A 144,179-nucleotide genomic window follows, 5' to 3' on the forward strand; every position below is an offset into this window, starting at 1 on the left:
GTGTCTAACTCAAGTAGAGTTGGACATCAAGGTGGTACGAGTCAAAGAAGGCTCTACATGGCAGATCATATGGTATGAAAGAGGATCATACTTAGGATGCTAGTGGGGTTAACTTTGTAATGACTTGGTTTGAAGAGATTGGTCTTGAGTGTTGAAACATCAATGGAGAATTTATCTCAGCAAAGCCTGTATTTATCTCGTTGTTTAAGTCCTTTTGAGCATATAGTTGTTTGAGCCATTAGGCTGAGATATATAGCTAGTACCTAGTATTTGATTCAATCAATGTGAACTATATACATTTTGGATTGATTCATATAATGAAGTTTTATTATTGAATGAGATTTTCGGCTAAAGTAATGAATTTGATTTAAATGAAAAAAAGGAGAAAGACTAAGTTAACTTTTTATTTCTATCAAAGCTTTGCTTTCATACTCTATATCATAAGTTATTATTGTTTTTATATTAAGCTTATTCTTTAACTCCATTAAGTGAGTTTTTATCTTGGCCTTTAAAGAGAACATTCATTGAATGGGTAATTGAATAGTGATGTATGGAAAAATGAGATTAGAGAGTTTAAGAACTTATTTTCCTCTCAAATATACTTTGATATTCTTCATGGGTATTTTGATATTTTACTATTTCTTTTATATTATTTCTCATCATTTCTTAATTCATTAGTTTACCCTTACTTTTAAATTTTTTATTTTATTTCAAAGTTTTAATTGGACAACTTTTGTGATAAGATATCATCTCTTTCTACTTGAGTTCTGAAAATTAGTTTACTCTTGTAATTATGGGTCTCCTATTTCTTTTCTTATGCTATGACTGTATATTTTGTATATATGGAAGCAAAGATAAGAGCTGATGGAGATAATAGCTTTGGAACTGGAAGAGAAAACTCAGTATAGGAGTATCTTAGATCATAGGTTTATCTTTTTGAAACATTGCATTAAGTTTATAGTTATATTTTAAAATTCTTTTAATTTTATTTTTGAATGTATTTTGAAAGACAAACTTAACTAACTACAGGAATGTGAATCGATTGCTATGCCAAAAAAGACTTATATTGATTAAGAAAAACCTTTTATATCAATTTTTGAAGTATAAAAGTAAAAGTATGGAAAGTATTTGACTTTTTTATATCAATTTTAAAACTGATATAAAAGTTTTAATATTTATACCAGTTATTACTAAACATATATAAAAAAATGTCTTCCATTTTATATCTATTATTGTTTTTATTGATTATGACTTTACCAGACTTAAAAATTCTCACTTTTATAAAAGTAAAACTTTTTATATCTATTTTGATAGTAACAGTTACAAAAGTCTCCGGTTATATCTCCTCTTATATGTGAAAATCTAATCTTTTCCCATCGAACAAATCTACACTTCTATTATTTTGAAATCGCTAAAATCAAATACGAATGTTAGTCAGAGATTTCTTGTTTTCAATGTTGTTGAAAGTTTAAATTATATTTATGAATTGCTTATTCTAAAAATACACTCTCCGATCCAAATTAATTTATTTCATGCTGTAATACCCTTTCAGGTTCAGCCAATTAAAAATTAGCAAGCAACAACAACTATGAAAATATTATAATATTTATTGTATAACCTGGGAACCTGTTGGCAAATATTTTAATATGTATTGTATATCCTAAGAACTTGTTGGCAAGGGCATTAAAAAAATGTGAGACGATAGTAATATGTCGTTTTCAGCACTCCTTCGCTTAAATCGATATTTAGTAGGGGACAAACAGAACTTCCAGATTCTACAGACTTCCACGTCAAAACTTTCAAAAAAGAACAAACTTTTATAATTGATTTTTAATTACTCACTGAAGAAGTAAGAAGTAATTTTTTAAATTATAGAATCGAAAATACTTTTCTAAATTATGTAATTCAATAAAAATTATATAATACATTTTAAATTGTACGATTTAGATTATTAAAATGTAATTCTAAATTATATAACTAAATATAGAGCGTCAATTTTTTTATCTTTTAAATCCATAAGGGTTAAATATGTTTTTGATCCCTTGACTTTCAGTGAAAATTGGAATTAATCCCTTTTCAAAACTTTGGACTAATTTAGTCCCCAAACTTTAGAAATGTATGAATTTAGTCATTTAACCAAAGTTTGTTAACTTTATTTGATGTTTCAAACACATTTCTCAGTTAACATTGAAGCAAAAATGTGTCAAACGGTATAAACAACTCAAATGCTATCATGAAACGCACCTGAAACATCAAATATACCTAACAAAATTTAGTTAAAAGGACTAAATTCACACATTTTTAAAGTTTGGGAATTAAATTAGGCCAAAGTTTTAAAGAGGAACTAATTCCAATTTTCACTAAAAGTTAAGGGACCAAAAACATATTTAACCCAATTCATAATAAAATAATGTTTCTGACAAAACTACATAATTGATTGGAAAGAAAAAGTCCATGTTCTAGTTTCTGGATGTACAGAAAACATCAATTTCAATTTTCACTCGTGATTTTTTTTAAGTCATTTTAAGTAATAATATAAGCCACCATTGAAGTTTGTCACTACAATTTAAAATGAAAAAATAAATCATATTGTAAATAGATTATAGTCAAACATCAGTGATATTTAACTTTTAACTAACTAAAACTGAAGAATTTTTACCATTTATTATCTAACAAATTACTTTCAAGTGCTAATGCTCCTCAGGTGAGAAACTAGCATTATCCAAATTAGTTGCCAGCGTGCAAGTCTTGTAACTTGCATTTATAAGAGTATCATAAGACATATTAAGAGAATATAAAAATACGAAGAGAAACATAAAAGAAAACTAGCACTTCATTTACAATCTTAGATTATATAACAAATTTATCTATATATAGACTAAGAAATATTAATTTATATAAATTTAGATTAAAATGCTCATATGTATATATACAAATATCCAAGAATTCTCTTTATTAGTAGTCCTTTTTTTAATCATAAAAATTGAACATACAAAAGTTTATTAAACTTATCCATTCTATTCAACCGACCGAACTAGACTTCCTTAATCCTTGGATGAGAGTTTTCATTTTCAATGAAAAATTCCATTCAAAGTAGTAGTAATGTTCTACTATAACATGTAACAACTTCTAAAAATAAATATTATTGATTATCTAGCTCGACAATGAAACAATCTTAATTAATTCATCAATTGCAAGGGTGTAGTTGGAAATTCTAAAAGAAACAAAGTATTGAGACAATAAAATGCTAAAAACTAAATATTGAACAAAATTATTTAATAAAACCAACACGGAAATTTATAGAACGAAGAATATGATTCAAAAAATATCATACATGCATTGTTGAAATTCATCAAATCTTATATCTAACCGTAAGTATAAATCTACAGTATAAAATGCATACTAGATTGTCTAAAGATTAGAAAACGTTAAACACAAAAGAACAATCTGTCAGACATGTTATAATATAAATATGTATACCATTTTTTGCCTTTCCAAAAACATGTAACAAGAACAAAACACATTTATTATCCAACACTACAATTGTTGTATAATACTAGTTAGCATAAAGATGATTGATAGCAGAAACTATATGCAAGACACGCTAAAATTCATCCATTAACATGATAAATCACGAAGTTATCGTGTTGTCTCGTCGCCTCTAAGTTTGAAAAACAACTAAAAACTACAAATTATGGTTTGGACAAGTTTGCCCCTCGATGAGCTCTTATTGGAAATTAATGTCAACACAACCCATCCACTATCTGATTATACAAATATAAATTTTAATAAAACATCCTTCATTGCGATTATCAAGAACAACCTGAGAGAAATCGTTATAAATTCTCTGGTCATTGCATGGTGAACATAATCTGCCAAAATCTCTTCTATCCCAGCTTTTAAGTGCCAGAACACAAAGAAATTTGCCAGGAGCAATGAATAGGTGTTTGGGTATAATAAAAGAAGAGAGGCAACTGCAGTAGCTTTAAGGAGCTGCTCCCTCTTTGTCTTCGCTTCTTTCCCTAATCCACTCTTTCGTTCCTTGCTATACATGCCAACCAATAGAGAGAGGGAAATGGGAATCAACTAAACCATCTATACAAAATACCACCTTAGATAAAAACGGGAAATTCATGGAAGTTACAAGTGTTTTCAAGTATCACTCATTATCAAAGGATGACTCAAGCATCCATGTCAATGTAATGCCCTTTAAACCATGAATAGGCTAAACCAACAATAAGGAATAGATAAGCGCAACTATTATAGAGCATTCCTATATTTATTATATACCTATCCCCAATCTTGAAAACCATGAATTTAAAATAAAATAAAATAAAATAAACCTTCTCAAGGAATGGGAGTAGCAAACAAACATATGATCCAAATGTGCGTCAGAAAAAAGAGATATGATTAACATTGGTAATTCTAAGATTGCCTAGTTCCGTGGACAATGCTGAAAATCAAAGTGATGATACCCTTCCTGAACTTGAATAATCCTATGGGTTAATCTCGTAGTCAGTGACAAACTCCTAAGGATTCTAATTATATCTTCTCTTTACTGTTTTATTTATATCTTCTCTTTACAGTTTATCTGTTCTTGTTCCATTCTTAAATGCATGTTTCCACACTTAAATAATCTTAATGGATTACATTCATGTTCAGTGGTGAGCATCTTTGGGTTTGTTGTTCTAAAATTCATAAATACATAAACAAATTTAAGTTCCGCATCTTAAATCAAGTTAATTCAAGTTAGACTCTCAGTAAGAAGCCATTTAAATAACAAATTGTTGAAGTTGGCAATATTTTGAAGTTTAGGCAGTCAATATCCCATAGACAACAATGCTAATCTTCTAAAAGGCCATTTTCTAATGTTAGCACCAAAAAGGGAATTCTGCCTAGACTATACGTTCAACAAAGAAAACCTTTTGGCCAAAGAAAAGGGCATCAAATCGGATGGTAAGCAATTGCTAATAGTATGCATCGCAAGTGAATTGCGTATCTACAATCACTTTTTGATCCAACAGGGAAAACTTAATTAATATGTAGGATAAAGTCGTTATAGGTCATTCTATAATGTTGGCACTAAAGGGAATTTTGCCTAGACTATACGTTCAACAAAGAAAACCTTTTGGCCAAAGAAAAGAGCATCCAATCGGATGGTAACCAATTGCTAATAGTATGCATTGCAAGTGAATTGCGTATCAACAAACACTTTTTGATCCAACAGGGAAAACTTAATTAATATGTAAGATAAAGTCGTTATAGGTCATTCTATAATGTTGGCACTAAAAGGGGAATTATGCCTAGACTATACGTTCAACAAAGAAAACCTTTTGGCCAAAGAAAAGAGCATCAAATCGGATGGTAAGCAATTGCTAATAGTATGCATTGCATGTGAATTGTGTATCTACAATCACTTTTTGATCCAACAGGGAAAACTTAATTAATATGTAGGATAAAGTCGTTATATTTGTTTACAGCACAGGGGCTTTTGTTTTGAGTTTTAGTATTGTTGGAGATACCACATTTCCTAGGATTAAAACCAATTTATAACATATAACCGGAATACAAACCTTACCTTACAAGCCAATTTTGTGATAATGAGTTAAGCTTAAGCTCACTTCCTAATATAATATCAGTCATTCAAAGTCTATCTTAGTCATGTTCTTTGAGACTCTTATGCCACCATTATCAGACTCTTATTAGACCACTCATAAATGTCTAATCTCATGCTTGAAATGTTCATTCCTTGGCATGAGGAGATATGTTGGAGATTTCATATCGACTAAGAATAAAGTTAATTTATAATATATAAGTGAGGTGCAAACCTCACCTTACAAACCTGTTTTATGAGGATGAGTTAAGATTAAACTCACTTCCCAATAAGTAATAAATTATCAATTTTGTTGCGGATATTTTGTGGAGGGAGTTTCCTAGTAGACTTATGGCCTTTGGGACATTTGTCTTTTCTACTAGGTTTGCGTTTGTCTAGTAATTTCTTAGGAATTTTAGTCTTTTGTTTCCCAAGACCTTTTTGTTTATTTGGAGGATATCTAATGCTCGTTTTGCATTTTTCCCCTTCCCGTCTAACAATATTTCTTGGTAATATAATAAATGTAATGAATGGTTTGACATGCAATCAAAAATCCAAAATTATAGGTATAAAAATATCGAGAATCAATACAATGATTATGATTAAGAGGATTGTAATCATAATCAATTTTACCAGCAAACAATATTGGCAAAAGAAAATTGAGAGCATAAATGCAATGGAAATGGCAGGCTTAATTACTGGCTCAAGCTTTGAAGTTATCTTCTTTGTTCAAAGAAAAGGGAGTATTGTAATGAGCTATTTTAGAATTAGTTTATCCCTTTTGTTGCAGGTGTTCTGTAAAGGGAGTTTCCTAGGAGAATACTGCAGCATTTACACTGGTTTAATTTTGTGTTTCCTCCCAGGGCCATATTTGATTTGTGGTTTCCTAGGAACTGTTACCATTTGTTTTCCTAGAGCTTTTAGGTTTCTTTGGAATTCCTTATCCACTTTTGTATTTTCCCCTTCCCATTGAATACTTTTCTATGTAAAATAAATGCCAAAATCTATTAGATGTAAAATTGAACTTAAAATTTCTAGATATACATGGCACCCAAAAAATAGTGGAAAGGCTTAATATAATATTCGAGCTCATCGATGTAATAGGGGTTGTTGCTTATGAGATTGAAAGTATGAGCAATTGTACCATCAAATGCACCAACTAACCTTTTGATATCATCCTCTCTAGTAGCAACTGTGGCATAACCAGCTTCAGAGCGAAACTGAACCTGGGAGTCATTGGTCAAATAAATGAACTAGACTTTAGCATTTAGCATTATCAGCATCAAATAGAATTCATTCCATTCAGCTTCCAATACTAGTGATGAAATTTTACTTGATCAAATCACACAGTATGACCCTTTGAGAAACTGAACATAGTAAGTGTCATGAAAATTCATTAGTTCCTATTTGACTCAGTGAAAAACTTTGTATATTACACACATGAATGAATACATGTAATTCATATAACCAACATTCTTCAATGATATGTTTTTACTTTTTCACCAATTCCCATGAAGAAAAAATTTCAAGAAGTCATGATCTCTTAAATTCTAAAACGAAAAAGGAATTTGAAAGAATACTCTTGAACTTATGTTTGATAATCTCACCTTTGTTTGTCACTCAACCACTTAATGCATGTACTATATTTAGCTATTAATTGTTTTGCCTCCATTCTTCTTCAATGAAAACTTCTCAAACATTGATATAACTAATAACTGGGTTTTGTATGACTTCTGCTTAAGTTGTTTTATTTATTTCTAGTTTTAAATTGCTTATAATAAACACTATACATGATGTATATGAAATATTTGAAGAAAATTTTCACCATAACTGAATCTTACAACATGGTACAAAAGTATGATTCATGACTCAAACAATAACTCGGCAATTCATGAGTTGAATTTGATAATTTAGTTGAGCTAGTATATACGTAAATAAATAAATAAAAATGTCCCTCTGGTTGAGCATAATATGTAATATGTTTTATCATGACAAATAACTTGTTAGTCTCCAAGTATACATAACAACAAATACATGAGAGAATTTCAGAATATAAAAGAAAACTGATATTATCTTTAAAATATTACAGAGCATTAGAACTTACTTCTTTTAATTCACTTCCTATTCCATCTTTCTTACAAATGATAAGTGAACCAATCGAAAAAAAAAATTTAATTTTTTTCCCTACAAGAGATGGAAAAGGTGTAGTACAATATCAAGCGCACCCTATTGTGAATACTGGAGACAAGTAGTTGGCATTAATAAGTCAAGTTGTGTCTTAAAGGTGTGAAAAAGTCCCGAGAATGTTTTCTCCACACATAATGGCCAATAGAGACCTCTCCTTCACAAGAAAGCCTCTATAAGTTCATTCAATTGACAATATTCTAAATTCCCTTTCCCTTATTTAAGTTAGTTGAATATATACATATGTGCAAACAACACAAGTAAACCACAGCACACATCAACAATTAATCAGACAGAAAAATTCCAAAGCAGTATTAACAAAATTGAATAAAATGTCACTTAAGGTCAGTATTCAATAAGCTATATAAGAATGCTAGAGAAAAAAATATATTAATACTTCCTTCACCGGGGCGATGGTGTTTGAGAACCTAAAATTATTCACTTAATCAAACGCTATTTTAGACAACAAACATCAATGAATCACTTCAATACCAATTCCCAAAGCATTTCTTAGTTACCTCGTGAGCGCATCCTGGATGCAAAATATTCACGTCCACCGCAGTGAAAATGCAAAAGGAGAATTCGTTAGAAACTAAAACCACACATGAAATCGAATCACCAAAGCAAAACGCGAAAAAATATATAACCTCGGTTTCCGTCGAGATTCCCGACTCTAACCTGCAGCACAAGTAAGAAAGTTACGAGGAGCCCTAAAACCATCACCGAAGCTTACATCGCAACGAAACGACGACGAAAAATAATATATGAGAAAGGATCGCAACGTTGCGTATAATAATCAACGGTGTGAGAAAACCGAGGAACTTACATCAGATCCGGATAAAGAGATTCCGCGGGACTGAGTTGCGAACCACGGAGCAGTGAGGAGGTTACGTAGAGTGGAAGCGGCGGGGATCGGAGGAGACGGTGGCGGCGGAGGGGGGGGAGTGGAGGTGGCGGAGGATGCGTGAGCAACGAAGTTGGAAGAGATTCTGAAGAGAGGCTTGGAATTGTAGAGCCTCTTGGTGAGTCTGAACGACAGAGATTGCATTTTGGGGTTTGGGTTTTCTGCGAAGTGTGAGGAACTATGAAGGATCCGCACTTCCTACTCACACAAGGAAGATCGCCTGAAAAAGGAGAATCTTAAGGTTTGATGACCTACCAGTTAGGAGGACACCTGTTTTTATTTAACTTAATCATTACTGTTAAATATTAATTAATTTATCTAATAATATTAAACATAATAATATGAAAGCTGTAAAATTTCAATAATAGGAAGTTCATAATCAAACCCAAATTGATGCAGTCGTATTAATATAAAACTCATTGGATTGAATTTTTAAATTTTTTATTTTTCTAATTTATTTTAATGTTAAAAAATTATGTTATTTAATTTTTCTATTTTTAAAGAGTTTTATTGTAAATATTAATTCTACTATAAGGACAATGATTTAAAATTTTAACTACGAAATCATCTTGTTTTGAATTTTATTTATTATTTTATTATATGTTACTATTTTATTATATAAAATATTTTAATTTAATTAGATTTATCAAATTATGTTACAAATATAATATATTATGTTTTCGTAATGTAAATTGGTTGACTTAAACACTAGCCATTTAATGGACCAAATGTGTCTATTGACCTAATAACCGAATCGATTTTTACAACACTAAAATGTACATTAAATTAGTAGTTTTAAAATTATATATAAACACTTAAATTTAAAAAATAAAACTTAAATATTATAATAGTACTTATTTTTGTCAAAGTTTTCTCAACATAGTTTTTTTTAATAAACTTTTAATTTTCGTTAATCTTGATAAATTTAATTTTTTTTAAAGGCATTAAAATCATTAATGGAGAGTGAATATATATCATGAATTCGTTAATGAATCACCAAATAAATATATTCTTTATACGATGTCGTATAAAACTTAATAAAGCTTTTAAGAAAATAAAATAATAAAACACAATTTTTATATTGGTTCACTTTGAGTTACGTCCAATTATCTCTTAAGAACTCTTAAGGGGTTTCATTAATCTTCTCAAGATTACAATGAGTTTAACTCACTCCTGGTTACTAGTATTACTATCACTCCTAGTTCCTTAATCAATCTTGACTAGTCTGAGTATTATAAACCACTTTTAGTTCTCATAGTCAACACGACTAGTCTGAGTTTACCCACTATTGGTTCACCTAGTCAATCATGACTATTCTGATTATTCTTACACCACTCCTAGTTCCCTTAGTCAACATGACTAGTCTGAGTATTCTTACAACAATTTTGGTTCTTCTCGTTAACATAACTAGTATGAGTTTACCCACTCCTAGTTGTTGAGTATTATGACCACTCATGGTTCCTAAGTATTGTCAACCACTTATGGTTCCCTAATTTATCTTGACTAGTACAAAAATAAGTGTTTTAATATAAACACACTTGGTGTTTGTTTATAAATACAAATTGAATAAACTCTCATGGAGAGGATTACAAAGATACGAATCAATTTGTGAACTCATGAGGTTTCTTCTTTAAGTTGAAGAGCATTAGATGATGTGAGCTCATGAAGTTCTTTCTCTCTTTTCTTTTTTTCTCTTTTGCTTCTACTATTCCTTTTCATTCTGGAGGTATCAAACATTATAAGCTTGAAGATTTTGTAGAAAACGAGACATGATGATAGCTTTTTCTTTATATTTTCCTTTGCTTGAGCTTGCTTTTATCATTTTTCTTTGTGTTGAAGATCATCAGACGATACGAGAATTGGAATAGAGTACAATTGATGTTTAATGATATTTCTTGAGCATACATTCTTTTTCTCTTTTTCATTTCTCACTTCCTTTTGTATCTTCTTCAACAACAACTTTCTTCTTTGGTTGATATTCTTTGTAAATGCTACTTCGAGAGATGATTGTTGGATACTGAGTAGATATCAAGATAGGCTTCATAGAATTTTCCAGTAGCTTGGTCAGACTAAGGTCTACATCGTAGGGTAGCAGAACTTCTTCTTATAGATGGATTGTAGGATCTTCCTGGACAAGAAACTTTGATAAAATATTCTTAGAGAGTCTTCTTATCTCTCAACATCTTTTTGAATTTTGTGTAGAGCTTCTAAATTAAGCTAAGCATTGTCATTTCATGCATAGATAAAGAAAGCAAAGTATGCAAGCATAAAAACACTTTTTCATACATCATTAAATGTTTTATTCGTTGATGATCGTACGACACATTACGTGTTTAAAACATATTTGCATATGTCAAAATCATTCAATTAATCGTTTCTCATTAAGTTGACTTTTATGATGTAGATGATATATTCTTTAGACGCTTGTCTTATAAGACTGCTTGTGTAAACATGTGTTTGTGTTTGAACAAGATTAGTGCTTAGATTCTTTAATATTTAAATCATACATATGTTATTTAGTTCAAACGCTATAAAGTATAGATACTATATTAGGAGTTTTATATTGTTTGACGCAGGTTTGAGCTAGCAAATTGCTTAGTGGAATGTCTATCGTTTATCCCAACACGCCATGTTCTATATATTTTTCGAGAACGTCTAAAGCTTTTTTTTAGTTATTACCCATGATTTACTTTGTCATACGCTTGATGATGTTAGTAGCTTGAATATAATTACATAAGCGTTTAGCGTATGCATTTGCGTCACACGTTATCTATTTAGTCATAATTACTCTAATATTCATTAGGTATATTTTGTCCTAGTGATTAAGATGGATGATTTTATTTGTTAAGCATTTGCCTTTTATCATATCCAATTGTTTAAATGTTTTTTTCTACAAAAAATATTTCGTTGAGTATTATTTGATAAATTTCAAAACATGGTTTGTTAGAGAGTCTAGCTTCTCTTAGACAATTTTGTCTCAACAAAAATAAAATTCATGGTCATGTTTTTGTTTTTGTAGGAACATATAAGATTTCTTGTGCGTTTGGATCTACCTTAAGCTTTCTAGAGCAATTTGATCATCTATTAGGTAAGAGAATTTAATTACTTTGATTTTAACTAATAGGCAAATTATAATTACTCATTGTATGATTGTATGGAGTTGTCTGATGAAATTTGATCGGTGGAGTTGAGTTAGGGGTTTTGAATCGTCTTTAGTGATTGTATGTTAAGATGTTGAGATACTATATGTTTGATGTTGTATCTAAGGTTATTTGAGTCATTAAATTGTGGATAATCTGATGGTTGGTTGATTTGACATTTGTGGTTAGTTTTAGACTAATTTGCAGAATTGAAATGACATAAATTTGCATAATTTTGTTATGTAGAATTATGTAAACTCGTCGGGCGAGCATATATTTACTAGGCGAAGACAAAGTTAGAGAGCTACCAAATTGGTCATTAGCAAGAAAATTCTTGTTTCGCAAGGCCAAAATAAAAAAGTTCATTGACTTGATAATCGTTGGGTGAGAATATTCTCGTTAGGCGACTTTTGGAAGAATTTAGATTTGTATAGGTTCCAGTATTCTTCTCGTTGAGTGAGTTATTTGGTCATTGAGCGAGTGCGTTGTCATACACTACTTGTTGAGATAGCATATCTGGTGGCTAGGCAAGTGTGCAGTCAGACATTATTCACTGAGTCAGCCGATCTGATGTTGAGCAAATGTGTTGTCAAACACTACTCGCTGAGTAAGCAAATCTGGTGGTTGAATGAGTATGTTATCAAGCTCTACTAGTTAAACAAGTAGATCCTACGACTAAGCGAAAATATCACAATTTTAATTAAATTTACATATATTTCTTATGATGTGTTTAATGTGTGTGATTATAGGAATGTTAAAAACAACAATTGGCTTCTAACATAATTTGTGAATTATTGGAACCAATCTAAGAAGAAATTGGTTGTTTAGTGTATGCTTTGATATATGGGAGTTTTGAAAGTGTGTATCCTAATATTTTACAAACTATTCAACTTATATAGAGATGAATGAGGTAAGGAAGAGAATGATAAGAGGTCTTTTCCTAGACTTTTGGTATAGACATTAAAAGATTAATTTCGTGAGTAGTATGATGATAACTCATGTGTTTAGGATTCTCTAAATTATAAATATTAAATTGAATATGTATGTCAAAGGCATGTAACCGGATAATTAAGTCTACTGTCAATTGTTTATGTGTGTTGATGTACGCTATTGTATTTTATAAATGTTTAGCTTAGATTTAATATGGTTTAATTATTTTAGAGAACCTTTTGTACATTAGTTTACCATATTGTTTTCTTTTAGTGTTTTCATGTGTCGTATTTTTCTTTTGCAATAATTACATTATTAGATTACAAACGAGAGGTGAGTGTTAGAACATTTCTAAAATGAGACCATGATGCAATAAACTTTTTCTTTGTGTGTTTAGTAGCTTTTCTAAATATATTTTATTATTATAGTTATTTAAGTTGATAACTCTATTGATAATTTAAATTTAAAGTTGAGACAATAATTTTGTTCATTAGTTTTATAATGTCTCATGGGTTAAACTTTTAAAATTTGAGTGTTATAATATTATTTTCTCAAATATATTTAGTTAAATATTGTTTATCTGTATAGACTTATTTGATTTTCTTTGTTTTTTTTGAAAAAGAAGAAAAACTAAAAAGAATAAAAATTATGAAAAATTAATTTAAAATGATTAATTAAAAATATATTAAATTTTAATTTTAATTATTTAAAAAAGAATAAAATAAAACTTTTTCTCAACATTTTTAATTAATTATTTTAAATTATTTTTCCCTTATTCTGATATCTAATGCTTAATTTTTTAACTTTTCTTCCTCGTAAAAAAATCATTTCCACAATCCGATCTCAGAAAGTCGAACTCCAAATTAAATTGTAATATTAGAAATTAATATTAATTAAGAATTGGATTTCGTCCATTTAAGAAAATAGTGTTTTATTGATCTTTAATTGAAGGTTTTTTTTAAAAGAAATACATTATTTGTGAAAATTTTTGAATTTTAATTGCTTTGATATAAAAAAAAATAATTTAATGATAAATAAATGTTAATTTCGTAATACTAATTTTATAATATAATTTGGAGTAAACTTTAATATTATTATAATAATTTATTAAAACATTTAAATAGAAAATTAAATATAAATTTAAAATTTTAGAACATTATTGTGATGGTTGTTGTTATTATTAAATATAAATGTTTTATTATAATATTTTTACTTTTTAAAAAATCAACAATGACTCATTTAACTGCAAATTCAAATTGTATTAAAAAAATATTTTTTTATTTTATTCATTCTCTTAAAGTTTTCAAAATTTATACTAACTATTTTAATTAATCATTTTAAATTATTTTTTATAACTTTAATTTTTTAATTTTTATTTTTCCTCTAGATCTATTTAATTAATTTTTATTTGAGAAAAGGATTATTAAAAGAAACTGAGAAAATACTTAACCTTAAAATATAATATTTATAATAAAGGGTGTTTTTTATTTAAATGGATTTGCAGATAAAATTTGTGTTACTTTTTTTAAATAACTTTTTAAGATAATTTTTAATTTTTAATATTTTTTCTGTATTTTCTATAAAGTTTAAATATCTATCTAGAAAAATAATATTCAACTAAATCTATTATAAAAGTAACATTTTATTAGATCTATTTAATTAATTTTTATTTAGAAAATGATAATTAATAAAATTTGAAAAATTTATTTAATTTAAAATATAATAATTATAATATGTTTCAACAAGGTGTTTTGTTTGAATAAGTTTTAAATCTTGTATAGAATTTGAAGATGAAAATAAATGGATTTAAAAGGAAAATTTGTGAGAGTTTGGAAGTAATTTTATTAATATGATTGATAAAAAAAATTATAATAAATTGTAAAAAAATTATCAAATTATCTTTAACAATAATATGAAATAATTTTTAAACGAAAAAAAGTAATAATAATAATTAATAAATTGTAAAACAAATTACCAAATTATTTTTAACATTAAAAAGGAATATTTGAACGAGTAAATTTTTTTTATTGAAAACGATTAAATCAATAATTTTTTAAAAAAAAATTAGTAATAATAATTGTAAGATCTAGAAAAATAAGAGTTTTAAAAATAAAGTAGTTTTTAGACTTTATGTTTTTGTTTGAAAATCAATGTTCTTGAGTGTATATTTTGTTACCACATAATTGTTATGTTATTTATTTAATTTTATATTTTTGCCTAGAGGCAAAAGAGTCTTTTATCTTTATTTAATTGGTGTAGAAATTATCTAAGGGGTGATTTGGTGTTTATAAACCTACAAACTCTAAATCAAAGAGAGAAAACAGAGGAAGTGAGGAGATTGACATTTTGGAAGAAGAAGAGAGAGATAATGATGGGAAACTCTTAGTGTAAAGGAAGATTGGTGATGTTTTAGGGTTGTAGATAAAGCCTTATGATAGGCCAAGATATATGGAACCTTACCTTTGTTTGTTTATGATTGTATGTTATATGTGTTCTTGATTATCTTGATCAGTAATCCTTGTTTGATGTGTTATATGATTATTATTATTTGTTGCTTTTGTTGATTCTCATTTGTAAGCATTACAGTTAATTAGTTTGGTTGATTGAAAATCCTATTTGGTGTTTTTATCGGAGACTCTTTTGCAACCTATTATTGGGGGTATAACATGTCAATGATTGGATCTGAATGATTCAAGTGATCTATTATATGTGTTTAAGTATGTTTACATGAGTATGTGATGCTTGAATGCATGTATGATGTGTTAACTATGTTTCCACGTGATCTAGGGTTGACGTATGTATGTTTGAATGCTTGAATCATGTCCAGGATGTGTTTCGATTCAGCAATAATCGATTATTATTAATTATAGTCGATTATCTACGTGTTGCTTTTTGAGTGTGGTTTCGAGAATAATCAATTATCTAGGATGATAGTCGATTATACCTTCCTGCGTGATGTTTCCAGGGAAATTTTACTAAGATAATTGATTATCTTAAGTGATAATTAATTATCACAATGCATTTTGGTGAATAATGGTGAATTTGATGAAGAATGAACGTGAATCAAGCCCAAGGAGCTGTGAAACATGATGATAATAAGAGATTAAGGTTAGTGGTTATATTTAAGGTCAGTTTGACTTGTGGTTGAGTGTGGAGCATGAGTGAGTGTTAAAATGTACATGAGTATGTGATTGATGAGCATGAGAGTGGAGGATAAGTCTACTTGTTGTTTCCTTTTGTCTTGTGTGCATTGAAAGGAGATTATCTCTAGGGGAGCCTACAAATGTCCTGTACGGGAGGCTACAAGTGGACTGTAGGAGCGACTACAGTCGACGAGGTAAGGTACATGATTGAGATAGACTCTTTCCATTATGATATCATGTACGGTGATGCTCTTGGTTTTCATGACTAGGATAGTCATGTGTATCTATGATGATGATCACGGTACTTGAGATGCTTTAAGTTATGTTATGTTATTGGTGGTGTTATTATAATGGTTATAGTAAGTAGTTAGCATGTATGTGTGAAATGTTAGTGCTGACATCAAGGGTTAGAGATCAATAATTGATGATAGAAGTTTAAATATCGAGGATCGAGTAATTCAGTATGATTGAATTGTTTATGTTAAAGGATTAAGAATCCTATTGTTATTACTACCATATATGGGGTGTTTGATTATGGTTGACATTATCAGAAGGTATGTATCTTGTTGTGTGTTTGATTATGGTTGGTAAAATAAGAAGATATGTATATTGTGTTTGATTATGGTTAATATAATTAGTATATATGTATCTTGTTGTTATGATTGTTTTATCGGTAGCATACCTCATATATGTTTGTGTTTATGTGTTTGTGAATGAAATTATCGACAATAATCGTATAATGTGTTATACGAAATAACACATTATTTTATTAATGTAATTGGATAAAAAAAATTTTAAATATGATTCCGCACTATAATAAATTTGAATTTTACCGATTTTTAATAACTCGTGACATCTTAAAATGAGAGTATTACAAAATAAATCAACTTTTGATATAAAAAATTTAAATACTAATTTTTATAATATATTAATATTATTTTTATTGTAATAATAACCTCACACCCACATTTAAAGTAAAGAATCATCTTCCATATTTATGGAATCAATTTATGTATCATGTAATCGATTTTGTTATCATAAATTCGATTCTCATTTCACAAATATCATAATTTAATAATTTTTGTTACATGTGAAGAAAATATACCTGATTCTCTATTTATGAAGGTTTGAATTCTAGCCATCCTATATATATCTTTTCTCTCGCAAAAATCTCTTCAAATGTGTTAAAAACGAACTAGCACAGTGAGTGCAAATCCAACCCCCTAATATTCCTCACGACCATATCACTCCATGTTTTAAATTTCACTTTTATATTCAAAAGAAACTCAATGTTGAGCTGGCGTCTCATAACTGGCTGTTAGATTGCAGAGTATCGAGTTGCGTGCACACGCATAACTGGAATTCCTTTTCTACCCTTACAGGCTGTAACTTATAAAACCACCACTAGGGTTGCAAGCTTCACTCCTTTGAATTACTCTATATTTTAAGCACGCCAATCCTGATAATAAAGTCTCTCTATCACACTTTCACTCTCCTCTTTCTGTCTCTCTCAGCGCCCTCTCTCTCTCTCCCTCTCTATCTTCCCCTTTTCAGGTTTCAACTCCTAAACTATCCATGGCCAATCGCTGGCTCAGACCCGAGGTGCGTTCTGATCCATCTTGAGGCGATTTTATTCCACTATTTTAGTTTTACGGGTTCACCGATTTGATGTTTGTTTTCAGGTGTATCCGTTGTTTGCCGCTGTTGGTGCTGCTATTGGGATCTGTGGGTTTCAACTGGTTCGTAATATCTGCATCAACCCTGAAGTCAGGTCTATCTCAATTGCTTTCTGTTTTTAAATTGATTTATTTTCTTTTAGTTATAGGTTTTGGTCTTTCAATTTAGGATAAATTATAATTTTTGTCCTGATATGCGATTTGGTCCTTCTATTTTTAGTGTAATTTTTTTTTTAATTTTGGTTCAATGCTCAATTTTGCAGATGTTTTATTTGTTTTGTTTTGGTCTGATTAAATCCTGGGCCTGACATAAAATTAAGTTCTTGTTAGGATACGTAGACTTAAATCGGAGAAAACATTAGGATGACCAAAATCATGGACTGGGATTACATATTGGCCTTGAAGTTATTGAATTTAATGTTATGTAGTTAGGGTTTTTTCTAGTTTGGATGGGATCGTCTGAATTATTTGTGATTTGGAATAGTTTGTGAACTGTTTAGTTTTTAAAATATTTTATGTGCTTATATTTTAAAGGGTTTTCAAAATATCATTTTCCATAAAGATAAAAGGGTGAGGGAAAGATAGAAAACAGGACAGGAGGGAAGGTGATGATTATAGATAAAAATTCTTCCTTTGACTAGTCTTGTCAAAAACAAGTTGAAGAATCAGGATGATTGTTGATTCGATTCAATCAGTTTAGAATGTTTTGGGAAATAAGTACTTTTTTTAATTATGTTTTAAATAGTTATATGCAATTTGATCCTTGAAAGTGTCACTATATATATTTTGTCTTTGTAAGTGGTGGTTTATACAATTTAGTTCCGGATTACTCAGTCTTGTTGTAACCTTCTCAGAGACTGATTAGCTCTCAAAAGCGTAAATATGTGCACATTGCTCTGTAAATGTGTTAATTTTGCTTACACTTTATTCACGTGTTGGTTATATATTTGTGATTAAAGGAGTCAAAGGACTAAATATGATTTTAGGACTTAATTTTGCACATGTTGTAACACATGGACACTTTTGGGGACAGAATAAATACGCTATCATTTTCAAGATCAAACTGCATATTAATTATTTTTGAAATAAGTGGAATCAATCCCAATGGAAGCTTGAATGAACAGCCTCTATTAGAAAATTCGATTAATTTTTATCATGCACTGAATCATTCATCACCATAAGAGTTGTTTCTGTTGTTAGTTAATTTAATTAATCGGTATTAGTGTTTCACTTATTAATAATGGATGGTTGTTTTGTTCTTGTCATGTATTTAGGGTGAACAAGGAGGGAAGGAAGGCCGGAGTGTTGGAGAACTTTGCTGAGGGAGAGAAGTATACCGAGCATTTCCTGAGGAAGTATGTGCGCAACAGATCTCCAGAGATTATGCCCTCCCTCAACAGCTTCTTTGCTGACCCAAGTCGCAACTAAGTTGCTTTGAATTAACAAAGTTTAACGTGAGATGTGAATTCTATTATGTTCAAGACAGTTCTTTATCGTGCATTAGACAAAAAAATGTGATTGCTTTCTCTGGCCGTACAGTGAGTTTGCTGTGCTTGAGAATAATGATATTGGTTTCGATGCATTAATGTTTGCTGTCCTTTTATTGCCATAATGGTGTCTAACTTTTGCTGCTGAAGTCTGGGGTGAAACTCGTTTTGAAAATAAAATAGGGCATAGTATTCCCTTTCCTAGGCACATAACGTGGGAGCCACAAATTGCTCTTGTTGAACGGGTTTGCTAACACACCCCAGGCTCGTGGGTTTCTATCTATTAACACCTTAATCAGTCCTTTAAAATTAGGCCTTTTGTTTTTAATTGTTGTTCTACTCGTTGAGTTTATTATGTTTTGCATTGTATCTTCGTAATCCTGATTGTTTTTCTTGTTGAATCATGTGTAGATTTAAAACATTAGTTGTGAATCTGTTATATGTTCAAATTGAGATTTCAGTCAAGGAAATGCGTAGTAGAATTAAATCTTTGGACAGTGTTTAGCGGAGTATGTGCTGTTGAAGAATATTAGTTTCTAGCAATGTTTTTTATTGGAATAAGTTTTGAGATTCCGTTTTTAAAATCAATATGGTAATTGTGTACTTAAATAATCTTCTCAACATTTAGGTTCCTCATAGATTAAACTTGTCAAAATAAAAGTTAACATCTTTTTAAGAGAAATCAAATGTACATATATACATAAACAAATAAAAATATATGTCTATCACAACCCAAAAACGAAAGAAAAGGCTTTCTCTGACACTTAACCGTCTATCACGACTGAGAACCTCTTTTTAAAGTATCTTCTGCATTCGTGTAACAATTTAGGTTTAAGTATCTACTTGCATCTCATTTAACTATTTAAATTCACATGCCCATAGATTTGAAGATTTTATACTTGTCATAATACTGTACCATACACTCATACATATTATGACTAATCACATAGTTCTACTTAGTCACACATACAAAAACAATAGATTATAGCTCAATCCCCTGGTTTTACTTGGTTACACATACATCCTCACAAAAATAGTAAATTATGGCTCCATACCTTTACCATTCTTGGCATCACACATCATAAATCATACACATTTTTTTAGAGCCTAAGAAAACACAACTTTTTGACTCATTGGGTGAGTGGCTAAGTTGAACATTACGTAATTAGCGTTTTTAACACCGTAAGCTAAAATGATCAACATGAACTGTATTTACAAGACAATTGTAAATATCTGAAAAAAGATAGAACTACTTTGAATAAATCTAACAAACCGAAGGACCAAAATATGTATTATATATATATATATATATATATATATATATATATATATAAGTTTCAAATTGGTTGAAAGTGAGTTTTTTAAATGGTATCTCGTGCCAAAAATGAGATGTTGGTTTTAAGATTTTTCATTAGACCAGTTTGACTCAATGATTACTTCAATTCATTACTTATACAATTAAAGTATGTTCCACAAGTATTAAATCGCTTTTCACATTTTGAGAATCAACAATATTACAATCCACTTCAACAATTCGACTCAATATTTAATAATTAATTAAATGCCAAAATTTCTCAAACAGCTTATTTCACAACATTTTTACTATTATATCAACTAGCACATGAAACTTAAAAGAATTTAAACTAACGTGAACTAAGTCTCTTGAGTCTAGCGAAGCTTAAGAGCTTTCACTTTTACTAAATATTATACTTGTACATAGAAAACTATTAATAACGATCTCAACATATCTTAACAATCTTTGACAAACAATTCATCTTTATGTTTGTCATAAAGATTTGTGATTGAAAACTCATGTCAAGGATTTATATGTTTAATTAAAATGTCTTTTGTCAACCAACATTTTTGTATTGTGACAATTAGTCTTCCATTCAAATTGCTTTTAATCAAGCCTTTCATGAACATACCAAATATATTGAGATTGACATTCACATTGTTTACGAAAGGTTGCATATAGCTTCCTTAAGCTTATCCCTATCTCATACTTGTTACATATTGTTGATATATTTGCCAAACTTTTACCTCCTTACTTGTAAAAAGTTTATCTATTCGAGTTGGGAATGAAACGACCTTGAGGAGGACTGAAAGCATTGCTCTTGTTTTTTCTTTTGTGTTGCTCTTATTATTGTGTCCTATGTGCTCTTTTTTTTCTTTAGTTATATATTTTCTTGTATCAAATACTCTTAAAGTGTTAATTAATTGTATTTTTTTCTTTCCTTTAATAAAGAAGTTTTCTCTTCTCCTCTTTATGAATCTTCTTTTTTTCCTTTCTATGACTGCATATTTTTTGTTTTCTTACTTTCTCATTTATTGAGCTCTACAACTTTTCATCATGGACTAAGAGAATTCAAGTACTTATTGTACTTTACGCTCACTATAAAAAATACTTGATTTACTGACAGAAGATATTCGTCGATAATGTCAATTTTTCGACGAATTATTGATGAGCATAAACATGTTGATAAATAACTTGTCAAAAATATTTACCGATAAATCATGATCGTCGATAATTATCAATGGTTTGTTCATCGATAATTAGGGACGAATATATCGATAATTATCAAAACTATGATTCATCAATAATAACATGACAAAATGAGTTACATTATCAGCGAATTAGTCCGTCGGTAAAGTTTGAAACAGAATCATGTGTAGTGGACAACATTTTTTATCCACCACAATGAACCTGTCATAATATAATCAATGTAGATGTATTTCTCAATTCATATAATGCAGACAAGTGTTGCAATTCAAACAATGCAATCAATCATAAATGAAAACCATATCATTAAAAACATAGTTATACTGTTATTCATATAAGAAACAAATAAGTCTTAAAGTAAATGTTAGTAAAACTAAAAAAAGTCTTTTTAATCATCATAATCTTCTGAATCATTATCTTCTTCTTAGTGCTGCTGAGGCTGTTGCTGGGAAGGTAATTATTGGTGGGGGAGATGGTTGCACTAGGGTGAGCTGGATTGGAGGGCGTTGTTGTTGGGAGGGTGATGGGTGGACTGAGTTTGTCCTTCTTAAGACAACAATCTCATGACCATATTTTCTAGATTCTCAAATATTTGTTTCAGTTCATCATAAGCCTGGTCACGAGTTTGTAGTTGTTGTTTAAGATGGACAACAATATTGTCATATTAGAATATTATATAATAAATAGAATATGATATATATATATATATATATATATATATATATATAATATTACATGTTACAATAAAATCCCCTAAATCCCTTCCTCTAAACAACGATATATAGTTTTAGGGAATAAAGAAGATGACCCATCACGGGTTTGTCACTTAGTGAACCAATCCAACCCGACTCATTTATTAGCAAGCTAGAAAAATTTGAACCCGGCCCGACCCACTACGGATTGGTGGGTAAATGGATTGGCTCACTGGCTCACTTAATTACAATTATTTTAAATAAAAAATTACAAACTTTCTATAATTTAAATCTAAACAAATTTAACTCCCAACATGTTTAATTAATTTTGAAAATGAACTTAAATAATTTTTTCAAACAAAAACAAAATAATAAATATTTTTTATAAAATAAAATTTTAATAAAATAAAATTAGGTAGGTGGGTTGTTGGGCCCACCACAGGTTCAACCCGCATGAGCCGAGTTTAAATGAGCCGGGTTGAAATCTAACCCGCATAAAAAAATACAATTTCTTCAAACTCAATCCGGCTCAAACCCGTGGTGGGCCGGATTGACCCGCGGGTTGTGACCCATTTTGACAGCTCTAGTTATAACTCTCATTGTTTATTTATTATTACTACTTAAAAAAAATATTTATGACCTTTAAAATTATAAATTTTAGTGACTAAAATGAAAACTTTAGCTATTAAAAATAATTATCAAAATTACTTATGTTAAAAACAGAGACAGAAATATTTTAACCATTAGTAATTTTGAGAGAAGAAAGAAATATTAACCAGTTAAAAACCGTCACAAAAATTATTTTTTTATAATATTTTATTATATCTTAATCATTAAAAACTACCAAAAAATTATATTATATTTTATTATTATTTAACATTTATTAAAGATTCATAATCTTCACAAATTATTTAACATATTTTAAAAAAAATTAAATTATTAATTATTTTTCATTAATTTTGTAACATCTCATCTAATAGTATAAAACATTTTAAATTCTTATAATATATAGCATATAGATAGAAAACATATAAAATATTAATACAAGTGTAACAATTATACCAATATAAAATATATACAAAACAACCTAAATTAATAGAGTTGTTCAAAACAAAGAGTTATTATATTTAACATCTAAGATAAAAATAAAATGTATACACCTCACAATTTTCATCTTCCATCCAAAGCATGTCAAATCTTACTTCATCATATGCTTATACCGTGAAGTGATTATTACAAAAGAAAAACAACACAAAGAAAAATAAAAAAATAAGCTAAGTTGGTGTTCAAAAGGAATTTCATAAGACAATACCAACATATGCAATATTAGTTCAACATGTGTAACTCACCACAATCATGAAATCAAACATATAGTTGATTTTAGACTACCATTCTCTACCCTGACCTTATTCATCTTTATATGAGTTGAATAATTGGTAGAATATTAAAATATCCACTTTCAAAACTCTCACATGTCAAAGCATACAAACATACCACAACTAATTCCTCTTTGGATCGATTCTAATAATTCACAAATCATATTATAAGTCAACCATTGTTTTAACATTCACACAATCACACACATTAAACACATCATAAGAGATATATGCAAATTTTTAGTTAAAATTATGATACTTCCGCTCCACTGCAAAATCTGCTTGCTCAACCACCAAATTTGCTCGCACAGCCACCAAATTTGCTCGTTCAACCACCACTAGAACTTACACATTTAAATTCTCTCAAAAGTTACCCAGCAAGTATATTCTCTCCCAACGACTATTAATTGAGTGAACTCTCTTATTTTTGCCTCGCCTAGTGAGATTTTTCTCGCCCAACAACTACAAAGTCAGTAGCTCTCTAACTTTAACTTCGCTCAGCGAGTATATGATCGCCTAACGACACTATTTTCTAGGCTCTTACAAATTTTATAATAAATAATAAAGTTATGTATTTTATTTAAAATTAGTTTTTAAGATGATAAAAACAATATTAATAATTAATTTTTCATTTAACCTAAACATAATAATCTTTATAAGATTCAAACATGCAACATGTGTCTAAACCTAACCAAGTGTGCATTTGGCATTAAAACATGGAACTTTCTCTAATTCATGTTGACCTCTCAGAACTTGGAACCCAATCAAAACAAGTGTGTGACAATCCTCGACATGAGAAGCTTCCAAAAATTCTCAAGAAACTTGATCAGACAAGTAAAGTTGCTTAAGCAGTAGAGTTGTTAGAAGTTGGTCTTAGGTTCAAGCCAAGAGGTTCAATCAAAGGTCAACACTTAGCCGATTTCATAATTGAGCTATAGGGAGCACAAAGTGAACCAATCAATCAACAATGAACCCTGTACGTGGACGGGTCATCAAACAAGTGAGGAGGTAAAACTAATAGTTATGGAAGTGCCAAATGGGGTGTGCTTAGAAATACACATCAGTCATTCGATGATCTTAGTCAGGCTGCTGATGTAGTTGACCATTCTTTCCATGATTGACCGACCATTGAACCTTATAGTCGAGGGTAATACCATATTATCTTTCTAACTAATTTGAATTACATGGTTTGTTTTACTTTGCCTTAAATTTGTTAACTTTTATGTATATATATTTAAGTTTCTTCTTTCTATAGTTGCTTGTAAGACCACCACAAGGTCTATTAAGCAATAGTTTCTTCACCCTTGGCAACCATGGGGAGTAATACCACTAGAATATAGAGAATCATTATGGCAGCGATTTAAGGTAAAAACATCATGAAACTAATTCTCATTTTGTATTGATGTATATTAAGTCTATTTTAACATCAGCTACTATAGCAGCAAAACGTGTAGTAGAGACCTGAGCAAGAAGCTCAAATTAAGAAAATTTTCCACACCAAAGCATCTCACAAGCTGTTAGGAATGGTTAAAGATGCACGCATTGCAGAAGAATGCCCTTATTGGGTGGGGGGCACATATGGAACTCATTACTGGTGTTGTGTACACAGGTTACCAAGATTACCGCAATAAATATGCTACCGCCTAAGGTTATCAAACTTGTGAGTTAACTCGTTAACTCGTACGAGTTTGTGTTTCTACACTCGGAAGTAAACTCGTTTTTGGTGTAAACTCGGTAGAATCGAAAGTGAACTTTATCAACTCACCCAAACTCAAGAGTTCGCAATCGAGTTGGAGAGTTCAGAGGATAATTTTTTTAAACCCAAAACGACAACAACCATATTCGTTTGGTGTATGAAACTAAAAATGGAAAACTCATCGCGAATAGAATGGGTCATTGTTGTTCCTCACTACATCCCTCACTACTCGTGGTGCCACCTTTCGCTTATTGTGTCGTCATTTGTTCGTCGAACAGTTGTTTGCTTGTCGTTTGTGTCTCTAAGGTTGTCTTTATTTCATTCTTCTCCAATTATGATCGGACGGGACCGTTTTAACAACTCTACTTATAACAATCAGAATCAAAATATTAAAATAATGACAATAAAATAGTTATAACAGTTTTTACTACACTAAAATATTAATTGACATAATCATTATGATATAATTATTAATTATTACGAAGAAGATAAGAATAATAGAATTCAAATATTAAAAGTAATAATAGAATAATAAAAAAGAATAATAATGAAGTATATATATATATATATATATATATATATATATATATATATATATAGGGTTTGCTAACGCGTATGCTTGTTTTTCAGTCTGTACATTTTAGTAATGTGTATCGAGTTTTAGTAGACAAAAATACTCTTATATATCATGAATTCTAACTTTTAAGGTTAACGGTATTTTAATAATTTTCATTCTCAAAACTAAAAAAAAGAAACCCCCTCTCACTCAAACCTTTTCTCTGTCATCCCTATTGTAGCCCCAATTGAAAAAATCATAACACTTGTCGTTAAACAATTTGCCTTTGTAAAGAGTTGATTCATTTTAGAGTTGAATCATCATCTCTAAAAAAACCCTCCAGGCCAGTTAGCAATTCCTTAGGATGTCATTATGCTTCTGAAAATTTGATAAAATTATATACAACAAAAATTATAAAATGAAAACTCATTATAAAATCATTTTTTTTGTAAGAAATTGTTTAACGAGTGTTTCTTATTTTTTCCAGGTTAGATAAAGACAAAAATTATAAAATGAAAACTCATTATAAAATCATTTTTTGTAAGAAATTGTTTAACGAATATTTTTGATTTTTTCCAGGTCAATTACCAATTCCTTTATGCTTGTGAAAATTGGATAAAATTAGATAAGATAAAAATTATAAAATGAAAACTCATTATAAAATCATTTTTTGTAAGATTGTTTAACAACCAGTGTTTCTGATTTTTTTCAGTTGGACTAGGACTACAGATAAAATGTTGGAGTGAGAGAGATGAAAGAAAAATGATTGAGAGGAATGAGGAGGTGAGTAAGGGTTTGGTGGTTTTTTTTAGTTTTGAGAATGAAAATTATTACAATACCCTTAACCTTAAAACTTAGAATCCATGATATATAAGGGTATTATTGTTTACTAAAACCCGATACACATTGCTAAAATGTACCAACTAAAAAACAGATGTACAACTTTCAAAGAATCAAACTCCGGTAATACTTTTTTTTTATGTCCTTGACTCTATACAGAAAATAATGAATAAGATAAAGGAAAAGTTGTGTTTGCGTGACAATTTTTCATTAAAATTATATATAATTTTCAAAAAATTGATTTGTAAGTTATTCTTTTTGCAAATTATGAAAATTATGAAAAAAGCACATGTTAATTGAGTAATAGTAAATTATATTTTATTTATCTATTAACTTTTTGTATTAGAAAAAAACCATATAAAATCTTAAAATTATAATTAATATCTCAGAACTATATAAATAATAATGTTAATAGAGAATATATAATTTAAATTCATGTGTCATAATAAGTAATTAATATAAATAAATTAAAATATGGTATATAAATATTTGACTAAAGAAAACACTTTTTTTATAGATAAAAATGATCTTGTGCTGAGATTCGGCCGCTAGACATGATTGATGACACCGCAACACGCTTATGTTGTACAGAAACCTAATCACGCATAAAGTAACATAAGTTTTTTAAATTTAAAACTTAGTTAAATATAATAGGCTGTAGTTCTGATTCATATATAAGGAAGAAAAAAACAATGTGGGGTCTTGTGGTTGATTCCCGCTTTTTAAACACTATTATCCCGCCGTCCCAACACCTCTTCTTCTCTCTCCACAGTCTACCCTAACCCATCCATCCTGGTCGATGCTCCTGCACTTCCATGTCTACCTCCTCAACCCACCACACCTATAGCCGAAAGCAGAAATCACTCGGCTTATTGTGTACCAAGTCTCTTTCTCACTGTTACTCTCAATTGCTTCTATCCAATTCAATTTCATCCTTTACTTCTCACGCGCTTCTTCATCTTGCAGTTTTCTCAGGCTTTACAACAGAGATGGCGTCCGCTTAATTGGTCTCGATGACGCCGCATCGCGATTAGGTGTTGAGAGACGCCGGATCTACGACATCGTCAATGTCCTAGAGAGCGTCGGGGTTTGTATTCGATCGCTTACAAGGTTTTGTGCTTGCTTTATGTTTTCTTGTTTTTTTTTTTAAATTCTTGGTTTTTATATTTCAGGTGCTGGCCAGAAAAGCTAAGAATCAGTATACCTGGAAAGGCTTTTCTGCGATTCCCGAGGCTTTGCAAGAACTCAAGGTTGTTTTTCTTCCGAAATTAAATGACTGTGTTGGACTATTGGCGTTTAAGATTTGATGTTTATTTTAGGTTTTTGTAGGAAGATGGTTTGAAAGAGAATCCTGGATCTTTTGATGACTCCAATGACAGCGCGAAAGTGAGAGAACTGCCTTTGGTGTTTTCATTTTACGATTTTATTTCGTAGTTTTGGGGTTAATGACTAATTTAGTGTCGAATTGTTGTTGTTGGTTTAGGTGTCTGACGATGAGGATGAGGAGGAAACTTCTCCCATTGTCAATACTGAAAGTCAGAATGACAAGGAAATTCCTGATTCCACCGCTCTTGGTCTATCTTCTAAGAATGGTATTTTTATTATTTTTTTCTTTTTGCTTCCGAATATTTTGCTGATTTAAAAATCATTGGCTGCGTTGGTTTTTAATTTTCACTTCAATAAATATGTTATAAATATTTATTTGCCATTGTGAATGTTATTGTGAAAAATACATGTCTGTGGCATGTTGTCTCAGGAAGTAGATGCTGCAAGGTTTAATAAGCAACTGCACCCTGTTCACTTAGTTATCCCACCTTTCTGGTTTTCATGCAATCTTTCCCCCTCAATTTATATATTAAAACTGTTAAACATTGAAATCAGAAGAATGACTGAGATCGATCCACTTTTTCCAAAGCTATAGTGGGTCAGCAAGCTGATAAGTGACCAATCATATGACTGTCAGAGTAGAAATACCCAATTTGAGTTTTTTTAAAGAAAAATAACAGAAGAGGTATTGAACAGAGAAAATAGGTGATTATTTTGTGACGTTCGACATGGGAGCTGAGGAGATTTCTTAACATTATTGTTGGTTATTAATAAGGTTTTTCTCTTACAAATAAAAATAATTGCCAAAAGTTTTTAATATACTGCCTCATTTTTATGAACAGAAATGGATTCCAAGGTCGAATCGTGCGTGTTTGGTTTCATGTTGATTTCTTCAGAATCACGTTAATCAGTTAATGTGATTTTAGGTACATGTTTACATGTTTAGTTTCACATTAAGGATTTAATTGAGCTTAAAATTAATTCTGAGTCGTATCAAATTTACGTAGTTTTTGTGTTTGATAAAAAAGTTATATTGAATTTTATTAAAAGTTTTTTGGATGCAAAAATCCAAGCATAAATCATATCACTTGAATATTAATTTTAACCAACATTTTGCCAACATTCTTTCAAATAAACACGTAATTCAATCCCTAAATAGGAGACTACGTTATTGGCGTAGCTGTTTTATTTGTTGATGGCAAGGATGCTTTACCACTTATAATATACCTTCAATCTTTATCATAATCGTGTGGACTTTAAACGGGTGTGGTTTGGTGACGCAATTTAGATAGTATGTTATTGGTATTTATTTTCTTTGAAATATGAAATCTAAAGGTTGTTGTGGTATTTGCCATTGCAGAAAACAGAAGGGAAAAATCTCTGGCATTGCTTACTCAGAATTTTGTTAAGCTTTTTATCTGCTCTAGTGTGAGTGTCGCTAATTTATCGAATTTTTCTCGGATATTCTAACTTTATAGCATATTAATATATGTTGACATTTTTAACAACATACTTTTCAGATCGAAATGATCTCCCTTGACGAAGCTGCAAAGCTGTTGCTTGGAAATGCTAATACATCAATAATGAGGAGTAAGTGATACTAAACTCTGGTATGGCTTGGTAAATATCTTAATTAAGCACTCGTATAACAAAGTGCTTCTAATACAGGTATTAATGTGTAAACTATTTTTATGTGTACGAGGGCTGTCAATACACTTTCTAACACATTCTATTATTGGTTAAAATTTGTTTGAACTACAAAGCATGTATAAGACTTATTAGAAAAAAGTGAGACAAAATTTAGTTATGTTTAGTAAGTTTCAGTTAATAGAAACGAGTGTGTTTAGATGTGCGTCTTAGAGAATGGTGCTAGTTTTTTTCTTATATATAGATAGCAAATCATTTTCATGAGTTATTTTGAAAAATTTATTAAAATAAGTCAAAGACTGTTCATGGACAGATCATAAGTTAATCTTATTAGTTTTCTATAGTTGGAGAATCTAAGATTAATAATTGATACAATTTAATTGTATCATAAATGAATCTCTTAAGTTATTATCGTTGTTACGGTTCAACAATTTATATTTTTTCTCCTAGTTTCGTGAAAAATATTAAAAAGTTACGCCATTTTAAATTTTTAAATGAAAAGGAATTGAAAAAACACTTGTAAACTTATCTTATTTTGTTATTTCACTACTTTATTTGCCACTCACTCATTCAATGCCAGTAATCCATACAGTTATTTAGTCGTTTTGTTTCCATTCTTCTAAACTAAGGTTATCATAATAGTTATTTTATATGACTTTCCAGTTAAACAATATATATCTAATAGTGTTATTTTATATGACTTTCCAGTTAAAGAGTTTCTGTAGAAAAAAATTGTTAATAGTATTTTATATGCGTATCTACATATATATGAATATCTAAATTGTCTATAAATGAATATAACTGGATATGATAAAAATAAATTTTTTGATCATTATATGCAATTCAATTAAGATACGGTATATAAGTATGATTTCTTTGATTTTAGAAGAAACAGATTTTGAAACTAGATAAGTTGAAATAAAAAGATTCTAGAGGGTCTTATCTAATTTAATCCATTTGTTTACTTTTATTCATAAATATTTATTTTCGTTTTTATTGTATTACGTATATACTTCACTAAAAATGAAAATTATTGTTTTCTGCTTAAATTGTTGTATTTATTTTTAATTGAAATTGTTTACATTGAAAACTATATGTTATCTGTATGATATATTAAAGTAATATTTCAGTCTTTTAAAAAATAGCTTGACGACTCGTTATTTGAATCCCGATTTGATTACCTATTTCTCAAACACTTACCTAATTGTTTGTCGTAAGATGTAAACTCTTCCATTTACACCCTTATGCTTGTTCATCATGGTTTGACAAAGGAAGAATTTAACTTTCTGAGTTTTTATTTGTATGATACTGGCCTTTCAGCTAAAGTCAGACGCCTATATGATATTGCAAATGTGTTATCCTCCATGAACCTAATCGAGAAGGTGATATTCTCCTCGGTGCACTTCAATTTTCCTCTTAGAATCTTAGAAAAGCAGTGTTTTACTTTTTCACCATTTAAAGTTGGCTCTGCAGCTTTCTGTATCCAACTGAATTACAGTAGTCTTAAGATGAGTTTGCTATGGATGCAGACCCATACAACAAATACAAGAAAACCAGCATTTAGATGGTTGGGATGGAGAGGTAAAGCATGGAGTGAATCAGTTGACTTAGCTCACAATTCAAATTTCAACGAGCCAGGGAAAAGAAAGTTTGGAACTGACATCACAAACACAAGTTTTAAAAGGAGCAAAACTGATTTTCTCTTGGATGGCCTCACCTGTAAAATGCAAAATCAACAAGAAAATATCAGTTACAGAGTACAGCTCGACAGAAGCAACTTTGAAAAAGATGCAAAACAAACTTCAAAGGGCTATCAATTTGGTCCTTTCGCTCCAGCTTATGTGCCCAAAGTCGGAACCTCTGAAAATAATAGCGGGAATCAGGTGCATGACTGGGACAGCCTCGCACAGGTTCATCGTCCTCAGTATCAAAACCAAGGTATCTAGGTAATCCTCCCCTGCTTAATAGATATGGAATTTTGTTTTGTATATCTGCATAAGAACAGTTGTACTAGATGTAAATTTATCCTTCATTTGTTACGGCAAAAAAATAGTAGACTCTACTGTGTTTTGTTTGAACTACGACTGTAAATGTGACTTACTAAGTGTAAAGTTGCAATTTTATTAGCTAATGTGAAACAAAGACCGTAACTTTGACTACAGTATTTAGTTTCTTCTGAAATCATGTTCTCTTGTTTCTCCGAATGTCAAGTAAATCTACTTGCATATTGTTGAATTACAAATCATAATTGCACCAGTACCCTGCTTAACCTTCTGAAATGGAAACTGATTTTTATATATGTACTATGTTTATAAGAAAAAAAAGTCTAAAATATTTTCTGTCCCTTTGATGTCAAACTTCAAGTTGGTAGATGGAAATTTAGAATGATTTATATTTAACAAGTTCATTTATTGGCTTTGTTAATTATAAGCCTTTTTGTGGAAAAGAATGAAAAAATTAAATATTTGTTTTAGTTTGCACGTTTACCTTATAGGCAACCCTATTTATAATTCTTTTTAGAGGGTCAACATGTGTGGTATGCAGTGGGTAGATGTTTGCAACTTGCAAGTAGGTTGGTGCCTGAGTTCCAATAGACTGAAAGTGAAGAGCAGGGCATGTTCTCTGTAATGATAGGAGTTCGATTACTATGGTTGGTTGTTCGATGGTCCACCATTGAGATCCTGATAGAGACCTGAATACTGCTCTCGTTAACCAATTGTTTTATGAACCCAAATTATGGAGGGTTTAGAATAGTAGGTCCAAAGCTAGTGCAAATTTACAGAGTGCGAAGAATGATGAGATAGTAGGAGAGATTTTTGTCACAGTTGGTGACGTCAACATCATTTTAGAGGGGCATTGATAGGTTGGGTAGGATGAGTTAGTTACAGTGAGAATCGTTTTGGAGGGGCATGGATATTTTAAGCAGGGTGCCCAATGATTCAATCATATTTATGAAGGATAGAACTAAATTATTATCTCGTAAATAGTTTCATTTTATTTCCTAACTTTTACATGATGGCACAACTAGGTTATTTATTAGGTTTGTTATGCAGGGTTTCCATTGTATTCAGGTATTATCAATAAAGAAATGCCAGTCTTGTTCTTTTTATTATCTCTTTAGTTTTCTTCATAGTTTTGATGGTAAATTATTAGGAACAGCATAATTCCTTTCATCTTAACAACTGACAGCATAATTCCACAAGAATTCACCCTGTATACCATGTTCTCGCCTTGTATGATAGATATCTACTAATTAGTATTTTATAGGGAAGAAAAATTAGCATGCAACTGATTTGGTCCAGTTCATTTCTTTCTAACAATTAAATTGATAAAGCCTACAAATTGCACTACAGAAGGTGGTTGTAGTCGAAGAGTCTGAGACCTTGTAAACTCTACATTAAAATCTCGTACTCTTAATTTAGGAAGTCTTATAACTTGTAATAAGATTCTAACGCCCTACCACTAACACTCTTAATAAATCTAGCAACTTTATGATCATTCCTAATGATTTGCCTTTTTTAATGTTATATGGAAAGTCCATTGATTGCATAGTTGTCAAACTAAAACATTAATGCTTAGTTTGGAGATGTGTCGTACGCATTAAATATAAAAAGATGTGTGTACATGGATAAAAATTGAGTCCATATCCATATCCCATGCAATTCAATTAATGATTGAATTTAAGATCAAATATGATATTTTTAATCGGTTTGATTTTAAATTATTGACTAATTTTTAAATTGGTATCAAACCATGAACTTGTTTTAGGGAATGAGTCGAAGATGTCATAAAGGAGAAAACCGAAATATAAATTAACAGAAACTGAGTTGAAGATATTTTAACTTTGATCAAGTTAAAAATATCTTGACTGAGATTGAACCAAATATGTCTTGGTGTAGACTGAATTGAAAATGTGATGCTTCGGTTCTTATTGATTATGCCTTTCATCACGAGCGGGTTGAATATGACTTGACCAAGTTTAAATTGAGATGCTTTGTTCGGATAAAGTTTAACATACTCATCAAGCCATGATCAAATTTGAATATGTTCAGGTTGAGGTTGAGTTGAAATATGGTCGGTCCGGTTGAGATTTTTACATTATGTTGTGATTGAAGCTAGTCAAAAGATGTTCAGGAAACAATTGAATTAAATAAGTTAAAGTTTTGATGCAAAGTATAAATGTCTTTGATTTTCTGTAGTAGTATGGAATTGGGTTACAACAATTGAAAGATTTATACTTTCCATTTCAATGTACCGTCATAGCAATTTTATTTTTGTAAATTAAATTTATTTGATGTATGTGTATTTTGTGATGCAGCTTTGAGAGATCTATTCTCTCACTACATGGATGCGTGGAAATCATGGTACTCTGAAGTTGCTGAGAAGAAGCCAACGAAAACCTTATAATTGACGTGTCCGAAGGTAGTAAAAGATTGTAGCTTTCTCAAGAAGGAATGATCATTTAAAGAATCCATGTTCTCCATGTATTAAATGACTAAAGTTAGTCAAATTGTTGTAGTTTTCTCAAAATGGAATCCATGCTTTCCGTGTATTAAGTAATTTTTAAAGTTATTAAATTTATTGCAGCTTTCTCAAAAAGAAATGTCCATTAAAGAATTCAGTTTTTCATCTGTTAGCGTGTTGATTTCCTTGTTGCTTAAGATCAATTAACCATTCTTGTAGATTGTCTATAACACTTATTTCATTTGTTTATTAATTAATTATAATATACAAAGTGAATATCATTCCATAAACTATCAATTTATATTTTCAATTATTAAATTTAATAATTTCACTTTTGTTACAAATTTTCTTTATATTTTCACTTATTTACTTAAATTAAAATATCCATGCTGAAATACAAATAGATGTAGCGGTTCAAGCCAAACGTTGCTGTTTCCTCTCTCCGTTTTGAATATGAGATAGATGCAGTATAATTTTGAAAATTGTTAATGTTTACTGTCAAAATGATTTTGTGTGTAAGGAAACTAGATTTGGACCATTTAATGATAGTTACAACAAGAAAATGTTAGAAAAATACAAGGACAAACAAAAATAACTTAAGTTCTAATTATCAAATGATAACAATTTCCTCAATCTAGGTTGAATCAAAACTAGAAGAGATGTTATGGTAAGGATGAGGGTGCAAAAGTTATTGAGGATAAGGGGTGAGACTCATGGCCTTTGATGCTTTAATGGTGATGTGGTGGTGTTTTGATGGTGTTCTTGGAAAGGTTAGGCCAACTCTAGAGGAATGTGGTTTGTTGGGAATTCAAGTATGAGTCTAAGTTTCACATTTGGTAAAAATGAGAAAGTGAAGCATCATATGAAGATGAAAACCCATTAATCCATTGTCTTAAGATTTTGGATAAAGAGTGATGTCAATCCTTTATATGGTTGAGCTCAGGTCTCATTGTCCCAATGAACATCCTCATCTATAAAACTTAATAGAGGAGACCACCTAAGATGCTTTAACCTTGAAATTAGATAGTAATAAAATGACTCAATATTTTGGCAGCATTTCATTACTAATATCAAAGTGTGAATACAAGGGAGAACACATATATTTATAAGCTAAGAGTATCTCCAAAATGTAGAAGCAAATCTTAAAAACACTACATTGACCTAACTTGGAGACAAAGGCAAAATCCTCTCTAATAGGAGGAGGACATGTGGCTACTATGACGTGACCACTAACTATGTGAGATCTTTTCCAATGATAGCATGACACATGACCACACTCACATAGTTAGGATATCCTACACTCTTGTCCGCCAAGCTAGATTAAAAACTTTGACCACATGGTCAACCTAAGCTTATGGACATCCACTTTGGGTCAACATTGGGCCTTGGGCTTTGTTGACTCAAGTGGTCCAAAAATCTTACACTACTTGACCCAAAATACAAGGTCTAAAATAAATCCTAGACTACTTTGCCCAAAAATACAAGGCCTAAAATAAATCATAGACTATTTGACCCAAAATATAGAGCCTAAAATAAATCATAAACTACTTGGCACAAAATACAAGGCCCAATTTATTCTACTCTACTAAAAGCTCCATGATGACCCAAGAGAGAGTTTATATCCACCTTCCACAGATGACTCTTAATCTTATTGAAGATGCTTGGTTTTGGTTAGAAGGTATGCCATCACAGATTCACGAGGCGTTACAAATAACTTGTGAGGTGTCTGAAGAATGTGCCCTCTACAATAGAGAAGATTGTATTGTATAAGGTTGACATCCATCTACATGGATAGATGTTTGCATGTATTAGTAATGTATTTATTATGTTTTATGTTGTTTTGAACTTCGTATTAATATCTATAATTAATCTCTATAATTAATGCTTGACAAAAATATATTTTCCTTTATAAAATTAAGTTACATAATTCAAATATCATTCATACTACAAGTCTATATATCTAGTAATGATTCCCATCAACTCTCCAAATGTTTGCATCCTACTAACATAAAAGGATGACCACGCTCTAGTCTCAGGGTAACAATTGTTAGACGATATGGTATCATCACTGATATAGGACAACCTTCTTGTAGGTGAACCTGTAAAGATAATATTAGTAAATGAAAGTGCTACATAATGTAAAAAAACTAATTACTTTACCTGCACAAAATGAGAACCATGAACATGTCTTATACTGATTAGTCGATGTTGTCTACAATCAGAAGGTAGTGTAAAACATAGTGGAAAGATCATAATAATTTGAACCAATGACAAACATATTGATGACATTATATTGATTAGAAGTAACATAACCTATATTTGGTATAATCATCCACTTGTCCATAATAGACTATAATTAATGAAACAAATCGTTATAGAAAAAAATGTCTAAGTAAAGTATAAGGTATAAGAGAAAGTACCTCTGATTGTGAATCTACTAAGAAAGACTTCTTTAATTCTTCTACTTGATCATAACTTACTAATAATCTTGCATGTGTATCACGCCATTGGCCAAGTTCTTTAAACAAATCATGTTGGATAAGAGAACAAAGCAACAATACATCTACTCCAATGAATATATTTGTCACGTTCTAACAACATTATTAGCTATTGTAATTTAGTTCTTGAACTTCTCAATGATCGTTTGTAAGTGTATCTTGCATTATATAATTGTTTGATTGTTAACAAGATTTCATAATTCATTTTGTTGAAGGAAATAGAACTGGATTTTGAAATCCAATGAACAATTTCAAAAACTGGATTTTGAAACCCATAAACACAAATTAAATTACAAAATCCGGTGGTTGTAACTCATCCACGTTGGAAAACTCGATACAATCTAAACTATTTAAGATGAAAACCATACTTGTATTTCAAACTATTTATAGATCCAATCTTCTTTTACTACCCACGTAGATCACCTTTAGCAAGCTTCAAATGGTTAGAGTAAAAACTCTGACTTCAAGCAACCACGAACTTTGTGTGGTGAAGGAAAGTCCGTGTGGTGAAGAAAGAAGTTACTTAGGGATGTGGAATGGGGAGTAAATAATGTTACACATTTACAATGGTAGTAAATAATGTTACGAGGGGCGGGTAACAACAGTAAATAATGTTTACCTAATTATTTAATATATAATATATAATATATAATATGTAGGGTTAAAATGGAGATGAGAGTAAAATTTGGGGATGCAAGAAGAAAACTTGCAGTGTAGGAAGAAGCCCCCTATACATTTACATGTTCAAGTCTTATGTCTCTGTCTAATTCATATGGGTTCTGGTCCAAAAGTATTAGTTTGCCACTTAAATAATTAATAATTTTTAAAAATTTAAAAATTTCAAAGATTTTTCTTACGTAAGTATGCTTTCATTTTAGTTCAGTTTTAAACAAAAAAATTATTTGTTTCACATTTCAGTTAACAGTTTGATTCAGTGCTGGTATGGAATTCTGTTTTGTGCTACTTAAGTTAATATTAGCGATAATGGTGTCGTATATGACACTTGAAACTTTTGCACAATAGAATATATATTTATACCGCACTACACACTTGAAGAAAAAGATTGTTTGCAGCCAAAAACAACTATCTGACAACCTACTCTAAGAATAAAATGATCTTTAAAAAATAAACTTTTATATTTGTAGAGAAAAAGAGAGAACGAATGATAGTATCAAATGGGTGTAAAACACTTTCAGAAAATATCATTGTCCTTATTAAAATAGCAACATTAAAGTGTGCGTATACAACAATGAATATATTGCAATTTTGTAACAAAATGGATGATATGCATTGTTTTGATCAGTTTCCGAACTAGATATTAAATTAAGCACAAGTAACTGCAAATACAATGACAAGGGAAAAAAGAAGCCAGCAATGGGAGCCATAGAAGTTCTATAAAAGAATCTCATCTTGAACACCAACATTTAGGGTCTTATGTGGCAGAACAATGCTATTAAAAACCACCACCTCATCCTCAACTGTTACAGATTCACCTGCTCAAACCAAGGGAACAAGAATTCCACAGTTGAATTTAACTTTACCTTTATACATAGCAATAAATAAACAACAAATATAGCCTAAGAAAAGTAAGAGACAAAGTTAAGAGAGGTACCAAGTATAGTTACCCCAAGCTTTGCATTGTAATCTCCACTAGCCTGATTCAGTATATCCAATTTAGCAAACAAATTGTGAATAGAATCAACATATTTACCCAAAAAAGGGAAATTTAGTGTAAAGATAGAAAATGAAAATGTAAGCACAAGATAACATTATATAATGGAAATATCTTCTTCCTGGTTAACTAGATGAGAAGGCATCATTATAAGTGTTTCTGAGCCATTTTGAGAGCTATAGATATGTAGAAAGAATTTTCTAACTTGCCTGGACACGTGCCCATAGTCCAATAGAGGATTTCCATCCAACAATTGCATGACTAACAACAGCATTTTCCTGTAAGATGAAATATGAAAATGTTGAGTTCCAAAAACACTTATGCAATTCAAACCAATTAACAATACACCTGCCTTGATCTCTACATCATCAAGGATGATACAATTTTTTAGCCTTGCACCGGCTCCAATACGAGCATTTGCAGATATTGATACACTTGGACCAATCTGTTCAATAAAATTTACAAGAGTTATTTTTCATATCAGTTTGTTTCTTCATGTCATTTAGATCTTCTCTTGTTCTTTTTTGCATTTGGGTGGGGACTGCATGATGTGATTTCAACAAAAAGTGTATGTTCACGACTCCAATCCAAAGGGCAAAGTTATACAATTTGTAAATAAATTATAATATGAATACAAACTGATAGGAAAATTAAGTCTATCATGCATCAGAAGGAAAAATAATATCCTTAAACTGTTAAAAATTTGAAAACCATTATGTCTATCATGGCTAAACCGAGAAGATAGTGAAAGCCTCTGATTAAGGATATTCTTCACCTTAGCAGATGGATGCACTTTTGCTGACGGGTGAATATAAACATCACCAGTGATGCCGGCTTTCTTAATACCATCTCCATTTGCTAGTAGATGGGGAGATGTGTGGCGAAATTGGGCAAGATACAAGCTAGAACATTTTATGGACATCCTGCAAGAATTAAGTCAACATTTATGGTACTTGCCATGGAAAAAATGATGAGAATGTGTAACATAATATGCAGGCTTACCCTGGAGTTTTGATTTGTTCCCAAAAGTCATTGGTTTCATAAATATATAACTGTTTCTTCCCCGCAAGAGGTGAGAGGATATCTTGATCCAATCTGACATAATTTGCTGGAAGAGTCCTGAAGAAGAACTATTCAGAATCAGATGTTACAGTAATTGTAAACTGTGCATAGTGTGCATAATATAACTCTGGCTTTGAAATAATAACTTCAGATGCAGGAAAAGCAGCATGTATCCTAGGTATGCAAACAAGATTTATAAAAGCCCCATAGTGAACTGATTACTATTAATCAGCGATTCAACAACTATTTGCTATCTTCAATAAATGTTAGTACTCAATTATATGTAAAAGTTACGAGTATCATACATTTTATTAAATAAGCAAATTGGAAAAGAATGATATCTGATTGCTAATGTAACTACTTAAATAAGCAAACTGCATGGATCCTGTTTGAGCCATGAAATTTTTCTAGCTGATGCTAAGTCTTTCGACTTTTCATATGTACAAACCTTGGGTCTGGCTGCATTGCTTCAAAGCTGGAAACACGTCTTAGGTTAGCTGCAAGTAAAGCGAGTTAATACACACGAGGACAAACTGCAGTATTTCCAATTCTGTATGGCCAGAACAAGTTAAATGAAATGAAGAATTTCACATTTTGAAATTAAAGGTGAAGTTTTTCTTTTTTGTTTTAAATAATTCATATGGGTCAGCCTAAAGTATTTAGCTGACCTCTGTCTTTGCGCTGAGTAGAAACACCCTCTATGGCTGTAAAGATATCTGGTGTAAATATGTACACACCACAGTTTATACGATCACTTACCTGCATTCAAGTAAGGTAGTAAAGTAAACAAAAGTGTGGAGGAGAGGAAAATTTTCAAATTTTATTTCAGCAGTTCAAGGAATAAGCACATGATGAACATACAAAAGTTTCAGGTTTCTCTGTGTAATGCAATAGTTCATTAGTTGTTGGATCAGCAACTAATTCCCCAAACTCGCTCGCTGACTCTGCAGAAACCTTCAAAAGGAGGAAGAATTAAAAAATGTAAGAGGCTAATCAACAAAAATAATGATAAAAATACAGTGTATGATACTCTTCTGTGTGTTTATTCTCCAACCTTCACAACTAGTATTGTTCCCATCCCGCCATATCTTTTGTGAGCATCTGTAGCCATAGGTGAACGTAAAAGAAACAATTAATTGTTGCCACAGCCATATAACAGTTAAAATATATCAAGTAAGCTAAAAGTTTTTCTTCTGCAAAGAAACTAAAGCATCAAACAGTTGCAAGTAGAAGAAACCAGTGTACATCAGAACAGAAATTACCTAGCATTTCTGGCAGTGGAAAACTGCAGCATACATCACAGTTCAGCAAAAAGATATATGACTGCCATACAACACGGTCAAGACTATTAAAACGTGTAACACAAGCACTAGTGCATAAGACATTAAAATAAGTGAAATAGACACTTTCTGAACACACACACATGTAAGATAAAATCAAGAATGGACAAAGTCATAGATAAAGATAAAAACCGGATCATCTTCCATCATCAGATCTCTAAAGTGATAAAGGCCACCAGCCGAACCATGTGGTCTGTCTTCCTTCAAGTATCTAATATTACAGAAGAAAAAAAATGACATAAGAGACCAATCTTGTCTTTAGAAAAAAATTAAAGGTTACAAGAGATGCATAGAAAGAAAAGACAACAAACCTAACAGGGATTTTAAGCTCATTGGAGATAGAAGATACATATAAGGCAAATTCACGTTCCTCATAGAAACCAATCAGATAAATCTGAGCCAAATTAGGAATCTGGGACACAAATAACAGTTAGGTACTTGGTAGATTATACAAAAATACAAGATAATACATCATTTATGATTATTCTTAGTTAAAAATATTCACAATTGTGTTCAATTGTGTATATGGTATGTACCCTTTTACAAGCAGAAATAGGATGATGAACCATTGGTTGTCCTGCTAATGGAAACAGTGGCTTGGGTACGTTGAATGACAATGGACGAAATCTAGTACCTGTACATGCAAACATAACAAAAACTATGGAATCATAATCAAGGAGAAATAAATGAACCATTCTCCAAAACCACATTATAATACCAGTTATAACGATTTTAAGTAAATCTTAAGAAGTTCAGTTTCACATCAAAGATTGATTCAAGGTCCAGAAAGTTTTGGGTTGGATCAAAACTTTTAACTAAACTACTAACTTGGTTTTATAGCGAAAAGAGCCAACACAAATCACTTAACTTCAAAATCAATTTGTAATAGGTTGGCCAAGCAAACATTTAATACAACTTGAAAAACCAATGTGTGTGGCCTGAACTTAAGAAACTAAGACGAGAAATTGAAATCAGTGAATAGTGAAATGGTGAAGTGGCACTGAGTGAATAAAAATTGTGGTGTGAATGAATGAATGGAAGGGAAAGGAATACCTTTAGTGGGTCCTCCAACCATGATCACAGCGACGACCCTCTCATCTGCAGTTACCATATTGGCTGAAAGAGAGAAACTTTGATGCCCTGAAACAGTTAAGACGCAAGAGAAGAAACAATAAGGTTGAGTTTCAGAGTTCAGAATGGGGTGACTGATGTCACAGACAGAAGAGAGAGAAAGAGAAAGAGAGAGAGGGAGAGAGAGAAACTAACGAACAAAAATGTGAAATTGCAATGTAGTTTCGGGGCTTAGATTAGATGAGGTTGTCTTGGATTTGTTTATCAGATCACAAGTTTCGTTGTCGGTACATATAAACACACAACTCAGTAAATTTTACTCTGTTCCATTTTTTCCTGCTCTGTTTTTATTTTCTGTGAGTTTTTTTTTTTTGACTGTTACTGCTACGACAATATTAGTTTAAAGAGAAACCATCCATTTATATTTAATACGTTATTGGAAAATGTTAATCATGACATTGATTGAAAAGCTAATAATTAAAAGCATTTATATTTTACTTAATTAATATATTAAATTATCATTCATTAATAGTGATGAAAACTTTGTGTAATATATTAGTACAAAACTTCGCATATCAATGAGGATCATTTAATGACATATTTCATCATTTTATAAATTTTCATATGTTTTACTGACAATATTAAATGTTAAACAACTGATGTCACAGAAAATAAAAAAAAAGAATATAGTTTATTACAATTTTCATAAATCATATTATTTTTTAAAAATATTTTCTTCATGTATCTTCAAAATCTTTCCGTGCTTAATTATCAAGTAACCTTTTGATCTCGACTCAGAATTTTAAGTTTAATTTGAAGATTAATGAATCCCTTCTCCATGAATTTAAAAATAGTTGACTTCTCGTCAAAATTGTGTGACCTAAGAATTTATTTATTTTTATAAAAATCCTACTGTAGTGTTAAGGTAAAATAATTTTTGCTTATTAATTAGTATCTAAATTAGTTTTTAATTTAAAATTTAAAATCAATAATAAAAAATTAAATTTTTTATAATGTTAGAAATTAGACTCTAATTTATAAATCAACTATATTTTTTCATTCATAATACAAATTTTTTTTAAATACTAATAATTTTTAATTTAAAAAATAGTATATAACTTAATTAATATAGTAACTAATTATTTTGGTTATTAAATATTTTTTTAGTTGGATCGATTTATCTCGTTTTCATTAAATTAATATAAGCTGATAGAAGTTGAGTTTAACCTAACAAATGGCTGAAATTTTGGTATGAAATGACACAAACGATGAAGACAACAAAAGGAAGGAGCAATACAATGTGTACAAAGTGGAAATTGAATAACTAATTAACTCCTTACCTGCTAGTAACCCTAATAACATGTTCATGCATTCGTCAATCATAATTTGAGACACAGAAAACAAAAGAAAGAAAAGACAACGTTATATGTTGTTTGAAGTGAAAAAAGTAGTGAGAAAGAAATGTTATATAGCACACAGAAGAAGAAAAGCAGATTGTTAATGAAGTTGCTTTCATGAGATGGAAAAAAGGGAAGTTTAGATTCTAAATCCTGAGAAAGACAAATTGGTACACCAATCATGTGACATTAATACCTAACCACACAATCAATTACTTTTACATCAAGATACTGGAAAAGTAGACATTAAAAATGCTTCAAAATATTTTTCTCTTCTTCATCAAGCGACCTAATTGCTATGTTCTCAGCATCATACAACGTCGCATTTATTTTTGTGGGTCCAAAAAGTCTAACATTATAGTAATAAAGTAATAAATAAAGTGCAAGTTGCATCTTCACTTATAGATGCACCCTCAAAAGGAACACATTATATTGTAATTACTTTATAGGAATTTTATCATTCTAGAAGCTATACAAAATTTTGTGGTAAATTAATTAACCGTTGACTTAGACTACTGGATGCAAGTTCACCACTTCCACCAATATTTACAAACTCAAGAACATGTTAATCTACTTTTAAAATGTAAACGAGTGGACGAATCTTTAGAATAAAAGAATTTGAAGAACAAAATACATTAAAAATGAGGCGAAATATTATTCATGAATAAAATAATATAGATGTCTGGTTATATGTTATAGGAGATAAAGTATTAGACATACTCTTAGTTAATGGTTAGATTAAAATAAAGTTTAGTTAAAAAAAATTCAAATAAGAGAATTGCAATATAAATTCTCCAAATGTAAGTATAAAAAACATTGGATAAATAATCGGTTGAGTACAATAAATTGGCATATCTCATTTTAATTACAACATAAAAGAAATAACACTTACAAAAACTTTAATGATTAAAGTAATAGAGTATATGTTTACTCTTTATCCGGGGTAGACAGGAGACTAACAATATTGTCATAGCTCAAAAACGTGTGAAGTGTTGGAAAGGAAAGAAAATTTATATAGTGATTAAATGGGATTTAATTTAAAAAGGCCTTCGTAAGTTTTCATAGAATGTTTCGATGAACCCTTCTTAGCATTATATATATAGGAATGTCATATATATCGATTTATACATATCACAACTTCAAGGGCCATTCGACACATTAAAGTAGAGAAAGAAAGTTGAAAACCAATTCATCTCAATCGAAGTGGACCCTTTTTTGGCGTATGACCTTTTTTTTTTCTCTTAGAAGCATTGCTTGTGAAAATAGGGCTAACACTAAATTAGAATTTTTATTTCAAAGAATATGTATCAGGTCATAGAAGCTTAGTAGGTTTATATATATATATATATATATATATATATATATATATATATATATATATATATATATATATATTTCAACTTACACATTATATTATTTAGGTAACCATATAAAAGGATGAAAAAAAAATGTGGTTACGAGTATCCACATATAAAATATGTGACAGATAGTTACTATGTGCGAATATTTATTATTCGCGATTAATGGATAGTGAGTATTTTAATACCCGCTTGTAAACGGATTGGGTACGAGTATCATACTATCCGACCCACGGATACCTGTTTCCCGAAAAAATAATAATAATAATTTAATTTATAATTTTTAAAATCAAATTTTCTCTTTATTACTTTAAAAAAAAAGCTTTTCAATTAAAAATTAGGTGACGCTAATTAAAAATCCCAATTGTCCAATTGTTGGTTTCTTTCAAAAACTCTATTTAGAGTTTTTTTCCCCAATCTCTTCTCTTTTACATTTCTCCCAAGCAAACCCAGAAGTTTCAAGCTTCTTCTCTATCTCTGTTCTTACACGAATAACTCAACTTGGGAAAAATCATATGTGCGTCACGCAAAGGTGGCCTCGTGATGACGAAGACGATTTGCAGCGATGGTGCGACTCCGACAACATTATCGTCTTCCCTGGTGTCTCGCGAGGGTGCATGACCCTTCTTCTTATTCTTCCTCCTTCATGCTAGTTCGCTGCGGAAGGAGGGAGGTGTTTGCTTTTGATAAATTCAGATCTTATCTTGTTGGGTCTAAGGTTATTGTTTACACTGATCATGCTACTTTGAGAAATCTATTTGCTAAGAGGGATGCAAAGCCACGATTAATTTGTTGGATTCTCTTATTACAAGAGTTTGACCTAAAAATCTGAGATAAGTAAGGAAAGCAAAATTTAGTAGCAGATCACCTTTCAAGATTGAAGTTTGATGAAATGAACTGGGATATCTAGCCTATTTTAGAGGAGTTTCCAGATAAGAAGTTATTGACCATTACTTCCTTGTTGTGGTTTGCAGATTTTGCTAATTTTAAAGCAGCTGATATAATTCCTCATGACCTTACTTTTCAGCATGATGCTAATTTTTTTTTGGGATGATCCTTGGTTGTTCAAAAGAGTTGGTGATGGTACCATTAGAAGATGTGTTCCTAAAGATGAATTTTAGAGTATTCTTTGGCATTATCATAGGTCAGATTATGGGAGACATTTTAGTGTTGAAAGAACAAATTTTAAAGTTTTACAAAGTGGATTTTATTGGCCTACTCTCTTTAAGGATGCACATAGTTTTGTTAAGCACTTTGATAGATATCAAAGAGTAGGAAATATTTCAAAAAGAAACGAGATGCCTTTAAAAAACATACTTGAAGTGGAAACTTTTTATGTTTTGGGTATATATTTTATGGGGCCCTTTCCTCTTTCTTTCTCAAACCAATACATTTTGGTTGTTGTGGCTTATGTGTCTAAATGGGTAGATACTAGTGCATTACCAACAAATGATGCTAAGGTGGTGGTTTCTTTCATCATAAGAAACACATTTTTTCTAGATTTTGGGTACCTAGAGGAATCATTAGTGATAATGGTTTACATTTTTATAATAAAAAAATTGCATCACTTTTGGGAAAATATGATGTCAAACATAAGATAGCTACCCTTTACCATCCATAATCTAGTGGGCAAGTGCAAATTTCTAATAGGGAGTTGAAAAGAATTTTGAAAAAAGTTGTGAGATCATCTAGAAAAGATTGGTCTAGAAAATTAGATGATGTACTTTGGGCTTATCATACAACTTTCAAAACTCCTATTAGAATGTCACCATATCAATTGGTGAATGGAAAATCATGTTAATTACTAGTAGAATTAGAGCATAAAGCATTATGGGTTATTAAATTGCTAAATTTTGATTGAAAGAATGCAGATGAGAAAAGGCTATTGCAGTTGGATGAGTTAGAGGAATTTAGAATGCAAGCTTATGAAAATGCTCGAATTTATAAAGAAACAACAAAAACAATGACATGATAAAAAAAATTTGCTTAGAGAGTTTTCCCTAGAACAACATGTGTTATTGTATAATTCCAAGCTTAAATTGTTCCCAAGAAAACTAAAATCTAGGTGGTCAGGTCCTCTTGTTGTTAAGAAAGTCTTTCCCTTTGCACAATTGAAATCTCAGACCTTAATTCAGAAAGAAATTTTAGAGTAAATGGCCAAAGATTAAAATTGTATTTAGGAGGTGATTTTGAAAAAAATAGGATCAGTGTCTCATTCCTATCACCAACTGAAAATGACCATCACTAGTTTTCTGTTCTAAAAAAAAGGAGAGAGAAAAGGCAAAAATGTAAGAAGAAAAGAAAAGAAACCCAAATCTCTCACCGGTTCTCCTTATTCATCCACACTGGCGGCCGAGTTTGCAACTCCACACCGTCGAAATGCACCATGCACGCCGCCCGTCATGCCGTAAACCTGCACAACCCACCGCACCCTCCAACCGATGAATGCCTCTAGCACAACGTCGCTCAAGTCGTCGTAATCCAATCTTGGTCGCCGACTCCTCCAACCAGCGGATGCCCTCGCTGCAACTCTGCTCATGCCCTAAGTGTTCAGCTACTTCCATGACCCGGACCACCACAACACACCCTTCGCTTCATTCTCCGCAGCTCCCAATCGCTACCCCTGAATCTATGTGTCCTATTTCAGTACCGCCCGAAGTTGAACAACGTCTAAGAAAACATGCTCGTTCTTCTGTTAACAACTCTCTTGGTATTACTTTTCAAAATTCAGAATAAAGGTTGAGGTACACTTCATTCATTAAGAGAGTCATGTTTCCTACAAGGTACTTAGATGAAAATACCTTAAGCACATTGGACATGTTAGAGGAATTATCTTAGATGAATGATAAACTTGGTTGGAGTTCTTTTGTCACTCTTAAATATCTTGCTTATGAGAAAATTACTATTGAATTTTTGAGTTCTGTGATGGATGAAATTTTGCAGGGAAAGAATTGTACAAATGAGTTCATTACATTTAGATTGCACAATACTAATTACGAGCTAACTTTAGTTGAATTTAATGTAATCCTTGGATTTCCCTATGGAGGTGAAAGGAAATTACCTTAGAAGGTTTGATGCTCATTCATTTTAGTACTAATTATCTCGATCTCGTGCTTTTGTTTCATCTAAATCTAAAGAATCTCGTATTCATAACCCTTGCTTTCGATATGCTCACCGTCTAATGACTCATACTATATTTGCTCGGGGTGATAGCATTGTTGTAGTTAGAAAATATGAATTGCTATTTTTGTGGGGTATGGTCAGTGAGGTTCAATTAGATTCAGGTGCTTGGTTAGCTCACAAGTTCTTGAAGGTAGGGAAGGCTTCATGTGGATAAATAACAATTGGTGGGTTGATCACTATTATTACTTTACATCTGAACATTCCTTTGAAGGGTGACAAACCAATATTAGGAACTTTTCGAATTGATCTAGAAATGTTGATAGGAATGATCGTTATTGCTTAATCATGAGTGATACTATAGGCATGCCACCTCAACCTCTTCCTAATCTTGAACTCACTACTGTGCATGGTAAAGATATGTGAATTTTCTCTGAATCTCAGTTCCAAATAGGCAGAAGCGTAAGAAGAAAACAAAAGAAACCCTAATCTCTCACATGTTCTCCGTATTAATCCACACCCTTCAAACCGGCGAATGCCTCTGACACAACGTCGCTCAAATCGTCATAATCTAGTCCTAGTCGCCGAGTTCTCCAACCAGTGGATGCCCTCGTCGTAACTCAACTCAAGCCCTTAATGTTCAGCGTTGGTTGAAGGAGTTAGTAACCAGGACTAGATTACAGTGACTGGAGCGACGTTGTGCTAGAGGCATTCACCGGTTTGAAGGGCGTGGTGCGTTGTACAAGTTTACGGCATGATTGGTGGCGCGTGTGATGCATCTCGCTGGTGTGGAGTTGCAAACTGGACTGCCGGTGTGAAATTGCGAACTGGGCTGCCGGTGTGGAATTTCCTATTTGGAGCTGAGATTTAGAGAAAATTCACCTATCTTTACCATGCATAGTAGTGAGCTCAGGATTAGGAAGAGGTTGAGGTGGCATGCCTATAATATCAATTATGACTAAGCAATAACGATCATCCCTTTTAACCAACATTTCATTATTCGTCAACATTTCTAGATCCATTCGGGAAGTTCCTAATATTGGCTTATCACCCTCCAAAGGAATTTTCAGATGTAAAGCAATAATAGTGATCAACCCACCAATTATATTTGTCCAGATGAAGCCTTCCCTACCTTAAGGAATTAGCAAGCCAACCAAGCACTTGAGTCTAACTGAACATCATTGACCATACCTAACAAAAATAGAGATTCAGATTTTCTAATTATGGCAGTGTTATCACCTTGAGCAAATATAGTATAAGTGATTAGGCCGTGAGCATATAAAAAACAAAGGTTATGAATATGGGATTCTTTAGATTCATATGAAACAAAAGCATGTGATCAAGATACTTTGTACCAAATGAATTAGCGTCAGACTCTCTATGGTAATTCCTTTCACCTCCACAAGGAAATCCAAGGATTGCATTAAATTTAGCTAAAGTGAGCTTGTAATTATTATTGTGTAATCTAAATGTAATCAACCCATTTGTACAATTCTTTCTCTGCAAAATTTCAGCATTCACATAACTTAATAATTCAATTATAATTTTCTCATAAGTAGGATATTTGAGAGTGACAAAGGAAATCCAACCAAGTTTATCAATCATCCAATATAGTTCCTCTAACATGCCCAATGTGCTGAAAGTATTTTCATCTAAGTACCGTGTAGGCAAAATAACTTTCTTAATCAATGAATAGTACCTCAACCTTTGTTATGCGTTTTGAAAAGTAATACCGATGTAGTTGTTAACAGAAGAACGAGCACATTTTCTTGGACGTTGTTCAACTTCTGACGGTACTGAAACAGGACGCATAGATTTAGAGGTGGCGATTGGGAGTTGTAGTGGTGAAGTAGAGGGTGTGTTGTGATGGTCTGGGTCATGGAAGCCGCTGAACATAGAGGGCTTAAGCAGAGTTACTGCGAGGGAGTCTGCTGGTAGGAGAACTCGGTGACTAGGACTGGATTACGACGACTGGAGCGACATTGTGCTGGAGGCGTTCGTCAGTTGGAGGGTGCGGTGGGCTGTGTAGGTTTACGATGTGATTGGCAGTGTGCGTGGTGTATCTCGCTGGTGTGAAGTTGCGAACTAGGTCACCGGTGTGGATGAATAAGGAGAACCTGTAAGAGATTAGAGTTTCTTTTCTTTTCTTCTTACATTTCTGCCTTTTCTCCCTCTTTTTTTAGAACAAAAAACTAATGATTGTCATTTTCATCTCGTGATAAGAATGAGACACTAGTCCTTTTTTTAAATCACCTTCTAAATACATTTTTAATCTATGGCCATTTACTCTAAAACTTCTTTTTGAATTAAGGTCTGAGATTTCAATTATACTGAATGGAAAAAATTTCTTAGCTAAAGAGGACCCGACCACCTATATTTTAATTTTCTTGGGAACAATTTAAGCTTGTAATTATTCAATAACACATGTTGTCATATGGCAAACTCTCTAAGGCAAATTTTTTTATCATGCCATTTTTTTGTTGTTTCTTTATAAATTCAAGCATTTTCATAAGCTTGCATTCTAAATTCCTCTAACTCATCCAATTGCAATAACCCTTTCTCACTTACATTCTTTTAATTAAAATTTAGCAATTTAATAGCCCAAACTTTAATTCTACTGGTAAATGACATGATTTTGCATACATCAACTAATATGGTGACATTCCAATTGGAGTTTAAAAGTTGTACAATAAGCCTAAAGTACATCATCTAATTTTCTAGACCAATCTTTCTTAGATGAGTTCACAACAGTTTCCAAAATTCTCTTCAACTCTCTATTGGAAATTTGCACTTGTCCACTGGTTTGTGGATGGTAAGGGATAAATATCTTGTGTTTGACACCATACACTAATACAAAAATATTGTATAACGTCGTTGTTTTTTGGTCTTTCACGTCGAATTCGAGGTCGACGTCATATCGGGAGACATTAAATTGGCGTCGAATTTAAAAAATTCAACCCTAATCAAATTGACGTCGAATTTTGTCAATATTCGACGTTAAGCAATTTTTTTTGTTTCTTTTAATTAATTGTGATCCTTTTCTACAATTTTACGAGACCTAAAAAGCAGAAAACAACAAATTTCAGTTTTTGGTATTTTATAAAGCATGAACTATGAACGTGTAGTATAGTATCAACAACAAACAACAATAACAAACAACAAACAAATTCAATCAAACAAGAACAACAACAAACAAGTTCAACCAAATAACAACCACAAACAAGTTCAACCAAATAACAACAACAAACAAGTTCAAAAAAAAAAAAAACAAGTTCAACAAATAAGTTCTTCAAAACGAAAACAAAAACGAAAATGAAAACTAACCTTCAAAAGATGGGTTGGTCGGAATAAAGTGTTTCCACTAGTGAGAGAGAAAGCAAAATGCACCTATGAAGCACAATAACACAAAAATAATCGGTCAAAACAAACGAAAATTATACATAAAGTAGTTAATTGACATGCATTTGTATAAAATGAAATAAAGATTACATGTGATGGTAGTCAAACATCGTTCAAGAAAAGTTTGAGAAGAGGAGAGGGTCTCGTGCACTAAGATAAAGTGAATGAATTTTCAATCTCCCGCTCAAATTAAAAAGAGGAAACTTTTGGCTAACAAATAATACGTCGTAGCCCCTACATAATTCGACTATTATTGGTGGTTTAAAAGAAAAAAGAATTAAAAAGGGTTAACTCTTTGACTTCTGGCTGAAAAATAATACATCGAAGCCCCTACAAAATTCGATGTATTATATGTGATTTAAAAGAAAAAAGAAAAAAAGAATTAAAAAGGGGTTACTTTTTGGCTTCTGGCTGACAAATAATACGTCGAAGCCCTTACAGAATTCTACGTATTATTTGTTGTTTAAAAGAAAAAAGAAAAAATAATTAAAAAGAGGTAACTCTTTGACTTTTGGCTGAAAAATAATACGTCGAAACCCTTTTAGAATTTGACGTACTATTGTTGGTTTAAAAGAAAAAAGAAAAAAGAAAAAAGAATTAAAAAGGGTGACTCTTGGGCTTATGACTGACAAATATTACGTCGAATCCCTACAGAATTCGACGTACTATTGGTGGTTTAAAAGAAAGAAAAAAGAAAATGACGCGCTGGTTTAAATAATTACCATTATAGAACGTCGAATTGAATGAGGCTTCAACGTTCTATAATTGCATTTATTTACAAAAATGTCATCGGTCATTTTTAATGTTGGTTATTCATTGGTTTGATGTTGAACGCGTGACGTTATACGCTGTTTTTGCACTAGTGATATTTTCCCAAATGTGATGCAAATTTTTTTATTATGAAAATGTAAACCTCCATCACTAATGATTGCTCTAGGTACCCCAAATCTAGAAAAAATATGTTTCTTAATGAAAGAAACCACCACCTTAGCATCATTTATTGGTAATGCACTTGCCTCTGCCCATTTAGACACATAATACACAACAACCAAAATGTATTGGTTTGAGAAAGAAAGAGGAAAGGCCCCATAAAATCTATACCCAAACATAAAAAATTTCCACTTCAAGTATGTTGTTTAAGGGCATCTCATTTATTTTTGAAATATTTTCTACTCTTTGGCATCTATCACAGTGCTTAACAAAACTATGTGCATCCTTAAAGAGGACAGGCCAATAAAATCCACTTTTTGTAAAACTTTAAAATTGTTCTTTCAACACTAAAATGCCCCATAATAGGAACACATTTTCTAATAATATCATCACCACATATTTTTTAAGAACAAAGGATCATCCCAAAAATAAAATTTAGGATTTATCATACAAACCTAATTTACGAATCATGATCTATCACTTTCATATAATCAATCATGAAGGAAAGAATAACTAACCTGGACGCCAAGCCAATGCACACGAGAAGACGAGAGAGGAAGAAGCACCAATGCACATCACGGAAGAGCCTCACCACCATTGGATTGAACACTGTTGCGAGGGAGAAGGCAAGGCACCAAGGGAGAAGCGAGGGAAGGGAGAGCGCAAGAGAGAACTCAGATGGGCGAAAATGAAGACAAAGGCAAAGAGAATGAAAACAAAGACAAAGAGAGAGGAGGCCGATGAGGTGTAGGGTTCGTAGTGTTGGTTATAAAGAGAGCAACACAAAATCTTAGGGAGTCAAAGATTGGCAAAGATGAAAAATTTAAAAAGTCGAAAGTGTTGGTGAGGTGCAGAAAGAATATCTCAAAATTTTAAAGCCAATAATCATGACAAGAATCTAGGAGGACACTTAACATAGGCTCAAAAGCTAGAATCGCGACAATGAGTAGGATTGCAACAATGGGAGCGCTAAACCCGTTTTGGAAGCTCTAAAATCGCTTCCCGGTGACAATGGTGGTACCAAAAACGTGTCACGGTAACAATGCAAAACCTGGACTTCAATGGCGGCACCAAAGGCATCACTACATTAAAGATATGGAGGAACAACAACGGAAAAAAAAAGATAGAGGAAAGAGAGAAACAAACTTTAACGAACAAAATTATGGAGGGAAAAAAATATTTGCAGCGATGGTGGAGAAGAATCGCGACTTATGCAGAGGGGATGCATAAGTTGTATTCGCCAACAAATAAAAATTTCACAAATTAACCTTATGCTTTTATATAAAACCATAGCATTTACTGTGGCAACTGTTAAAACTTGTTTTTTTGTAACTGCCTTAATTTATTTCAATTTATTAGTTGCTACACTTTAGGAGCAAGTCTCGTTCTTATCCACCGTTTCTGGAAACTGCTACTGCTACGTGGTTTCTGAAAACTACTATTGCTACGTGGATGCTTTCAATTTTATCATTATAAATGTATCTGAGATATATTGAATAAAAGATTCTTTTCCAGAATTAAGGAATACCCCACCGTCTTCCTTCTTCATTTTCTCGTTGCCTCTTTTTTCTTCTATTAATCCAACAAATTGGTATCAAGAGCATTTTTTCTTAAGGGTCCTGTAGAATGGAAGGAGAGTCAACTTCCTTTCCAGTAACACTTCCCATCTTTAATGGGGAAGACTATGATATGTGGGCTGTAAAAATGCAGTCCTATCTAGAGGGACTGGATTTATGGGAAGCTGTGGAAGAGGATTACACTGTTTAACCGCTGCCAGAGAACCCTACCTTGGCTCAAATCAAAAATCACAAGGAACAAAAAACAAAGAAGGCAAAGGCAAAGTCATCCTTGTTTTCTGGTGTTACAAAATTGATCTTCACCAGAATCATGACTCTTAAATCACCAAAAAAAATTTGGGATTTTTTGAAGGAAGAATATGAAGGAGATGACAGAATAAAAAGCATGCAAGTGTTGAACCTAAGGAGGGAATTTGAAATGCAAAGGATGAAAGAGTCAGAGACAATCAAGGAGTACTCAAACACGTTATTAGGCATTGCCAACAAAATAAAGTTGTTAGGCAGTGACTTTGCAGACTCCAGAATCGTCGAGAAAATCCTTGTGACAGTTCCAGAAAGGTATGAAGCGTTTATTGCCTCATTGGAAAACACAAAGAATCTGTCCAAGATTACTTTGGCGGAAGTGTTACATGCTTTGCAGGCCCAAGAGCAACGGAGGCTTATGAGGCAAGAACATGTGGTTGAAGATGCTTTACCAGTAAAGCATCAAGTTGCTGCAACCAATAAGAAGAAAAGCTTCAAGAAATTCCATCCAACAAGCAGCGAAGATATTACAAACAAAGGCAAGGATAAAAAGAAAAATTATCCACCTTGTAAGCATTGCGGAAAAATGGGACATCCACCATTTAGATGTTGGAAAAGACCAGACACGAAGTGCAGTAAATGCAATCAGCTTGGCCATGAAGCTGTCATTTGTAGAAGCAAACTTCAACAGCATGAAGCCAATGCCCAAGTTGTTGAGCAAGACGAAGAAGATCACATTTTTACTACGACATGTTTTTCAGCAAGGGGCAACTCAGAATGCTGGCTGGTTGACAGTGGGTGTACCAACGATATGACATATGACAAAACTCTATTCAAGGACTTGAAGCCCACTAAAGTCTCGAAAGTCAGAATAGGAAATGGTAGCTATATTTCTGCAAAAGGAAAAGGAACCATAGTAATTTCAACGAGCACAGGTACAATAACAATCTCAAATGTTCTTTATGTACCTGACATTGATCAAAATTTGCTAAGTGTAGGTTAGTTGATGGAAAAGGGATTTAAAGTGTCCTTTGAACATCAACATTGTCTTATTTATGACATTGCTGACCGGGAAATTCTAAAAATTAAAATGAGAGGTAAAAGCTTCTCATTTGATCCAACAGAGGAGGAGCAGACAGCCTATTACACTCAGTTCAGTCCTACAGAACTCTGGCATAAGAGACTTGGTCATTGTCACCTTGAAAGAATGTTAAAAATAAAGAAGAATGACATGTCAACAGGTGTACCAATATTTTCTGATAATTTGCCAAATTGTAATGCTTGTCAATTTGGTAAACAAAACAGGAAGACATTTCCCAAATCGGCTTGGAGAGCCTCTCAAAAGTTGTAACTAATTCACACTGATGTAGCAGGACCCCAAAGAACACCATCACTACAAGGTAGTCTTTACTTTGTTCTGTTCATAGATGATTTTACAAGAATGTGCTGGATATTTTTCTTGAAATTCAAGCATGAAGTGGCTGGAGTATTTATGAAATTCAAGAAAATGGTAGAAACTCAAAGTGGTTACAAGATTCAATTTATAAGGTTAGACAATGGGAAGGAATATACATCAACCAAATTCAATCAATTTTGTGAAGAAGCTGGGATTGAGCATCAATTAACAACTCCTTACACTCCTCAACAAAATGGGGTTAGTGAAAGGAGAAACAGATCGATAATGGAGATGGCTAGATGCATGTTACATGAGAAGGAGCTACCTAAAACATTTTGGGCAGAAGCTGCTAATACAGCAGTTTACTTGCAAAACCGGCTTCCAACTAAAGCCTTGAAAGACAAAACTCCATTTGAAGCCTGGTATGAATATAAGCCTTCTCTAACCTTATTTAAAGTATTTGGTTGTGTTTGTTTTGCACATGTTCCTCAGGTTAAGCGTGATAAACTTGACAAAAAGGCAATTTCGGGCATCTTTGTGGGATACAGTACAATTTCGAAAGCCTACAAAGTTTATCATCCTCAAACCGGAAAGATGACTATCACTAGAGATGTGCATTTCAATGAAGGGCAGCAATGGGAATGGAAGAATTCACAAAGCACAACTGAATCCTTTCACAATATACAAGATGATCATCCTGGAGAGCAAACCACAGAGTTGTTGCAGAATGAATTGGAAGATGAACCTCCAATTAGGGGCACAAGGCTATTGACTGATATCTATCAAAGATGTAATGTAGCCATTTGTGAACCTGCTAGTTGTCAGGAAGCACTACAACTCCCAAAATGGAAAATTGCAATGGAGGAGGAAATGTCTATGATACAGAAAAACAAAACGTGGGAACTAGTTGACAGGCCTAAAAACAGAAAAGTCATTGGAGTCAAATGGGTTTTCAAAACAAAGCTTAATGCAGATTGCACAATCAACAAATACAAGGCTAGACTAGTCGTTAAAGGGTATGCGCAAATTTTTGGTGTTGATTATTCTGACACTTTTGCTCCTGTGTCTAGATTAGATACAATCAGATTGGTGCTAATTGTAGCTGCGCAAAAGGGCTGGAAAATATTCCAATTAGATGTCAAATCAGCCTTCTTAAATGGAGTTCTAGAAGAAGAAATATATGTGGAGCAACCGGAGGGATTTGTGAAGCATGGTGAAGAAGATAAAGTTTATCTACTTAAAAAGGCCCTATACGGCCTAAAACAAGCACCAAGGGCCTGGTACAGTAGGATAAATGATCACCTATTGAACATAGGCTTCAAAAAAAGCTTATCTGAGTCCACTCTTTATGTGAAACATAAGGGAAATAACCTTCTCATAGTTTCTCTCTATGTTGATGATCTTTTGATGACAGGAGATGACACAAAGCTAGTTGAGGAGTTTAAGCAAGAAATGATGCAAGCCTTTGAAATGACGGATCTTGGTCTCATGTCCTATTTTCTTGGACTTGAGATCAAACAAAGTGAGGATGAAGTCTTTATTTGCCAAAGAAAATATGCAAACGAAATATTGAAGAAATTTCAAATGGAGGAGTGCAAAGAAATTAGCACACCGATGAATCAAAGGGAAAAGTTCACAAAGGAAGATGGAACTGATAAAGTTGATGAAAGATACTTTAGGAGCTTGATTGGATGTCTAATGTATCTCACTGCAACAAGGCCAGACATTCTATTTGCTGTAAGTCTCTTATCTCGGTTTATGCATTGTGCTAGTGAAATGCATTTAAGAGCAGCAAAAAGAATACTGAGATATATAAAAGGCACTGTTGATTATGGTGTTAAATTTAAGAAGTGTAAAGAATTCATGCTGTATGGATTTTCTGATAGTGATTGGGCTGGATCCATTGATGATATGAAAAGTACTTCAGGATATTATTTTAGCCTAGGCTCAGGTTTTTTCTCATGGTGTACAAAGAAGCAAGAGATTGTAGCACAATCTACTACAGAGGCTGAATTCATAGCAGCAACAGCAGCTGTAAATCAAGTTTTATGGCTGAAGAAGATTTTATGTGATTTACATATTCAGCAGAAGAATAAAACTGAAGTTTATATTGACAATCAGGCAGCAATTGCAATTGCAAATAATCCCGTGTGTCATGGAAAAACTAAACATTTCAACATCAAGCTCTATTTTTTGAGGGAGATGCAGCAAAATGGAGAAGTAAACTTAGTTTACTGCAAATCTGAAGATCAATTGGCTGACATGTTTACAAAGCCACTTCCAATCAACAAATTTGAATTCTTAAGAGAAAAGATTGGAATTTGCAGTTCAAAAAACAAGGAGGAGTGTTAAAACTTGTTTTTTTGTAACTGCCTTAATTTATTTCAATTTATTTTAATTTATTAGTTGCTACACTTTAGGAGCAAGTCTCGTTCTTATCTACCATTTCTGGAAACTGCTACTGCTACGTGGTTTCTGAAAACTGCTATTGCTATGTGGGTGCTTTCAATTTTATCATTATAAATGTATTTGAGATATATTGAATAAAAGATTATTTTCCAGAATTAAGGAATACCCCACCATCTTCCTTCTTCATTTTCTCGTTGCCTATGATGATAACCGTAGTCAGTGTAAGTCTACTTATTCAACACCTTGTTAGAAATTGCAAAAATATCACCATATTTTTATAGATTACATTTTTCTTATGATCTTATCCTATACAATATAATTAAATACGATATTTGCACCAATGTGATAATCAGACACTATTGAAAGAGTAATAATCAAGTTCAAAGATGAAATATTCCAAATATTTGAGATAACAAATCTTGATTCAATTTTTTTTTCTGAAAATGAAGAACTTATATCAAAGTGCAGGTAAAAAGTCCATCCAAATATCAATTTTGAAACTTTAAGAAATAAAGTAAATGTATGCAACTACTGAGACAAAGAAGATATTTATTGAAATTGTGCCTAAAATAACTACAAATAGGTATTTTTTATTCAAATTGTTTTTATATTAAGTTGTTTGAATTGTTTTAGTTGTTGAAGATCTAATAATATTTTATGATTTACGAATATTTATCCTAAAAATATGGAATACCATGATATATAATTTATATACTTACTTTCGAACTTTACAAAATCAGGCAATCAATAAAATATAAATCATCTCTCGGGTTAAAAAAACAACAAGTATTAACGTTGGACAAGCGAAAATATTCTTCTGACAACAGCTATATTCTAGATGAAGTTATAAAGAGCCGTGCTTCTTGGAGAGATACCATTTAGCTTTTGCGGAATGTGCAGAGCTAATCTCAACTGTAATTAATGTGTTACCAACCTAAACCTATACTATGCATTGTAGTTTATGGAAAGAACACTTAATTTTGTGGAAAGAATACTGTTCTCTATAATAATTAGAGTTTAACTTAACTAATGCATATAAAAAGTTTGCATTAAAGATAAATATAGATTACTTAGGTGAAACTTCAAAACCAATTAGATCATCAACACAACCCATCACTGACAGAGCCATGAAACAATTTTATTTTACACATTACAATGCTTTCTAAATAAATCATCATCACATATGTGTGTCGCCCAGGCCTTATTTCATGACAGCTTTTAGAACTCCAATTACTTCAGAGCTTTGAAGGAGACTGATACCAGCCCCACTGTTCATCAGATATGTACTTGGTCACTTGCTTCACACTTAAATAGTTCTCTAGACCCCTGAAATAATAAAAAGAAGACCCAGATTCTTAGATGATGATAATACAATCTAAGATATAGCCTAATCAATATTTGTATTTGAGAAATGCACACAAGCAGTAAACTATTCATAAAACAGTTTAATCCAAGCAAATTCCAACTGACAAAGAAAGTGTATTGAAAAGAGTATAAGAGTTTTGGTTTTTTCACATTTCAAAATATAAACTTTGAATGCACTAAAACTGAATTCTACATTTGCTGATTTAGGAAGAAATAAGGGTAATACCATTCTCCTAATTCACGACCAAAGCCACTTCGTTTTATGCCTCCCCATGGGGCTTGAATGAAGCTTGGTTGAGCACAATTTATCCATACAATTCCAGCTTTAATAGCCTGCACAAAAGTAATATAAAGTATACAGCTTTCAAGTAAAGAAAAATACATAAGTTTTGTCTGTTCTATGATAACAAAGGACCAGTCTCACCTGAGATATACGCTCACATCTTTCTAGATCTTTTGACATTACGGCAGACCCTAAGCCGTATCTGCGAAATAATAATTCATAGACAACATTGGTTAACATCTATGGAGAAGTTAAGAAGTTTACATGTGCAACTAATATACAGTTTCCAGAAAAAAAGTCCACTTACTGGGTGTCATTTGCTAGTTCAATAGCTTCTTCCTCGGTACTGAATGTTTTCACAGAGAGTACAGGTCCAAAAACTTCTTCTCTCCAAATTTGCATTGAGGTAGTCACATCACTGATGATGGTTGGTTCAACAAAGTATCCCCTTTTCAAATGCTGCCATAAAATTTGACATTTCAATAATTTCTGTGGACAAATGAAGAACTACAAAACGGGACACACATACAAGAGTGTTTAATCATACCTTTGGACGAGACCCTCCTGTCAAAATTGTTGCACCTTCACTCTTAGCAGTTGAAATGAAATTCAATACCTTTTTGTACTGAATAATATAAACCAAAAGAGTGTATAAACAGTGTCAGGAAAAGCAACCACTGAACTTTTCTTCATATAACCTTGATTACTACTATATACTGCATGCGATGTGACTTGATTGAATAAACACAATCAGAAATTCAGAAATCTATGTTAGAAATAGATTTCAGGATTACTTAACTTCAAACACTATCTTAAACCAAAACGTAATAGGGGGAAGAAATGAAACAAGGTGTGAAAACCAAAAAATTCAAATATCTTTGTTAAAAGCAGAAAGAGGAGTCACTACTAAAAGAAAAGCATAAATTACCGAAGGATTCATATCGACGGCCTTTTGGTCGTCGGTATAGATGATTTACTGAAGGCTTTAGCGACGGTCAATTAAGATGGTTATTACGGACGGCTTATGGCCGTCGGTAAGCGGCAACGAATTTACCGAATGCTTTTGACCGTCGGTATAGGCATGGACTTAATGAAATCAGGAATTGGGATTTCCCGCTTCCATTCTCTCAAAATTTCTGTTCGCAAAAGTAAGGTTCCCCTTTTTTTGATTTCCCTCTTCCATTCTCCCAAAATCTTCAGTTTTCGACCCCTACACTATCGGAAAGGTATTTCTCACTTTTTAGTTATCGTCACGTCATTGACCCAAAATACCTAGATGAACAATATTTCAAAAATCAAAATTTTGAATTTTTCCACATGTTGAGAAATCTGGGCTTGGATAATTTTGTCTGTGATGTTGCACCCTACTACCCTGATTTAGTACGTGTCTTTTATAACAACCTCAGTTTTTCTGATAATGGAACCATTAAGACTGAGTTAAAAAATGTGAAAATGATTATCAAACTCAGCCTATTAGCTTCCATAGCCAACCTCCCCTTTGTTGGCTTGAATTTTGAGGTAAATTAGTTGAGGAATGGGAGGATCAATACAATATGGACGTAGCAAGAGACTTGATTTGTTTGCCATACAAACCCCGTATCGGTAGAATTCTAGTCGGCTCTATGACAGTTGAGGCTAGAATATTACATTATGTTATATGTCGTGTTTTGTTTCCCTTTGTTTCTAACTTTGCATAGGGTACCGAGGAAGATCTACTCTTAATGTGGATTATAATGACGACAAAGCAGATAAACTGGGGTCATCTCTTCCGACATAGGATGAAGAAGACTTTGAGGCAAGACGCTCCTTTACCATATCCATTTTTGGTCACCTAGATCCTGCAACATTTTGAAATTCCATTGGATGATGAAATACCAGGCCCATGTAACAAGCATATGACAATAGCGCACCAAGTCATAGACTCCTTTGGATTTACCCAAAACGCTGACAACAAATGGGTTCACAAAAATTCTCCTCCTCCTCCTCAACGCCATAATGAAGCACGTCCTCAACAAAAACCACCACCACCCCTTCTTCAACAACAAACTTCTTCATTTGATGACGTCATGAGGGGGATCAATGATCTCCGAACATTTGTTGGGGACAACTTCAATACTATGAATGATAGCATGAATGCTAGATTTGAACAACTAGAGCTGAACATGGGTGACCGCTTTGATACAATTGATGCTCGAGTTGAACATCTACAACACGACATTGGGTATTTGCGTCGTCATTTTGGTTCACATGACGGATCTTCTTCATAGATAGATTTCAATTTCATTGTACTTTCGTCTTATTTTATTTTTAGCTTTTGCTTCTGTAATGCATTTTCAATTCAATAAAATAGTTCAAATTTCATTTATGACTTTGCCTTATGCTTTCCATTTGTATTTACATTCAAAAAATTACTCTTCCTAAACAAGCATGTGCTTACAAAAATTAAAATAATTACACATAAATAAGCTACAATGATGGTCAAGAACCAAAAAAACTCTTTCATTCAATCTCAAAAGACTCTGGTAATCGATTACAGCAAGTTTGTAATCGATTACAGCAAGTTTGTAATCGATTACCAGGGAGTTTTTGCCCACTGAACATGCAGGTAATTGATTACAACCATGGTGTAATCGATTACCAGAGTCATTTTTGCCAACCCAAGGAGTTTTAGCCCACTAAACATGCTGGTAATCAATTATAACCATGGTGTAATCGATTACCAGAGTCATTTTTGCCTACAAAGGTGAAGTCGTGCCCCCTACACGACTTTAGCACGTTGTAATCGATTACGATGCTTGGTAATCAATTACAACGGCATAAAGTTGTTTTTGGGGTGCACGACTTCAACCCTGGTAAGAGCTACAGGGTGAAGTCGTGCAGGGGGGCACGACTTCTTCATTGGAAGTCGTCTGCGCTCCCACGACTTGTCTATTTTCGTATTTCAAAATTTTTTGCCTACTTCTATAATATCTCAGGCAAATTTGCCTAGTTTGGTACAAAAACCTAAAATATAACAAATGCAGAAGTGATAGACATTAAACATACCTGTCCTTCACTAACAATAGGGCCTAGCCTGCAGCCTTCTTCCAAGGGATCTGAAATTTTGATGTTTTTGGCCCATTTCACAAGTTTATCCACAAATTCTGTTGCTATACTTTCCTGAAACAGTAAAAATATCTTACTTGATCAATGTTCAAAACTCAGCTAATGTCGTTGCTACAAAGTTTGCAGAAAAATGCTACCACTATCAGAGTATATCTAAACCTTTCAATTTATGCAGTAAAATAAGAAATGTTAGCTAGAAATACTTGTTTGTGAGCAGGAAAATGTGTTAAAGATGAAATGGGCGAATCAAAATCTAACTATTGCACTTACATGCACGATAAGTCGAGATGTTGCACTGCAAATCTGACCATTTGTAAAGAAGCAGCCAAAGATTGTCCATTCAGCAGCTGTTTGAATCAAGAAAAATACAAAAATAAATCTTAGAAGGTGTATGACTCAATTTTCGATTCTGTAATCAGTTCTAGGCACCTAAAGTTTACTCATCTACAAGCAAACAATGAGTTTCACACGAAATATAGTTCCATAATGCAAGAAAACATAGGCTGTCCATAACAAAATAAAAGGCACGTACTCTTGTCAAGGTCAACATCCTCAAAAACAATGATTGGGCTTTTTCCACCAAGCTCTAGAGAAACAGGCTGCCAACAAGAAACCACAAATTTTATATCACATGATCTCACAAAGAAAAGAGAATGAAATACGAAAAGAAAAATCATTTTCTTTCAATATGCATGTTCCTTAGTCTTCTCTAGCTTTTAAAACAGAAGGACAACATGAATTGCACATAATTTGCAGATAACATTGTCACAAAATACCTTGGTCAGCTGTGCTGCAGCTGACATAATCTTGCTCCCAGTTAAAGAGCTTCCAGTAAAGGCAACCTGTTGAAAAATTAAATATCAGCCACAATTCAGCAGTAGCTCGCCAGCACTTTAACAATACTAGCAGGAAATAGAATTAGAATTTAATTCTGCTAATAACTATAAGTGGGTGAACCTTGTCTACATCAGGATGAGATGCCAAAGGAGCACCAGCATCATTTCCTAATCCAGTAACAACATTTAATACCCCTGGAGGAAGGTTCACTTCTCTGCATATTTCAGCCAGCTCCAAACATGTCCTAAAATTGCAAATGGTATGACAGCGTAAGATACCAACATAACAAAAAAATCGAAGTTGCAATAGTTGATTTTAACATACACAGATGCCAATTCAGATGGCTTCAATATTGCAGCACAACCAGCAGCCAGAGCAGGAGCAACTTTCCATGTAGCCATTAAGAGAGGATAGTTCCTAGCACATAACATAAACCACATAATTTCATTAGCTATATTTCAGTTAGGGCCTCATTGAATAGGCAATCTATAAAGAATGTGTAAGCAAGTAAATTATATTGAAAAAAATGCATAACTAGTTAGTGAAGAAACATAAGCTAATCAAATACCATGGAGTAATTAATGCAACAACCCCAATGGGCTCCTTGAGAATATAACTCTTGAAAGTTTCCATAGGGAGGGATACAGGAGCCTTTTGCTTTGCATCCAACCCTTCTGCAAGCTCAGCATAGTAGTTAAAACAAGCAATAACATCATCCTACAAGATAGAATCACATATCCAAATAAGCAAAAAACTCATTGAAACATCAGTTACTGCTTTTTCAATGCAAATAAATGTCACCAATTACCAGGTCTGCCAGTGCTTCCTCTAGTGGTTTTCCGCTATCGATTGCTTCAAGCTTTCCCAGTTCATCCTTTTTCTCCGTTATCTTTGAGAAAGACACACAGTAAGGTGTCAACACATGCGCTTCTGAGTCAGTATCCACGACTTTTATTGACCAATTTATTTTTAAACCCGGAAGTCAGAGACTTTTATTTCTCAAAATACCCAGATGCGCAGTGTTGAACAACATCTTGATTATATCTAAGTAGTTTTGTGAAAATTAAACAAATATAATATATATTATATGTTTTTTTATATTAATATAACATTCTGTTTATCTAGCAGCCAATATTAAAATAAACTTATTCAACAAAAATGTTAATTTGGTTGTTGATGCAACTTGTAACTTCAATGCTTCCCCTCTCTGTTTACAAGTCTGAGAAATGAAAACACATATTTAATCGATTAAAGCAAAAGTTGAATTACAATTACAACCTTTGAAGCGATGGCTCGAAGATAACGAGCACGAACAGAACCAGAAGCTGATGACCAATCTCTGCCTTTGTTCCGGGACAAGGCTCTTTTAGCAGCATCGACAGCAAGGTCAATATCTTCCTTGGTACCGGCAGGGATATCGCCTGAACACCAAATACATCAAGCCACAACTTACAAACAGGAGAGCTTATTTAACTATGCGCGTGCCATGATCATAAACATTAAAACTCCCATGATGTTGGAAATGTTCAGACACAAGTAGTGATAAGGAGAAAAAAGAAAAGGGAACCTATGATGTCTTCGGTCGCGGGATTGATGATCGGAATCCGGTTGTTGTGGACGGGGACTTTCCACTCTCCATCAATGAATAGTTGCCTACTGGGTACTGAGATGGCCATTTTGCTTTTTCTTTTCTTTCTTCTCACTCACTCTCTGCTATGTAATGTATTCTTCTCTTCAATAACATATGTTATATATATACATATAATAAGCGTTAAATATCTCTTAGACACACAAAATTGAATTCCTCCTGTCTTATCACATTGGTTTCATACAATAAAAAGGAATAAATATAATATAATTATTAAATAAAAAAATTGTATATCACATGTGTTTTAAACATTACAAACTAATATTGAAACATGCACGTTTTGAAAAGTAAAAAATTTATTATAATTAAGTTAAAAAGATTATATTTATTATTTTTAAACTTTTTTTATCAAAATATATTAAAGTTAAATTTTGTGTGAAAGTTAAATTATAGAAATATATTAACTCTGTATATAATAATAGGATTGAAACTGCATCTTGTTCTGGTTGATGACTCACCACAGTTCCTTTTCATTTTTATTTTTTCTTGTTCCTTTCGACTTTTGCTTCTTTGTCGGTACCAAAAATTTCATTGACTTCGTACTATCTGCTATTGGTTAGGTTTGGCTTCATTTTACTGTTTGGAAACATGTTGTTTCCACGTTCTGACGTTTAGAGTCACACATCTTAGAACAAACAGCAACGAGATCTTGGAAGCTTGTAATAGTTACTTGTATCTTGTAGTTCATTAATGAAATTGGGCATAACTGTACCTGTCATAATTCTATTCATAATTGACATCCCTCGATAAAAGATAATAATTATGATTATTATAATGTAACCATAAGAGTGCAAAAGAGCATTATGATTATTTTAGATTATGTGTAGAGGTTGTTGATTGTGAATGGCATTATGATTGGCCTACAATAACAAAGAACTACGTTAGGTGATACGAGTGCCCAACAAAATCACCGTCACGTTGTCAGACAATTAATTGAAAGTTGCGTGTGTATATAACATCTCATCTCTCATAACGTGCCATAACTTTTGCACAACTTCTAAAGTTAATTAAACACGGAAGCTAAAATCTGCAATGCAAAATGTTTATAAAGCTATTCTATGTGTAGTGTGCATGTTGTGTCGCTTTCGTTGCACATTCATTGGTATCCACATGTTGTAAATTATTTTAGTTTTATAATAATGTTTTAAATTATAATTTAAGTTGCAATATATAGGGCACTGAGAAAATAATAAAATACATTCAGATTTGAAAGAAATATTTTTTAAGTTATTAGAAATATTGCGTCAAATCGTCATATAACTAGTCTTTTGAGTTATGTGTTACGTGGATATGTTTTTATTATTTATTTTTAAATAGAAATAAAAAAGTTAGGTTTGATGAGCGAATTTGTTCAGCTCATTTATTTTGATCATTCCGTTTGATGAGTTTTTTTATTTTATTAATTTGGTTATTCAGTATAGTTTGATAAAACCAATCAGTTTGTCTATTTCAAACATTTCGACCATTCCATCAGTTCATCCATCTCATCTAATTTGACTATCTCGTCACTCCGTCCATTTAATTCAACTCGTTAATTTGTTTATCCTGTCAGTTCGTACATCATAGACATCTCATTCCGTCAGTTCATCCCGATCATTCCACCAATCTCAGTCATCCAATCAGTTTGGCCCATGCATTCCTTCCCTTTCATCCCGCTCATCCTCATCATTCTCGCCATAACATCAGCTCAACCATCACGTCAATCATGGCCATGAAGGTCAGCTCAACCAAATCAGTCATGACGACCATCCAATCAGTCTAATCCATTCCATCAATCTTAGTCAACATGCCCGTCCAACCTATCCCCTAACATGTGGAGTGAAGTTTTTTATAATTGTATTTCATTTTCTTAAGTTATTTTCAATTGGGTGCTTAGCTTTGCTAAATTTGTGACTATTTTTCAAACTTCATGAGCTTTGTCAATATAAAAAAGTAAAACTACTACAAGGAGATGTTGAAGATGTTTCTGTTGCCACTTAATAGTTCAAGTTTTGCCTCTCAAGACATTGATTCCCCAATTCTTGTCGTCAACGCCTGAGTGGCTAAAAGGGTTGTTAATGTTTGAGGGACTAATTCCCCTATGATCAAGGTTGCTCCTTTGAAGACAATTCTCGTAACCAAATATGATCGATGAGACGAGGACAAAATAAAAGAAAGTTGCAACGTCATGGCAAAAAATCCTCTTCAACTCGATCTCCCAAACAAATTCATCAGGGTGATGGTGGGACCTCGACTCCCTTAGTTGGGGGAATTTTGGGAACCGAGCTCCGACTTGGTGATAAGATTTATTTCAACCTTAATGGTGTTGAGAAATAAATGTACAAGGGCATATATCAATTAGAGGTTGTTGATGGCCTAACCGAGTTGAGTGTTTGGGTTGCATTATTGAGTCGAAAGGTGATCCCTAAGGTAGACCCATTAGTTGTTTCTTGTTGGGGGAGGAGTTTGCTGAGTTACATAAGGATTTGGAAGTTTCCTTGAAGGCCAAATCTACCTTAGCTCCTAGGTGAAGGATGTCGTTGATGTTCATGATGGTTCCTTGGTTTCCATCTTATGCTTTCATCTCTTCCTCATGTTTCCTCCTCAAAGCCTTCATTGGATCCATGTTGCTTTCCACCTTTTCTACTACTACGTTGCTTGTCATGTTCCTTGTGATTACCATGAGAATAGAAAAGTGCTTGATCATGTCTATGGTGGGCGCCAAAATGTTTCTTCAAGACCGGTCGAGCACATACTCTACGTTTCAGTCTTCAAATGATGTAAATCTTTAGTCTTTAGTCTTGTCGACCGTCTAAACTGCTTAGGGTGTACTTGTAGAAACTCTAATGCTTAAGTCAGTATGTGTCCAAGTACATTTTGTATTGAATGTTGTAATTAATTGAACCTAACCACCTTACTCTTGGATCTTGTATTTATACTACTTATAATGTGCCTTTATTTATCACTAACCTAATTGTGACCTAATCATTCTTTAATGTTGTTTATGGAGTTGATTTGTGATCTATCTTGGTTAAATCATACTTAAGTTAATTAATTATTTTGAATTGTCAATTGTGTTCGACCAATCAATCATTCCTATCATGGACGATGCACCAGAATAATCGACCTTATGTTGGTCAATTGTCTTATAATGTTTGACCAGAAGGTTCATACTTTACAATTATAATAAAAAATAATGTGATTTGTTAAAATTCTCTTGTATCGATTAAATAGTTTTTAATTTTGGATGGTTAATATATGTTTATATAATCTAGATTTAAAGTTTTAATATTTTTAAAATTATAATATTTTTATTTAATAAAACTCATATGAGTATATTATTTGTTGGAAAGTTTGAAGAATTAAGGTGGTAAAGTAGTGTTCAATCAAAATAAACTTGAAAATAATATGAAGAAAAAAAGGAATGAAAGAAAAATAATTAAAACTGGGATTATGAGTAGCAAAACGGTTCATCAACCTATTTTTACTTGACCTGTCAAAAACAAGTCAGATTGAGCTTGTCTACTAAAGGAAAATGAGTTAAATTTTGTAACTTAAGCTACGAAAGGGTAGGCTGGTCCGCTACTTTTTATTTTTTGATTTGAAAATGTGTAGAGTTTTTTAGTTTTTTGTTTTTAAAATTTGTTTATATGTATATAAATAAATAAATATTAAAATTATATTTAATCATACAAATATTTTTTAATATTTTAATTGATTAATATTTTTAATTGGATAATTAAAATAATTATTATATTTACATGTTAAATTACTCTTATAATTAATAACTAGTTTATAAGTGTTAATGACTTAAGTTATATACTATTGCATATTTTCATCTAAAGGAATTAATATACAATGATCAATCTCTAAAATTATATTTTATTTTAATTTTTAATTAAAAAAGGGTCAACGACTAGATTTTCCCGCCTGAATTTTGGCCCACCAAAATTGACAGACTTAAAATAACAACTGGCCCATCCCGTTTTTGGCAGGTTGGGTGGGCCGTGACCCACTTTGCCAACCCTAATTGGGATTGTCTTTATTAAGAAGACTACGATTGGTTATAAGAAAGGAAAGGGATGAGCACATAACATTGAAGAGGAAGAAAATACAACAACAAAAAGGAAATGTTATAGATGTAACATGTGCTTAACACACCTACAACTACCCTGTCACACCCTATACCTTCATCACACAGACTTTGTCTTTTTCTCATTCTTCAACACCAAGAATTATAAATTATTAATAGTAATTAAACCTATATATATATATATATATTTTTTTTTTTCATCTTAAAACATGAATTTATTTATTTGTGTTGACATTGTTTTCTCACTCGTAGATATTTCTATTTTTTCATGTTGGCCAATATTGCCACTCATAATCTCTTGTGGTTCCTCATAATTTCACTCAAAATCTCTACCACGCAATTAGATTGAACTGGTAGAATGAATTACACCCAATTAAGGGAATTTCTTCATGCACCACATAATTTCAAATTGCACCCCATGGAATAATGAAATGATTCATTTGTCTTTATCTTCTCCATTGCTTCTTCTTACACTAGTTGTATACCCCCTATGAATGAAGTTCCATCCCCGTGACAGCTTCTCATTCTGCAAGTGTAATTTCTCTCACAAATTTCATCAAAACCAACAAATTCTTTTTCCAATCACTTCTCCTTCATACTGAAACAATGTATTCGAAATATATCTTTTATTTTATATTTTAAAATGAACAACAAAATTGTGTTTTAAATTATACGTTCTAAGATATAAAAATATTTATTAAATGTGAGATTAATCCGTATCCAAATTACACATCTAAAACTGAAACTGAAATTGAAAAATTCTAAATCATAAAGTAATAGTAAACCCTAACCTAAATCACACGACACAAGTCTTTACCTAATCTCTATGGTGAACACCGTATCATCTTACTTACCTTCACTAGATAAACTACATTTCCTTTACAAATAATCTCGTTTTGTACTGAAAATAATACAAGACGAAATTTCCATATTAATAATACTTCCTTAGCAACTATGTTGGACTGACTAATATTAAGCTATTTCGAGTATTCGCATGTTATCTCCTATGAACTATACCAAATCCCAATTGATTCAATTCATATTCATTTCTAACGAATGTAAACTTGTATTTTAAAAACAGCAAGCAATATAATTTATTTATAAAATCAAGCGCAATCGTGACATTAAAATGTATAGATGACATCTTTATTATGATTAACTTATATTAACTAAATTAAAACGCATAATTATATCATAAATTCTACGCATTACAATTCATGACTAAACAATTAAATTAATATGATTCACAGAAATTGTAAATCAAAAGTAATTTACGTATTCAATTTGAGTATTTTGATTTAATTATATGAATCAACGTAACTTCTTCCAAAATACTGTCAATTGAAAATAAAATCAGTGGATTCATGACAACCTTGTGGTCAAAGGAAGTATGAGAAGACTGGTAGAAGAGGATGTTTGATCTGAAAACAAGAAAAAGCAGGAATTTGAAGGTTGTGAACAATAGCAGGAACGTTAGGAGTGGAATTGAAGCGAAAGGGAGAAAGAATATTAACATAAAAAAGAATAAAAGATTGATTATTCAGAAAAGTATACAATCCAACGAATCCAGCAAACCCAAAACAGAAGAAAGATGATATCTATATCCATCAATGGTACAAAGTAAACCCATGTTTACCCAATCTAATAATATCTCAGCAATAAGGAAATAAAAAAAAACATGTACAAGGAACGAAAATTAATGTTTCTGGGTGGTTTTGTGGTACTTGGTCTTTATCCATTGGAGGCCAACGGAGGTACCCTCCTTCAGCTTCTTGACGCCATTCGATGCCACTGCCTTCGTCTTCCCGAGAGCGTTGTTGTTGCTTTTCTTCTTAGATTCGTTGGACCCACTGATTGGATCAGGCCCGTTATCCCACTGGTCGGCCCAAGATGATTCATAGGAAGCCATTTCTTGAAGGAGCAGAGAGTTGAGAGGTATGGTTTGGTTTTGAGAATGGAGAAATTGTGAAGGCTTGAATGCGTTTTTATAGGAGGAGTTGAAGTTCTAGAAGTTGGAAAAAAAGAATCGACCGAGTCGTAAAGCAAGGATTATGCTTATGTTTTCAAGTGGACTTTCGCACACGAAACCGCATATGCAAGAAAACTCGTTTTCCCATTGGTTCTCCGCTGGAACCTTCTGGAAACCGTGGATTTGTCTGAATGTGTGCTATCTATCTACTTCGTGTTACGACGCGTGCGCTTACGGATCAGTGCAACCGGGCGCTTTTTTTAATCTCTCTAACACGTGTTTCCAAAAGTACTTTTTATATTACTAAAAATTTATGAAAAAAAAAATTGAGGTGTACAATATATTTCTGACTTGTCAATTGATACTGGAACGGTAAATCTTAATAAAATAGTTAGAATTTTTCACATTAAGTTGAATGGTTAAAAGTATATTAATGTCAACTATTAAGATAAACCCCCATCAAAAAATCATTATGGTTAAAGGAATTAATTAAGATTTTTTACATTGGAAGACCTTTAACAAATATAACAGATGAATAGAAATTAAATTTAAAGATAAAAAAGTGAATAATTGTATGTTGGAAAAGAGACGATTTGAAATAGGTTGATGTTCATCATAAGGTTCGAGCCTATACTTCTTTTAATCTTATGATAACGATAAAAAACATGACGAGTAATATAGTTGTGGACGAAATATCTAACAACCAAATGAACCCTGTAGAGATGATAAAGAATTTGTAGAAACAAATAGATGGTATGCAGCGTAAATATTATGAATAATCGAGAAACCTCCATATTAAAACCTAGCTATGTGGAACAAAGTGTTAGGAACCCTTTGTCTTATACATCAACTCTTCTAATATCAACCAAACAATACGATGAACTTGACTAAATTGTTCAAAATTACAGTTTCGAGACAAGTAAGAATCACTCGTTCGTTAGGATAAGAAACATGATCAAAATTCTCCTATTCAATATAAGAATTATGGAAATGCCTTATCATTTTAATAAATTTGAATTAATAAAAAGTATATAATATGAGTGCCCGATCAGTCATGAACTGAGCGGTCAATAAGCCTATGAGTCTCGCATGAGCCGATCGGTGAACTAATTGTAGAGTTAACACAAAAAATAATTACAATAACCCTACCTTATATCATTACCGTTTGAGTCATAATTAGGCCAACACTAATAAGAAGTTCATCCTAAAATCTATAAATATAAACATTTAGGTAGTTGGTTACTTTTACTAAACATTTATTGCAAGCACTTTCAGACAAATATTAACTTTAGTATTGAATGCTTCCAAAATATAATCATCGATTCAATTCAAGATTCGAGATAGAACTTTGATTTGAATTCGAAAATTAGAATCCCTTGTTAAAATAAACTTGACATCAACTCATAATCCAAAAAAATAAAATAATGGAAAGTCAAAATTTATCATTTCAATATGTTTGAATTAATAAAAAGGTATACATATTGCATAACATAAAGGTGAAACGATATGGTTGGCGTGTGGTTTAGTGGGATTCCTAGCACCACCTTGGACTAGTTGCACTTTTATTGATTCCGCGGTTCATGAATGGAAGGTGATGTGAAAGAGCTGAAGAGAGGATTATTTGAGTGAGCTATGGGAAAAGTTTATGCTTTCCTAGCTTTCTTTTATTCAAAACCAAAAGCCGACTTTCGAGAAAAAAAAAAAGAAGTAAAGTTTATCTGCACTTATTAAGTTTGTTCTTAAGATACGTTCATTTTTTAAAAAATTATTCAAATTTACACAACCACATATATGTATTTTCTTTTCCACTGTAAGTAATTAATATAATTCAAAAAATTATTAAATATAAATAAATAGTCATTTAAAATGATAAAATTATAATATAATTATTTTAATTTTAAAAAATGGTTAAATTTAAGTAAACAATTATTTAAGAGATAAAAAAAATTAATTTATAAAAATAAGATTACAAAAACATTTATACAGAAAAAGAGAGAATGCTGTTTATTGATAGCATAAATAAACTCATATATATATATATATATATATATATATATATATATATATATATATATATATATTTATTGTTTAAATGTTTACAGTTCGGTTATCAAAAAATTGCGAATAATAATTGTCAAGTTTTCTTTCATTGTTTTTTTAAAATTAGATTAGGATTTAATTTTACGAGAACTGGATTCCGCGTTTTAAATTCTACTTATTACAAATCTAGAAACTTTCAAATAAATTCTTAATAATTTTTTATAATTTATTAAGTTTTCATATATTTGAAACTTTTCAACTGAGTAACTGTTAATTGTTGCTTTTGTTAACTAGTTGATGTAACTATCAATGAGGTGGTGATTTTTTTTATCTCATGAGCTTGCTTATCTTTTGCCATGTATAATTTTATAATATTATAATTTTGTAATTTTATAATTTTCAAAAATTTTAACATTGAAATATTTTGATGATAAAAAATTTAAATTATAAATAAAATTTTGGATTAAATATGTTTTTAATTTTTCAACTCTATAATGTGATTTTAGATTTAGTCTTTCTCTCAAACTTGGATATACTCTGATTCTTGTTTTCAACAAAACCATAATTTTTCCACCAAGACCTAAAACCTTAGACCCTCTCTCACAATCACCACCACCTCCGCTTCTCTTTATCCTCAATTAGGAAGATCAGTTCTTTTCTCCCTCTCTCCGCCACCGAACCTCCTCTCTCTTCTCTCTCCTCCTCCCACCTGAAAAAGTGCCGCTATGCCGGCATCTCATAGAAACAGAGTCCCTAACCCACAGACCCGTGAAATCAAGGTTCTGCAATTGTCGCAACCTGTTCTTCATCATTCTCCTTCTTCCTCGCAAACTCTTGACATTGTGGTCTCTTCCCTTTCCTCCAAGCCCTAAACCCTAGTTTGCAGATTCGTGCACCGCTCTAACCTCTTCCCTTCGTCCACTCACCTTCTTCCAAAGATGAGGTCGTTCGATCGCGCTTTTCACGTGCATGGGGAAGTTGCAGAGTGCGGTGTCGCCAGTGACGCCTTAGGCAGGGAGGAGGTGCACCATCGTGTTTGGTTTGGTGACGCTACCAGAGATGCACGAAAGATGTTCGATACAATGCCTGAGAGAATGTCAGTTATTTATGCATTTTAATATTTGTTTTAATGCAATTATGCAGATTAAATAAAAGGGTCAGTTTTTGACCGGGTCTTTAGGAAGAGATAGCTAAAATTTAGCTTTTGAAACCTCCCACATTTAGTGGGCAGTTCAGTTGTTTTCTTTTGTGTGCCACGGTGATAATTTCACCTATAAAGATGTATTCTTTTTCAGTTTTTAATAACAGAGAGAGTATCACATTCAGAAAACAATTTGTTACTTACTTGTGTTCACAATTTGGTATCAGAGCTCCTTCACAGGGGCCTGAACCAGAAAGTTACGTGTGAGAGAAACTGAAACACCTAGAAAGAGAGAGAACACTAAGTTGTGAGTGTTGAAAGAAATCAACTTAGAGATGGCTGAAACAGTGAAGTACATTCAACCAGCTATTCCAAAATTTAATGGTCATTATGAACATTGGGCCAAGTTGATGGAAAATTTCTTACGTTCCAATGAATATTGGGACTTAGTGGAAAAAGGTATTGATGTGGTACCAGACACAAAAGAAGCCTCAGAATATGATCTCAAAAGGATGGAAGTACAGTAGCTCAAGGACTTAAAGATCAAAAATTATCTCTATCAAGCAATTGATAGGGAAATTTTGGACACCATCTTAAATGACGAAACATCCAAGGATATATGGGATTCCATGAAGCAAAAATTTCAGGGGTCAACAAGGGTGAAAAGAGCTCAACTACAAGCTCTACGCAAGGATTTTGAGACTTTGCAGATGAAGGAAGGAGAATCAGTAAACTCCTATTTTGCACGCACCTTGAAAATAGCCAAAAGCATGAAGGCAGTTGGAGAAACCATGAAAGAAAACGTGATAACTACAAAAATCTTGCGATCCATGACAATCAAATTCAACTACGTGGTATGTTCCATTGAAGAATCCAATAATATGGATATGATGACTATAGATGAATTGCAAAGTAGCTTATTAGTACATGAGCAAAGAATGATGTTGTCAGTTGAAGAGGAACAAGTTATGCAGACTGTGGTTGAAGATAGAAACAGCGGAAGAGGTAGAGGAAGAGGAAGAGGAAGAGGATCCTTTCGAGGTAGAGGAAGGGGCAGACAAATGTTTAATAAAGCTGATGTAGAATGCTTCAAATGTCACAGATTTGGACACTTCCAGTATGAATGCCCTATGTGGGAAAGGAAAGCTAATTATGCAAAAATGGAAGATAAAGAAAAACAAGAGGATGAGCTCTTATTAGTGGCTATTGTTGAGAGCAAAGAAGGAGGGGATGAGTGGTTTCTTGACTCAGGTTGCAGCAATCACATGAGTGGTAATAAGGAGTGGTTCTCAGAATTGGATGAGAGTTTCCGACACAAGGTAAAATTGGGAAATAACACTCGTATAGCAGTAATGGGGAAAGGAAGTGTGTGGTTGATGGTGAAAGGTGTTGTTCATGTTGTTTCTCATGTATACTATGTTCCTGAACTCAAAAATAATTTATTGAGTCTCGGATAGCTGCAAGATAAGGGTTTGAGCATAAATATTCAGAATAACAGGTGCAATGTTGTTCATCCGGAGAAGGGGCAAATTATGGAGATTCAAATGAGTGCAAATAGAATGTTTGTTTTGACAGCAAAGGTAGCAACAACATGCTTCCAAGCAAATGTGGAGGATAAGTCTCAACTATGGCATAATAGACTTGGACATTTAAGCTATGATGGCTTAAAATTGCTTCACTCTAAGAAAATGGTGACAAGGCTGTCTTCAATTACCACTCCTCAAAGTCTCTGTACACACTGTCTAGCAGGAAAACAACACCGAAAATCTATGTATAAGAAAAGTCAATGGAGAGCTTCTAAGAGACTGCATCTGATTCATGCAGATTTATGTGGGCCCATTCAACCAATATCAAAGAGTAATAAAAAATATTTTCTAAGTTTTATTGATGATTTATCACGTAAAACTTGGGTATATTTTTTGGGTGAGAAATCTGAAGCTTTTTCTTTCTTTAAAAGCTTTAAGGCAATGGTTGAAAACGAAACTGGAGAAAATATTATATGTTTGAGGACAGATAGGGGAGGTGAATTTTCTTCAAAAGTTTTTGATGATTTTTGTAGAAATCATGGAATAAGGAGGCAATTAACTGCTGCATATACTCCCCAGCAGAATGGAGTTGCTGAAAGGAAGAATAGAACCATTATGAATATGGTTCGTGCAACCTTGAATGGAAGGCATGTACCTAAAGTTTTCTGGCCAGAAGCAACAAAATGGTGTGTTTATATTCTGAACAGGAGCCCAACAGCAGCAGTAAAAGATAAAACTCCTAAAGAAGTTTGGAGTGGAGTGAAGCCTTCTGTAGATTACTTTCGAGTCTTTGGTTGTCTGGCCCATGTTCACACACCTGATCAACAACGAATTAAACTTGATGACAAGAGTAAACAATGTGTTTTATTTGGGGTCAGCGATGAATCAAAAGCATACAGGCTGTATGATCCAGTCAACAAAAAAATTGTAATTAGCAAGGATGTAATATTTGAAGAGCATAAGGGCTGGAATTGGGAATATAACAAAGCAGAGAATCAACAAAATATTGTTGAATGGGAGAAACATGATGAAAATAGCTCTCGTATACAACTTGACACACCAAACAGTGAGGAACTGCAACAAACAGAGTCACAAAACACTGCTGAAACATATTCCAGAGTTGACACATCAGACAGTGAAGAAATGCAACAAGCAGAGTCACAAAATACTGCTGAAACAAATTATAGGATTGAGTCTTATAATCCAGTACTTGAGACTCCATTTGAAGGGAGGGCTAGAAGGCAATGCAAAAAACCTGTTTGGATGGTAGATTATGAAGAAGGAGAAGAATTGTCTGATGATGATACAAGGGCAATGCTTACAACAGTAATTGATCCAGAAAGTTTTGAAGAATCTGTCAAGAGTAAGAAATGGCGTAATGCAATGGAAAAGGAGATGGAAGCCATAGAAAAAAATGAAACGTAAGAATTAATTGAGATGCCAAAAGAAGTGAAGCCAATTGGAGTCAAATGGGTATACAAGACCAAGCTCAAGGAGAATGGAGATATTGACAAATACAAAGCAAGGCTAGTAGCAAAAGGATATGCACAACATTATGGAGTGGATTATACAGAGGTATTTGCACCTATTGCCAAACTAGACACTATTCGTATAATTCTTTCATTGGTTGCATAAAATGGATGGATCATATTTCAATTGGATGTGAAAAGTGCATTTCTTCACGGAGAGCTTAAGGAAGAAATTTATGTACAACAACCGATTGGGTTTATAAAGAAGGGAGAAGAAGATAAAGTATACAAGCTAAGAAAGGCACTATATGGACTCAAACAGGCACCAAGAGCATGGTACAACAAAATAGAAGGATATTTTCTACAAAATGGCTTTGAAAGATGTTTTTGTGAACATACATTGTTTACAAAGTCAGCCGAAGGAGGTAAAATTTTAATTGTGAGTATATGTGGATGATCTAATTTATACTGGAAATGATATAAAGATGTGTGATGACTTTAAAAATTCCATGATGTTGGAATTTGACATGACTAACTTAGGGAAGATGAGATATTTTCTTGGAGTTGAAATTCTGCAAAATACACATGGAATTTTCATGTGTCAAAGAAAGTATGCTCAGGAGGTTTTATCTCGATTTGGTATGCTGAACTGCAATGCCGTCAAAAATCCAATTGTACCGGGAACAAAATTGTCTAGGAATGATGCAGGGGCCAAGGTGGATGCTACTTTGTTCAAGCAAGTAGTTGGAAGTCTCATGTATTTGACTGCTACTAGACCAGATTTAATGTTTGTTGTCAGTTTAATCAGTAGATTCATGGCTAACCCCACAGAAACCCACTGGTCTGCAGCCAAACGAATTCTAAGATACTTGAAGGGGACTACTGAATTTGGAATTCTCTACAAAAAGGGAGAAAAATTGACACTGGTTGCCTATACTGACAGTGACTTTGCTGGAGATATAGATGATAGAAAAAGCACATCTGGATCTGTTTTCATGTTAGGAACTGGAGCTATTTCATGGTCCTTCAAGAAGCAGCCAATTGTAACTCTTTCTACAACAGAGTCAGAGTATGTAGCTGCTGCAACAAGTGCATGCCAATGTATTTGGATTAAGAGAATATTGGAGGCTGTTGGTTTTAAAGATCATAAACAAGTTATGGTTCTATGTGATAGCAGTTCAGCTATTAAATTATCTGAAAACCCAGTGTTTCATGGTAGGAGTAAACATATTGATGTTAGATTTCATTTCTTATGAGATATTGTCAAAGAAGGGAAAATCAAGCTACACTATTGGTGTACTCAGAATCAAGTAGCTGATATAATGACAAAGCCACTCAAACTAGAGCAGTTCGTGAAATTCAGAAGCATGCTAGGACTAATTGAAGCATCAAAAATAAACTAAATGACTTATTTGAGTATTTAGCTTAAGGGAGAGATTGTCAGTTATTTATGCATTTTAATATTTGTTTTAATGCAATTATGCAGATTAAATAAAAGGGTCAGTTTTTGACCGGGTCTTTAGGAAGAGATAGCTAAAATTTAGCTTTTGTAACCTCTCACATTTAGTGGGCAATTCAGTTGTTTTCTTTTGTGTGCCACGGTGATAATTTCACCTATAAAGATGTATTCTTTTTCAGTTTTTAATAACGGAGAGAGTATCACATTCAGAAAACAATTTGTTACTTACTTGTGTTCATATAGAAATGTTGTGACTTAGAATTATGGATGCATGGTTGACCTCTTGGGAAGAACAGGGAGATTAGAGATGAACCTGGCGGTTAATATATATTGTGGTTAAGTTGCAGCAGTTAAGTGTTTCTTGAATTGTAAAACAAAGATTGGAGGTGAATCAGGCGGGAAAATGAATGGGCTGGAAAAAAGATGAAGAATAGGAAAAATGAGGAGTGAAGAGACTTACATATCGACGCGAAAGAAGTCGAGAAGGTGTGTTGTCTTCGTCTTGTTTGTTGTCCAGATGGCTGCATCGGAGCAACTTCTTAATGCAATCAGAGAACAATGTTTGCAATGATACAAGGAATTCAAAGTGATGAATTTGTTGAATTACGTTTTGGGAGCATAATAAACATAAATTTGGACCAGAAAACATTCAGAGAAATAAGGGATTTCGTGTATGTCAGTACCTTCCTGCTTCTCAAAGAGCCCTGATAAACAAGAAAATGATGACCTCAAAAAATTCAATAAAGGAAGCTTCTATTTGATAAATCAAACATAAGTCATGCTTAATCCTATATTTTTTTGTATCTAATTAGTACCTTGATATGGAAAACATATATTTGATAACGAAGTTACATACTAAATTTGAGACGAAACGTTTCATTCATGATAACAAATGAATATTAATTAAGAATCACTGCATATTGGTAAATAAGAATTGAGTGACATTCTTATTTCCCAAGCTAAAATCAAATCATTTTTCTTTATTCGAACAAGTATTAATGTGGTATAATTTGGGATTGGATGCAGCCAATTGCTACTGAGTTTTCCAAGAAGCATATTCCTGAAACAGTGAAACAGATATTTCTTTGGAACACAAGGAAAATTTTGGAGAGGTATACTCGATTTATAACAGGGTGAGGAAGATTCGTTCATGATATCAGATTTATGAGGAGTGTCACTTGCATATTTGAATTTGGAAGATTAAAACCATTTGAGATTTTGTGCACCAAAATTGTTTTAAAAATCAGTTTGAATTCAGTCTTTGAGTAGGCTGCAAGAGGTTGTTGTATCATAATTTGCTCAAAAATTTAAAATTAACAATTTCTGATTTTATTCTTAGTTTTCATTATCCTTTTATGGACAGTTATTGGTTTTTGAGTTAATCTTTGTTGGTGAACAACCCTGTTACACATTCCATATCAGGTAAATTGCTTAATTAGCCACAATGCTAGAGTTTAGTAGAAAAAATGGTTCTAAACTCTACGCAAGGTCTTATTTTAAGTTTTCACTCTCTACACAGTATTATTGGCACCATGAAACTGCAAAAATTTGTGCATGTACAGATAATAATGAAATTCCAAAAGCTATAGCTAAAAAATTAAGATTATCAACAATAGCTATAATCGTGTAACAAAGAACAAATTACCCACAAATTGATTCACACAAGGTCCTCAACATAACAAAAAGACATTTTATTCTACCGGAAATATTTTGGTGACGTAATCAGATATTTCTAAATTTGGTGGAATTAGCCACACAAAAAATTTAGTTACAAAGACAATTGCAAAAACAATAGAATACTTCTGCAATGAAGTAAAACACATGGAAGCCAGAAAGAAATATGGCTAAAAAATGTGAAGCTTCTTTATCCTGAGTTTTCTTTCTCCCCTCTTCCCTTTGATTTTGCAAATTCATATCCTTCCAGAAGTTGCTATCCATATTCAATTAAAACAAAGGGTTGCAAACTCATTTTTCTTTTCCCCAATTTCTTGGTCCTTGCTCGCGGACCACCTAATCTTGGGAAAAAAAGGATTTCTTTGCAATTGTGGTTTTGGTGGTGACGAGAATCTAGAACCTTGACTCGTGGGTGGCGCTGAGTGAAGAGCTAGTGATTCTAGTTGTTCGGAGAAGGCGGCAGCGCTGTGGAGGTGTGATCTAGGCAGGGCTTCTTCCTCACGAAACGCAGGAAGAGTTTCTTCCTCTTCCGCCAGGATACAAAGCAATGTAAGAAAGGAAACATGTAATCAAACACGTGGGAAAGGTTTGAAAGGAAATGTGTCATCACATGTGGTGAGGAGTTAGTCACCTCAACTTATTTTTAACGCCGTTGGTTTTGGAGGACGAAAAATTATTTCCTTAAAAACAAAGATCAAAGTGTATCAAAATTTGAAAGAGAGACGAAAAATAAAATAGCTTGATAGTTGAGGGACTAAAAAATATTTAACCCTAAAATTTCTAATAAGTAAAGTTTATTAAGTTATATCTCTAAATCTCATTTCTTAATTTTCTCTCTACTTTTTTTATACCTTTGACCTCAATTTTTATGTTTTTAAGTAATAATGAAACCTACTTTTTCTTCTGACCATTTCCTTTGCTTTTTTCTCATAGTAATATGGTCTTTAAGGTTACATTTATTTGGTTTAATTCTTTTTTTCTCTCTTATTTTTCTTTTCACCACCATCCAATCAAAGCATGTGGGATACTTAACCTTAAATACAAATAAAACAAATTTATACTTATATTAAGAAAATAAATTAATAATTTAATTTTTATTCATTGTATCTATGGAATACTTTTTTTCTTAAAGTATCTTCACTAAAATTTAATATAAAAAATAAAAAATAATTAAAAATGGTATCTCAATTAATTATAAGATAGCTTTGGAAATATATTATTAAATAATATAAATAATATTTTAAATATCCTTATAAGAAATAACAACTCAATTAATTATAAAATATTTTAATATGATACTATAGATATATAAAAAAAGTTGAAGTTTATTTATAATTAAATTCACCAGACATTTTTTTTTCTTATAATTAAATTCACCACATTTTATTTTCCCTTTCGAGAAGTTACTATTTAGTAGTTGACCTATTTTATATTGGTTTTGATAAATTTCTATGCTATGCCTATTCAAGTTTTATAATTTATAAAAAAAAATATTAGTAATATTCAATTACATGTAATATAAATATTGGTTAGCACTATGATGGTGGGAAATAACGCAGTAACTTCTTTTTAAGAATAAACGTGCAATTGATATGCTCATGTGCTTAATATAGATTTTTGAAAATTTAATTTATATAAAACAATTGTATCTGAAAAGTATTTGAAAAGTTAATTCAGAAAAAATTCAATAAGAACATGGTATCAACCTAATTGTCAGGTCCACATAGTTTAAAGAAATCCATCTATATTCCCAACAATAAGACATGGCTGTTTTCAAAACTTCAAGTCCATTGGTAGCATAAAGGAATAACTGGCACACTTGCTTTACGTTTTTGCAATTTGCAGGAACTGGAAAACTATAGTTTCCTTTCCACATTGGCAAAGTAAATTTGAAAAAGAAATTTGGGAAGAGATTATGGGAATTGAAAATCTGGAGAAAGTGTTGGTTTCTTATACATCTAAGAACAGTTTGTTGAAATTTCATTGTTTACTCCTGTATAAGCTTTGTTTCAGGATTGGTGACGTTCAGGTATTTGTTAAAAAGCCACCGAGAAGTGATTAGAGCATCTCCCTTACTTTCCACAGGAAAAATGTTCCTACTCTTTTGCCATTCATTAGTAAGCTTTATCCACTCCCTCCTCCATTCAATTAGCTTGAAATCTTTACCTTTCTCTAAGCTTTCTCTTAAATATTTAAAGTAAATAGCAGCTCTGGGGCCATAGTAATCATGCAGAAGCCCGCTCCAGTACTTGTTTCCTGCGTTGAACAAGTTAACTGACATTACTAAACATAACATTGCTATTAATTGATTTATTTCCCTTTTCTGTGTGGGTTCCAAAAGATGCTCTTCATTAAGAAAGGAGAGTGCTTACCATTTACAAAAGCAAAGGTATACAAGCCTTAACTTTATAAATCCTATCTGTGTTCCTTTCTACAAGTACTTATACGAAGAAAGAAAAAAGAGTTAAATATGTTTAGTCACTACACTTTGACACGAAATTAGAATTTGTTTCTATTCCAAACTTTAATATAGTTTGGTCTCCAAATTTTGAAACTGAGTAAATATAACCTCTTAACCTAACTGCGTTAAATTTTTTTTGAGATTTCGAAAGCTATCCAGCTTTGAACTATTTACATTAGTTACACTTAGTTAGACTAAAAAGATTATATTAATTCATTTTTAAAATTTGAAAACTAAAATACATTGGAAGACAGACAAATTCTAATTCTACACCAAGTTTAGGGATTGCAAACATATTTAGTCCAAAAAAAATTATAAAATAATTCATGTATAAGTTAAAAATCAACTTTTGAATAAATAAAGGACAAAATTCTATAAATTAATTGTTCATGTTTTCTTTTCTCTAGTTTATTCAAACATGGCATAATGTTGCTGTAAAAAAGGCTAACACATCCTAACCAGTGAAGCAAGGTTTAATAGTATAGCAAGTAATTAACTGTTATTCATACCGTAGTCACGAAGCAGACTGGCTTCTTCCTTTGTGTTGTCAAACCACATGGTGATTTGCGTTCTAGCGTTCCACTCAAACTACAAACATTTAGGTCACATCAATAGAAGAATAGAAGTTCTTTTACATTTCTAAGCAAATTCAAAAGTGTTATTATGAATATGGACAAAAAAATTTAAAAATTACGGATATAGACAAGTCTTACCGTCCTCACACGACTTCAAATGAAGAAGTCGTGCAAAGGATGCACAACTTTAGTTTTGACATTTATAAAAAGGTGAAGTCGTGCGCGGGTCTAATAATCGATTACAACTAACGGTAATTAATTATATAATGCTGAAATCATGCATGAGGTGTACAACTTCTGTGGTAATCAATTACAATATTGTTATGCACCCATGCACGATTTTAGTATTATGTAATCGATTACAGTTGGTTGTAATCAATTACCAAACTCAGAAAATGTGTGGGGTGCATAACTTCGCCTTTTAATTAATGTCAAAACTAAAGTCAAGAACTAAAGTCATGCACCCCTGCATCACTTCTTTATTTGAAGTCATGTGGGGGGTCGACTTATTCATATCCATAATAACGCTCGTAAAAAAACCAAGAATAGAACAAGGGAATTTTCAATTTTTTGTGCCAATTAGAGTATAGCAAACCTGTCGCTCCTGTTCTTCATTTTGAGCTAGTTTCTTTGCACTTTCTAACCAAGGTCCCAGAAGAAACCCATCGTGGCAAGCCAATAGTGTATCCAAATCCTCCACAAGGTCCAGAAATCTCTGGCTGAGAAGGGTCGTTCCATGGACATCATGTGATTTATATGCCTCTATGACCTTAAAGAATAATTCATTTGCATATTTTGCCAAGACTTGTCTTGTCAGATCAACTAGGTCATACCTGGGTAAAGAATAAACATCAATGAGTTACATTTAGCTAAGTGCTGAAACACGAGAAAGAATCATAATACAACCAACTTCTATCAGTCTCACCTGTAAGTTTTACTTCTAGAAAGTTCATCTCCACTAGTTATAAAAAACTCCAATGCATAGATTACTTCAGAAGTTGAATACCATAAATGTGGTCGATCAAATGTATCGGTCGTTTCCTTGATAAATGTTCCTGAGGGCATGTCATAGTGCCGAGACTGATCATGATGTACTGAAATTAAGGAAGGGTCAACATCAGGGAATGCTACGATGACATCTCTGTTTTTGTCCTGTTCCCACACAAGAATATTGGGTCAAACTTTAATATGATATACGAACTTATGCATTACTGTCTAGGACTAGGATGAGATGTACAAATAAAGTAAACTAGCGAAAAATGTGATGTATTTGTTTTCCTGCTTTATACATATCACACACAGACATAGTCCATTGATAATTAAGATTTATATATTTAAAATCATTTATAAAAAAAGTTAGTCAAACATAACAATATGAACACATTATTTCTTAATACAAAAATAGATATAATTCATCGATTTGAAATTTAAGAAAAGAAAAATTAGGGTATAATTTATTTAAAACATGCCACCAGCTTGTTGATCATTATTATTGAACAAGATACCCTCTAAATCAAGTTCAACTAAAGTTACTCAAGTTCATCCAAAGACAATTTTAAACAGAAGAGAAAACTCATTAGTCGTGGTCAAGAGAAAACGTAAATGCAAAATAGACTGTTTGCTTGTATAAAGGAAAAATAGAAGTTTACACAAAAAAGTTTGTGACTTTAACTTCTGAAAAAAAAATCAATTTGTCTGTCCTCATCAACATTAACATTGTGTTAGAGAAGTGTCTAAGCAAAAAAAAATGCTACTTATATTCGACACTTTAGTGAAGTGTCTGAAACGTATTATCGATCTCGATGTATCACACAATGAAAATGAAGTATGGATAAAGGGAAGGCAATGAATGAGGATCAGTAGAAGTTGAACACAATCACATAGAAGGTCTTCTTTTCCAGGATTAACTGGAATAAATTATTAATCATAGCTATAAGTTTCGATCAATTACTTACATAGGCTCCATCTGTGCAATTGTAAATAGTGTGATATAAGACATTCCATCCCTCTTGTATCAAAGGAAGTGACTGTCCATATCGTCTAGTTGAATACATGTCAATCCATGCCTGAAAAAGAAACGTCCATGTATTTCAATCTAAAAGCATTACCAAGTTAGTGAAGACGGAAGAAAGATATGGAAAAAAAGAAGCGTTTTTCTACGTATCAGATGCACGGGTATAGGGGAAAAATGTAGATAGATAATAATGGAAAAGAAAACATTTACAATGTTGGAAACACAAAATGCATATAATGCATGTTATTTAGTATTTATTTATTGTCCCACAACATTTTATAAAACAAATTAAAGTATGGATTTAGTGGCAGGTGTGCAGTGCTTACAACTTCAGATATTAACAGCAGAGACCAAACACACTAGTAAAGGAGAAATGACAGAGCTATGGTAACCAAATTGGGCTCTTACCGTTGTTGTATCAGAGCACTAATGAACAATACATAGATATAAGCATGACAAAAAAAATTGCCAAAGGAATATACTTCATTTCTATATTATTTTCATGGTTACACTGATTTTACCCATGGTTAACAAAAAGCCAGCTATGGATCAAAATTATCAGCAACATGGGGTTTATAAATATTCTGTTGTAAACATGGAATTGCATTCATGGGATGAGAAATAGAAGACAAGAAGTTGGAATTACATATTAAGTCCAAAAAGTTACCTAGTCGAGGTGGATAATGAAATTGGTTTGGGAGAAAGTGTCTCCAGAATGAAACTTGGCAAACAATAAAAGTACATTTCACATTCAACAGAACTGGTCACCCACATTATGGGGAGTTCCTCAGGTTACAAGTGATCCTCCTAGCAGAATATAGGAAAACCATGAGTAAATAAAGGCAACCTCTTTACTCCAAAGATTCTCTAATTTTACCTTAACATCAATCTTCTTGTGCTGAAATGCCATTTCAGACATCAAATCATAGACAATGGGATTCTGTTCAATACCTTCCATAGACATTCCAACTCCAACCTTCATTAAATCAAATAGGTAATGATAAGTATGAAAAGTTATTAGCAGAGTTACTTTGTGAAAGTAATTATAACATGGTGCGTAATTCAAATTCTGATGGGTGTTGAAAAGATAAGAGATTGAGAATATATTTCTCATGCTGAGCAGACCACATTGAACGAGAAATGACATTTTTCAACTCAAACCAAGTTTGAACAGTAAATTACACTGTAGATAGTAGATCTCAAAGATCTCAAAGAGATTGTAATTATGTTCATAGATACACCAAATTCTAGCTTCGAAAAGTATCTTTTTTGTATATGGGCACCTCTAGTGTCTTTTGTATATAAATATAAAAATATATATATTATTCTTTGCGGATAAAATAAAAAACCTAACTGGAACTAAATTATTTTTCTTCCAAAATTCAGTTTTTAATTTAATTTAAACTGCTTTTGAATCATTTACAAAATAGGTTTTGGTTTCAAAAACCAAATTTAAATGAAAAAGCTTTTTTTTTTAATATGCTAAGAATTAATTGTTTATTGCTTTAACTAAATTGAAAGATAAATATATATATATATATATATATATATATATATATATATATATATATATTGTGGAGGAATATTCATATTTGTTATTGTTTTCTTTATCAATCTATCCTCACATGATTCATATAATTCAATAGTGAGCAACTAAATATAAAAATGAGTCCCCAATAAAAAAGAGTAACTTGCCATTGTTGAGTTAATACTTGTGCGTGCATCAATCGGCCCAGATGCTATCGCGTCTAATATCCCATACATCTCAATGTTTCCTGCAAAATTGTGCAGCATACACCTGTGAAGCACAACACACGAAGTCAGTGATAAGAACATTACATAAATTTATTTATATATCAAATCCATAAGCAGATAAATATATCTAAATCTATCAAATTAATGAATTTCAAAGTTTTAATATCCTGTTGCATAGTTATAGACAAAAGTTATAACATGCCACAGCCAGGCATGACACTACTATATTTATTTATAAATATAAAATGGAAAATGACTTTCCAGATGTAGGGAACTCCATAAAACTGTTCTGAGGTAACCCAAATGGGTTTTACTTCAGCAAATAGGTCTAGAACCACCAGCTTTCCAACAGGAACAGAATGTAAAAGGGCCTGAAAATAAGAATCACATATGAATCATAATTAAGAAGTAACGACCAGAGTGAACACATAATTGTAGAAAGCATTTATACTGCCTAATAAATACATTTGTCAGCACATGTATATGGATTATTCAAGCCGTTGTCTTGTACAGGCACAGATGGAAGAAAAAGGAAAGTAGCTATAGTCTCTATATATAATGGGGATTTGAAGCAACAATCAAATTTTAGTTGAGAAAACCAATATAATTGAAATCCTTGCAAAAGACAAAAATTAACTAAGTCAGAAAGAATAGTTTTCATAGACAGATCTAAGACAGCTTTGTTTATTTGAAGACTATCGGTGAAAACATGCAATACAGTTCAGAGGTAAAATATTATGAACTAACCTTCATTTGAGGAGGTCTCCAGAAGGGATCATATGAAAACAGCCACCCCTGTATAGAAGAAGTACGACCCATTAAGAGTTTGGTGGATGCATAAGTCTACTTGCATGAAAATCTATGCTTATATATCAAAGCTAGCACTTAGCAGCATCAAATCAAGGTTGTCCAATAAAAAGAAAAAAACTAATTTCCATTACCTGCATCAGCCAAACAGCATCATCATCACCACTCTGCATTCCTTTAAAAATTGCTGCACCTAATGATGAAATGTACTCTGGATCATCAATTGGTGGGGTGTTCTCGTCAAAAGTATCACTGAGATTAGTCCAACATACTCTTTGTTAATGAATCAGGGTTTTCTTTATGAACAGCTTATAGTAAGATGATGCATATGCGTATAAATCACAACTCAAACAAACTTGTAAGTTTTAACGAACTGAAAAGAGATTTTAAGGATAAAATAAAAGTATTCATGTCTTCAGACTTCTGTGCAACGAATGCGATTGGTTTCAGCAAAAATATAAAAATAAGCTTTTCCTGTAAAAGGCGTAAATAAGTTGCAGAAGTTGTTAGTTTTGACAGTTATAGTAATTGCATGGATTCCAAGTAAAACTCAACCATTTAATGGTAAGAGTTTACATATTTCAAAATGTCAGGTGAAAAACATCTAGCTATTCAAACATAATTAGATAGCACATTTATAATTAATACTACACATTCTACCATTTCTCAATTGCAACTTCAGTTTGACATTTATCACAAACCCTTTTTTTCTCATAATTTGATGAGATATTGGTAACTTAATAAAGGAAGAAGAAATGTCAACAAAGAACCGGGGAGAGTTCTACTTGTGATAGTTATATTGGGAACACTGCTGGACTTTCGAGAGATCCAAGTCTCTCACAATTCCTTTGCAAATTTCCACATAAAGAATGACCTGCTATCAATCCCTTTGTCTATTTAGACACATCTTCAACTACTTGACTCACTAACTCAACAACACCCCAACTGATTGATGTGATCCTAAAAGATCAAATGACTATTTGATTGTGACAATTTGAGTTTTAAAAACAATTGTTTGAGAACACGAATACTTGTTTAGCTTGTTTCTCATACGGAGCTAAGTGTCCTCATGTAATTCAGCTTGGTTCATAATGTGAATTCATTGGAGAATTCTTCTCTTAGGTGGGCATATCCTAAGTGTTTTTATTTCCTTCATTTAGTTAGTCGGTCCACAATCAAGATAAAACCCCTCTTGGGTTTACATCAATTACTAACTAGTGGCCTCAACTTATATACCTATCGTGTATCAATGCAAGGACTTGAGAATCCTGAACAAGGAAGTTTTGATAAGCCACATTAGAGAGTGGGGTTTAAGCTTGAAACTTAATGATATGCATGATAATCTAATAAGGATGACACAAAGACCTAAGTAAGATCACTTAACTAATACCATTGCATGACAGGACGGACACATTGCACCAGAGTTAATTGGCTCTATTTGTTTAAACAAAAATCTAACGTTAGCACTACTATTCCCATCTTTCATTCATTTATTCAAAATAAATTTGGGTTTAATATAAAGATTTAGGTTTGACAAGGTAGGGATTATTTCAAACAAACTGTGTCTACTTATTTTCAGTCCAAAGGGATTATTCATGACTCTTCAAGTGTTTATACTCCCCAATAGATGGAGGGGTAGAGAGGAAAAATAGGCACTTGCTTAACACCACCCAAGCACTTCTCTTTCAAGGGAAAAAGTTCCAAAAAATTATTGGGGAGAAGTTGTCCTCATTGCTATATATATGATAAATAGACTTCCATCACATAACTAGAGAACAAAAGTCCTCTTGAAACCCTACCTCACTTTAAGATCTCAAATGGTCTCATTCTTAGAATATTAGGGTCCACAGCTTTTGTAGATATCCATGATCAAAATAGAGACAGACTTCGTCTCCGGATGTCACCTTGGTTATTCAGCAACTCAAAAAGGTTATAAGCGTTATAGTCCCTCATCCAAAAATTGTATATCTCCATTGATGTCACCTTCATTGAAACTAAATCATTTTTCTCAATGATGGCTTTCTAGAAGTTGTCACAAGATTGTGCTGACCATCTTGAACTCTTTAATTTGTCATATTCTCCAAATGAAGCCTTGAAATATGAACCTACAGCTGAGTAAAATAATTCTGGGGCACAATTAGAAACTTAAATCGATAATATCATTGATGCCACTGAATTACAAGGACAAAATACCGGAACAGCTAGAGATTCAATCCCAAGAGTTAGTACCAACAATTTTCCAAGATTCAACAATGTCTACACAAAAAGGAAGAACATTCCAAACATATGGCAAGTCCATGAATCGAATTGAAGTCCTAAACATGAAAATACAGACAGAGTTGAACCAGAAAATGAGAACACTCTCAACTCTCCAACTGACCTTGATTTGCAAATAGCCTAAGATAAGGTACTAGAAACAGCATAAAACAACCTTTATCCTATATCAAATTATGCTTCTCTGAATAGATTATCAGCTAACCATAAAAGGTTCATCTTTAGTTTGAATTTTCTTGTTGTTTCTAACGCCGTTACTGAAGCTTTGACAAAGCAAGAATGGAGAGATGCCATGAAAGTGGAGATGGATGCATTGGAAAAGAATAGTACTTGGGAAATTGTTGACAAACCCAGAGAAAAGGATATTGTTCATTGCAAATGAATATTCACAGTAAAAAAAGAGGCTGATGGATCTATTGAAAGGTACAAGCGAGCTTGGCCACCAAGACATACACTTAAGCTTATGCAATAGACTACTAAAAGACTTTTGCACCAATTTCTGAAATGAATATTGTAAGGATTCTTTTTTGTCTTTAGCTGCCCACTTTGATTGGAAACTTCTGCACTATGATGATAAAAATGTGTTTCTACATGGAAACCTAGAGGAAGAAATCTGCATGAATATTCAACCTGGGTTGAAAGATAAAAAAAAATTAAAGTATGTAGACTACGAAAGACTCTTTATGGATTGAAATGATCTCCTAGAACTTGGTTCGGAAGATTCACAAAAGCTATGAAAGGATTTGGCTACAAACAAAGTCAAGGAGATCACACTTTGTTTACTAAACATTCCTGTAAGGAGGGGATAACTGTTGGGAATCCAAGTGTGAGTTGCCTCAAAGTTTTGGGTAGAGAGTGGTGTCAATCCCTTATATGGTTGGGCTGAGATGTCATTGGTATTTATATCTCCTAGGTGAACGCTTTCCTCGATAGACAAAAAGATGTGTCAAAGATTGGTTGGAAAACTAATATATTTGGCTCAGACATTGCTCATTCAGTAAGTGTCATTAGTCAGTTTATGCATGAACTTAAGGAATCTCATATTCAAGCTACTCATAGAATTCTACATTACTTGAAGGGAAACTCTGGAAAGGGAATACTGTTCAAAAGAAATCGAAGACTAACTCTTGAAGCGACATTAATGCAGATTATGCATGTTCTCTTATTGATAAAAGATCAACAACTGGATATGTACTTTCCTAGGTGAGAACTTAGTGACATGGAGAAGAAAAATACAAAGGTTGGTGGCAAGATCATCTGCTGGAATAGAATTCAGGTCCATGGCACAAGGGCTACGTGAGTTATATGCCTAAAAATTTAGACGACTTGAAGATTAATTTGAAGGGACCCAAGAATAAATCAGCAATAAACATTACACATGATCCCATTCAGCATGACAGAACAAAATATAAACAAATAGATAGACACTTCATTAAGGAAAAATTAGAAGAAGGTTTAGTATGCATGTCATAATTCCATCCAAAGGCAGAAGGTGGCTGATGTGTAGACAAAAGACTTCCATAATCTCATAACCAAGCAGGGAATGGAGGACATTTATTCCTCCGCTTTAGAAGGAGTGTTAAAATGCGGGTATAAATATTGCACATTTAATGTATAATAAATATAAATTGATTGAATAATAAATATGGATTTGATTGTAAAATATCCCTAAAATTAAGGAATTGGGATTATGAATTTATTTGGTAGATTTGCACCTGATTTAGAGTCTTTATTTCAGGATATTTATTTCCTTTATTTTTGGAGATACATTTCCTTTATCTCAGGAGATTCATTTCCTTTTATTAGGATTTCGTTTTTCCTTTAAATACCAATGTATTGTTTCTTTCTAAAATCAATAAAAGTAATTTAACAATTATTGCTTACTATCTGCACATTTTTTCACAACATATATTAAAACAGTCCAGTGAAGAAAAACTTACCAGTTATATATGTGGCTGGTTCTTCCATACTCTGGGTGAAAACATAATCAAATATCACAAACAATTAAATTCGTATCTGGATATTTAGTACAAATCAATTTCCCTTAACATTTTACTGTGCCAACAACTCTGCCCACCTTGTAGTTGTTTCTCAATGAATGCTTTCCCAATCTCAATGAACAAAGAATCAGTTGCGTCAAGAAGATAGGTGCAGCACCATTTGAGGTCATTCTTTACAGAAAACCTATAGCACAACAGAATAAGGTCGTAAGTCTGGAGCATTTCAATGACACTTATCAACTTCCCAATATTCTTACAGAAATATCTTAATTATATACTGAGAACGAAACATTCTCAATTAAATTCTTAGACCAGTGTGTTTGCTTCATAAATAGACTAATTACATTCAAGTTTAACTCAACACACATACACAGTTGTACTCACCAATTTCCTAAGCGTGTTATTTTTGCTGATGGAAATATATATTTTAGCGCAGCAGGGACATTTCCAGAAAAAGCTGGCAGCACTGAAAAGTAAATTTTCAGTACTTATAAATTCCACTTCCATAGAAGAACTTAAACCAAAAGAACAATATTAATTTTCAATCCAGGGCCATTCTTTAGTTTGCATAAAGATCGACAATAGTTTATTGCTGTTACGTGGAGGAGTCAATAATAATAACGAGTTAATGGGTACCTGGTGTCATTCCAAGCTCATACATTCTGGCGAGAATTTTCTTCTGTAAGATTAATTGATTATCAAACCAGCTCTGTGGCAGTGGTCCACCCCATCTGGAATTGCATTATGACTCAAAATAGTTACACATTTCACTAAAACTATGACATCCTGATACAGGAAAAATGACAATCAAGGCATAGAGAAAGGTTTTGCCAAAAACCTCAAACTTGACAATTTTGCAATGAAACTGAAAGGTTTAAGCAGTTATGTTATGTATGCACAATTCTAGTTTCAACCTAAATTATTCCAATATTGAAATTTCACTCATCAACATTAAACTAAAAGCATGTGAACTATTAAAGTGGAACAATAGGCTCGTGAATCACTCCACTCACCCATGTAAATTCCCCATGCGTGACCATGCCAGAAATGCCGGACCTCCAAAGAAATCATCCAAATCAGAAATACTCATGTTAAATTTCTCCTGGAGGTTGAATATGATGTCAGATAGCTATCTAAGCAATACTTCATGGAGCAGAATTAAGCCGTACAATACCTAAGATTACTGAGCTTCTGATAAGATAATGTGAATAAACAAATTACAGAATTAAGGCCTAAATCAAGATGTTCATCTATATTTGATCATTAGCATCAAATGGCCAAAGAAGCTGACATCAATTTAGATGAGAAAGATGATTATTTTGTCCTTTTTGAGTTATGAAATCATTCCCTGAAAGTGTGTGCTTCAGTGCAACGCCAATCCATCAAGCCCCTTCCTTCTAAGTTTCATGCATTGGAAAGTGGGATTCTTTATAAATGGCTGTGTACGAATTTACAAACACGATCAAAGCGCATGTTTGAATTAAAATTTGCAAACTATGATTTGAATGAACTTAATTTTGCAAACTGAATTTTCAAAAACAACCTTGATATCATTTTGTTTTCAATAGAAACTTGGATTCAAGGCAAATGTAGGAGAGCAAACAGACTTTTGAGGGAAACCAAACACATTACTAAACTAAGTTTACTGGACAAAAACATAAGTTGAATGAGGCCAAACGGTAAATCAACCACAGGATATTGATCAACATTTTCAAACATGGTAATTTCCATTTTCCAAAAACTAATGAAACTAACCTCAAATCCTTAATGACATAAATCTCTGTTTTTATCAAACTATAGAACAATCCTTATAAAGACGCTAGAATGCCAAACCATACCACAAACTTGTTTTAATTCAAATTGGTAAGAAAGCGACCTGGAACACTTTCCGCCAAATAGCCTCTTGTCCCGTAAACGCAAGAGGCAAGTTGACACCCTGCAGAGCCATCCAGTCAATTTCCTTTTCCCATCTTTCCCAGTCCCACCAAGCGAAGGAATCTTCCACACCCAGATAAAGCAATAACATCACACAACATGAACACGAAACAAAATCCCGTGACATCAAATTCCACACAAAGAAGTAGCTTACAGCTAGAAGTAACTGCATTTTGGTAATAGCTCCACGGAATAGGCCTCTGAACAGAGACCCCTCCAGAGTGGGGAACGCGTGGGAGAAAGCCCGCATTGGGCACGGAAAATAGCTGCGAACCACCGGTTTTGTCCCATGATATGTGTGAACCGCACCAATGCTTCAGATACCAGTGCAGACCCGACACTATGTCCACTCCTGTTGTTCCTTCAATCCTATTTGGGGATTCAAAATCATCGGAACAAGTTCCACTCCATCACTTTCCGATTGAGTTATAGAGAAATGCTAGCAGAAAAACATTGCTGTGTTCAACGTTGTCTAGGGAAAATTCATGTTGACCACTCTAGAGAGAATTCATGTTTTCAATCTAAAACAATTTTAAAAAATTCAATTCAAGTTGAAACTATCTCTTGTATTTCCGTTTTTTTCTCTAACTACTATTTTAATATTTTATCTTTTGAGAAGACAATTTTATTATTTTATTAAGTATTAAGACTCTACCTTTTTTAGGATAAAGACTTAGTTAAAGATTCTTCCTTTTATTTTTTTATTTCAGTTTATTTTTAAAATTTTAAAGGTTTTATTTTAATCTTTTAAAGTGCACCTATTAAATTAACTTTATTTTCTATCCTTTTTGTCATTACAAAGTCAAATTATAGTTATGATATGCGTCATAGATAAAATTGTTAATTCAATAAAAATATTTTGAATGATCAAGTTTAAACTTTTTAAAGTCTGGGAACTAAACTAAAATAGACACAATAAAAATGATTAGCCACATTTCTATATTAATCCAAATTATCAAATAGTTTTAGACACTAAGTTTGCTAATCTATATTAATAAAAATATACATGGATCTAAAGAAAGCATTTTCATAAAGTTAAGTATTTTCTAGCTGTAAAATAATATATATATATATATATATATATAGTTATTTAAGTATACTTTTCCTATCAGCATAATGCATAAGAAATTTTCATATTTTACTAATATTTTTATAAAGTTAAGAATATAAAAAAAAAAACTTTAAAAGTGAAAAGAGAACGCATCAGTAGTAAGTTATGATTGTCCACTGAGTAAGTTAGGCTATCAAACTATAAACAAACTATGTTTGCTCACAAATTATGGCGTTACGGATGATTTCAGGCAACTGAATAATTTGAAGTCTTCAAAAGAACATAACATAGAAAATTATTCTAATAAAAAATCTCGAGCACTTTGTTAAGAAAATCACAAGAGACATACAGAATTTGTGGATCCTTTTGTGTCGCAAAAGAAGGAAGGTTTTTGATAACGAAGCAATATTCACCATCGCATTGCTTCTGTTAATAGAAAAACAGTAAAAAAAAATCATTAACTACTTCGATTAGGATAAGAGTCATAAGCTACAACAATAATAAAAGAATATATGTATTCCTTGGAGATGATCTGGAAGTGGAAGCTAGAGGAGAGAGAAGGCAACAAGCGGAGGAGGACGCCGCGCGCGGCGGCTTCCTGAACGGAAGGAGGAGCTCTTTCGCGGTCTTGGGTCTCAATAAGGCGCGAAACGGCGTCGACGCCAGCGCCGGCGATAGATGAAGGGATGGAGATAATGAAGATGATAAAAATGGCGGGAAATGGAAGGTTCATGATGGATTTGTGGGACTGGGAAGTGGTAACAGAGAAAGAAGAAATAGAAAAGAAGAGATTCTGTATGATGGAAGGAACTTCTTCCGTAACAGACAAGGTTTTAGTTTTTTTTTTTGGCCGGCACTCATGTTTTGCCATGAAACGACAAGTTTTAAGGTGGCAATTTTGTTTGGATAAGCATGCTTTTATATTTGTATAGATTAAAATATTTAAACTTGAGTGAAGCAATAATAGCACCCAAAAGATAATTAGGCATTAAAATTTATTGAAAAGAGAACAAATTTTAAACAATAATAAAAAGAGTACAGAAAAAAAAGTAGACAAGTGTTGAATAAGTTTCACTATCAATATAAATATTATAAAATGTTAGAAAACGTGTCATTAGTGCTCTTCTTGTTTTGTCTTTTCTTTTATCCTTTTTGAAGGTACGTAATACAATAGTAATGGAAATACATTAGTGACTTTAAATTTGGAGTTGAAGGACGGTGGTTGATTAGTCCAATTCACAGTTTAATCCCAATATTCCTTGCAATAACGTTTAATATATAAATAAATAAAAAGAGGCCCAAAATATCAGTTTAGTCTTTGACACGAAATATCATTCTTTTTTCAATTTGATATGCAAATGCCAACATCTAATATCTGGTTGCTAAAGGCAAAGCGATAAAACATTAATTTCTATTTTTTAATAATTTTATATTTAAGTTTAGTGGGAAAAAAATGGGAGTTGGTTCATTGTGTCGTTGGTTCCTCCAACACTTCATCTTACATTTTCAATTTTTTCAAAAAATTATTTTTAACTTTAATAAATATTGTTTTTATTTTCTCTCTTTCTGTTTAAAGTAAGGTTAAACTTGAAAGTCCCGATTTATATGGAGTTTTTCGATTTAGATCCCTGTTTTATAAGTTTCGTCAATTTGATCCTTAATATTAAAAATTTGACTTAATTGAACTTCTGTCGTTAAGTAAATTGACTTAACGGGATTAAATTTTTGATGACCTATCATGTTGACATAACCAGTTTTTGCCACATCACTCCTGCCACGTCAATGTCATCTTTCACAACAACAGAAACCTTAACTTCCCTCTAAGAATAGATTATCCTAGAATTTGAATCACTTAGTAACCACATGGAAATAAGGAGATTCATATTATAACAACCGCAATATTAAACTGGAAAAGAAAATGAACAATAGGAATGAGTAAATCAAATTTTGTGAGATCTCTTTATTCCTGAAAACATGTATTAAAATATTGAAAATTGATCCAAAATTTTGCAGTTTAGTTACACCCTTCATGGCCAATCTTCTGCAGAAATCATTTGCTGCATGATACATCAATGAAATTAGAAAATAATTATTATGAAGTCAAATCACGAGAACCCATAATTTGTTGGTTATACCATTTTTTTAAAAGCATCAATTGAACCAGAGAACTTCGAGTTTTTGTAATCTTTTGCATCGGAGAAGCCCATCATCCCCCACCATCACTACCGCGAGTTCGTCTCCATCGTCGCGCAAGCAGCGCCTCCTTTGCAGCATCGTGACCTGCAAACACACTCAGAACCCAAGTGCGAGAACTTCATAATCAACCACATCATTGCAATCACTCCATCTTCAACCGCAACAAAACCTAGAATCACGAGAAACCTCAGTTCGTCTTCTCCTCCTTCATCAATTGCCTCACACCTGCAAAAAAGAGGAGAACCCAAAAAAGAAAAGAGAAAACCCAAAGAACGCCAATCTCGCGACTTCCATGCGTGAACACTGTGAAACCCCTCGTGTCTTTGTCTTCCTCGAATCCAGCTTCCGTAGAGCCACCAAACCTGCAAACAGAAAATCCTAAAATCAATAGCCACCCTAAATCGCGAGCACCATCAAACCAAAGCGCCAACCCCAATTCGCACAAAGCACCCTTGAAACGATGAACCCTAATTACAGAGAAATTCCCAAATCGCAGAGAAATCCTTCTTCACAAATTTGGTGATAAACCCTAATTTGGTGATGAACCCTGAGCATAAATCGCTAAAGTTGAAGATGATGAAGGGAGGTTGAAGATTATGAAGGGAGGTTGAAGATGAACCCTAATTTGGGTTTCAATGATCAGAAACTTTATTTTTTTATTTTTTAATTATACATTTCCCTGTAATTTGCTTAAATGTGTCACCTATAAAAAAACTTACCACGTCAAGTTAACCTATAAGACGAGATCTTAGTGAAAAAACCCAGTAAATAAAGACTTTTGAAGGAGTTTAACCTTAAAGTCATCATACTCCTGCACCTTTTTAACTACGCACTCTTTTAATAAAATTTTTAAAACTTTGTCTTTTATTTATAATTTAATAACTATTTAATTTAATTTAAAAATATAATATATTTTAATATCTTTCAATATTTTAATAATTATTAAAATATAATATTTTCATTTGAATTAAATTATTACTAAATTTTAAATAAAAAATAAAACTTAAAAAAATTATCGAATATTGGTATCCGATATCGAATTTCTATTTCCAACACGAAAAATTTGTTTTTATTTATACTTTATTAATTATTTAATTTAATTTAAAAATTTAATATATTTTATATTTAAATAACTATTAAAATATAGTTTATATTATTATAGTAGTAATATTTAAAAAATTAAAATTAAAATAATAATAATTAACAAATCTAAAATTTTGAAATCTTATTTTATTAATTTAATATTTTAATATAATTTAATATATTTATATATTAAATCAGATTTTATATAATTGTCTTTATTTCTATTCCTTTTATTTTAATTATTTTAATTTTAATTTTTTAATATAATTATTATATGAAAAATTAAATTATTATTAAATTTTAAATAGAAATAAAATTTAAAAAAAAGTCATCGAATATTGGTATCCGATAACTATGTTATCAGACTTCCAATTCCAACACTAAAAATTTGTTTTTTATTTATATTTTATTAATTATTAAATTTAATTTACAAATTTAATATTAATTAATATATTTTATATTAAATAATTATTAAAATATAATTTATATTATTATAGTAGTAATATTAAAAAATTTAAAATAATAATAATAATTAAGAATCTAAAAATTTCAAAATTCAATTTTGTTAATTCAATATATATATATATATATATATATATTAAATCAGATTTTATATAATTATTTTAATTTTTATTACTTTTATTTTAATTATTTAAATTTTAAATTTTGTAATATAATTATTATATGAAAAATTAAATTATTAATAAATTTTAAATAGAAAATAAAATTTCAAAAAAGGTCATCGGATATCGGTATCCGATGAGATAGTTATCAGACTTCCAATTCCGACGCTACAAATTCAATTTTTTATTTTTATTTTATTAATTATTTTATTTAATTTAAAAATTTAATATTATTTAATATATTTTATATATAAATAACTAATAAAATATAATTTATATTATTATAGTAGTAATATTAAAAATTAAAATAATAATAATAATAATTAAGAATCTAAAAATTTCAAAATTCTATTTTATTAATTTAATCTATTTATATATATTAAATCAGATTTTATATAATTATTTTTATTTTTATTACTTTTATTGTAATTATTTTAATTTAATTTTTGTAATATAATTATTATAGTAATACAAATCATATTTTAATGATTATTAAAATATGAAAAAATATTAAATAATATTAGATTTTAAAATTAAATTAAATAGTTAGTAGATTATAAATAAAAGACAAAATTTTAAAAATTTAGTTAAAAGGGTGCAGAGGTAAAGAAGTATAGGATTACTTAAAATAGAAAGAAAAAAAGTAAACAAATATTTATTAAGATTAAAAAGAAATTTTTGAAAAAATTGAAGGTGTAAGATGAAGTGTTGGAAGTGCATGATGAAACACCCATATAGTTATGTACCCGTGTCTGGCCTGATTAGATTTAAGATTTTATTATTATTATTATGAAAAATAAATTCTACTAAAGAGTATAATAACAATAAATAGATTTAATTAATCATTTATCTCAATTTCATTTGAAAAATTTTAAGTAGGTTTTCTTTTTCAATTAACACTAATTTTTAAAAAATTTTAAGTAGATTTTTATTTTTTCTGTCAATTAATACTAATTTTTGAAAATTTGATTTAATAGGTGTTTCGGTCGGATCTAGTGTGACCCTGTTAAAACACTCACGAACGGTAAAGACTGGTGTAACACCCAAATATTTTAAAGGGTATTACTGATAGTAGAGACTAAATTAATTTGATATCTCATATAAACAATCAAACTTTATTTCAATTACTCCAAAGTACAATACCAAACTTACAAACTTTAAACAATATAGTCTTCACCATTGAAATTTCAACTTATAAATTTTACACAACATAATCTTCCCAATACAAATTTATTCCTTTTACAAAAATCCCTGAAAGTTTTTCCCCGCATCTCTCTCATCTCTAAGCTTTTTCAACCGCATCTGCAACATTATCTAATCACATATAACATGAGTTATATGATCATAGTACAAACAAATAAGGGTAAGCCAACCATATCATAAAATCATTAAACTTGTAATAAAAATATTATAATCATGTATTTCTGCAATTGATAAAATATCATTATTCCGATGTCATTAATTCATTATTATCAAAATCATCTTTCTCATTTCCATAAATCTTACAAGTGTATCATGCTTACTCATGAAGCCTTATGGTCAGACCGCTCTCTGCCTGCTTCCTTAAGCCTCACTTATATACTATGTCTTACTTTTTGAAGCCTTATGGTCAGACCCCTCTCTGCCTGCTTTTATAAAACTTACGAATCATATGTTTATGTCAAAGCCTTATGGTCAGACCACTTTCTGCCTGCTTTCATAAACCTCAGGTGTTACTTTGCTCATACCAAACTCTCATGGTATAACTCGAACATACTACTCCCGGTAGTAACATCATTTCATAAGTAATGATTTCTCATATCCACCCCAACATTTCATAAAACCAACAATTCATACCCTCTTATCCACCTAACTCAATCATGTTCATTCTTTAATCATGAATTCATAATAACCCGTTTTGGTATCAATAAATTAAACATATTGCCAGATATCATGCTTCATATTATAAACTCATTTTGCTCATAACGAGTATAACTCAACGTATTTTCACCAAACAAAGATCATGGATCAACCAAAATATATCAACATATCTTAGGAACTACATATTAAAGTCTGGGCTCAATGTAATAAAATATATATGAAATTTTTACCATGATAATATTATGCATCTACAATCAACTTGTTTTATTTTATTTTCATCCTAGTATAGATTTTTCTTTACTCCAATTGGTCACCAGAGAGGACCCAGATGTCTGAACGCATCAAACTCACCTTCGACGCCAGCACATATGACTAGTCACAACTGACTGGACCAGGCCAGGGCTGCTCTATGATCAGGGATGTGCCAACTCAGGTTTTTAAGGTTCCTCTATCCTACCAACAAAGAAAGGTCCTCAATAATTAACAATTGATTTATTTAAATTATCTACCATGTTCTCTTATGCTCTAAATTTGAAATGCCAAATTTTAATGTGTTCACTTCCTCTCATAGCAACCTCAAACAATATTTGTACATCTATTTAATACCCATATATAAGCTATTTCAGAACCCTTACTTCAGACCTTCCAACAAGATCAATTTCAGCCAACAAACTCATTCAGAACAGATTAAATTCATCACATCACAACATGTACAATTTCACAGTTTCAGTTATCATACCCAATATAATAAAAGTCATAAAATAGTTTCACAAGAGCACACCAGTTCAACATTCATATGCAAATATTTTATAAAATAAATTCATACAAAAATAATTAGCTCCCATTACCATCAAAATAATATTAATATAAAAATTTAGGGGAATCAAGAAGTTGAATCTGGCAGAGCCGGTTAAACAACTTCTCATCCTTCTAGAAAGATGCAATAAAAAAAATAGATAAAACAATAAAATTTCTGGGGAAACAAGAAGTTGAATCTGGCAGAGCCGGTTAGACAACTTCTAATCCATCCAAAAATACAATATAATTAAATAACACGAACAATAACATGTCTAGGGAAACAAGAAGTTGAATCTGGCAGAGCCGGTTAGACAACTTCTAATCCTTCCAAAAATGCAATAAAACAAATAAGTAAAGCAATAAATAGTTTGGGGAAAACAAGAAGTTGAATCTGGCAGAGCCGGTTAGACAACTTCTAATCCTTCCAAAATACAATAAAAATAAATAAGGAAAGCAATAAAATGTTTGGGGAAACAAGAAATTGAATCTGGCAGAGCCGGTTAGACAATTTCTAATCCTTCCAAAATAAAAAAAAAATAAACAACTAATAACATACAAATGGCATAACATAATCAATATCACATTTTACAATTATCACACTTGGATATCATCATAGAAGCATACTCTTATTTAAATTTCAAGATCATACAGAAACAAAATACTCCATATTCAAGATTTAAGATCAGACAAAAGCAGAATATAGCATATTTCAGACTCAAGATAATACAAAAGGAAATACTCAAAGTTAGCTCCCCTTACCTCTATTCCAGACTTAGTTTCCTCTTCTCAAACCGTTCTCTGGAAACTTCCAGAATTTTCCCTCTTCAACTAGAATTTCCTCCAACTCTCTTCTCTCACAATTTCTCTAGAATTTTGGTGTAAATCTTCAGCCTCCCCCCTTGGCTATTTATAGCCAAAAATTTTACTATTCATTTTTACTATTCACTTTTACTATTCATTTTTACTATTCAAAAATTATTTTTTTATTCACCATTCTTATCTCTGAATGATTAATTCTACGTGGAGTGTTCTCTTCCACAATTTATTTTAATATATATATATATATATATATATATATATTTTTTTTTCTTTTTTTTTTTAACCATTCACTATTCACTATTCACTATTCATTATTTACTATTTACTATTCACTATTCACTTTTCTTAAAAAAATCCTAAATAAGTTATCAAAAATTTGAATCTCTCCCTCTATAATTACTATAATTTTATATCCAAAATTTACATTTTTCTATCCATTAAAATTATTATTACTAATAAAATGCTAAAATTTACTATTATAAATATATATATATATATTTTTTTTTTTCCATGGGTCTTACATTCTCCCCAACAACAATTATTTTCGCCCTCGAAAATTATCTATTTAACAAAAGACTTTTTAACAAAAGGCTACTTACAAAAGAGATATGGATATTCCTTTATCATAAATTCTTCCAATTCCCAAGTCATTTCCTGTGTGTCTTCATCCCAAAGTACCTTTACCGTGCGAATATCCTTTCCTCTTAGCTTTTTCATTTGAACATCTAGTATACGCACTGGTCCAACGTCCATTGTTAAATTTTCCTTGACCTGGATTTCATCAACTTCTAACACATGCTTTGGATCTGGAATATACTTCCTCAGTTGGGATACATGAAAAACGTTATGCAATTTTGCCAATCGAGGTGGTAATGCTATCTCATAAGCCACTGGCCCAATCTTTTTGAGAATTTGATACGGTCCGAGAAATTTTGGTGTCAGTTTCCTCATCTTGATAGCTCTCCCGACTCCTGTAGTTGGTGTTACTCGTAAGAATACGTGATCTCCTCTTCAAATTCTAACGGTCTTCTTCTTTTGTCGGCATATGACTTTTGTCTACTTTGAGTTGCTTTCATCCGATCTTGGATTAATTTTATTTTTTCTGTGGTTCGCTGTAATAGCTCGGGTCCCACTGTCAGTGCTTCCCCATCTTGAAACCAACACAACGGGGTCCTACATCTTCTTCCATATAAAGCTTCATATGGTGGCATACCAATACTGGAATGATAACTGTTGTTGTAAGTAAATTCTACTAATGGTAGTATCTCATTCCAACTTCCAAGATGGTCTAATACACAAGTTCTTAGCAAATCCTCCAAAGACTGAATGGTTCTTTCTGTTTGACCATCAGTCTGAGGGTGATAAGCCGAACTCATCCTCAACTGTGTTCCCAGAGCCTTCTGTAGCGTCTGCCAAAACCTTGAAGTAAACCTTGGATCTCTGTCTGACACAATGCTTGTAGGTATGCCATGCAACCTCACTACTTCCCCGATGTATAACTCCGTCAGCTTTTCTAGTGACATACGTTGATTAATGGGCAAAAAGTGAGCGCTCTTGGTTAGTCTATCAACGATAACCCAGATAGAATCGTGACCTTTTGATGATTTTGGTAAATGTGTTACAAAGTCCATCGAGATACTGTCCCACTTCCATTGAGGAATGTCTAACTGTCGTAACATCCCTCCCGGTTTTTGATGCTCCACTTTTGCCTTTTGACACACCAAGCAGGCTGCTACAAACTCGGCCACATCCCTCTTCATTCCATTCCACCAAAATGACTCTTTCAGGTCCTTATACATCTTAGTCATACCTGGATGTATGCTAAGACGACTTTTATGGCCTTCATCCAAAATTAAATGTTTCAATTCACTCTTTGCAGGTATACACACTCTGTTCTTAAATCGAAGAATGCCATCTTTACTTAGAACGAACTCCTTGGCTTGATCGGTGTCCAACAACCAGATCTTCAGCCTCCCCCCCTTGGCTATTTATAGCCAAAAATTTTACTATCCATTTTTACTATTCACTTTTACTATTCATTTTTACTATTCAAAAATTATTTTTTATTCACCATTCTTATCTCTGAATGATTAATTCTACGTGGAGTGTTCTCTTCCACAATTTATTTTAATATATATATATATATATATATATTTTTTTTTTTTCTTTTTTTTTTAACCATTCACTATTCACTATTCACTATTTACTATTTACTATTCACTATTCACTTTTCTTAAAAAAATGCTAAATAAGTTATCAAAAATTTGAAGCTCTCCCTCTAGAATTACTATAATTTTATATCCAAAATTTACATTTTTCTATCCATTAAAATTATTATTACTAATAAAATGCTAAAATTTACTATTATAAATATATATATATATATATATATATATATATATATATATATATATATATATATATATATATATATATATATATATATTTTCCATGGGTCTTACAACTGGCGGACGAACGATGAAGCTACTACGGATCGGACTGACGCTTGGTGACGGACGGACGCTTTTTCACGAGATGAAGCAGATCGAGCGACTCTAGCGCTTGGGGGCACTAGAAGCTGACGAAAACTGGACGCGCTGGGAAGGGCCGAACGGGCTTTTTCTTCAAATCCTTGTGGTAGTATTCGTTAGCTTCTCCTTCCCCAAGTCGGGCGGTCGGGTACCTGTCAAAGGCACTCCGACGCTCAAGTCAGTAATATGACAGAGCGGTTCGTGATGCATGTATATATTGCATTGTAAGGAATCTGTCCAGAAATCATACCTGGAGCCTTTATTTATACTGATTGTAATGGGCTTTTACCTTTCGTGGGCCTGATAGCGGTCCAATCATACATTAATCTTCATTAAGGGCTTTAATGAGTCATTAGTGTTTAACCGTGTAGTCGACCTGGGTCGGTCGGGACGGCCGATCAGAAGGGGTGGTCGGCCAGGGACGTCAACCAGGATGGGCGGCCACTTGGTTCTGCTGATCGGTCAGCTTGAACAATCGGTCTTGATGGCCGACCCAGATGGGCGACCTTTGGAGGATCGCATGTTCTATGTAAGGTCGGTCCGAGGACAACTTTTGCTTCGACGCTCGTCCTGATGGTGGTTTGGGTGGATGACCTTAGGGCAACCGCTCGGTCAGGAGGACCGTACGGTACATAAGCCCCCCAAGCCCGAGCATGATTTTATTATGTGAAGGGGTTTTGTCCACGACCTTTCTGGAAATACGGGTTCTCTGGTTGGCTTTCGTCCCTAAGTCGCCTCTGTTTGGAGGATGAGTGTTGAGGCCTTTGGAGGCCGAGTGTCGTGGCCAAATTGCCGAGGTTCAACGGAGATGCCATTGGAGTCCAGGTTGAGCCCGAACGGTTGAGGCCTCTAGAGGTCGAACGGTCCGATGACTTGGAGGCCACGCTGAGGTCGCGGAGGCTGAACGCTTTGAGGCCCTGAGAGGCCGAGATGACGAGACCTTTGGAGGACCCTCTGGAGGCCGAACGGTTGAGGCCTCTGGAGGCCGAACGGTTGAGGCCTCTGGAGGCCGAACGGTTTGGGGCCCTGAGGCCGAGATGACAAGGCCTTTGGAGGACATGCTGAGGCCGAATGGTTGAGGCCTCTAGAGGCCGAACGATTCGAGGCCCTGAGAGGCCGAGATAACAAGGCCTTTGGAGGACATGCTGAGGCCGAACGGCTGAGGCCTCTGGAGGCTGAACGGTCCGATGACTTGGAGGCCACGCTGAGGCTGCGAAGGCTGAACGGTTGAGGCCTCTAGAGGCCACGGTGAGGCTGTCTGGCGTCGGTCAGCCGTGGTTTAGCAAAGAACTCGCCGTTCACTGCCGGCCAAGCTGACGAGTGAAACCCCGTTCATCAACTTGGGCTTTGGTCACACCGGACGGCAGTGGTTCTTTGGAAAGAACTCCCTGTTCACCGCCCGGGCCAATCTGACAGTGGTTCTTCGGAAAGAACTCTTCGTTCATCAGCTTGGGCTTTGGTACACGCCGGACGACAGTGGTTCTTCGGAAAGAACTCCCCGTTCATCGTTGGCCAAGCTGACAGGAGTGAAACCCCGTTCATCAACTTGGGCTTTGGTCACACCGGACGACAGTGGTTCTTCGGAAAGAACTCCCCGTTCACCGTCCGGGCCAAGCTGACAGTGGTTCTTCGGAAAGAACTTTCCGTTCATCAGCTTGGGCTTTGGTACATGCCGAACGACAGTGATTCTTCAGAAAGAACTCCCTGTTCACCGCCCGGGCCAAGCTGACAGTGATTCTTCGGAAAGAACTCTCCGTTCATCAGCTTGGGCTTTGGTACATCCCAGCGGAGACTCCTCTTAGTACGAGGCCGAGCTGTTGAGACAGTTTTGTCGGGTTGCCGATTGTACTAGAGACCGTACGACAAAACAATTTGACGTTGATGTCAATTTTCCCCATGTACCTGGTGGCCGAGTTTAAGGACGTACACGATTAGTACGGCCGAACGGCAGATGCCTCTAGAGGCCGAGTTATTGGCTGAATATCTGCGAAGCCTGAAAATTCGATGTCAAATTTGGCTAGGTGCCTGCAAGGCTAGATTATGGAATTACCTAAGACCAAGGTATGGCCGGGCGACTGAATTCGGAGGGCCAATCACAAAAACTTGGGCCTAATGACCGAACGTACTAGACTGAGCGATCCTATGGTGAAGACTGAATGGCCATGCGAATGAGGCCAATCGGCGAAACGGTCGGGACTGCTTTGTTATGTTGACGAGGCCGGGCGTTAGATGCCGAACGTTCGAGGTCCTCGGAAGCCGAGGAGGCTGGACGTGTGAGGCCCTTGGAGGCATAATGCGTGAGGCCTTGAAGGACGAACGGGTTGGCCTGCGGGTTCTAAACCATTTTGACAGTACTAGTTTCATATTAGCCACAAATTTCAATGTACATTTCACTTTTACAAAGTGGTTAAGGCTTATTCGAGGTTTAAGGGAACAAGTATCACCTGTAGAAAGAAGTTGCAAGTCATTACACCAACTATAAATAATTAATCTATCAGACTATTGAAATATAATTATAAACTTTATGATATTCTATGAATTTAATTGTAGTGCTCGTAACAACCAGAGAGCTTTGATTGTGAATATTATGTGATGCGGCACATGTAGAAAATCATATCTGCAAACGTTGTTGAATCATGAAATTCGGTAATGTGAACATTTTATAACTAACATATTTAGTTTTATCACTGTAAGTTAACTCAAACTCTTTATTGTATAGATTTTCGGTGATGTGTCGCTAATGAAACAAGAGATGCTAAAAGAAGTTCAAGAGTAGAGGGATTTGTTCCTTTTAAGTGATTATAAAAGATTATATTAGGTATTTTCTGAATTTTTATGTAAATATTAGATGTATTCATTATGTGATAAGGTTAAGAAGTATTATTTGATATGTAAATTGTAGGAAGTAGTCATTATTTTTCTTCCTTTTATATGTTATGTGAACCATTATGGGATTGTTGTGGTATGAATTCTATGCAGCTTTGTATGGGTAGGTAACACATACAAACCTGATATTAAGAAAAAAAATGAGACTTTTTATATTGGTTATTGCTCGAATTGATATAAAAATTGACATTCTATGCTAGTTAACGCTCCAACTGGTATAGAAAACGAGACTTTTTTACTAGATAAGGCTTTAACTGATATAAATAGTTAAGTTTATTATACCGATTAAAGTGTTAACTAGTATAGTATGTCAAACATTTTATACCAATTAACTAACATATCGGTATAAAAACTTTGGAACATATACAAATTCATCTTTTCGCTTTAACAAACCTTTCATATTATTTATAGAACTCGTATAGAAAGTAAATTTTTTATACCAATTCTAAAACTAGTATAAAAAATAAAATACTTCCTATATTTCATTATTTTATACAGATTTAAAAATCAATATAAAAAGCTTTCTTTTTATCGGTATAAAAAAATTTTCTATTAGGAAGATTTTTAATAAATGTTGTTAGGATGCATGAACGGGATATTGATTAAAGATAAAGAAATTTATATTTTAATATTAAATAAGAGAGTGAGTAAATGAAATATTATTTTTGTATTTGGAGATATATGATTGGTAATTACTTGAGTTTTCTTACTTAAAATATTATTAAATTTAAATCAAATTATCTTTTATATTTACTTTTTTTTTTATTTAGGGCAGTTAGCTTCTGACTGAAACATAAATAATAATCTCATGATACAAAGAAGGGATCGGATAATAAAAGATAAAAAAAAAAAATTATTCGATACCATCTTTCCAATCAGAACATTTTTCATACAAATTATCAAATAAAAGAATATCTGTCTTCCTAATAGATGAAATGAAGGTCTTAACCAAATCACAGGTGCTCTATATATGAAATTTTAAACTGGAAACCGCACAATTTATTTATTTATTTGCGTGACCCAATAAGTGCCTAGTCTGTTTTTTTTTATTATTAAAAGCAAACACCTCATCTACAGCACAAAATCACAAAAAAGAGAGAGTAAAAGTAATAAAAAAAAACCAAAAATATATGAGGCACAAGCTTGAATCATAAATAAACAAATAAAGCACAAATAAGGAAGAAATGTAACCTAGACATCCCAATTGTCTATTATGAGACCAAATGACTCAAAGCTTGAGAAAACGAACAGGCGAACAAAAGAGGCGACAGCAAGACGAAGACAAAAAAAAAATTAATACACAATTTTATAGAGAAAATATATTTTGACTACACTGTAATACATTATTTCTCATTTTTTCTATTATAAAAATTATGTGTGTAGACATGTCAACCTATTGTCCTTTCTTTTAACTTTCATATTATTATTTTTTAATTTAAAAAAAATTATAAAAATTCATTTTTTTATGATTATTATATTTTTATAATATATTAAATAAATGTAAAAATATAGTACTCTATTATTATTTTGTGAAAAACCATGGAACAAAGTAGAGAACTGTCACACGACTGTCTTTCTTTCTTCTCATATTCAATTTAAAACATAAATAATAATAATATTTAATAAAAAATAATACAAATATGGTATGGGTGTTGTCTACTGTGTGTATGAGAAATCCCATGTTGAATATATGGAGTTCATTTGCAGAGGTCGTTTTTCCTTTCTTTTTTGTGATCGAAAATTTTTCCTAGATGCAGAAATTGCGTATGCTCTCAATCAATCATCCACTAAGAAGTTAGAAAACAGCATGTGATTGTCTACAGTTAAAATGACAGTGATAAAACTACAAAGTGAAGCCACAGCCAACATGTACAACTGTTATACCACAAAACACGAACCATCTTTCTCGTCATCAACATCATCGTTTTATGCTTTCCCTAATGACACAAAAACGGTCATGAACTGCTACATGCAATTCACAAGATCACATGACAAAAAAATTGAATGTTTCTTCGTTTGTTCAACAAGACAAAAACCATAAAGATTACAGTAAACTCAGGTACATCAACTGATATTTCTAGTTAAATTCCAAGAATAACATTAAGATCAACCTCAAAATTATTACAGGTCTATGCTCATCCTATCTTCCATATACAAGAGAAGAAGTTATTTCCAAGTGGCATAAATTGTAACCTACATAGACAGATATATATATATGTCTAATGGATAGGACTAACTTTTTTTAATATGAAACCTATGAAACCTACTACATCTCTATTTGGTTTATATATGCATATAATATTTTGAGTGGAAACAGGTCCCAAAGTACCATTATGAGCTTTTACATTTATAGGTAAAGGTTTTCTTTTGGTTTCACTGTATTGCGGAAGATAAGGTTGGTTTTGTTGCCAAAGAAATGTTTTATATAGTATAATGTCAGAAAAATTTATAATAATTGAACCAGTGATGAGAAGTATTTTATGATATTTTAGGAACCCTACTTTATAACATGTATTGAATATATAGCAAACGTGAACATTAATTTACAAATATCCAACATAATCCATGAGATTCTCTATACTTGAATCTCTTAATTTCCTTTGGCTATCAAAAGTGCATATGCTCTTAGTAATAACATACGCCAGTGATTTTTTCCGTTCTCCAAATTTTGGAACTATAAATCTAAAGATAACAAGATTCAATACCAAAACTCAAAAGCTGGATATTTTTGAGAGAAAGAATGCGGCAAGAATTAGTTTTTAGAAAAAGGTGATATAAGAAGTGAAAGCTTAAATATAAATTGGTAACGTTTATTTTCATAAATATATTACTCCGTAGGTCCACCTTTTATATTTGTTTAAGATTTAATATTTCTCTGAATATTTATTTTTTGAATTCAAATTATAAAAAAAAAAGTTAAAAGTGAGAATTAAAATGGTTAATAGTTTAATACACAATGTGAAACTCCAGAAAATGATATTTTAGAAGTGGTGGTAGTCTAAAAATAATGAGACTCAATTATTTTAATATTAAACGGTTTTATTATAAATAGTTTTGTTATAAACGAGTTTCATTATTTTAAAACGTATCATCTCTCTAAAAATTACTTTTCTAGAGTTCTCTACCATCTCTTTAACCTTTCTCGCTCTTGGATCATTTGTTCGACGATCAGAAAGTGCCTAGACGATCCTTGCATCAAGGGCAACAATCTCTACCAATCAATTTCTTGTTTTGAGCCAGTAAGTCGTTTCCTCTTTTTCCTCCGTACGTTCTTGAACTATGATCATGCGACAAATTTTGTTTGCATGTATCTAGTAGTTTTTCTCTTCAATTCTTAGCTCAAATTAGGTTCTAAGGTTGATTTCCTATCACCAATTGGTGATTTGTAGGGTTTTCTAGAGTTGCCTTGCGGTGCAAGCATATGTCAGAGTTGCGTTGAGCTGTGCTGTTGACCAAAGGTAAGGGAAGCTAGTTGATTACTTTTAAATTTTATGCATGTTGTGAAAATGTATGGTAAGAGAATATTAAACTGTTTGAAATGTGAGTGCAATTGGTGTTCTTGATCAATTTGGGATTTTATGAATTTAATGAATGGTATGATAATGAGTAGAGGAAATGAAGGTAGAATCTGTTTCATGTATGTTTGTGATGCTGTAATTTGATGTTAGTGAAGTGTATTGGGATAATTGGATTGTTGAAGAAAAAATGTAATATAAGTTGAAGATGAATTTGTAAAAATTGGGGTTTAGTGTGGAAAATTGGTGAGCAAGGGTGGATGAACTGATTTACTGCATTAAATGTTAGTTATGAGATGTCTAGAGGCAGGTTTTATACTTTGGAAGTGGTAGAAATATGAGTTGTAGGTAGGTAATGGGGATGAAATAGAGTTCTATTTGTGTTAGAACTCAAATTATGAGGAAGTGGAGTAGTGAAAATGAGAATTTGATGTTATATGTTGTTTTGGTCTATTGGGATAGCTTTGGTAAGTCAGATGTGACTTGTTTGAGTCATCAAAAAGGTCAAAAACATGTTCAAAGTGGTAGATTGTGTGATTTGGGTCCTTTAGTTGATAAATTTGATGTTCTATAGTAGGAATTGATCCATAAACACTTTAGATTGATGTTAGGAAGGTTTAGAATCGTTTAGTCAAGTATAATTAGGTATATAAAACAATCTAGGGGTGTTAGAAGTTGGAAAAAATGGTTAGAATTGGTAATTGCTGGTTGAGTTGCATAATTTTGCAGAATTTTGTTATGTAGATTATGCAGACTCGTTGTGCGAATGGATTCGCATAGCGAGTCACCTTGGCGAGATGCTCTTTGCCAAGGCATTCACACAACGAATGGGCACGCTGTGCGAATGGGTTGAGAGGGTTGCTCTCTGTTTGATGATCCACATGACGATTAGGGGCGCTATGCGACTGGGTGGAGTCTGGGACTATTGTTAATTTTATTCGAACAACGAATAGGTGCGCTCTGCGAGTGTTTAGGGAGTCTGAGCCACTGCCTGGGGTTCTCGCATAAAGATTTGGGGCGCTATGCGAGGGGTTTGGGGTTTGATACAATTCGAAGTTTTTTCGAATAACGAGTTTAACCGCTGTGCGAATGGTTTTGAGGAGTGGGTCTATGTCTGAGGATTCGCACAGCGAGTTGGGTCGCTGTGCGAGAAGCCTCTAGTTTCACTCTGCGAATGTGTGCGCTGTGCGAATGGTCTAGGTTTAGTTCACTCTTTTCTTTTAGTCTTAAGTTGTTTTAAATGAACTATTGAGTGCCTTATGAAGTATGTTTGAGTTGTATTATGTTATATAACTGATTATTGTTGTAAGTTGTGTTCCAAAGTGAAAGTTGGTGATTTCAAAGTATGTAATTTCAAAGTATGGTTAATGGACGTAATTTCATAAACCTCACAGAGAGGTTACATGGTGGTGTCCTATATGGTGATTCAAAGTGAATTCTCTTGTTGAGATTCAAGTATGTTTAGAATGAATGTAGAAGCTCAGACTTGGGGGTTATCCTGAAACTTTAATGGTCTTTCATTCTCAAGTAGAGATGATTGATCCATGTCGTGAGGAGTAGCAGGAGGTCTTAGTCTTGGGAGCTTCTAGTATGCTCCAAGGCGTGATACAGACTAACCTCGTGAGTGTGGTAGGGTGAAACCCATTGGCAATGGCTTTGCAAAGCAGTAGAAGCCACCACGAGTGCACAACCCGTCATAGCTCGGCAATCATTCTAAGTCCGGACAATTCATTCATAATAAGTGTTCTGCATAAAGGGTTTGATGATTGTGTATTGATATGTTGGTTGTATATAACATGTTTTAAATGAGTTTATATATATATATATATATATATATATATATATATATATATATATATATATATATATATATATATATATATATATATATATATATATATATATCGTTTGTGGTTTCTCTATTGCGATGATCACCTTAATGGTCTGAGCTTAGGGATACAATCTTTCAGTTGACTCAGCGGGAGGTTAGGAGTGAAGCTTGCATAGTAGGTTATATTCTTATTCTTCCGGTAAAAAATTTTATTCTTCGAAAGATTTATAATTTTGTTCTATCATTATTAACGTAAGGTTATTTTAATAGTTTATATTATTAAATTGGAATGTTATATATATATATATATATATATATATATATATATATATATATATATATATATATATATATATATATATATATATATATATATATATATGGAAATTACTTCTTTTTAATAACTATGCTTACATTTATTTAAGAAAGGGTTAAATAGTTTTTATTTTTTAAATTTTGGATGTGAGTGTCGGACTCTAATTTTAATATATTTTATCTCCAAACTTTACAAATAAATGAATACAATATTATTGTTAAATATTTTAGACTTATTAAATAATATTCTAATTTAATATTCGAACTCGAACTTATTAAAATTGTGTAAAACTTAGACGTCATCTTAAAATACTTTCACACATAATAAAAACAATGTTAAGTTAGGAAAACTATATTAATTTATTTTTAAAATTTTAGGATTAAAATATATTAAAATTTGAGACAAAAAATTTTTAATTTTATATCAAGATTAAAAATATATTTAATTCTTTAAAAATGAATAAAACAAGAAAATGCTACATCCCTCGTCCATATTGTTAGAAACATAAATCTCAAAACAAATGTACTTTACATTAGAGAAATATCTCGAGATTACAAAGATATGTAAATTTAAAATTTATTGGTTAACGAAATTTAGACTTTTGTAGAAAGCAAACAATATATTTTATGGATAAGAGGAAAGAACAACCAAATTTGTAAAATAATAACTAATATCCTTTAAAGACTAATCTCTAACAAGCATAGAAACTAATATCCCTCAAAGACTAATCCCTCAATCACACACTACTTTTTTTTTTTAATACAAACTAACGAATTTCAAAATGTACTGAAAAGAAAACTTAATTTTTTTTATAAAATACATTTTAGTTCTTCTACCCTTATTTTAAACATTCATTGATAAATTATTTTAATGTTTTTTTTGGCAATAAAACCTTGAATATTTACTTTTAGGTTGAAATCTTTCCCTCTACCATTCATTAAAACGTCTACAAGCCTTATCTTCTAAAACAAATGGGGCCAACCTTGGTTAGATCCAATGTTGACTTTAGAGTATATTGGCATGACTAGCTAGCACTACATAGTGAATGATCTAATGTTTGGTAAAAATAACTTCATTTAGAGTTAGGTTCAACTAAATCATCATCATATTCATTTTTTTTATGGTCCATCTCCCCTCCGCATTGTCGTTTGTCTCAAGCACGCTGCCACAACAAATCTCTAGCTTGACCCTACATAAGTAATTCATCTACTCAATACTCTAATAAATTATGCTAAATCACTCTTAGAGTTTCTCAGGACTTAGAAATACCTAGGTTTAAATGGCATGATGCAACAAATTGAACTGTATAAATGATCTCAACAAGTCAATGATAACATCTAACGGTTGGTCGAAATTGTCATGTCAATGTTATAATATAAGGCAATGCTACCTTAATATATATTTTTTACAATATTTTAATACAGTATACGAGTTATTTTTTTAATTGAGGTTAGAATACGTCAATATAATAATAAATAAATAATAAATTAATAAAAAAATTTGTCAAAATTTTGTAAAAAAATCTGTCAAAATATATTTTTTCTATAATATACTTGATATTACATGGACTTGGTTGAGATGAATTGAAAGTTAACACTTCAACTCATTTAAAAACTATCTAAGTTTAGGTGAGTATCCAATAATAATACCTTGTTTAAATTGAAATTAAAAACATTTTAAATATGTTTTTTTCTTAAATTCTCCTACCTGTTTTTAAAGAAAAAATCATTACAAAAATTTTAAATTCTAAATCAAATAATATTCGTATGAGACTATTAACCCTAACCATGCCATTTCATGGACTTAGACTCTGAATACAACATAATTCAGAATGTCTAAGTTTCTCAAAGTAAGAACTCCTTTTAAAAAAAATAGAGAAAGGAGTGTGTAAAATCTCGAAAATTTTATATAGATTGGATTAACTGAATACTAATTCTCTTAAAACAAAAATAAAAGATAAAATCATAAAAACTAACTATATACCATTGTCCACCAAACTAAAGACAAACAAACACAATCTGACTACAATAGAACTAAAGAGTGACTACCTGTGACAATAAGTCCCTTCATACTTCTTTTGGTAGAGGAGAACTATTCCAATATATAGGATATAGGGGCATGGAGAAGAGATGGAAATTAAAATTATTTGGATGGTCCAAATCGAATATCGAATGGTAACAAAGAAACTTGTCTTCATGAGGTAGATATGAGTCCAGAAAACTCAACAAAAACCAAAGTTGGAACAGCTCGATGGGGGCTCCACATAGTCCTTTCACTTAGAAGTACTAGGACACCTGATAGTACGTTAGTGTAGCACATTCACAAAACATGAATGATTTAGATCAAACAGACAGAGTGGATGCTTCTTTTACTTTTCATTTTGGTCTTTGCAAACCTTCAATGCTTAATTGGCTAATCCAACTCATGGTGCTTATACCAATGCAACAGCCAGTTTCTTAAACTCCTAGGTTATCTGAACAAATTTTCTCAACTATTCATAACAAATATTAATCTTATGTATCAGTAAAGGTGTTATGTCTCAGATATGGCTCTCTTACCGAAATGGACCCTTTGACCCTTCACCAAGAGTTAAAGAATGTAGCCTAAGGCATCAAAATAAAAGGGAGGGACTAGAACTTTCCACCACCACTGGTGCAGCAGCCACTAGACCCTAATGCCTATGTTGTATTTTTGCACTTTTTGCGACAAGCACACTTCATTCCCTAATAATCTACATCACTAAGTCAAGCCCTCCACAAAATGCTAGCTAATGTCCTCTTCCAACTGTGAAAAGCCAAGACTGCTGTAGTAGTAAAATTATGGCATAAGGGTCTCCATGAAATCAACTCATCATGTAAAAAGTAATAACAAGTTGCACATATATAGTTATATATGATTAACTTTACACTGCTTTTAAACGTGAGATATTTGTATTCTTTCACGGCCCTTAGAAAACTTGCACCCAAAACAATTGATGACAAGTCTCTATCAGTGACCTAAACCTTCAATTATTTATTTATTTTTTTATATACAAATTTTATGTGTGTTTCTTTTATTCACAGAGATTGATCCTCTAGTAATTGCTTACGAGATTGCTCTCAGCATCAGCTGCTCCTAAAACACTGACATGACAGTCAGTTAGTGGGTAACACCCATCTGATGCTGTTGGCAGCTAGATACATATCCTTAAAAAAATGTTTACTAGGTTTTTGGTAGAATTAATTAAAAACCGTGACCTCTGAATTCAATCGCTTAATTATTATGCTTTTAGTTGGGTACCAAAAAATCCATAATACTTTTGTCATATATGTATCCTTTGCTTCTTAAATCTAATTTTACGAAGAAAAATCCTTAGATTAATTAATTCTTTAATATACTTAAAAAAGTGCGTTTTCTTCCAAGTGGCCTGACCTAAATTTGTGAGATGATCCAAGTAGACGAGCATAAAAGTTGAGCTCAACTTGGTACGATTTTCCATCAACTCAACTTTAGAAAGGCCGAATGGGAAAGACACTTGGGAAATAGATCCGAGCTTAATTTGATTAACATGATTACCTATTTAATTAGGATGCGTAATGAGTTCAAATCACACCTTAATCAATTCAGGTCTAATCTTGCTCCTCACATGTCCCCTGCAGACCCCACAGGAACAGTATAACTATAACTAGCAACTTATTATTCTCTGCCCTCCACGTGTGTATATATATATATATATATATATATATATATATATATTTGGTTTCATTTTTATAATTATTGGTGTTGTGTTGAATCATAAGGTGAGTTTAGAATTAATTTTGAACTGACATAATTTTAAAAATTGTTAACATCCACCGCTTTTGTCCTTCATCTATATATTTTCTTTTCTTCCATTTTAATTTCATCACATGCATTGTCATATAAAAATATTAATAAAACATTAACTTTATCAAAATTTATTAAAACCTATTACATTTGTTGTATTAAATGTATCACTTTCACTCTTCACCTTTTCTGTTCTTATTTTCTCTCCTCCCCTATGGTGTACATTTATGATGGCTATATATAATAATATCTGATTTCGCTATCTGCCACACCATTTTCACACACTCACTCACTCACCTTACCTTAGCATGTGAATCATGGAATACCCTCCATCATATAGCTTCGCTTCCTCTTCTCACTCCTCCCACCATCAACCAGGCTCAACACCCCTCTCTTCACAACGCAGCCTTATCTCAGTTCCATCCCTCAACCCTTCCACCACCACCGCCACCACCTTCCACCAGTGCCTCACCACCCTCAAGGGTCATACCTCCCACATCTCCTCCCTAACCCTCTCCGGTAAATTCCTTTACACAGGCTCCTCCGACAGGGAAATCAGGTCCTGGAACCGCACCCCTCTCAACTCCCACCCTCAGAACACCATTCTCGCCGGGAACGGCGCCGTTAAGTCCTTGATTATTCAATCCAACAAACTCTTCAGCGCCCACCAAGACCACAAAATCCGCGTCTGGAAAATCAGCAACACCAACAACAACGGTAAACACGAACACGACGTTGACGACCATAAAAAATACACGCACGTGGCCACACTCCCGACCCTGGGAGACCGCGCCTCGAAGGTTCTGATTCCGAAGAACCATGTCCAAATCCGAAGGCACAAGAAGTGCACGTGGGTTCATCACGTGGACACCGTGTCCGCGCTGGCCCTGTCGAAAGACGGGACCTTGCTGTACTCCGTTTCGTGGGACAGGAGCATAAAAATCTGGAGAACGAAGGACTTCGCGTGCCTGGAGTCCGTGACGAGCGCACACGACGACGCCATAAACGCCGTGGCAGTATCTTACGATGGACGCGTGTACACGGGATCAGCAGACAAGAGAATCAAGGTGTGGAGGAAGGAGGAAGGGGAAGGAAAACACAGGCTGGTGGAGAGTTTGGAGAAGCACAAGTCTGGGGTGAATGCGCTGGCTCTGAGCAGTGACGAGAAGCATTTGTATTCGGGTGCATGCGATAGATCGGTGTTGGTTTGGGAGAAAAAGGGAGAGAGAATGGGGTTGGTGGGTGCGTTGAGGGGCCACACAAAATCCATTTTGTGTTTGGCTGTGGTGGGCGATTTGGTGTGCAGTGGGTCTGCTGATAAAACGATAAGAATTTGGCGAGGTTTTCATGCACAATACTCTTGTTTAGCTGTTTTGGAAGGACACGGTGGTTCGATCAAGTGCTTAACTGCCGTGCTTGACCACTGTAATCCGTCGCACTCTCAGACATCTTTTCTAGTCTACAGTGGCGGTTTGGACTGCGACATTAAGGTTTGGCAGATTTTAGTTCCTTCTATCTAAATTATAGGACCCATAATCCTGTTCCTTCTGTTTTGTAAAGGCCAATTTGGCCCTTTTGTTTTCTTGACCCTAATTTTTTCCTTTACAATTTTTTTGTTGATTAATATGAACTGTATACGATCTCTCCCTCTCACTAAAAAGATGTTTGTGTTGTGTGGAAATAAATAAAGGCAAATATTTTATTGAGGTGGCCATTGTTCGGCCGACAATAATTTGATATCTGTTTCAGTTTTGACTTCGTTAAACGGCAGATTACTATACTCTCACTATGATTGTGAAGTCGTGTGAGTTGTTTAATGTGTTAAGCAAATTGCTCTCAATTTGAACCTGGGTTGCTGAAGTCCGACCCACATAACTTGTTGTATAAATTATATTCTTTTACTTATGTTAATGATAGAAGATATATATTCTTTGATGTATACTGTTTCTGATTCGATAAAATAATTAAAAATGCTACTTGTTTTAAAAAATAAAACTCAAATGTATTTCTTCATTGGTAATATATCCTGTTTCTTCTTTTTAATCATATAGGTTTTTCCACACAAATTTCAAATGTTGTCAATTTTATTTTAGTCTCAATTCTACTATTTTATAAACAAAAAGGACGTTTACTTTTGAATAATTTGAAAAAAGAAGATAATATTATGTGAAGGAAATTCCCAATCATGTAAACCATTGAAACCGTGCACTCAAACTGTTCCATTGTTTCAAACTCAACGTCGCAATGTTTGATAATGTAATCCCTCATTTAATGGGGATAAACTCTACTTAACAACATAATCATTACAAAATATATAGTAAATCACACAAATCATTCGTGAAAACTAAATAAATTACATAATATTACTATGATATATTTATTGAATTTAAGATATATAATGAGAATATATATGTATTAAATGTATAGTCAATTGAATTTACACGTACCAAGAAATTATCATTAAATAAAAAACTTATAATATTTTTAACTAGTAATCGAAAGTATAGCTATAACTATAATCTATAAAATATGTACACTGAAAATTGTACCGAAATCTTGGATTTTGCTACTTAGAAGCACAGCCTTTAAAATCTTCGGTTAAATGTGTTGAGTTAATTTAGCAGGAAATAATTAGATAATCAGTTTAGGCAACTTAGATCTTGGATTCCCTACTAAAACTACCATGAAAAAGAAATACATTTAGCTCCAAATATAACCATTAATAAAAATTCTTAACATTAATTATTTTATTTATGAAGCTAAAACTTTTCAATATGTTCACCTGAATAAATTAATCAAGCTTAAGTCATCAGTTGTTTTATAAGTGTATAGTCCAAACTTGAAGAATTTAACCCTTAGCTTTGAAAGGTTTTGCTTTAACATACTCGGGATAATCCATACAAAAAATATGAAACTAAAGTTAGATGAAAAAATTGGCAACATAATCCAGTATTTTGGACATTTTCATTTTACTGCATGTTATGAGAAAAGAAAGGATAGGAATTGTATTTCTTATTCCATCAGAAGAGAGTACAATTTTTCATGTATATAATTGTTTGAAACAATATATAAACGGAATATAAATATAAAAATAAAATATAAATATATGAAGATAAATGCACAGATATGAACGGAAAATAAATTAAATCCAATATCCCCCTCAAGCTGCAGCATATATATCCTTAATGCTCAGCTTGGACAACAAAGATTGAAATTGTGCTGGATGCAAAGCTTTAGTATGAATGTCTGCAAGTTGTGCTGAAGTAGGAATGGACAGGAGCTTAATTACACCAGCTTGAACTTTATCTCTTATGAGATGACAATCAATTTCAATATGCTTTGTTCTTTCATGCATGACTGGATTTTGTGCAATTTGTATAGCAGATTGATTGTCACAAAACAGAGAAACTGGTTGTGGTAGAGGTTGTTTCAAATCATGGAGCAAATACAGAAGCCATTGAATTTCACATGTTGTGGAAGCTAAAGCTCTATATTCTGCTTCGGTTGATGATCTAGATATAGTACCTTGCTTCTTGGATTTCCAGCTAATTAATGATGCACCATAGAACACATTAAAACCAGTCACAGACCTTCTAGTGTCAGGGCAAGCAGCCCAATCAGAATCACTAAAAGCCTTGAGAGCATGTTCTGTGTTGGAGGGAAAGAATAATCCTTGTCCTGGATTGTTCTTGATATATCTCAGGATTCTTATTGCTGCTGCATAGTGATCTTCCAAAGGATTGGAAAGAAATTGACTGAGAGTACTAACAGCGAAACATAAATCTGGTCTTGTGTTGGTTAGATATAGTAACCTGCCAAGAAGTCTTCTATAGGCCTGCACATCTGAATAGGGTTTCCCTTCTGTCTTGGAAAATTTTGTGCCTGGCTGTATAGGAGTAGAAACAGGTTGACACCCCAACAATCCTGCATCTTCTAGTAACTCTAGAGCATACTTCCTTTGTGACAAATTAATGCCCTGTTGAGATCTTGCAATTTCTAAGCCCAGAAAATACTTGAGTTGGCCTAAGTCTTTAATCTTGAACTTTGCATTCAATAGAGCCTTCACAGTTTGGATTTCCTGGATGTCATCACCTGCCAAAACTATATCATCTACATAAACAAGTAAGATGGTAATATGAGCAGAATCACTTTTGACAAAAAGTGAATAATCTGATTTTGATTGTGTGTAGCCCAAAGAAAGTAAAGTAGTTGTCAACTTGTAATTCCATTGTCTAGAGGCTTGTTTGAGTCCATATAAAGACTTCAACAACTTGCAAACTTGTCCTGGTTTTTCAGATTTATAACCAAGAGGAAGAGACATGTATACTTCTTCATCTAGATCCCCATGTAAAAAGGCATTAATTACATCTAGTTGATGTAAATACCAATGTTTGGAAGCTGCTAAAGCTAGAACCAATCTTACTGTTGTGAGTTTGACAACAGGTGAAAAAGTCTCAAAGTAATCTAAACCTTGTTGTTGTGTGTAGCCTTTGGCTACAAGCCTTGCCTTGTATCGTTCAATACTCCCATCAGCATGCCTCTTTATTTTGTATACCCATTTACATCCGATAGGTTGCTTTCCATTAGGTAGATCAGTCAAAACCCAAGTTTTGGTATTTTCTAAAGCTGCAATTTCTTGATCCATGGCATTTCTCCAACAATCATGTTTGATGGCTTGGTTATAGGTTTTAGGTTCACTAACTTGGGAAAGATTAAGGACATATGATTTATGAAGAGATGATAATGCATCATATGATAGATATGAAGAGATAGGATATAAGGTACCTGTGGATGACTGAGTGGCGGAAGAAGTAGATGACATGTTGCAATGATAGTCCTGCAGGTAAGATGGTGTATGTTTTGGCCTAATTGATTTCCTTTGTGGAGTAGCAGTGACAGGTTCAACAGAAACAGGCTGAGAAGAGAAAATAACAGGGTCGGAAACAATAGAAGGAGGAGATGTAAGTGGTAAAGAGGGTTGATCAGTAACTTCTGAGAAAAGAGGTGATGGAGGTGAAATAATTTTGGTGACAAAATCCAAGGAATTTTGTGTATTAATAGGTGAGTGCTTGTCACTAGTAAGAAAAGGAAATATATTTTCATAAAATACTACATTCCTTGATAGAAAAATTTCCCTAGAATTGAAATCTAACAAAAGGTAGACTTTCACTCCTGTTTTAAAACCCAGTAAAACACATTTTCTTGCACGAGGTTGAAATTTTGTTCTATGAGTTTGAAGAGTTGAAGCATAGCAAAGTGAGCCAAAAACTCGTAAGTAAGTAATGTCAGGTTTAACATTGTGTAACAGCTGAGATGGAGAAAAATATGTCAAAACTTTGGAAGGTAAAATATTAATGAGTTGCACAGCATAACGAACAGCAAAAGACCAGAAAATTATGGGCAAATGGGATTGAAACATTAAAGATCTAGCAACATTGAGAATGTGTTGATGTTTTCTCTCAACGACTCCATTTTGTTGAGGTGTTTCAACACATGATAATTGATGTTGTATCCCTTTTTGTCTATAAAAATTTGTCATTGCAAACTCATTACCATTATCTGATCTAACAGCTTTTACGTCAATGCCAAATTGTGTTTTTATATAAGAAACAAAGCCAATAAGTTGTGATCTTGTATCTGATTTACTTGTCATTAATTTAATCCATGTGTATCTAGACATATCATCCACTATAGTTAAGAAATATTTGAAACCATCAACAGAAGAAGTACTATAGGGCCCCCAAATATCAACATGAATTAAATCAAAAGGAGCTTTTGAAACAGTAGTACTTAATTGAAAAGGTAATTTTCTTTGCTTAGAATAATGACAAGCATCACAATGCGTGTATTTTGTATTGGGTAAAGTGGCATACATGTTGCGTAATTTGGTATAACAAGAAAAAGAAGGATGCCCTAGTCTATAGTGCCAAATATCTATAGAGTTATGTCTTATTGTAGAACAAGCAATAGAATTCTCAGAAGTAATAGTAGCTGGTGAACCAAGGGGTGTGGGTGCAGGAACTATCATGACATACAAGCCATCTCTTTCTTCAGCTTTGCCAATCATCTGCAGGGTTGACTTGTCCTGTATTTCACAGGAAAATTCAGAAATGTTATCAGAGCCATGGTTAGAGCCTATCCTAGCGAGTTCTAAGTGGGCATTCTATTCTTCTATTCCACCCGCAATCGGGCCGTTATCGGACCACCCAATTTCTACTATCACGCACGAGATGTCTATACCTCGGCGTGAAGGGGGTGTGTTGGAAGTCCCACATCGACTAGAGATAAGGCCAAAATATAATATATAAGTGAGGTGCAAACCTCACCTTACAAGCCGGTTTTGTGGGGATGAGTTAGGCATAAACTCACTTTCTAATACTGCACGAATAAGACAAACTATATATAACAAAATAATAATATCTATTTAATTGAGCTTTTATGTCGACTAACAAAATGACAAATACCTATATAATAACCATTTTACTAATACACAGTATGAAAAATAAATTTAAAAAAATCAAGTCAATCTAGCCAACAATATCAAGTTAAAGACATGTTTAGCTTATAAATTGAAAAAACAAAATCCAATCTCTCACGTCTAAAAAGAAAATAAATAGTACATCTATTAAATTCAAATTTTTATTACTATACAGAAATTAATGAAAAAAAATTAGTAAATTAACCAATAGATTTTATAGACGAAAATATTTTTGTCACTAAAATAAAATTCACTCAAAACTTACTAAAGGATTTTAAGATTTTAATTAAAGACGAAAATATCTATCTTTAATGAATCTCTCGACAATTCAAAGTTTTTATTATATTTTTCATAGCTAAAATGGGTACCACAATTCCGTTTTAGATTTAATTATGCCATGATAAAATTTGTTGATAGTGATTTTTATTTTTAAATCTATTAGTAAATTCATCAATATAATTTTAAGGTTTAATTACTTTTATGGTCCCAATTTTTGTTGGATTTTCTTAAATAGATATTTTTCTTATTATGATGGTGATAATAACGATGACAATAGGATCAGTGGCAACAATGACAAAGGAGGAACCAGAGTAGGAGAAGGAGGAACCAAAGGTGCAATGACAAAAGGAAATATACTTCTTGAAGCCTTCAAGAAATGTATTACCTCTACAACATCCTATGAAACCTCTACCACCTTCCCAAACCAAAAAAAAAAATAGACTTACCTTGACAATCTTCCAAAACCATAAAAAAAAACTTAATTACTCACTTGGTCCCCACTTTGGTTTGAAAGTTTCAAGTTGGTCCCTAGCTTTTTGTTTCAACACTTTAATCATTCCTTTTCTCTTGATGTTGTTAAAATCGTTAACAACTACATTATTAGACATACTTATTTGACAAGTGATGCATATGTGGCACAATATTTTTTTCTAACATGAAATTTTGTTTTATAACAATATTTAAAAAATTGAGATGAAATACCAAAAAAAAACCTACACATAATATAAATTCTCTTTCTTCTTCCATCCGCCAACCATCATAACAACTTCTTTACTTTTTTTTTATACAAAATGAAACACAACATAAAATTTAATCTAATATAAAGATTAAAAAAATAGAGAAAGAAGAACAACAATACAATTTCTACAACAATGTCATCTCTATTAATTTCCTCAAACACATTACAAATTCATCTTCTGGACCATCAATGTTTTGTTGTAAATCTTGTATTGCAAAAGTTGTTACTTCCGAAGATTTTGGGTGCAAAAGAATCAGATGCATATTTTGTGGAATGGTTTTTTACCAAACCATGATGTGCATAGTAGCCTTCCGTAAGTCTCGTGCTTCCAACATTTTTTGCAAGAAAGGATATTGCCAACGTCTTTTATTTGGTTTGCAACGTTCTTATTTTATTAAAAAATTACTTTCATTAGCAGATATTTTGACATATATTTTGGATGTTTGGATTATATCAAATAGAGATGGTGAATATGTATTGTTTAATGAATTTTGTGTTAAAGAAGGTATAATACATGAATTAACCCCACCATATTCACCTGAGTCTAATGAAGTAGCTGAGAGAAATAATAGAACTCTTAAAGAGATGATGAATGCTATGATTATTAATTCTGGTTCACCTGATAACTTTTGGGGAGAAGCCTTGCTTACTGCGTGTTTTTTTACAAAATAGAATACCTCATAAGAAAATTGGTAAAACTCCCTATGAGATGTGGAAAGGTTATCAACCTAAACTTAAATATCTAAGAGTGTGGGGTGCCTAGCTAAGGTGATGTTACCCGATCCTAAGAATAGGAAAACAGGCTCTAAAATCTCTTATTGCATGTTTTTAGGCTATGCTGAACATTATGCTGCCTATAGGTTTCTAGTTCTTAAAAGTGATATACTTGAAAGTAATTCTATAATGGAGATGAAAAATGTTGAGTTTTTTTAACATGTTTTTCCTTTAAAGGATAGTGAGACGTCTCAACCTGTAGATAATAATAACAATGATGCTTTATGTGAGGAATTAAGAAGTAAAAGACAGAGGAAGGAAACTTTATTTGGTAATGATTTCTATACCTATCAGTTGATAATGATCCAAGTAGCTTTGTAGAAGCCATCAATTCTCCTGATGTAAAATAATAGGATAAAGCCATTAAGATTGAAATTAAATCAATTCAGAAAAATAATACTTTGACCTTAGTAGATTCGCCTAAAGGAGTAATACACATTGGTTGTAAATGGATCTTTAAGAAAAAGTATCATCTTGATGGATCTATAGAGAAGTATAAGGCACGATTAGTAACAAAATGTTTTACTCAAAAACCCAATATAGATTATTTTGACACTTTTTCCCCTATGACTAGGATTTCCTTTATTCGAATATTGTTAGCCTTAGTTGTCATCCATAAGCTAGTGATACACCAAATAGATGTTAAAACTGTCTTTTTCAATGGTGATTTAGAGGAGGAAATTTATATAACTCAATTTGAAGGGTGTGTTGTACCTCGTCAAGAGAATAAAATATGCAAACTTTTAAAATCTTTGTATGGGTTGAAACAAGCGCCAAAAAAATGCATGAAAAACTTGATAATGTATTGTTATGTGATGATTTTTCGCCTAATGATGTTGATAAATGTATGTACTCTAAATTTGAATATGGCGATTGTGTCATTATATGTTTGTATGTGGATGACATGTTAATTTTTGGTACATGGAGATTTTTGCTAGAACTAAATTGTCTCTAGGATCGAACTTTGAAATTACAGAAATAGGTGAAACCAATGTGAGTTTAGGTGTTAGAATCATAAGGAAGGGAGATAGTATATTACTATCCCAAGAACAATACATTGAGAAAATTCTTAAGAAGTTTGGGTATTATGATTTCAAACCTGTGAGTACCCCCTATGATGGTAACTCTAAATTAATGAAAAATAGAGGAGAATTTATCTCTCAGCCTCATCATGCCCAGATAATTGGGAGCTTACTACACTTGATGAGCTTTTCTAGACTTGATATTGCTTATGTATAGTATAGGTACACTGAGTAGGTACGTTCAATGTCCAAATCAAAAACATTGGGATGCACTTTCCATGCTTATGTCCATATGAGCGTTTTTCTCTTTCTTTCAATCTTTATTTCTCGTTTTTTGCAATATGTGGGGGATTGTTGTAAATCTTGTATTGAAAAAGTTGTTGCTTCCGAAGATTGTGGGTGTAGAAGAATCGGGTGCAAATTTTGTGGAATAATTTTTTACCAAACCGTGATGTGCATAGTAGCTTCCTAAAAGTCTCGTGCTTCCAACGTCTTTTATTTGCAATGGGACATTGTAGGTGAGGAGGAAGAATTTATGCCCATTGTCGGTACACTCTCCAATCCTCGCTTCCCCTACACCAAATCAAAGGTTATATTGGTGATTTCGGCAACGAGACCAAACAAAATCACGTTCTCACTCCTTCATGATGCACAAGGGTTTGTGGATCTCGTCTCTAGAGCTGTCAATTTACCTTAGAGCCCAAGGCCAACCCTGGCCTTTCATAGAGCTAGACCACATCTTTTTTATCCACACTATAGGGGGCATTTTCAAAGCCTCTAGCCCTAATAGCCTCATTGAATGGGTTGACATTAAATTAGGACCGGGTTAAGCTCCTTGACCACATGTTATCAATGTTATACTTTCAAGCTTTTTCGTTTTTGGGTTCCATTCTGAGAATCCCTTGTGCCCATTTCTCACATTCTCTAGAAGCTCTCCCTTTGCTACTATTGATGCAATCTCACTTTTCATTTCCTTATAAATTTCTGACATACATACATACATATATATATATATATACATATATATATATATATATATATATATATACATATATATATATATATATATATATATATATATATATTCGTTCAACGTGCTTAATAATAAAAAAAAAACTTGGTTACCTTGATATGTAAATATGCTTCCTGATACTCAGCGCTAGTGCTTGAGTTTTGGGGTTGAGTAAAGAAAACTTCTGGGGACGTAGCTTAACATTGAATCTTCTACAATAAGGTAACCAATGTTTGGAGAAAATGGAGGCCTTTAAGAGAACGTAGAATGTTAGCTTAGAGCCTCCATCGTCAGAGAGATATACGTTCAATTTATTTGCAGGATAATTGTATGTCATTGTTGATAACACTATGTTCATCACCATGCATGGAGGCTCCAGTTTTTTATCAGCCGTGTTTATCAATGTTATTAAAGTATAACATTGATAACATGGGGTTAAGCCCCTTGATCGCATGTTATTAATGTTATACTTTCAAGCTTTGTCGTTTTTGGGTTCCATTATGGGAATCCATTATTGGTAAATTAAAAAATGTCCACTATTGGTAAATTCTCCTCATCATATTTGTCCAAAAAAATTGCAGAAAGTTCACCACTTTTTTTACTACTTTATTCTTAATAACCCATAAATAAGTGATGATAAAAGTTGAAAGTATAACATTGATAACAAATATTTTATCAGTTATAGAAGTTAAAACTTTAAGTATATATTTATATTAAATGCTAAGATAATAAGTTTATTATTACATATTTTTCATCCTGGGAAAGGTTATGGGTTGGTCATAACCCAAAGGACTTTGGGGATATTTAACCCGGTAAACTTTTTTAATAAGAGAATTTTTTGGTCCTATAAGCTTTTTTGGCTCCAACCTACGTGGATTAGGACCAAGTCCTATTATGTGGACCTATTTAACAGGTCTACTCATCTCATTATTGCTTCCACCAACAAAGAACACCTTATTTATTCAACTATTCACCCTAATTGTATCAAATTTCTTAAAATAAAAATCAAATTGAGATAAATAAAAATAAAAAAGACTTATTTAATTTTCCAACTTAATTTAACATTTTTTAAATAATAAGATTCAGCCACGTATATGTTTAGAGTTATTTTTTTTTATAAGATTGTATTTCTTAAACATGAATTTAGTTTGATCTTTCCATATTTTCTTGTTTTTGTTTTCTTTTTAATAATATTTTTCGTATAATAACAAATTGTGAATATACATTTTGAGATGTATGAAAGTATATATACTATATATAATGATACTTAATATAAATTTATAAAAAAGGGCTTAAAGTAAAGTGAGATAGTTACATTTTTGAAAGATTGATTACATATGGACCACCAAGGACACGGTTTTATCCAATTTGTAACATTGTCCAGGTGTCACCTGTGCAACAATGACAAGCTTTCCATAAAGTATTTTTCAAATTGCTGGTTTGCGGATCTCTGAATTTTACTAGGAAGTAGAACAAGTGTTAGGTAGAAGTCATTTTGTAATGCCATCTTTTAACCTAACATAGCTTCTTTTCCAAAATACTCCCACCTGTTAAGTGATAAACATCAATCAGAATTTTGACTTTTAAGTGCTAAACTGATTTAAATCAACCATTAAGCTAGTCTCAGATAAAAAAAGAATTCAAAGTGTGACATCACGAACAAAACTCTAAATTAAACTCACTACTTTTGATGTAACTTTGCAAATCAATTTGTTTACGCGTGTCTCTAGGCGATAAAATAAACTAAAAACTTTCAGCATCTACCAAGTTACATTAATTAAAGAGGTATACGTGTCGACACTACTACCATCTAAGTCACAGTAGTTTTATACACAAGTTCATAACTAATGACCGTATGTTTATTGGTTCATCATGATCAAAGTAAATAATATATATATATATATATATATATATATATATATATATATATATAATATGATAATATTATTAATGTCAATTATCATATCATCTATTTAAGTTTGAAATTTATTATGATTTTGTTTTTAAAAGATATTTCAAAAGATTGAAAAAAGTATTTGAAAAAAGTATTTAAATTATTATTAGTCTCCAATTCTAATCAAAACAATTTTTTTTTAAATTTAGAAGTGGACAATATTTGAGATGTAATAATTTTTACATAATAATACTATTTTAGCTTATTTGAAATTGTAATATTGATGTCATTTTTCGGAATAAAAATTTCTCTTAGCCTATGATTAAATGTTTATTCTGATACATCAATAAGTCTCTCATGAGTTAAAATATCCTTATTCAACCTTTTAAGATACTTTCTAAAGATAAAAATCAATGAAACTTCGACTTTAAATATTGATTTTAATAATGTTACTCAATGTATCGTACCTAGTGAAGATTGAACGGTTAAAATTCAGCACCATTCGGTCCATTCATTTAGGACCGTTCAGTCCATCCGCTACAGTCAATCAAGTTAAAGATTGGACTGCAATTGGACCAGCGTTTAAGTTATTGGGCCAATAGTCTAGCAGATGATAAAATAATCAATAATATCTAATTAAAGATATTGATAAGCAGGTTATAAACAACCAACCAAATTTTTAGATAATCTGTTTATATCTTATTCTGTTTATATTTTATTGGGCTATAATGTCAGCTTAAGGTCAATGAAACAACTTATAAATAGAGGGTCAAGGCCACAAGCAAGTCAGGTACGTTCCATTCACACTCAACTCACACTTCAAATTACACGCCTAACTTGAGCGTCGGAATATCTTTTGCAGATACCTCCCCCTGGAACACGAAGGAAACCGATCGGCCAAGACCGGCGTGATCGAACGGCCCAGACGAAAGAAAAGTGAACGACTCAGACGACCCATCTAAAAATGACAAAGTCAGTGTCTCGATTGATCCCACAAAAATATCAATTGAAACACTCAACAAAATTTGGAAAAAATATTTTTATAATATTTTAAGATTAAGATATTATCATATAAGAATAAATTTTATATAAAAATCATATTAGAAGAGAGAATAAGACAATATAAAAACTTGATATATATTTCTCTCTATAATCCGATACACGGGCACTCACTACAACCCTCACATAGTTTTTTTTCTTTGATAATAATTTTTAGTTAATTTTATTTAAATATTATTTTAAAATAAAATTACTAGTAAAATAAATATTAATTATTAAAAAATTGTTTAAACTCTGACTTCATATATTTCTATTTTTATTTAAACATAAAAAATTGAAGTTATTTTTTAAAAGATTAAATTTTTAAAATTCAGATTTTAGTGAAACTTATTTAAATTTACATTACATTAATAATTTAGTGAATGTTTTAATTTGAATTATACTTTAAAATTATTATTTTTATTTTAATGTTATATTTAAAGAATTATTTTTAAATAATTTTAATTAAAATTAATATATATATATATATATATATATATATATATATATATATATTCACTAGTATCCATAAATATCAACATATATAAAAAATCTAAAGGTATTTTCTGGCTAATATATTACAATAACAAGACAAATAATAAGTTTTTAAATAAAACAGGTATCTGACCTGACTCATTTTTAAACATAAAGAAAAAACCACACAGATAACAAAATTTATTTCAACACAAAAGAAGAGACTTATGAAAATATTAAATAATGTTCTATATTTTCAAAAGATTCTTAATATAGCCTCGGGTGTCTTTTCTTTTAACATATATTATAATGAAGGCCTGTGGGATGTCTGATCTTAGCATGATTCTATCTCTTATCTCTAGACATTGATCCTTTTGTACGGACCTTTTTACCTCAAAAATTCAATTATAAATGTCAATGCCAATGATGTCATGTTTTGACTTACATCCAACTTTAATGCGCAGGATAAACGAAACAGATTTTTTCATGCACTTAGAAGAAAATGAATTTTATTTAATGTATTATAAGAAACCTTTTTGGTGAGGGGGTCATCAAATTCAGTGGAGAACAGCTCATAATATCAGTTTCATTATCCACACTCAACCATATTGCATGAATGTTCATACATTGCACCACCAAAAGCAAATTTACCAAAAAAAAGAAATCTAGCAAAGTTATATTGGTAAACAAATTAATTATAACACTTTATCCATATACGAAAGTCGCCCACTTTGGATCTAAAGGAGGAGGGAATGGAAGTTAAAGAAGTGGATAGAAAAAAACATCATAAACAAAAACAATAAATTTGGAACATCCCTGGCCATCACAACTATTATCACATCCCTAATTTTCACTATTGTAGGTAGATTCACAAATAGTAGGCTTTTATAATTCTTGTTATAGACGCTTGACTAATTAATTAAAATCTTAAATAAATTAATCATAAAGAATAAAATAGATATTGAAATAAATGACAAATAGTTTTTTTTTTCTTATGACTTCTACTTAAAGAGTCTATTATAATAATTGAATTTATAGCATTAATGCAAAAGCAAGGTCATCTTCCTCCTAATTATGTATCTTTTTCATCTTCCTATATTCATATTAAGGGATCATAAAATAAAAGAGTTAAAAGGAGTAAAACTTCGTCATAATCTAATTGAGTTTTTATGGCGTTGAAAATCAATCTGTTATAAGGGGAGATCTGGAACCATTTATCTCATTAAATCTGTGGAATTGAAGGGTAATATATTATGGAGAAAGTTACACATACTTTCTCCTCAATACATGTAAGAATTATGCAATGTTAAAATTTTATTTTGATTTTGATTTTTTATATGATGCATAAAAAATTATTAAGTTTTTGTGTCATATCTTTCCACGTGTATCATAACTTTAGTTCTAAAATTGTGTGATTCTCGTTTTTTTTTTAAATTTTATAAATCTTAATTATGGAATTTAGATGTTTCTAGTTTATGAAGTTTTATGTATGACACTAGTAAAACAAAGGGATTAGAAAGTGTCATATAGGCTTCGGTTTTACAGAAACCGAAGTGTATAGATCTATATGCCTTGGCTGCTCCGATACCGATGCCTAATGCTTGCTACTGCCTCGGTTCTAAGCTAAATCGAGGCATAAAACTCTGCTCCATACCTGTTCCGCCTGCCCAGATGGGACTGCTCTGCCTGCTAGCTGTTCTGATGTACATCTACTACTTCGGTTGTACTCAGAATCGAAACATAAAAGGCCTGCAATTCGCATTTCCACACTGACCGAGGTGATGATGCAGCTTTTTTTATTTTTGTCGATTCTTTGCGCCTCAGTTACATTGTTGACCGAGGTAGTAACGTTTGCATGCCTCGGGTGTTGGAAGACTGATGCCTTTCCACGTAATTCTGTCTGGTGTTTACGCCTCGGTTTGGTTGTTGACGGAGGTCGTAAGGTGTTTATGCCTCAGTTAAGTGGAGAACCGAGGCAGTAAGCTATTTAAATTGCTCCGCGAAACAGAACCACTCTCTTGTTCATCTTCTTCTCAGCGCGAAATAGAAAAACCCTTTCCATCGACGTTTGCTTCCATCACGTTTGCTCCCATCGCCGGTGACCGTCGTTTGCCGTCGTCGTCTCGTCCTCTCCTTGTGGTCACCACCGCCAAGTGCTTTGGTCGTTTCCTCTGCAACGTTTGGAGCGCGCCTTTGCTTCCATCTCCGTCGCCGGTGCTTCTCAGTTCTGGGTTCGCTGCTGCCTCTGCCTCCATTTGTCGCGGCTACCTCCATTTTCTGTCTCGCCAAGCTTGCTGCCACGCTCCCAGGTACTTGAGGGTGCTAAAAGTTTCTCCATCTTCATTTGAACCACTGGACCTCGGTGCGGATCGACGGCGAGTAGAGGGCTTGAACCACTGGACCCCAGTGCGGATCGAGAAACGGGGCTTGAACCACTGGACCCTGGTGCGGATCGGCGGCGAGTAGAGGGCTTGAACCACTGGACCACGATGCAGATCGAGGAACGAGGCTTGAACCACTGGACCCCGGTGCGGATCGGCGACGAGCAAAGGAAACTGGTGTCGGTGGTGACGGTGGCGAGGGTCTTGTCTTCCTGCTGATATTTTTTTGGGTTTTCTTACATTCAGATTCAACCTCAGAAATTGAATCTCACTGATTGACGGTCGCGAGTTCTAAAATCTGAAAAAAAGAACACGTTACTGCCTCGGTTCTCTAAAAACCGAGACATAATCCTATCTTGTTTTATTTCGGTCCGTGACCGAGGTATATAGTCTACTTTTTTTACCTCGGTCGTATATGCCTCGGTTGCAAAACCGATGCCTATAAACAAAAAGAACTGGTGTCTTTTCTTCTTTTTGTACTAGTGTGATAAATATTGTTTTTATTTAGATTTGGAATTTGAGCGTGTTGCAGACCTATGATAAGATAATTGATTTTGCTTTATATTTGAAATCTTGTTTAGAGAAAGATCTACTAAGAGAGTTATGATCTTTGTAAATATTACAGGTATTACTTTTTATTTAGTTGGGAATTTTAATTATATTTATAGCATTAACATAGGTAATAAACCTATATTATTATTAGATAACAATAACAAAATGATAATTAAACTATTATACCAAACTATTATACCAAACTACTAACATTTAGTTATAATATAAGAATATAATTCAAATAGGTGTAATTTTGAAATACTTTATAATAAAAAGTTTAAAAAACCTTATTGATACATGTTTATTGAGCCATATAATAACAAGTATGAAAATAAATAATTTTTGTACATATATAGTTAATATATTATAATGAAATTGTTAGTTTTAGGGACAAAGTCTATGAATTGTTTGGTCTATAATGAAAAAAAAATAAAGTTATCTATAATTAATAGTATAAGCATAATATGTGCAATGTGGTTGATCTACATATATTTAAATAAGAATTTTCATTTGTATATAATTTATCACAACTCGTGGATAATTTCGTAAGTAATTCTAGGATATTTTGTTTTTAAATGTACAGATTTAACAAATAATAACATGAGGATACACTTAAATTATTATTTTGGCTACTTAAGAAAAGTTTTCTATGAATTGCATGAGTTGTCTTTACCTAACATCGTGACATCGTTAACCACTAAAGTCAGTGAAAAGAAAAAGTGTTATGGATTTTAAAGGGTTGTTTAGGAATGTTAGAGAGATTGCGAAGTTATAACAGCTTAAATTTTAAATATGCTTAATTCGTTTTCTAATTTTATTTTAATTTTTATAAAAAATTTTAATTATAAGTTTTTTCTATTTAATTCTCTAAATTTAAAAAAAAAACATCAAATTTGGTTTTTTTTAGTTTGGTTACTTGTTGGTTTCTTGGTCGACTATGAATACTGCTTTAAAAAAGTATTTAAAAGAAGAAAAATAAAAATTATTGATTGAAAATTAAAAGACCAACCAACATAAACACTAAATTAAAACTTTTAAGAAACAAAAAAATTAAACTTGATGCTTTTAGAAAATCTAAAAAACTAAATTTAATTTTTGGTTTAATAGTTTATTTTATCTCCAATTTTGTTGATTTTTTTAGTCAACCTCCTCCTTTCTATTAAATACGCACAAACAACGTTACTTTTTTTTTTCCTCTTCTTCTCTTATACAAAACAACATATCTTTTTCTTTCTTTTGTCAGTTATCTTTTTATAATAATAAAATGAATCTAAACATTATAAAATTAATATCAACATTAAATACAACTGAAACATCATTCAAATATTCCCCATTTCAAAATTCTGATTCAGTTTAAGATATCTATGCAACTTATCATAGGTTAATAATACGTTTTTTCTAATTATAACTTTTATCTTTTTTATCTGTTACTTAATATTTTCACGTAAAAATAAAGAATATAATTTTTTTCCATTTTAAAATATAAGGCATTGGTAACTATCTTTAACTATAATACTTTTTTTCTAAATTTATCCTTAAATCATTAATGTACATGACAAATTTAATGAAGTTTTAAATTTTAAAACTAAACTCTTTCATTCTAACTTTATAAAAGGAAAAAGGTGACCATGTATTGCATTTATTGTATATCAACTGGAATAATTAAAAATATTTTGATAAAAATTAATTAATATAATAAACATTTAAAAAAGAGTATTATGAAAAGAAAAATAAGTGTTTTAGAACAATCCTTATAATTAGAGCCAAAGAGAGTACCTTTTATTGTAATAAAATAATTATAAAATTATATTTTAGTTTTAATGTTTTCATTATAATTAATATACATAAATTAATTTTAAACTATGTAAAAAAAGGTAAGATATAATTTTAAAACGAGTAAATAATAGATAAAGCAACTCAGTCAAGTTTTCTAAAAATAAATTTGTTACCGGTTAAGTACGTTAATGACACTACTAATGACAAATAAAAATATTTCTTAATAAACTAACTGTAGAAAAACAATTGAGAGGGTAGCTGTTAATTTTTTATATTTTAAATTTATTATGAAATCTATTAAAGTGATAAATGTTTTTGTAAATTATTCATTTATTTGTTAACAATGTACATCACATTCATAAATGAAAATAAAAACAAGATTAGGTTTAATAATGCAATTAAATATGAAAATAGAAATAATTCAATCCTGTAAGAATTACTAGAAATTAAAATTAAATTTGTGATATTATTTATTAAAATTAATAAACTTAAATATTTCTATTTTTAAATAAATTAAATATTTTTTTTTACTTAAAAGACACAGAAAGCACAATTTAGCTAAGTCATAAAATAAATTTTCATTATTTCTCTTTTTGTTCAATAATCTTTGAACAATACACTTTGAAAAAAAAGAATTATGCAACATATGAGTCAGATTGTAGTTGTTGATTTCTTTCATTAAGGTTAATGAGATTTAGCCAAATAAATAGATATTTATTAACTCTTTTTGGGAGCTAAAAGTTTTTTATCAAGTTAAAAATTAACTTTAATTTCTATTTTGAAAAGATAACACTGATAACAGAAAGAGAATAGTTTGTTACGTTGCAGGAAAAACATAAGAAAAGAAAAACATAAGAAAGAAAAAAAAAAGTTAACACCGTTTATACGTATTTAACGAAAAAGACAATGTTAACGTAAAATTTATCAAAAATCAACACACTTTTAATTGAAAGAATTTAATTGACAAAATTCAAAAGACAAAATAAACTATTAAGCCTTAATTTTTTAAAACAGTAAATAAGAGGTGAGATATACAAAGGAGATAAAACAATTTTCATATAGTTTTATTTTGAAAATAAAATGAGATGGTCAAACTTCTGTCTCAACCATTACTAAAATGATTTGAATTTAAAATTAATTTAATTCTATAACCTGGTTTCTAAAAGTAAAGTTGTATTTTAAATATTAGAATACTATATCATCTTTAATAGATATGGAATTTCTAATACATCTTAGCCTAATTTTGCGAGACATGAGAGTTGAGTCTGGACACAAGTATATTATCATTCAGCTTTGTTGGAATTAAGGGATAAATATGAAGACGTGAAAATGAAGGAAAAATAATGATAGAAAGTGAGGTTGTTCAATTAAGAAAAAGTTGAAAGTTGAAAGTATGTGAAAAGTTGATATTAAATTTAATTGATGTGATATGATAAATTTATTTTTTTACTAACATATTTAGATAATATTTTATAAAATAAAATTTTAAAAATAATTTAATGTAAAAAAAATTGAAAATGTAAATTAAAATTAGAATAAGTTTTAAATTATATTAAAAAAATATTATATAATCTTAAGAAATAAAAATATTGTAAGTTTTCATTATTATTTATATTTATATTTTTTGAATTATTTATTATATTATAATAAATACTAAATATTTTAGTAGTTAATTAGTTTAACTTTTTATTTAATGAATTATATATAATTTATAACCTCACACATCTCTTGATAAAAATCATTTTCAAATTTTGATACTGGCCAATTTTGAACTTGATTCACCTGAGTTGAACTTCTGGTGAACCGGGTTGGTATCCACCTAATTTTTTTAATAAATATTTTTTGTTGGGTTAGTCATTTTACAAAATATTGAAACGAAGATTCGTGTGAAATTATTTTTGTATAGAATGATTAGACAACATGAAAAATTCATAAGTTTTTAGTTAGTAACTCAGTTTTTTGCAAAAACAAATTTGAATTCCTATAAAGTCATTAAAAATTTTGCTGAGGAGATTATGTGATATCTTTGTGGTGTGAATGAAATTTTATGTTTGATTGATCATAAATCTGATTTAAGATCTTTCTCCTTTATTTGAATTTGAATTAGAAATTTATTTTTATTTTTTTAAATTTTAAAAAACTTGTAATTAAGGGAGTCAACCTGTTAACCCACCAATCTATAATGTGTCGGGCCAAAATTCAAATATTTTTGGCTAGCTAATAATGAGTTGGGTTTAGTTGACGAGTGTTGTTCCCTCCACCACCACCAAATGCTCCCTACACCACCTTATACCCAATTTACCCTTGCTATAAAACAGATGTCAACATCCATTTCATCTTCAACCGATTAACTTTTTTTTTATATTTTAGTTTATTGTTTTTATTTTAGATTTTATTTTAATAATATTTTTTATTTACATAATATATTATAAAAAACAAAAAATTAAATACTTTATAAATTAATTTAAAATATAAAAAATTTAAAAATAATATTTAGATATTAATTTTAAATACAATAAATTAATAAACTAAAAACTAAAAAAATATAATTTAAAATATAAAAATTTAAAAATAATATTTAGATATTAATTTTAAATACAATAAATTAATAAACTAAAAATTAAAAAAAAACCTTAACGAATATGACACATCTGTTTAAGTAATTATATAAAAAATATTTAAATAATTAATTAAATAATAATACATAAATTAAATTAGTGATTATTATTTTATTAAATAAAATAAAATTAATTTATATATAATTACGTAATAAATTTTTAAAAAAATTAAATAATATCTATATATTACTTTAAAATATAATAAACTAATAAACTTAAAACAAAAAATAAAGAAAACCTTAACGACGTGGCACATTCTAAGCAATTATATAAAAAATATTTAAATAATTAATTAAATAATAATACATAAATTAAATTAATAATTATTATTTTATTAAATAAAATTAATTTATATATAATATGTAATAAATAAATTTATTTTATTTAATTAAATAATAATTATTAATTAATTAAATTATAAAGTTTTTTAATTAATTATAATCAAGGGACGTGCGATGTGGCCACATCCATTTAAGTTTTTTTTTAATTTTAGTTTATTTAAATATTATATTTTAATTAATTTATAGATTATTATAATATATTACGTAAATTAATTTTATTTTATTTAATTAAATAATTATTATTAATATAATAAATTAATTAACTAAAAACTAAAAAAAAAACATAAAGCTTAAACGGATATGGACACATCCGTGGATGTGACATATCCGTTTTAGAATTTTTCGTTCAATGGATGTCAACATCCGTTGAAGAAAAGAAGTGGAGTATAGGATTTTTTAAAATATACAGGTTAGTTTTGGAATTTTTAAAACATGTGGTGGTGCAGGGAGCAATCTAGGGTGGTATAGGGAGTAACCCTCTAAGTTGACTCACTAATTGACCAATCCATAGTGGACCGAGTTAAACAAGATGGTTTTATATTCACACTCAGAATCCAAAAAGATATCTCATTGTAGACATTTATATAATACAACTTCAATACTATTTAGTATTATTGTTATAAATAAATTAAATTTTTAATTTTTTTTTAATTTTTTGCTGTTAAAAAATTCCTGACTTTATTTTATAATTTAAATTATTATTTTATTTTAATGTTAAAATATAATATGTGATCATAAACTATTATGTTGATTATTAATTTCATTTACATGTTTCATTAGTAAAGGAGTTTTCAATTTACAGGAAGATATATAATATTTAAAATGTATACCAGACTTTATATATGGATAATGATACTTTTACAACATTTTTTTGACAACATTTTAACATTATCTGCTTGTCATTCTGTGATTGGTTCAAAATTACTCCACAATCAATAATAATAATCATAAACATCAGTATGGACCAATCACAGAATGACACGTAGATGATATTAAAATGTTGTAAAAAAAATGTTGTCAAAGTATCATATATATATATATATATATAATTTTATTAATAATGATGAGGTCTATAAATAGAAGATCTCTCAAGAAGAAAATCAAAAGGATAGCTCAAGAGCACAAGTAAAGTTACAACGATGTATTTATCCTGAAGAGAAAAAGAGAGAAAGAGCTTAAAGAAAAAGAATAAATCTGAGCTGAAGAAAAGAGAAGAGAAGAGAGAAATATTTAGGAGTGTTTAGACTACATTGTATTGTAATTAAATCCCCTCTATGAGCGATTTAGTCTGAACTACTTGTAATAAATCATTATTGCAAGAGAATTAAAATACTTAAAACTGAACTCAATTTAGAATAAACCAGTATAAAATCTCTTATATTATTCTCTCTTCTCATAACTAAAGAATCATCTTGTAAAACCTGTCGTTGAATTTTATATTTCAAACACAGCTAAACAATTATTTTTCATTAAGAAAATTTTTACAAAAAATTACAGTAGATATATTCTGAATAACACAACATTCTGATCAACGTTTATACATATATTTCAACTCGAACCTCTAAACTTTCAAAATAATATTTCGAGAGCTTCATAACGTGCTAGGTTTCGAAAATGTTTTCTATTAAAACTATTCGACCCCTTCTCCTCTTTTCGAAATACTTTATAAAAAAGTATTTAAGAAAAGTCAAACCATTTTCAATACAAAATTTTAAATATTATAACTATATAGTTTTTTATATATTTTATATATTATTTATTTCACTTATTTTTATGTAAGATAAAATTCTGCATATCTGATGTCACCGTGTAGATGTATAAACAAAGTGACAACAAAATTGAGGCGAGTGAGATAAAGTTGTGTAAAAGTCAGAAATAAAGGGGTAAATGTAAAACAAGAAAAATTAAGTAAAAAATGTTGCAGAAAAAAACGTACTGATATATGTCACAAGAGGCGGTATATGGTACTGTACAAACAAATATTCAAAATATGCTTATTCCTCTGTCTCCTCAAACAATGACTAATTGCTTTCAAGATTCAGAATCCTTGGAATATTATTCCATTATCTGTGAACAGTAACTAACAGTTTTGTCCCTATTATTTCTGTTCACTGTTCTTGCTTTTGCAGAAGGACAACCATTACATTCAGAAGGCCACATCTTCTTTTAACTTTCTCTGTCTCTACTTACATATTTTTTTTAAACTCTATATTCCTTCTCACTTTTTCCTCTCATTCTCATTCTTTATTCTCTATTCTCTTTCATTGTCTCTGATAAATTTCATCTCTAACGACAACCTCCAAAACTTTTCACCATTTTATCCCCTTCGTATGCTGCCACATATGTATAATGACATGTAATTCAAAAATTCTTATTTTAGATCAACACTTTTGTGTAAAGAATAACATCTCACAAGAAAAGTACTTATGTATTAGATTTTTAAAAAGAAGTAATTTTAAATAAGCAGGAGAGAGGAAAGAGTATAAGTGACATCAATCCAAAAGAAATATCTAAACTCTTTTTCAAACCCTAGCAGCCATTTCTTGTAGTTACTTGGGAACAACATCTTCCCAGATGCAGTAAAATTTGTTTGGGTATATTGTAGAGTAGGGAACAGTGGCAGGAAATAATTTGTGCAAAGAAAACGAAATGCCATCATATTTCCTTTTCTTTGGCAACAAGAGTTGAAGGGGCATGAAAAAGTTGCCACCATGATATTCCAGATAACTTTCTCCCCACCAGACACATACCAATTACTCTCTTTTTCTTACTAATCAGAGAGGGATGACACAAACTACCTTGGATTTTTCTCCAACCTTTCTTCGACATCACACAACACCAACAATCATCATGCTCTCCTCCTTTCCACTCTCTCTCACCCTTCTCCACCACCACCATCATCATCATCATCATCATCATTACCTTCTCAAAGCCACCACCACCTATTCCTTTTTCACAAACATCATCATCATCATCTTCCATCGACCCCCTCTTGCATTTCATGATCATCTCCTTCTCCATCACACCCAGGAGCCATTTTTACACACCAAACAAGGTCACAGACAAACGCAACAAGGTGAAAAAACAGTGTTTGCATATCATGCTTATGAGTAACCCTAGCTACTTTAATGTTTGAGTGAAGAGCGTCTTTAGTTTCTCTGCAAGATCCGATAACTCAGCAACTCCCGGGGAATCAAGCATCTTGGTCCGATTCGTTTCAGTTTTGGCTATGATTCAGTGTTTCTAAGTAGCCCTTTTCCTTTGTAGGTATCGATACTCAACTTTTCATTGGCAAGAAAATTGGCTAAATACCAGTTTCTTTTCTCTATTATCTACTCGTCCTGCATATCATTTCCTACTTCTGGTTGTGTATTTGTTTGTGATTAATAGAACTGTACTATGAAGAATTGATTGAATGTGAAAATTATTTCAACCTTCTCTTTCCCACTACCGATGTAGTGAAGAAACAAAGGAAATAGATTTATTTATATTGCAAGTAATAAGAAGAAGTTAGCACAGAAATCGGTTATTCTAATTAATTATGATTGTTGTTAGCATACAATTTTGTCAACTTTGTCCTTAATCTGTTGAGCTATCATATTCCTATACTAATGGCTTTGCTGGGTCTAACTAGGGTTAACACGTACAGTATATTCGTACTCCCATAATTCTGTGTGTATATATAGTAAGGAATCGCAATAATGGCATGGGAATCTGCAAGGGAAAACATTATCATACTTAAGACAAGAATTGGCTCAACTTAAGATTAACTAGCTATAGAGACGAGTGCTTTTGCCTGACTGAAAAGAAGACAGAAAGCAAAAAGTCCTCAAAAGAACAAAATTAGCGTGACATAAGTTTACATCGAAATCTTAATTTATATATCATATTGATATGTTAGTTCTGTGTCTTTTTCATAAAAAAAAAATAACTAGCATTCTATGTGTCTTATATAAACTCGAATTGTTGCAGAGTTTAGAAAATATGATGAATATTTCGTTCCAGCACCTTCTTTTGAACAACGAGGGTGAAGTAATTAGAACAGTTTGTCAATGAAGCTGCATGCGTTGAAGTCAATTCTAGAGAAAAGAGTCCATTAATAGTGTGCTACATATATATATGTATCCTATTAGACACTATCACTTAATTAGAACAATCAATACATACATATGTTGTGATATGATGATCGTTAGTGGTTCATGTCATAGTTTTAGAATCATGGCACTGATATAGAAGCACTTTCACAGGCAAAGCCTTTCATACTGAACTTGGAACATGCAAGTATTGCCTTGACATCATCACATAATGATTACATGTCCTTTCCAAATTGAAATTTTGTATACATAATTTACTTAGAAAAAAGTATTTCAATTTTGTAGTTATATGCGTGCATGGTGTGGGTGAGTGCGTAGGTATAGTTAATTTATTAAAAAATAATGACATCATATAACAGTAGTATCCTCATTGTTAATTACGTATCAAAGAAAAATAGAACAAGCAATATATTTTTGTAATTTGTTTAATTAGTGCTTTTAATTTTTCAAGACTTAAACTCAAATTTTAAGGAATTGTTAAAACATATAGATGATAACACTTAGATCGTAATTTTTGTAATCTCTGACAATTTAAAATTGTTTAACAGTTTGTTTCACAATATATACTATATGTCTCACAATTAGTAAACAAGAAAATTAAGAACCTAAACAAAATAATCAACATACAACTCAAATCAAAGCAATCAATAAGTAAAGATTTTCAACTAGCATAATTGATGAACTTATAATCGTCCCATCACAATTTGATTAAATTTTTGTAGAACTAACCAGGCACATTGAAGGAACTCCTAGCACTATTGCAAAAAAAGTTCATTTGACTTTGTCTAATATGTTTCGCGTTTAAGAAAAACTAAGCCTATAAACATGCAGTAACCTTTTTGAAATTATTGTGAATGTTTAGACTTTAGTTATCTTAAAAATTGAAGCCTATGGAGGACATAATATGGTTGTCTAATAATCGATGCCTAAAGGTTCTCAATAATTTCAAAAATACCACTAAATTTAAAATATTTTATTTTGTTGTCTAAGTTTTAGGTTTTGGTTCTTTATAAAATCGAAACTTATAGGCATAAGAAAGCCTAAAGCTTGACTTAGCGTTGGTTTTCATAAAATTTACAAAAGCGTGAACTCCCTGTTCTAATACATAACTATAGTAACTCTCGTGCTCTCGTCCTTCTCCATTGTGAATGTTGTTCCTCTCCACCATTGTTTCTTTTTTCTTCTTTGCGAACACATTAACTTTTCTTCTTCTTCCCCACTGTCTACCCTGTCGCTGAACAAAAGTTATTGAAGACCTCCACTCTCCCTCTGAACCCCATTTCTTTAGCACCTCCACTCTTCGTCGTCGTTGCTACTCGTCAAACATTGGTGAGTGGTTTTTCTTTCTTCCTCATTTGA

General features: G+C 31.9%; 7 protein-coding genes and 1 long non-coding RNA gene across 9 annotated transcripts; 3 read left to right on the forward strand and 5 right to left on the reverse strand.

Moving 5' to 3' along the window:
- Positions 1–3,593: 3,593 nt before the first annotated feature.
- On the reverse strand, positions 3,594–8,938 carry LOC108332060 (succinate dehydrogenase subunit 4, mitochondrial). Its single transcript, XM_052876292.1, has 5 exons — positions 8,604–8,938; positions 8,425–8,455; positions 8,296–8,309; positions 6,758–6,819; positions 3,594–4,045 (listed from the first exon to the last, which is right to left on the reverse strand). Exons 1-5 carry the CDS (start codon positions 8,823–8,825, stop codon positions 3,769–3,771), a joined length of 606 nt encoding a protein of 201 aa, XP_052732252.1. The 5' UTR covers positions 8,826–8,938; the 3' UTR covers positions 3,594–3,768.
- Positions 8,939–17,317: 8,379 nt separating this feature from the next.
- LOC108330630 (uncharacterized) lies at positions 17,318–19,156 on the forward strand. Its single transcript, XM_017565121.2, has 3 exons — positions 17,318–17,496; positions 17,577–17,665; positions 18,845–19,156. Exons 1-3 carry the CDS (start codon positions 17,470–17,472, stop codon positions 18,996–18,998), a joined length of 270 nt encoding a protein of 89 aa, XP_017420610.1. The 5' UTR covers positions 17,318–17,469; the 3' UTR covers positions 18,999–19,156.
- Positions 19,157–27,394: 8,238 nt separating this feature from the next.
- Positions 27,395–34,294, forward strand: LOC108329950 (E2F transcription factor-like E2FE). Of its 2 annotated transcripts, none has more exons than XM_017564354.2 (10): positions 27,395–27,600; positions 27,684–27,804; positions 27,890–27,967; positions 28,047–28,103; positions 28,201–28,309; positions 29,404–29,471; positions 29,564–29,633; positions 31,011–31,072; positions 31,220–31,628; positions 34,009–34,294. In XM_017564354.2, exons 1-10 carry the CDS (start codon positions 27,533–27,535, stop codon positions 34,095–34,097), a joined length of 1,131 nt encoding a protein of 376 aa, XP_017419843.1. In that variant the 5' UTR covers positions 27,395–27,532; the 3' UTR covers positions 34,098–34,294. The 2 variants fall into 2 exon arrangements, with proteins under 2 accessions (XP_017419843.1, XP_017419844.1); XM_017564355.2 differs by having other exon boundaries at positions 27,396–27,600; positions 31,220–31,636.
- A 3,592-nt stretch (positions 34,295–37,886) lies between these two features.
- LOC108330614 (uncharacterized) lies at positions 37,887–42,048 on the reverse strand. Its single transcript, XM_017565106.2, has 16 exons — positions 41,993–42,048; positions 41,780–41,866; positions 41,263–41,360; positions 41,038–41,138; positions 40,859–40,937; positions 40,649–40,709; positions 40,441–40,487; positions 40,248–40,340; positions 40,055–40,145; positions 39,835–39,883; positions 39,327–39,443; positions 39,100–39,247; positions 38,677–38,769; positions 38,534–38,602; positions 38,265–38,307; positions 37,887–38,145 (listed from the first exon to the last, which is right to left on the reverse strand). The coding sequence occupies exons 2-16, from the start codon at positions 41,835–41,837 to the stop codon at positions 38,045–38,047; spliced, it is 1,248 nt and encodes a 415-aa protein (XP_017420595.1). The 5' UTR covers positions 41,838–41,866; positions 41,993–42,048; the 3' UTR covers positions 37,887–38,044.
- Positions 42,049–58,669: 16,621 nt separating this feature from the next.
- On the reverse strand, positions 58,670–64,950 carry LOC108329855 (aminoaldehyde dehydrogenase 1, peroxisomal). Its single transcript, XM_017564211.2, has 15 exons — positions 64,784–64,950; positions 64,495–64,637; positions 64,025–64,105; positions 63,785–63,933; positions 63,541–63,633; positions 63,337–63,460; positions 63,156–63,221; positions 62,912–62,978; positions 62,650–62,726; positions 62,320–62,433; positions 59,822–59,899; positions 59,582–59,733; positions 59,416–59,476; positions 59,218–59,324; positions 58,670–58,952 (listed from the first exon to the last, which is right to left on the reverse strand). Exons 1-15 carry the CDS (start codon positions 64,890–64,892, stop codon positions 58,862–58,864), a joined length of 1,512 nt encoding a protein of 503 aa, XP_017419700.2. The 5' UTR covers positions 64,893–64,950; the 3' UTR covers positions 58,670–58,861.
- A 17,036-nt stretch (positions 64,951–81,986) lies between these two features.
- On the reverse strand, positions 81,987–95,972 carry LOC108331629 (alpha-N-acetylglucosaminidase). The gene is made up of 19 exons (XM_052876588.1): positions 95,607–95,972; positions 95,436–95,512; positions 94,190–94,404; positions 93,977–94,098; positions 93,114–93,202; positions 92,737–92,831; positions 92,485–92,566; positions 92,178–92,284; positions 92,041–92,071; positions 87,961–88,078; positions 87,767–87,814; positions 87,280–87,390; positions 86,960–87,061; positions 86,142–86,240; positions 85,206–85,316; positions 84,176–84,402; positions 83,846–84,083; positions 83,185–83,263; positions 81,987–82,470 (listed from the first exon to the last, which is right to left on the reverse strand). Exons 1-19 carry the CDS (start codon positions 95,955–95,957, stop codon positions 82,202–82,204), a joined length of 2,571 nt encoding a protein of 856 aa, XP_052732548.1. The 5' UTR covers positions 95,958–95,972; the 3' UTR covers positions 81,987–82,201.
- A 1,050-nt stretch (positions 95,973–97,022) lies between these two features.
- LOC128196389 (uncharacterized) lies at positions 97,023–97,991 on the reverse strand. Its single transcript, XR_008248671.1, has 2 exons — positions 97,222–97,991; positions 97,023–97,143 (listed from the first exon to the last, which is right to left on the reverse strand). It is a non-coding gene; the product is annotated as an uncharacterized LOC128196389 (long non-coding RNA).
- A 19,588-nt stretch (positions 97,992–117,579) lies between these two features.
- On the forward strand, positions 117,580–119,054 carry LOC108331010 (protein JINGUBANG). The gene has a single exon (XM_017565617.2). The coding sequence runs from the start codon at positions 117,666–117,668 to the stop codon at positions 118,866–118,868; it is 1,203 nt and encodes a 400-aa protein (XP_017421106.1). The 5' UTR covers positions 117,580–117,665; the 3' UTR covers positions 118,869–119,054.
- The last annotated feature ends 25,125 nt before the right edge of the window (positions 119,055–144,179 follow it).

The sequence above is a fragment of the Vigna angularis genome, chromosome 4, assembly GCF_016808095.1.
Source record: "Vigna angularis cultivar LongXiaoDou No.4 chromosome 4, ASM1680809v1, whole genome shotgun sequence".
NCBI lineage: Eukaryota > Viridiplantae > Streptophyta > Magnoliopsida > Fabales > Fabaceae > Vigna > Vigna angularis.

Coding starts and splice junctions, on each gene's coding strand:
- LOC108332060 (XM_052876292.1), bottom strand. CDS start 8,825: ATGCAATCTCTGTCGTTCAGACTCACCAAGAGGCTCTACAATTCCAAG. Junction 8,456..8,603: donor TCTCTTTATCCGGATCTGAT/GTAAGTTCCTCG, acceptor CTTGTGCTGCAG/GTTAGAGTCGGGAATCTCGA. Junction 4,046..6,757: donor AGAGAGGATGATATCAAAAG/GTTAGTTGGTGC, acceptor TGGCATGTATAG/CAAGGAACGAAAGAGTGGAT.
- LOC108330630 (XM_017565121.2), top strand. CDS start 17,470: ATGGCCAATCGCTGGCTCAGACCCGAG. Junction 17,497..17,576: donor ATCGCTGGCTCAGACCCGAG/GTGCGTTCTGAT, acceptor GTTTGTTTTCAG/GTGTATCCGTTGTTTGCCGC. Junction 17,666..18,844: donor TGCATCAACCCTGAAGTCAG/GTCTATCTCAAT, acceptor TCATGTATTTAG/GGTGAACAAGGAGGGAAGGA.
- LOC108329950 (XM_017564354.2), top strand. CDS start 27,533: ATGTCTACCTCCTCAACCCACCACACCTATAGCCGAAAGCAGAAATCA. Junction 27,601..27,683: donor CTCGGCTTATTGTGTACCAA/GTCTCTTTCTCA, acceptor TTCATCTTGCAG/TTTTCTCAGGCTTTACAACA. Junction 27,805..27,889: donor ATGTCCTAGAGAGCGTCGGG/GTTTGTATTCGA, acceptor TTTATATTTCAG/GTGCTGGCCAGAAAAGCTAA.
- LOC108330614 (XM_017565106.2), bottom strand. CDS start 41,837: ATGGTAACTGCAGATGAGAGGGTCGTCGCTGTGATCATGGTTGGAGGA. Junction 41,361..41,779: donor GGTTGGAGGACCCACTAAAG/GTATTCCTTTCC, acceptor TTGCATGTACAG/GTACTAGATTTCGTCCATTG. Junction 38,603..38,676: donor TTGATGATGTAGAGATCAAG/GCAGGTGTATTG, acceptor TTCATCTTACAG/GAAAATGCTGTTGTTAGTCA.
- LOC108329855 (XM_017564211.2), bottom strand. CDS start 64,892: ATGGCCATCTCAGTACCCAGTAGGCAACTATTCATTGATGGAGAGTGG. Junction 62,434..62,649: donor CATCTCGACTTATCGTGCAT/GTAAGTGCAATA, acceptor TTACTGTTTCAG/GAAAGTATAGCAACAGAATT. Junction 59,900..62,319: donor CTATTGTTAGTGAAGGACAG/GTATGTTTAATG, acceptor TATATTATTCAG/TACAAAAAGGTATTGAATTT.
- LOC108331629 (XM_052876588.1), bottom strand. CDS start 95,957: ATGGCAAAACATGAGTGCCGGCCAAAAAAAAAAACTAAAACCTTGTCT. Junction 94,405..95,435: donor CAAAAGGATCCACAAATTCT/GTATGTCTCTTG, acceptor ATCCCCAAATAG/GATTGAAGGAACAACAGGAG. Junction 87,062..87,279: donor ATGGAGTTCCCTACATCTGG/AAAGTCATTTTC, acceptor GTGCTTCACAGG/TGTATGCTGCACAATTTTGC.
- LOC108331010 (XM_017565617.2), top strand. CDS start 117,666: ATGGAATACCCTCCATCATATAGCTTCGCTTCCTCTTCTCACTCCTCC.